Raw genomic sequence first — 144179 nt, 5'->3', positions numbered from 1 at the left:
TTAAACCATGACTCATCCCACCCAGTGGCTTATATAAAAAACTAGAATGTGAAAAGAGTTGATCCCTTCCCACCCATTGCATTGGCAAAACATCAGCAAAGGCATTTGCACTCCTTTTAACCCACTGCAACTTGATCTCTATATCTTGTGTCCCCTTCTATGACCAACATTCTTGTATTCAGCTCCTTGGCTTTTCAGATCCCTTCCATCACAGTCAAGATTTCTGTCCTCAAAAAGTCTCCCGCATCTATTGGCCCTGAGTAAAGGGCAATAACTCCTCCCTCCTTGTTCCTAAAGTTTTAATTATTGTCACATTATTATATTGTCAGCATTTTTTTGTACTCATGTTCTTGGGGCTACACAACAGAGGTAGCCCATCCCCAACCCTGGTGGCAGCAGGATTGGATCCTAAGTCTCCGCTACAAACATCCAGAGATTCCATCAACTAAGCCACCATCAGTTGGTTAAAATCATCATCATCATCATCCAAGCCTTATCCCAACTATATGGGATCAACTACATGAATCCTGTTTTGCCATATTCAACTATGGGGGACTTCCTTGGGTTCTCTAAAGCTTCTTTCTATGGGGGAATTCCTTGGGGTGTCAATTAATGTAATGGAGAAGGAAATGAAGTTGCTCCTTGTGGAAATCAAAAAGAAGGCAATTGAGGAAAAGGGGAAGAAAGGTCAAAGAACAGACAGGGAGCTATTTCATTTAGCTTGGGGGCTTAATGACAGGACTGGAAGCAGTGCTCAAGGGAGAAAAGGGTGTAAACAGTTTTGAAGATTTTCTTGTGTCATGGAGAGGCTCAAGATAATTACTTGGAATGTTAGGGGTCTAAATTCTGGTAGAAGGGTTGTTATCAACAATTTTTTAAATAAATGGCAGCCAAGCATATAAAACCCACAATCTCTTTTTTTTTTTCTCAATTGCATCAAGTAGCTAATGTGACATATTACATTCCTAATTCTACGAGCCGCCTTTGTGCCATGCCCCTCGAGAACAAGTCCATGTTAGGGTCTTAAATTCTTAGTTTTCACACACAAATTAATAATTTTATAGTTTTAATTGCTTTTAAGAAGATATTTTATCAGGATGAATGAATGGACAACATTACCAAATAGGTGAGCCCCCGGCCCAGCTGCCAAACTAAAAAAAAAAGGAAAAAGCGGCAAGTTTTCAAAAGGTGCACTAGGCGCACGCCTAGGCGCACCAGGCATGCGCCTTATGAATGGGCTGCACCTAGGACCTGGGCGAGGTGCCTACCCTAAAATGCGCCTCGCCTGTGCGCCTAGGCGTGCCTTTTAAATCACTGGGTGGAATTCTGGTCATTTGGGACTCTACTGTAGTTAGGTTAGAAGATAAGTTTCTAGGTCATTTTTCAGTTTCTCTGCATCTTGAGTTAGTGGAAGATGATTTCAATTGGGTGCTGACAACAGTTTATGGTTGTAATGAGGATGATGACAGGGGGCTATGTTTTGGGATGAGTTGGATGCAGTCCGTTCATGGAGGAAATTGGTGTTTTGGGGGAGATGTCAATGCAGTGATATTTTCTTTTGAGAAAAAAGGGGTACAAGTAGAGGAAGGGGGATAGGGAGCTTCAACCAATTTATGAACAGGAGGAGCCTGTTGGATCTTTCTTTGATGGGAACGAAATTTACTTGGACTAATAATCCAGAAACCCCTGTCTTGGTTAAGTTGGACAGGTTTGTGGTTACTCCAGATTGGGAGGAAAAGTTTCCTAATTTAAGTCAAGAAGCATTGCTGAGACATGCTTCTGATCGTGTTCCTGTTTTGCTAGACAGTGGAGGCATCTCGCCCAAGAAGGCACCTTTTGGGTTTGAGCATAGCTGGTTTGAAGTAGAAGGTTTTGTGGATTTGTTGCATGATTGGTGGGTAAAGTTGTGAAGTGTCCAGTTCTGCCAGCCATAGTTTTGCTTAAAAGCTTTCTTTCCTGAAAGAAAAGCTGAAATTGTGGAAGAAAGAGACTTATGGGAAGAATGAGATCCTCAAGAGGAAATGTCTATCAACTATTGCAGAGATCGATAGAGTGGAGGAACCAGTGATTTAAAAGGCATGCACCTAGGCACACAGGCGAGGTGCATTTAGAGTATGTGCCTTGCATAAGTCCCAGGAAGAGTATTTTCAAAAGGCACACGCCTGGTGCACCTTGCACTTCACCCCATATTTGCTAATGTTGCTCATTCATCCTAATAAAAGATATTTTTAAAAAACACTAAGTTATAAAATCTTTCTTTTTTATAAGAATTTAAGACACTAATATAGACTTGTTTGGGTTTGCCTCGAGGGGCTTGGTGGCAGAGTGGTTGGCATTTCAAAATGGGACAGCAGTTTGGTCTCCTACTTTCAGGAGGAACTTAAATGATTGGGAAGTAGAGCAATTGGCTGATCTGTTGCATAAAATTTATAGTTTTATACCAAGTAGGTTAAGGAAGATAAAAGAGAATGGAGATGGTGCAAGGATGGCAGTTTTTCGGTTAAGCCTCTTTATAGTAAGCCGGTGGAGAGGGGGGAGAGAAGTTTTCCTTGGAATAGTGTTTGGTGCACAGCTGCTCCAAAGAAGGTTGCTTTTCTGATGTGGACAGTCTCTCTTAAGAAATGTTTGACTAAAGATAACTTACTGAAAAGGGGGGTTCTAATTCATAGCACTAGCTGCATCTTCTGTAATGAGGGGGTGGAATCTGTTGACCACTTATTTTTGCATTGCTGTTTTGCTAGAAGGCTGTAGTCCAAACTTATATACATTTTTGGGCTACACTTTTGCTTTCCAAAATCTGTGCTGGAGCTTCTATAGGGTAGAATTCACTCTTGGGTTGCAGTGAAGAGAAGTTTTTACAGATATTCCATACATCTCTTGTTTAAATTCCGCTTTGTTATTTTTGTAATGGTTGAGCAATACCTTTTGTACAGGTGAATATAGTGTATTCACAGTTTCTTGCTGGGTAGAATGGTGTTTTTATCTTTAATACAATACATTGCCTTTTCTCATAAAAAAAAAAGTCCAACCTCATAATCGTTTTTAACAACCCATGTCCGTTTTGGTCCACCTGTAGCCCCTCAAGTCCCTTGCAAGATATTGCTTCTTATGTGTGCTGATGGTGGTCTTCTATGCATGTGACCAAACCATCTTAGTCTATTATCTTTCATTTTATCAACTATTGGAGCTACTCCTAGGTTCTTTTGAGTGAATTCGTTTCTAACACTATCCCTTTCTACTTTTTCCACTAATCCATCTCAACATATTAATTTCTGCCACACTCATTTTTTGGACATGTTTTTCTAGACTAATCCATCTCAACATTCTGCTCCATACAACATAGTTGGCCTTACAACTGTTTTATATATAAGCAAAAGCAAATAAAATAAACCACAAATATATATGCATTTCCTCTTAGTAATACACATCTAAACATTAATACCAATCTATGATGCCCATGCAGAGATATTGACACAGAAAACAATACAGGAAATGGGATACAACTCTCAAATACCTAAGATCCTAGACACAGATACAGATACAAATATATGGACATCCCATTTAATATGCTAATATTATGCTTCTATATCTAGTTTTTGAAGCCATATTGCATTTCTTAATACTTGTATCTTGCCAATTTTAATTGAACTCCTAGCATATATATGTTTTACATATTTTGAAGTGTTGGTACTATGGAGTATACTCTAGTAGTGGCCATGCAGTATCTGGTGTCAATGTCAGGTATGTATCATATCCAACACCAGTGTGCTAAATATGTATAGTTATCTGGATATCATTGATACCAACATCATAGTTGACACCTATCTCAGACATATTTAACAAAGGTTTCTGAAGAACAAGATATAAAAGAAATAAAGTTACTAATGGAGTTAGGACATGTTCTAAAAGAATTCTAGAGCTTACACAAAAGCAGGGTGAGTATGAGAAGGAGGACCCCAGCACAGGTGTAGAGTACTATCAGCTTGCACTGATGAGGAAATACAGGGAACAAGCAAATTGCCAGTGTCAACACTGGCCAAAGGAATGAGAGAATTGTCTGCCACAGTGGTCTTCTTTTTGCAAAAGTCCATGCAAAAAAAGCATCATTTTCAGAAAAAACTTGATCCTGCACAATACACCACCACAAGAAAACAAATAACAAGCAGAATTTAATGCACATAAGGGAGGGTGATAGCACATGTTGAACTGCTGAAGAATTTGGGAACTTAATACAGCACAGACAGAGAAACAGGTTTAATTATGATGGCAACAACCGATTTGAAACACCTGGTATCCACCGTTCCCAATTCTCTCCCATTCGAAACTAGCAGTTTTTGTAAACGAAGAGAAAAGAAACAATCTCCGGTTCAGAAAAAGGCTGAGATTCATATACACATATTACCTCTTTTATATTATTAATAAAATTGTAAGTTACCCATCCAAAAACTGTATATTTACATAAAACACCATGAAAAGTTAAAATGTTTTAGAAAAGATATCTTAAACAAGCCAAACAGTTTGTTGAAACATGGCCCTTCATCAAAATTGACATTTAGACTACATTTGAAAAATACACAGTACTTTAACTTATTTCTATTATGTCTTATATACACATCCTAGCATCAAAAATACCAACAGGGAAAGAAAATAATCTAACATTGCCATAATCCATTTAGTACATGGATAAAAAGCTCCATCAAGTTGTGACAATCTTTTACAACCACAACTTGGTGAAGAGGATCAGGTCATGTGGTTTCTTTCTAATTCACATGATGCACCAAGAAACACAAAATCATGTCCCTCAAGCTATTAGTGATAGGACAGCCTTGGCATTCAAATTTAACAGTTGTATCAATACCACATCCATATATCAGGGATACACCACGAGCCAAACAGATCAAAACCTTCAATGTCCAGATGCTCTGTGGTGGAAGAACAATTGAAATAAAAGAACCACCCACCATAATGATCAAACTTTCCTTTAAAACAATAAAAGGAAACAAAGACCAAAGAGAGGAATACTTACAGAAAAGATCTCTAGATGTGCTGGCCAGGTAGATAACTTCTTCTTCCCAGGTCGAACAGTTTTCACCACACGATCACATCGGACTAAAAGATTCTTCCTTAAAAGAACATTAGCAATATCTTCTGCTTCAAAATTCTTATCAGATTCTAGTACTTCCTTGAGCTCTGGATGATTTCTCATAAAGCTAACAAAATCCTTTCCTCTAAAATACTCCACCCGGGTCTCCTGTAAAACAGCCCATCTAGATTCTAAGTCTTTATGGTCCCTCACCTTATCAGCAAACAACTGGAACACATCCTTCTTGGCAGCTTTCTTCTGCAACAAGGGTATCATAATAAGAAAACAATATTAACAGAAGCAACACGAATATCATAGGCCAAAAATCATGCAGAGTTAAGTCATCAGAGCAAATTTGTATCCATCAGAAGAGAAAAGAACTTAATAACACACCCAGTATTCTCGTTTGTTGGTTTTGCCATATCCTGCTTTGAATGAATGGAAAAGCTATCATAGAAGCTCTGTCCCTTGTTTTGAAAAGACTGTTATGAACTGACTAAATGAACAGGTTTTCCCTGAATGATAGCTAATCTTCAACAGTTGATTACCTTACCAAATCAATAAGAAGCAACTAATGATTTGAAACTAAAACCATAAGATCACAGAAGAACTGGCTCACAAGGTAAGCATTTTAAAAACCCTAGCCCTCTGTTTTTTAAGCTTGCGGCAAATTAACAAGGCTACCCTGCAGCCTATGTTTGCAGAAAAATTACTAACGAGTTCACAATAAAAAAGACCAATCAAATAAAAATGTTCAAATAAAGCACAAATTTACAAGTTCTCCCGCATATACATAAACCATGGAGGAGATACCTTTAAGAAATCTTCTTCTAATCACTAACCATATCATTCGCAGGGAAACCAAAGACAAAGAAACTTAACAGTTTGGTGTGAATTATACATCAAAAGTTCCAGGGAAAAAAAAGGAATGCCAAGGAAGAACATAACTTCCTATCTTTTATCTACATAAAAGTATTCTAACCCCATTTGGGAGTAAGGATTTGACAAAGTTGACAAGAAGAAAACAGTTTTTTGCCAGAAGAGTCATCAACAACTCAGAATGACTATGTTGGATGGGCCTCAGGTTGGAACCAGAACAAAAACAAAAGCACAAGAGCTAACTTATTAACCATTAGGCCATTTTACCTCCACCCCACAAATATAATCCTCTGTTTCTTTTTTCATTCCAATAATTTCTAACCATTCCAAGTAAACCTTGCTAACATTTTAAGGGGGTTTCCCTACACGTAGCATCAAAAAATAGGGGGATGTCATTTTTTTTATAATTAAAATAGGGGATGTCATTAAAAACAATGTTGTCAAAATTTTACAATTTACAATATGATTCACAATTTTAACCATGAATCCCAAGAGTTTAGATTTGAATCTTATCAATGAATCCTTTTCTGCGAAAATGTTACATTTTTTGTTTGATTAATAAATCTTACAATTCTTATGATTCATTGGGGTTCAAATCAGTGATTTAAAAGGCGTGCCTAGGCGCACAGGCAAGGCGCAGTCCTTTCAAAAGGCGCACGGCGCACGCCTGGTGCGCCTTGCGCCTCAGCCCAAGCGTGCGCCTTTTGAAAATTTGCCGCTTTTTGCCTTTTTAGAACATATGGCTGGGCTGGGGGCTCTGCCCCCGAACCCCCGTGCCACGCCCCTCGAGATAAGCCTAAACAAGTCCACATTAGGTCTTAAATTCTTAGTTTCCACACAAAAAATAATGATTTTATAGTTTTACTTGCTTTTTAAGAAGACATTTTATTAGGATGAATGAATGAACAACATTACCAAATTGGGGGTTCTCGGAGCTTCGGTGAGCGAGCAAACGAGTACCCCCAATTTGAAATGTCGTTCATTCATTCATGCTAATAAAATGTCTTATTAAAAAGCAAATAAAACTACAAAATCATTATTTTTTGTGTGAAAACTAAGAATTTAAGACCTAATGTGGACTTGTTTAGGCTTGCCTCGAGGGTCGTGGCACAAAGGTGGCTTGTAGAATCAGGAATGTAATATGTTTTACATTACATTAGCTACGTGAAGTAATGCAATTGAGTGAAAAAAAGAGATTAGAGGTTTTAAATGCTTGAAAATGTCTTATATGTTCGATTTTATTTTTAAATTCTCATTTGTATATGCTTTACATAATTACATCTTATGTTTATGTATTTTAATTTTAGATAATAGGTTTTTAAAACATTATTTTAAAATTTAAGTTTGTACTTTTTTATTAATATTATGTTTAGTTTTTTTTTTTTATTTTCTGACATTTTTTTTTATTTTTTAGCATTTTTTTATAATTTTGCGCCTTGCTTCAAAAAGGCATGCACCTTGCCTTGCGCCTTGCACCTCAGGCGCAAATTGACCCCTACGCCTTTTTGCACCTTGCACTTTTAAAACACTAGTTCAAATAAATTCAACTAAGAATTAGTTATTTTGTCATTTTGTTATTTGGTTTTGTCAAGATTTGTTTTAAAGCCTGTACGGAAAATAATTTTTTTTATCAGTAAGAAAATATTTTTTTCTTTTCTTATTAGACTAGAAAATAATTTATTAACGTTAAGACCAATGTTCTAAAACGCGGAGGCGTAATGCAAGGCGTTCCACTACCTAGAGGCATGAGGCGTGGTTCAGAACGCAAGAGGCATAAGCCTCCTAAACACAAGGAGGCATAAGCCGCCTTAAGAGGAGGGGGGTTAGGAGGAGGATGAAGAGGAAGGGGGGGATCTCATTTTTTTCTTTATTATTAATAAAAACCTTTTATATTAAGAAGAATAAAAATACATAACATTAGTTCAAAGGGGGGATCTCGTTTTCCCTTTATCTTTTCCTCCCTTCCCTTTCCTTTCCTCTTTTTTTCTTCTTTTTCATTTTCTTTCCCTTTCCTTTCTTTTCCTTTCCTTTCCTTTTTTCTTTTTTTTTTCCTGTCTTTTTATATCAGATGTGCATGAGGCGCATGAGGCGTACGCCTCTTCACGCCTCATGAAAAAAGCGCAAGAGGCGTACGCCTCAGAGGTGTCAGCGCCTCTAGCATACACCTCAGGGCGTTTTGGGAGCACCTCACCTGGAGGTGCCTCCAGGCATACACCTCCCACGCCTTTTAAAACACTGGTTAAGACCATTGATTGAGTTTATTTTCCATCATATGTGGGTTAAAGAACCATTCTATGTAGATTATTTGACTTTCAAATCAAACTGTTGATTATATCATCTTAGGAATTTATTGTTTAAGTGGAACTCTATTGCTTTAGTTACTTGTATGGTAGATATGTATTAAAATTAGGGAAACATCACTTTCCTATACATATTTAGCCTTTTTATTATATCTATATTTATTTTTTTGACAAGTTTGTAAAAAATAAAAATAAATCTTACATTTTATAATTCGATTCAATTCAACTTTCTCTACAATTTACAATACGATCACAATTTTCTTTCAGAACATTGGTTAGAAAACAATTTTTTTATCAATAACAAAATCAATTTCATTAAAAGAAGAAATTTAGTACAATAAGAAGGGGAGGGATAAACACTCTTAGCCCTCCCCAATACAAATATTACAAAACAGCCCAAAATAAGTCATTCCTTCCCACCCCTTGTTTAGCAAGTGCATCAGCAACAGCATTTGCATCTCTTTTGACCTAGTTATAAGACACCTCTACCCCTTGCAGCAATTTAACAACTTTCCTCTTCTCATAAATGTAACACCACCATCCATCTTCCTCCTTTTCTTGAAGCTAGCTAATTATAAGCTTCGAATCACCATCTATTACCAACTTCTTGATCAGAGTTTTTAGGGCACTAAGGCGTGGCTAGGCAACAAGGGGCACCCTGTCGCCTAGTCGCCTAGCCGTCACCTAGGCGATGGATTTTTTAAGTAAAAAAACACGTATCCTAGGGTAGTTCCCTAGGTTCCATAACCATATTTCCTTAATAATTATCCATAATTTTCATAAGAAGTATACACTTCATGTTAAAGTACAAAAAATCAACATATTCCAACATATTCATGAGAAGAAAAGAAGTTCAAAAAATATAGGGGCTAAACCCCTATTTCTATTATAGGAAAAGAAGAAAATAAAAGGTGGAAGAAGAAAAAGAAGATGTCAAAGAAAAAAATTAGTATATAAACACACAAAATTAATATTTTAGCTTAAACTGTATATTTTATAATTATAAGCTCAAAAAATTAAGAATATAGAAGTTTTTTATAACACACTGTAGAAAACTGCTTGGTGATTAGGCAAGGCGAGCCTCCAAGGGTGCCCTGTTGCCTAGGCATCGCCTTGACAACTATGTTCTTGATATTCAGCTCTTTCTCCTTCTAGATCCCTTCCATAATAGCCATAATTTCAGCTCTTAAAGAATCCCCTTCACCAATTGGGCTTGAGAAGAGAGCAATCATATTTCCTTCTTCATTCCTAAAAACTCCTTCAATGCCAAATGGACCTAGATTGCCTTCATTTCCATCAAAATTGAGTTTAATGAAACTGCAAGAGGGTGCCAGGGTGGGGACGAGGTTCAAAGTATCGATACGTATCGACCCGTATCGATCGATACGTATCGTGCCGAGAGCTTCCCGATACACCCCTACAAGGGTTGTGTCGGGTCAGACCATGGTTCAGAGGGTAGTCTGGACTTAAACCAACCCCCCTGAACTAGTTTTAAAAATAAAAAATAAAACATAAAAAAAAGCACCGACAGGCCTATACGCCCTACCGACCTGTGTCAATACTTTGAACCTTGGGTGGAGACCACATAAACTTAACCACCTCCTTGGTTGGAGAAGAATCAGCCACCTCTTTCCATTTTCTCATTACCTCAATGCCAAGAACACCTTAAAAAATACCTTGATGGTGATAGCTTCAAATGAAAGCTTCTCTACTTCTTGCTTTTTTCATGGAAGAGTCTTTGGTTCCTCTCCTCCCAGATTGTCCAACACACCGCTGCCCTTGTGCATCTCCAAAGTATTCTTCCCCTCTTCTTTGACCAGCTTACGAAAGTGGAAGAAAATAGGCTTTGTACATTAGGGGGAGGGTTCCACCCACACCCAAACAAAGAAAATAACCATTCCCAAATTGAAGAAGAAAAAGGGCAGGAAATTAATAAGTGATAGCTATTCTCACCATTAACTTTGCATAAGGAGCACCAATTAGGTTTTTTTCTTTGCAGTAGCTTACAAGTATTACTTCTTTCCAAATACGTTTCCTAGCACAAACCACCCACCCATTAGGGGGAGGGTTCCACCCACACCCAAACAAAGAAAATAACCATTCCCAAATTGAAGAAGAAAAAGGGCAGGAAATTAATAAGTGATAGCTATTCTCACCATTAACTTTGCATAAGGAGCACCAATTAGGTCTTTTTCTTTGCAGTAGCTTACAAGTATTACTTCTTTCCAAATACATTTCCTAGCACAAACTACCCACCCTGAGAGGAATAGGTTTACACCAAATCTCCTTAGATGGGAAGGAGGATACTTTGCTTTCACTCAGTTGAGTAAGGGCTGAGAAAAAGGAGCTACAAGAAAAGGAACCTAAGGGCGATGGGGTCCAGATTCTCCTATCCCTCTTACCAACTTCCAAGCACACCCCTTCCAAATTCTATAGGAGGTTAATGACAATGTTCCATTCACAATCTTGAAGCCCTCTTTTGAAACCCAAGTCCCAATTGCACTCACCAATTGGATTAGGCGGAGCGAAAAAGAAAGAAATAGGTTCCTCCTATGGTTGGAAAGGGAATAAAGAAAAGGGAATTTAAGTTGTTAGTGGTTCACTGCCCACCCAAACGTGCTCCCAAAATTAAACACAAATTCCAGAACCTGGGCTACACCTGATGTGTGGTAAGAAAAGATGAAGAACATCATAGATTGATTTCCAAGGCAAAGCCCTTGTAGCCCTAGCCAAAATTCCAGAATCCCAACCATCTGCAGTTGCAGCAAGACCATGAATGCAAAATATTACCCTTGCCCACAACTCATCTCTATCCATTGGCAATCTCCATAACCATTTCCCCAAAAGAGTTGTGTTCCTTTCTTGTGTGTTCCCTAGCCCTAACCCACCACATTCCTTACTTCTACAAACCAACTCCCAGTTTATACCTTGTGATCCGGTTAGAAAACAATTTTGGATAAATGAGAAAATGCATTAATAATTGTCTTCCTAACATGGGCAAGATACCAACCCTCAAACTGCCTTTCAAACATCTTTGACCTTACAGATGACAAGAGAGCATCCATAAAGCAATGTTACAAGAAGATAATTGGGTAGGTAATTTGAGGCATTTGTCTAAGAAGAAACTAAAACTTAAATGATTGGAAAGCTAAAAATCTGGTGTTGTTATTGCAAGAGTTTCAACAGGTCATTGTCAATCCAACCTATGCTTCTTCATGGCTATGTGACCTGGATCTGAATAATGTCTTTGCCATTAATTCATGCTACATCTCTTTGATGGGTTGGACACAGGCACCCTTTGGCATCAAAAAGGATGATGACACTAAGCCTCTTCACAAAAAATAAGATTCCTCATACAAACTATATACCTGGATAAAATTCTCACTATCTCATATCCGGGGGTAGGGATCTGCAGAATGTTTACTCCCTTTTCCAAGCGCATAGAGAATGGTGGCTCACCTGTTGCTGCTCTTCCCATACCAACATCTGAGGAGAAGATGTGTATGAGATGCATGTATAAATCTAATAGAAATATATTATGTTGCCAAAAAGATAAAAGGTCACACTGGCAGGTGAAAATAAGTTTAGTCATTTGAAGTGAATAATCCATGCAACATTTCTGTTGCAATTTGGAACTCTACTATTCAATTATCACTTGATTGTACGAGTGATACTAATAGTCCTGGCCTGATTAGTAGACCAAAACCACTCATGAAACGTGTTATAACAAACATGGAATCACAACAATACAGCCACTCTATTTCCCTTCGAAATGGTTGGTTTGAAAATCCACTTTCTTCTATCAGCTAAAGTTTCTCTCTTACATTACTCCTAACTTCAATTAAGCTGCCTTTTTTCCAGCAACAAAGATAAACTAAGCTGCCATTTTTTTGATCAGCAACAAAGATCAATTGAGCTTTCATGTTCCAACACAACCAATTCTTTTCATTTTTTACTGGGATGAGATATCATCTTTTATTTATTTCCGGGAGAGAGAGCCAAACGAGCAGTCGTCAGGAAATAGCAGAAACTACTCTCGTCAACTGTCAAGAGACTCAAACTCAAGCTTATTAACGAGTAGTCGTCAGGAAATAGCAGAAAAACCAATTTCCAAAGCAAATCTCAACCCAAACAGAAAGAAGAAAAGCCCTAAATAATCACAAGATATCCAAATTCATGGTCTACCAACTTCATGATCAACGAAAACCAGTACGGCCCAAAGCCAGCAGTTCATGAACAAATATTCTTTCCATTTACAATCAAAATGTCCATAAGACATCGATACGACTTCACCAGTGGATAAGATCTGGGAATTTATGAACAATGCATAAACCCGAGATCGCAAAACAGAACGACTGAACTAAGGAGAGAGATATAGAGTGAGAGAAAGGAGGAACAAACCCTAGGTGGGATGTCATTGCTGGAATCTCTGCTACCATTTGCAACTGAGGACGACCGTCGGACCCTCTTTTTCTCACCCCCGGATTTCGTCATCTCTCTCTCTCTCTCCGTTTTCCCTCCTCGTACAGAATCGTACTCGTATATTTGTTGGGTCGTTTTCTTTTTCCTTTTTTTTTCAGGTTTTTTCCTCTCTTTTTTTCCGTCTCTTTCCCTCCGCTAAACACCACTCCGAATCCTCCACAGGAACTGGAGGATACTGGGCCAATCATCATACGCAACGTCAACATAGGTGGCTGATATGTCCAGAGCTGGGCTTGCGAGCTTGGGATCTTTCTCCTCACTCTTTCAGTTTTGGGCATGGGTCAGCACTGGGTCAGCACTAAACCTGGCCCAGCTATCCAAGTTCAGTAAGTGAGTCGTTACTTAACACTGGGTTTGTTTTCGGTGTAAATATTTATCAATTTAAAAATGTAAAATTATATTGATGGAGTTTAATACTAATTGATTTAAACGAGTGAATTATTGTAATTTTGAAAAGTGTGATTATCAATGTAAATATTTATATTGATTTTGTCAATGTTATATTTACATCGATTATCTATGTAAAACTCTATCGTAATAAAATTTACATCGATTATCTATGTAAAACTCTATGGTAAATAAAATTTACATCGATTTTATATGTAAAACTATACTCCATCCAAACGTCGATAAATACAGACCAAGAATAAAATTTTACACCAATCTTGATTAACACCAAGAACAATTCGGTTATGTACATCTTTAGTTTAGTTTAAGGTCCATTTGAGAGCACTGAGTTGAAGATTCAATTAAATTGGTTCAATTTAATTGATACCCAATTTCGGCTTTCCTGATTTTTCACCAAATAATTGTTGTTTCAGCTTTGGAGATTTCTTAATAGAGACAATCCGATTATGTACATCTTTAGTTTAGGGTCTGTTTGGGATGACCAAGTTGAAGATTCAACTAAATTGGTTCAGGTGCTTTGAAGCATTGTGGAAAAGGCAGCACGCAGCACTAAAAATGGCTGATAAATAGCCAATTTGAGCTCTCCTGATTTTTCACCAAACATAGCTGTTGTTCAAGCTTTGGTGGTTAGGTTCTTTCTCTACGAGAGTCTCTTGTTAGTGTTATCTTGTTAGAGGAAGATGAACCTCCAATGGTGGATCTATATAGAAGTCAGTGTGGGCAATTGCCCCCACCGATATTTGAAAATGTTCTTATATAATTATGAAAATTATGAAGAAATTTAAAATTTTTTACAATTGCACTCACTCAAATAAATTAATAGGGGGTCAAATAAAGTTTGGCTTCTTAATTATGCGAGGTTATTTTCTTACAGGCGAATAGGTAAAAAATAAAGAAAAAAACTATAAAAGAATGACACATATGCCTCTATTCCATATCAACCAAGTTATGGGGCCATTTTTTCCATTTCACATCCCTCCACAATTCTATCTCATCTCTCCACTTTGTCTCCTTAAACCTAGATATGGCAATTTTCCTTGCCCTCATTGGATATCCATCCTCACCGCTCGGTACCCTGCCCCCATTGATCAAAGGTTCTAGATCCGCCATTGTGAACCTCCCTTTGGGTTTTGCATCACTTTCATCAACAGTTTGATCTATAGTTTGGTGGCCCTAGTTGGTTCAAAGGTTCTAGATCCGCCATTGTGAACCAAGTTATGGGGTGCAAATAAGTTGGATAAGATCCGATTAGAATATGAATTCAATCTGATAAGAGCCAGATTCAGATACCTCCCTTTATCCTAACAAATTGGATTGAATTGGAAAATCTATTTAATTAATGGGTCGAATTTATCCCAATCTGATTCGTTAGTTATGAAATATTATATATTTATTTATCTATGTATATTTTAATCGGATTCAAATTGGATGTACAATAAGATATCCAAATTCGATTTTGAATCATAACCTTGAAAACCCAACAAATTCTTATTGAATTCAGATTGGTCAGATTTCTTTGGATAACCCTTTATGGAATCTGATCCAGGCTATCTGTAGCCCTAATGGCATGTGCTTTTCTATTATCTAACCAAAATAGTTTTAGAAAGTAGATCTTGCTCTAATTCATCTTATTGTGTTAGGGTTCGTACATTGTTTTAAAACATAACAAAGAGTGTGTTAAAGTGCGTAGCATCAAAGATGGTATATTAAGTGAACCAATAATGATTTTAGTTATGTAAACATGCAAATTAATTACAATTTTCTCTAGTGTTACATTTAAATTGCAGCAATGTTTTAAATTTTAAAATTTGACCTAGAAATATATCTTTAGCCTCCCATTTCTAGGTCAAAATTCATTAAATCTTTCAGGTCAAATAGTTCTGGTTCAACCCATGATTTCACAAATATGATAATAAAATAATATAGTTAAAAAGATAAAATAGCTAAAATGACAGAAGGTAGATTTTAGTCGGTCATTCTCGAAGACAATGAAGCTTCAAAAAATTATTGAAGACAATGAAAATGAAATCAAGGTTTGAACTTTGAAGATTGCTTGTTGTCATTCTTGGTGATTTTCTTTGGTCCTTGCCAGCCATTCTCTAAGAATTTGCATTTGCAGGTGGTCAATTTCCAATAACAACTACTTCTGGCAATTGATGTCGATGAGATTTGCTTCTACATCAAAACCCTATACTATAGGTCATCATCATTGTGGCAAAAGGTAAGATTCATGATAGGATTACCTACAAACAAAAACTCTGCACACTTTGAAAGCATAGAAATCTAGCTCCCCATGAATCTAACATGTATGTAGGGAGATATTTCTAGTATGCAACAAGATGCTATGAAAGAGTGAAAGCAACTTGACACAACTATTTTCAGGTGAAAGAGTGAGAAGGGTCTTGTCTGAGATTCAGCCATTGGAGAATGAATTGAATATGCTCTGTGATTGTCTGCTTCTGAAATCTCAATTATGTGGTTTCATGTTGAACTAATGATTTTAGCTTTGTTAGTTCATTTTTGCTTTCACTTTTGGTATCAGAGTTTGTTGAATTTAACTAAATAAGCTTGTTGTAGATCAGTACGATCCTGAATAATAAAGCAAGTGGGTTAGAGGTTTTATTTTCTTTTCTTTTCTAGCACTTTGCCCTGTCTTTACATTGACTAATATGCATAGAATGATTTATACAAGATCAATCACATGGTCGTATCTTCTAATTTGCACACTGATCACAATGAAAGCAAATGGGTTCTTTGTGAGGATGGTAAGAAATTCATTAATTTTGTTTTAATGTGAAATTTGTAATTATTGCACAATTATGATTTTGCATTTTGAAATTCCTTCTTGGATGGGAGTATGGATAAAGGATTTGGACAAGGAATTAAAACTGGTTGATTAAGACAATATATTGTTCTCTTAAATGGTTTAGTTTTAAACATTGGGTTCTTAGTGACAGTTTAGCTCATGACAAAGGAGGATATTTTTCCTTGGTCTGAACCAAATTCTTCTCATATTTGAATAACATAAAATTGTATGTCACTATCTAGATCTTTATAATTGGAACAAGATCAGGGTTTATTATTGTGATCGATCATCATTAATTGGAGATGTGGAGACTATTGATCCAATGAGCCTTTTGAATTTTATCAATTATGACATTAATTTCATAAGAAAACCTAAAAACAATGTTTACTTGGGTTTTCTATGTGACATCAATGAACCTGAGCAGGCCAACAATCTTTACTTAAGAGGATAGGGTAGCTTTGGTTAAGAAGACGATATCTGCACCAAGGATCTGTACAAAATTTGATTATTGAGCCATAACCCACCATATACTTGATTGCTTTTGTGAACTCCACAAGAGCTTTTTGAATTCCTTTCTTTTTTTTCTTTTTGGTATCTTTTTGAAGGGTTACACAACGGGGGTAGCCCATCCCCCAACCTAGGTATAGGCAGAATTTTATTCAAGTCTCTACTACAACCAACAAAAGACCTTAATAAGCAGTCGGTTGGCACCTTATAGTTTTTTGAATTCCTTTCCACACATGCACATCCATAAGGCATTCTTGACTCTATTGGCTCCCACGTCCAAAGCCACTTAGCAAGACAAGCTATGTTGAACTTCCATAGCTTCTCAATCAGTAACTAACAACTTCTTGTAGGAACCAACACTATCATGAAAATTTGAATCACTTCAACAGTAGTAGAAAGCTTAAATTTTATTATTACATGTCAAAAAGAGAGGGTCTTAAGTGATCCAAGAATCTACATGTCAAATCTAGTTTTTTTTTTTTTTGAAGTTTTATGTATTTGTTAGCATTCCTACAACTGATTTTTGGATGTTGGAAGAATTAAAAATTAACTATTCTTTGCTCATGGAGGTTGGAACACAAGAAATTTTCTTGTGCATTTCCAAATAACCAAATGTTGCCTAAAATGTTGGAATTAGAATATGCTTCCCACAAAGTGTTTCTCACACAGACCTCATAGCCACATCCCAATATGCAACTAGGACTTGCTAGGAGGTCAGTGTGAAGAGCGCTTTGTGAGGAGCTGATCTGGACTCAAAATGCATGGACCTGATTCAGATTTCAGTACATTTTATTCTATTAACTGTCTTGGTATCAGTCTATTTTGGTATTATATATATATATATATATATATATATATATATATATATATATATATATATATATATATATATTTTTTATATATATATTAGTGATGGAGGAAGATTTGACCCGACCCTTTGGCCGTACGACACGTGGAAGTAACTAAGAGTGACCTGGCAGAAAGCGCTAGCTCGGCACGACAGCATGCCCATAACCCGAGCTCCGAGAGGAAAAGTCCCGAGCTCCCCCAAAGGGGGAACCTACAACCCGAGCTCCCCAAGGAGGAACCCAAGCTCTCCCTTCGAGGTCCTGAGCCTTGCAAAAAGCACAAAAGGCAAAGACCCGAACTGCCCACCCAGAGGCAGTTTGGGCCACACTTCTATTCGAGCTAAAGATTTCACCTCACGCCACTTTGGCTCCAAGCGTTCTAACTGAACAATCGTACCTGACGCCCAGGAGAACCATACACGAAGGCGGCCCACCTGACTGATTAGGGGTCCGACACATGATAGCCGCCATCCAACAGCCACCTGCCATCGCCATTTCAGACGTGGCAGGGACGACCCTGACAAGGAATAGTGGGGGTTATGACACCTGAACTGGCAATGGAGGTTATGACACCCGAAATGACCCCCGATCTGGTAGAGGAAGTGACCCGATCTGGCAGAGAATAATGATACCCGAACTGATAGGGGTTCGGGAGTAAGTATACAAGGTGACTATAAAGGCCCCCATCTCAGAGGGAAGAAGGTATGTGATATTTTGTGCTTTCTAGTCTTGAAATCCATTGTTTCCTCTTGCCTTCTCAAAAGCACTAACTTGAGCTTTGGAGTGTTCCAACCGGGTTCCTCCCGGGAAGTCTCCAGTTCCTTCCTTGTTTCAAGCAACTTCAGCTCTATCGGAGGTGAGATAACCGGCAACTAGGACTGCACTCTCTGCTCAGATGGGTCCTAGGAATTAAAACATTTTGCAAATATTTTTCTTAAAACATAATATATGTATATATATATATATATATAACAAATCTCAAATATGGTTGAAATCGATTGCTGTCAGTTTTGGTTTCCATCAGAGAGAGTGCAGTCCCGATCATTCACTTTGTCCGGCAAAGGGGCTGATCCTATCACTATGATCACCCACTCGAGTGAATTCTCAGACTGCCCCAACATACACAAGTTTTGACCCCCAAAGGATCTCACTGATTGTCATATCAAAGACAGTCTAATCCGATACCTAGTGTAGTACCATAATTAAGTCTAGAGGCTAGGTGTAATTTTTCAGTTTTGCTCATCAGTCTCCAAGGTCCATGACATAACTAGAAATTGGTTCGGGTTTAGTGTTTCAAATAAACACACACTACATGAGCTTTGGGTCCAACTTTAGAAGCTGAGACAGGTTGCACCAACCTTCTTGGTAGCACATTAGTGTCAGCATTGGCAGGACAAACTCCCCGAGTCTATCCAATGACTGATAACATTCTAAACTAACACGAGTCTCATAAGTGTCTATTTTAGGGGGTAATTACACAGAAACACCCCAATCATAACATGGAAAAATTATGTACTTTTAATCATTTATAATAAATGCATCAGTACATCAATTTGATTGGAGCTCAGGGCATACACTATCTAACAACGGTATTCAAAAATCTTATTTTGAATTCAAGATTTGACATAATCGAATTGAATTCGGATAATTCAAATAACTAAACGGTCGAATTCGGATATTCTATTCATATCAAATAGCTAATCGGATTCGAATTTGGATATGACCTTATTCAATTCGATAAATATCCAAAATTGACCAATTATTTAATTCTTATATATAACATATAAAATATTTAAATGTTTTATATAGTTTATATGTAAAATAATTAAATTATATAAATAATTTGTATATTTATTTTCTTTATATAAATAAATTATATATTTATTAATTACCTAAAATAATTAATTGATCGAATTCGAATCGAATTGAATATTCGAATATTTAATCAGATTCGAATTCAGATATTATCTTATTCGGTTCGAATTCCATACATTTACACGCCTATGATAGACAGATGTATATAAATGAATAGCTTAGTCCAAATAATTATTATGAATAGTACTTTGAAATAATTTAAACTTTTGGGTTGAAGTTTTAATGGATTCATAAGTTAATTATGGAATTTAAAAAATAATTAAACCATACGTCTCAACTGTAATCTTCCTCCACCACAACTTGTTGGACTCTATAAAAACACTCCAAAACTGCATGCTCAGTAGATAATTTGACTCTTATTATAAATAAATTCCAGGTGTATGTAGAGTGTATTTTTTGCTCTCTACACAATTTCTCTCTCCTCTTTTATTTCTCTTTTCTTTTTATCTTCTCTTTCTATTTCATTTCTTCTATACTAGATGTTGTAGGTTTCTATTGTATCAGAGTAGGTAAATCTGGTTAAGGCCTACAATTTTTTCTATCTCCTTTCCCTAAGATTGTGGTTACGGATTTGTGACATTTTCTATCATATGATCTTATGTCTATGAGTAGGGTGAATGTATTAACAAACCAATTTGTGACATTTAAGATTAATCGAATTTAGATGTCTATAAATACTCAATTTTGTGGTTATTAATGAGAAGGTATGTATTAACAAACTATTAAATGTGTTTATTTATTTGATTCTTTTTTATCACTTTCCACAACTTTAACCCTTCTATATATGCTGGTGAAATATTTATAATCATGAATTTGATCTTAGGGATTGCAAATACAAGTTGTGTTATATAAAAACATATTGAAAGCTTTAACATGTTACAAGAGGGATGCATATACTTATTATCTTTATTAATGATACCATTATCCAGAAAGTTGATGATGATTGAATTGAAATACCTTTACATAAATACTATTTCAAAGAGCTAAGTGGTTTAAAAGATTTATTAAACAATGAAGATTGCATCATAGGTAAAAGAATTTATATATTTCTATCCAACTAATCTATATATGTATATATTCACATTTGCTTTTATTTTTAAGATGTCATTGGAGTCATCATTTTAACTTGGCAAACGATTACCATACTAAAGAAGGATGGTCCTACTTTATTGAAGCTAGAGATCGTTATTGTAGATTTGCATAAGTTGATAATTAATTTTGTTATAATTTTAAAGCACATGTAAGTGTTCATATAACATGAAACTTATAAATTGAAATAGGACACCATCATAGAATAACTTTTGCTAATATTACGTATTGTATATCCAGGTTTGAATAGACTTGTTCATGGGTCGGGCCGGGTTGGGCTCGGGTTGGATTTTCACTCTATATTAACAGATTTTTTTAAGGCCTGAGCCCGAGTTACAACTTGGGCCGAGCCGGGCCCTCATAAAAAGCCCGAAGTCCGGGCCTGGGCCCGAGCCCAAAATTTAGCCCATACTATTAGTACTGCTGAAGCGGCTGAATAATGTGGGTTTGAAAGACAAGCAAGAATCACACCTTACGCGGATAGACCCGACCCTTTGACAATTAACTTCCTCCTAGTGAAGTTCATAAATTTCAACTGAACAATATTGTTTTTTTTTTTTTTTTACCTAATGGACTCAATGGGCTATACAAGCCTCCAGGGGGTTGGGGAGCTCATCACCCACATCCATAACATAATAACTCTGATGTCAAATTGTCAGCATGATAATATTTGCAATATTATTATATTAAAAGGGGCTTTGGTCATTACCCCTTAGGCCAATTACACTTTTCAAAAAGGATCTCGATTTATGCTTTCAGAAAAGGATATCAGTTTCAATTTTAGAGGAAGTTTCATATATATATATATATATGGTTAAACAAAATTTCACAAGTCACCTCAAATCACTCTCCAAAATCTTGTCATAATTATTTCATTTTTCTCTCTCTCTATCGAAGACATCTTGGTTGTTGAAAGATATTCATAACATTACAATGGAGAACATACAAATTACATGACTTAGATTTGTATTCAAAATTTCACAAACACCACCGGTGCATTAGGAGTCCTTTTTACAATGATTCAAAAAACAAGCTCAGGGGGATTGGTCCTGTTAATAAAAGTGTTTTTAAGCCTAGCCTGTTTTGCAAGTTTATGGATCGGCTTAACCACCACCAACCTATTTACATATATATAATACCTTTACATCGACAAAAAAGGATAAAAGGTCGAAGATGTGATTGTATAAGGCTTGAACTTCCCATGTGATGTTTTTATCAGTTCCTTTTAACTTCAACAATACATCATTGGCATCCGATAGGAGAAAAACACTTTTGTAGTCCATACTTGGTTTCATTCTAATAGAGGGGGTTTATTCCCGAAGTCTATTGTTGTTATTCTTCAAGTGGCAATAGAAACAGATGGATCAACTTCTTCCCCATGATGATTGTTTTGTTTTTATTTGTTGCTTCTTATCTTGCAAATATAATGCCTAAAACTACATGCTTTTCCCCAAATAATTAATAAAAACAATCCCAACAACCTTGCCCTCTTTTCTACATTTAGTGGGTGTACCACTCTTGGTACATGGCACAACAAACTTGAACATTCAACACCATAAGTAGCGAAACATGTTATCTCCACATTAAGTTACAAATGAATTCTAATGTGAGCAATGCTTCTGCTTGCTAAAATCTATATCTATATTATTTATAAAAGAGCAAATGCCTCTTTTTATTGGAATTTTTATTGGACGTTTTCTATCCCCTTATCTAAGAATACAATGGGCATAAAGAGTGTTCTTTACTCTCACTTTAGAAATTACCCACTTATAACTGTTCAAAAACTGTCCACTTGTAACCGTTTAGAAATTATCCATGAATTATTAATAGTTTCATCTTAGAGATACTATCACGTGAAAATGCATGTACATGTTTAATAGTATAATAAAAATCAGAATGGACTTTACCAAAGGAACGGAAGGACCATCTTTGTTCACGTTCCTTTATATTCCCTAACTGCTATCCATGCTACCACATTAGACTGTGATGGGCCATCTAAATATCAAATTTTACAGTCAAAAGAAGAGTTTTTTATACATATGTTAAATATACTTTTAGTTTACTATACCATCATAAATTAAGAGCAATTTATGAGGTTCATGTTAAGCCAAGAATCACTCAAACAAACTCCCCAAAGCATTCCCCTTATCTATTACTTGGAAATGCCCTCTCCTCCACCAATAGGATAAAGTTTCTGAAATCCTTCACTTTTCCTTGGAATGACATTGATCCTCTTATGAATCAACGAGAATGTAGAACTCATGTTAAAAATCTATATTAACACTAAGATTGAGACTCATTCATGGATTTGTAACTCTTGCTCAATAAAATCATATTTTACATTCATTTGATTTTTGGTCATAAAGTCTGAAATGATAATTGCAAAATAGGATGGAGAGATATCAAGATGAAAACTATGTGTAATCCCATGAAAATCTCCAACTAATTATTGATGAGAAAGGAAAGATGATGGAACTTAGTCAGTCATCCTTCAACTAATTATTGCTCAATGCATGTCTACTTTTTTGGGGTTTTTTTCAGACCTAATTTCTCAACCTCCTTTTACTATTTTATTGGGTTTATGTTTCTTGCAAGGGTAAATCTCTTAAACTATTCTTATTATTGTTCATGAAATTGACAACTGTACCCTTATTATTTAACTATTGTTTTGCACCATCAGATGTATATTTTCTTTTAAAAACTCAATTTTGCCCTTCATGCCTCTCCCTTCTTCACCATCCACACGTGACAATACGGATGTATACTTTCTTTTAAAAACTCAATTTTGCCCTTCATCCCTCTCCTTCTTCACCATCCATCTCCCCGGCAGCTGCTACAACGAACCAATCCTCGACGGTTGTTGGTAGTGCAACCGTTCCGCTACAGCAATCAATCGGCATTCTCTGACATCGCTCCGGCATCTGAACCCAACACAACAGAACCCACAGTTTCCATCTCAAGAAATCCGCAAGCTTAAGCTAATGTGAGTTCTTTTGTCCACAGCCACTGTAGTGAGAAAGAGAAAGTCACAGTTCATCACTTCATGTATTGGGCATCTTCACTTGTCAGCAACAGTGTTGAAATAGGGGCGAGAGGGAGAGAGAGAGAGAATGAAGGAACGGGGAAAGAGAGAACGAAGGGGACCGGGAGAGAGACGCTGCTGGAGAGGTCTGTAGCAGTGGTGGTGACGAAACAGGGGCGAGAGGGAGAGAGAACGAAGAGGATGGGGAGAGGGAGGGAGCTGCTGCTAGAGAAGTCCGCCGCTACTACTGTAGCAACGGCAGTGATGAGGAGGCGGCAGACAGTGGATTCAACGCGGTGAATCGATCTTCTTCAATTTCTGAACGGTTACAGTGAATCCATCTTCGGTGCTTGGCACGAATTCAACGCCATAGCTAACATTCCAACCCATAATTACTGTTACAGAGGCCAGAGTTGAGCTGAGCTGAGCTAGCTCTCTCATCAATCCTTATACGTTATTGAATGTGAATTTCGTCGATTGCTCTTTGTCTCTCAACTCTCTACTCTCAATATCTCGCCAAAATTTCAGTCTCCTTGCCTTCTCCATTACTGTTACAAAGGCCAGAGCTGAGGTGGAGTCCCCTCCACCTTCTCTCTCTCCTTCTTCCCCTTCGTTCTCGGCGATGGTAACTCCTCTCTCGATGGCGGATGAACTCCCATGTGAAGAGGCCGGCACAGATGGAAATCCAGAGCACCAGCACCGACACCCGCTTCCAGTTGTCCTCTAGGAAGTAGGCCACCTTTCGGTAGTATAGCTTGATGGGATTATGTTAGGTTTTAATCTCTGTTAAGTGGACTTACATATTCAATGAAACAATTGCATTGATGGACTATCTTGTAAGTGGGCTAAATCAAGTGATTCATTTAAAGCCTGACTTCAATAAAAGGGCATGGGGCTTAATTAGTGGATACAACATTTTGGCCCATATAGGCTTAATGGGATCCTATTAGGTCAAAATATAAAGGTTCCTAGGTTATGGTTCCCAATATGTTAAATCATCTAGCCGCCCTCTTGCTCTACCCCATTAGAGTCAAGAACTGAGAAAACCTAAGGAAAAAGGAAGATTTAATTGAGGAAAACCACAGTCGACCTACCATTGATTCATCACTCATTTTGCAAAGGTTTCTACTACTGCAATGGGTACAGGTATGCACGTTTAAACCTCCTTGATAACTGTAGCATGATATTCTTTGGGGTGCAACATGTCTTCTTGCTCTTCGTACATGAATGATATTGGTATGATTTTGCAAGACTACTGATTGATTTGCTCCCCTTGATTTATTGTTACAAGTGGTATCAGAGCCTTATATCATGTTCGGTTATTAGGATTATCGTTTTTCTTTTTATTGATTTCTTTGTGGTTGCCTCGATTGGATATAGTCATTCGGTTGTGTGTGCTTGTTGAACAGCCATGAAGCAAGGCTGTGTCGACAAAAAAAAAAAAGATGCATTGATGATTCAATGCGGCTTCGACAAAAAAAAAGATGCATTGATTCAATGCAGTTTTGGTCATTCGGTTTCAGTTTCGGTTTTGACCTTGTCATTATGATTCAATGCGATTTCGATTTCAGTTGACCAAAAAAAAAATAAAAGGAAGACGCATTGATGATTCAATGCGGTTTTGATTTCAATCGAAGGGAGAGACGCATTGATTATTCGGTTTTTCAGTCAATAAAAAAAAAGAACAAAGACGCATCGTGATGATGATTCAATGCTATTGCAATGCGTCTCTGGAAGCAAAAAAAAAAAAACAGAAGACGCATCGATGTTGCGTCTCTGGAATCGATGTTGCGTGTTTGGAACCCAAAAAACAAAAAAAAAAACAACAATGACGCATCAGTGTTGCGATGCGCCTCTGGAACCCATCAATGATTCGATGCATCTACAGAACCGACTCAAAAAAAATGGAATCATGATTTGCATGCACGTAAGCAATTTGCATGTGTCAGTTCTTGCATGGAAGTAACTTTGAACCCTTTTTAACTTTGTCATGCATGCGATGAATACAGTTTTGGATGAATACTTTTTTCTTTTCAAATTAAATTGATTGAAGCAGCATGTTACCAAAGTAGCATCATGCAATGATTTGAAATATGAAGATTTTGTGTGCTCATTGTCCATGCGGACATTGATTGGCCCAAAGGAAGGTTGATGTTCGGTCGGGCAGTGAACACACATGCGATGATGAATATTGATATTGTAAAGCTATTATCCATGTGAATAGTAGTCGGTCCAAAGAAATGCTATTGTTTGACAGGATTTATTATCAATGTCTGATTGTTGCGTTGAGAGTACCATTTACAATTGATGTTTCTGTGCAAACATTAAATGTCAAGTTGTGCTGGGTATCTTGCCTTTGTAATTTATATTATTATTGATTATATATTGTTTTTGTTCTCTATTCAGTTTCAGCAACTGCAAATAATGTTTCTGCTCAAATTAGTGCCATTCCCATGCTGAATGGTACAAACTTCAAGATCTAGAAAGAGAATGTGGAAATCGTTCTCGGCTGCATGGATTTAGACCTTGCGTTAAGGACGGAGCGACCCATCCCGGCTGAGGACAATTCCAATGAGGCAAAGTTGAGAAATGGGATCGTTCTAATCGCATGAGTCTGATGATTATGAAACGTTTCATACCAAAAGCGTTTCGGGGCTCTATTTCTAAGAGCAATAATGCTAAGGAATCCATTGTGGCGATACAACAATATTTTGCCAAGAATGAGAAAGCAGAGACTAGCAACCTTTTAGCTACTCTAATTTCTATGAGGTACAAGGAAAAAGGAAATACAAGAAAGTACATACTGGAAATGTCAAATCTTGCCAGTAAACTAAAGGCACTAAAGTTAGAGATAAATGATGATTTGCTCGTGCATTTAGTTCTCATTATAATACTCAAAAGGAGAAATGGACTCTTAATGAGATTATTTCTCAATGTGTGCAAGAAGAAGAAAGAATCCAAAGAGAAAAGACAGAAAGTGCTCACTTAGCATCAACCTCTCAGAATAATAAAAAGAAGAGGACTAAGGATACTGCAAATGGAATACCCACGCAGAAAAAGGCGAAGAAACAAGGTGATAGATTTACCTGTTTTTTCTACAAGAAAGGAGGACACATGAAGAAAGAGTGTCCCAAATGCGCCGCATGGCACATAAAGAAGGGTATGTCTCTCACTTTAGTTTGTTCTGAGACTAATTTAGCTTATGTACCTATAGACACTTGTGGATAGATTCTGGCGCTACTACTCGCATAAGTGTGTCTATGTAGGGTTGCAGCTGGAGCCGACTGTCAATTGATGCTGAAAGATTCATCTATGTAGGCGATGGCAATAAAGTTCCTGTGGAAGCTGTAGGACATTTTAGATTGATTTTAAAAAACTGGTTGTTATTTGAATTTAGTTGAGACATTTGTAGCTCCGTCATTTAAACGGAACTTAATTTCTATTTCCTATTTAGACAAATCTGGTTACTTTTGTGGTTTTGGAAATAATAAAGTTAGTATTTCTTTAAATTCAAATATTATTGGTATCGATATTTTAATTGATCATCTTTATATGTTAGAAACTATTGCTTCCCACAATGCAGTCCTGCATGCAAGTACTAAAGGTGCAAAGCGTAAATTAACCGAGAATTCTGCTTCCTTATGGCATAAGCGCTTAGGCCACATCTCTAAACAGAGAATTTAGAGGCTTGTATCGGACGAAATTCTTGATTCCCTTGATTTAACGGACTTCCAAATTTGTATTGAGTGTATTAAGGGAAAATTGACAAACACAAACAAAATAGGTGCCAATAGATGTACGAAAGTCTTAGAATTGATACATACGAACATCTATGGGCCATTCCCTACGCCTGCATGGAATGGCTAATAATACTTCATCACGTTCATAGACGACTATTCGTTGTATGGGTACCTATACTTAATAAGTGAGAAGTCTCAATCCCTGGACGTTTTCAAGTCTTATAAAGCTGAAGTTGAACTTCAACTTGGTAAGAAAATTAAAGCCGTCAAGTCTGACCGTGGTGGGGAATACTATGGCAGATATGATGGATCAGGAGAGCAACGTCCAAGACCCTTTGTTAACTTTCTAAATGAATGTGGTATCGTCCCACAGTACACCATGTCGGGTACACCCAACATGAATGGTGTTGCTGAAAGACGAAACAGGACACTTAAGAACATGGTGAGGAGCATGATTAGTCATTCTTCTTTACCTGAATCACTTTGGGGAGAAGCATTAAAAACTGCAGTGTATATCCTTAACAGAGTACCCAACAAAGCAGTAACTAAAACCCCGTATGAGTTGTGGACTGGGAAAAGACCTAGCATAAGGCACCTGCACATTTGGGGATGTCCAGTTGAAGCGAGGCCTTATAGGCCCAACGAAAGGAAATTGGACTGTAGGACAGTTAGCTGTTACTTTGTTGGATACACGGAACGTTCTCGAGGGTTCAAGTTCTATGATCCCACTACCCACTCCTTTGAGACGGGAAATGCGAGATTTTTTGAAGATGTTGAGTTTGGAGGGGAAGAATTAAGGAACGTCTCTTTTGACGAAATAGTTGTCTTGCAAGAAGAGAAATTCATTTATCTTCCTGATATTATTATCGCCAGTGATCAGACAACAATTCCTGACACTGTTCATAAAGCGATTCCGATTCAAGACAACAATGAAGTTCCTTCCATAGAGCAAACTCAACAACCTCAAGAAGTGTCACTGAGGGGATCCAATAGACAAAGGAGAAGTGCGATTCCAGATGATTATATCTTGCTCCTCCTAGAACAAGAAGATTTGGTAGGCTTAGCGGAAGATGATCTAATTACCCTTCGCAAAGCCCTTCAAAGTTCTAATTCTCAACATTGGATCAATGCCATGCAAGAAGAGATGAAATCCATGAAAGACAATGACGTTTAGTATATTGTCGAGTTGCTTGAAGGCTCGAAACCCATTGGTTGCAAATAGATATTTAAAACCAAAAGGGATTCAAAAGGCAATGTCGAAAGATATAAGGCTCGTCTAGTCGCCAAAGGTTTCACTCACTCCTTTAGGACAATAATGGCACTTGTAGCTTATTTTGATTTAGAGCTACATCAGATGGATGTAAAGACAATGTTTCTCACTGGAGACATTGATGAAACGATTTATATGGTTCAACCAGAAAACTTTGAATCCAAAGATTCAAAGTCTATGGTCTGCAAATTAAAGAAATCCATCTATGGTCTCAAACAGGCTTCTCGTCGATGGTATCACAAATTTCATCAAGTGATTACCTCATATGGTTTTGAGGTAAATGTGGTTGATGAATGTGTATACCACAAGTTCAGTGGGAGCAGGTTTATCTTCCTGGTACTATATGTCGATGACATACTGCTGGCGAGTAACGATATAGGGTTGCTGCACGAAACCAAAAAATTTATCACTAAGAATTTTGAGATGAAAGATCTTGGGGACGCCTCTTTTGTGCTAGGCATACAAATACTATGACATCGCTCTTGAGGCGTTCTTGGATTGTCACAAAAGGGCTACATCGAAAAGGTGCTAAGTAGAATCGGCATGAAAAGTTGTTCGTCGGGTGATACGCCTGTGGCTAAAGGAGACAAGTTTAGTTTCAATCAGTGCCCCAAAACAGACCTTGAAATAAAGGAGATGCAAAAGGTTCCCTATGCCTCGGCTATAGGAAGTCTGATGTATGTTCAAGTTTGTACCCGTCCCGATATAGCATTTATAGTAGGACTATAGGAGGTCTGAGGCATCCAATCATGGGATATGACTGCGTAACTTTGTCACGGGGCTGCGAGTGGTTAATGGCATTGAAAGGCCATTAAAGTTATTGTGTGACAATAAATCTGTAGTTCTGTATTCCAACAACAACAGAAGTTCTCTGAAGTCGAAACATATTGATATCAAGTTTCTATCTGTTAAGGAAAGAGCTCAGAGTGGCCAGATTTGCATATAGTATATAGGGACAAACTTCATGATAGTGGATCCGTTGACCAAGGGATTGCCACCTAAGGTCTTTCATGAGCACACTACTCATATGGGTGTAGGCATGTTTTATGATACCTTGATTTAGTGGGAGTTTTCTTTTCTTTTGCTCTTGGATGCACTTTGGATTAATGCATATTTGCATGTCTACATTTACACATAATAAAGTTTATGACTCTTTCCATTATCTACATCTCTGAATATGCTTGTGACTTTGATTGATCTCTCTAAAGAATAAAGTTGAACCAGTTATAAATAGGCATATTTTGATATCACATTGCATGTAATTTCCATGCTACTCATCCATACTTGATCTATGTCATTGAATGCATTGATACGGTGAGCATGAAAGGTTTAGTCACGCATATATGGGGCGAATGCTGTCATGGTCTCATATTAGTATAGGAGATGTACCAGATTGAAACTAAGGAGAAGTCTAAAGAAGTTAGCATAAGAAGTGTACACATAAGGAATTCTTTCAATATAATTGTTTCAGTTCTCATATATAGCCCAAGTGGGAGATTGCTAGATTTTAATCTCTGTTAAGTGGGCTTATATATTCAATGAAACAATTGCATTGATGGGCTATCTTGTAAGTGGGCTAAATCAAGTGATTCATTTAGGCAAAGCCCGTAAACTTCAATAAAAGGGTATGGGGCTTGATGAGTGGATTCCACATTTTGGCCCATATAAGCTTAATGGGATCCTATTAGGTCAAAATATAAAGATTCCTAAGTTATGGTTCCCAATATGTTAAATCATCTAGCCGCCCTCTTGCTCTACCCCATTAGAGTCAAGAACTGAGAAAACCTAAGGAAAAATGAAGATTTAACTAAGAAAAACCACAGTCGACCTACCATTCATCACTCATTCTGCAAAGGTTTCTACTACTGCGATGGATACAGGTATGCACGTTTAAACCTCCTTGCTTGTTCTTCCTACATGAATGATATTGGTATGATTCTGCAAGACTAATGATTGATTTGCTCCCCCTGATTTATTGTTATAGATTAGGCTCTTGTGTCAAAGTTGGTGCCCAAATTCGTGGAGTACTAATTCAGGGCTTGCAACAGTAATGTCTCCAAGCTATGAAACTGTAAAGCGTAATTTTGTTAAAACAAGAAACAAAACATGAGAACAGTCAATTTCGAGAGAGGATCTTGCGTTGCTCCGTGATGGTAACTCCTCTCCCGTCGACGGAGTTACCATGTCCGTCGAAAGGGGACGAAGATGAGGCTGGAGTGACGACAGAGGTGTTGTATACTCAAATTGGTGTTGTATTCTTAGCACCGACGCCAGAGCGCTGTTGGTTGTATTCTGGTTCTGGTAGTGCGCCTGAAGCTCTAGGAGAGCGGTCTGCTCAAAACCATCTACAATGGCCACATCAGATCCCCTCACAGCTGCAGGCTGCATCCATGGATTCGGTGGATATCATTTAGCATTTTCAAGGAAACCATGTTCTTCGACTTTGACTCTGATTGGAAACCGAGTTCGGGTTCTCCTTGCCAATGCCGCCGACGTGCCTGTGTAGCGACGACTGAGGAGTTTCGAATTTGGTGTAAGAGAAAAATGGATACTTCAGTCCTTTCAATAATATTTTAACAGCATTGGTAATTTTCTCAAATAGGAGTATCGTTATACAATAGTCAAACAGTAAGATCAATTTCGGAAAGGGGTAGGGATAATTCAAGAGATTTACCCTAAACCAATAATTCCAATTACTTTTCTAAAATACCTGCCATTGAACCTATGAAGTGGAACCTTGGCCATGCTGGGTTGCCTTGATGAAACCCAGCATTAGTTAGCCGTGCTTGGCCTCAGCGATAGCTTCGCTGTAGATGTTGGGTCCAAGGCTACAACACCCTTATAACCTGCATACTGAATTTGGAAGGCAGAAGGAGTAATCCTTGAGATTACAGTCAATTGCCGCTATGCGTGCAAACTCAACAGAAATCTTGCCAATTCCGTCAGAGAAAACGTATTTGGTTCCATCCTCTCCTTCAATCTCCACATCAGGAATAACTTCAATTTCATAGCTATTCACAGTCAATGTTTCAATGGATGAACCGAAAGACTGACCCAGCCTTGCTGCAAATTTTGCCACATGTCTTATGTTACGAAAATCGTCCATCCATTCTCTGATGCTATCTGCACTAAGCTCATTCATTGAAGCAAACATCCACACAGAATTTTCTTGCAGTTGACTTGATGAGAAGGCAAGAAACTCAAATACAAGTTCGTTGGAGAGATTTTATCGAATTCTTCATCAACGAATGAAGCACGGATAAAGCTATCAATCTCTTAAGGATAATGGCGCAAAACACGATTGGAAAGAATGGGTTCTGGACCATAGAAGTAAACCTTACAAGGGGTAATTTGAACTCTGCGAAGATGAACCACGCGAGTGCCCAACCAAACTCGAGGCGTTTTAGGAACATTCTTCGATGTCTAATACGTCCTCTATTGATTTCCCAACTATTTTACATGTTCAATCGCGTGCTTGATTGAATGGATGGAAATCAGAGTAAGACATGCTATTAGTCCCTTTGACTATTTTCTAGGGATGGAAATCAGATTTTGACTATTTACTGATTCTCAAACAAAACATCTGAGAGTCAAAAAACGAAAATAGCAGTCGATCTGAAACACCTACTGTGATTTCGACCGCTGGTAATAGATCGCCGCTGATGGAACGACTACCGCCGCTGGTTCAGTGAGAAGATGAAGGAGACGAGAAATCGATTTTAACTATGAAACAGGGGAAAACATATACTGATTCTCAAACAAAACATCTGGGAGTCAAAAAACGCAAATAGTAGTCGATCTGAAACACCAACCTGTTGCGATTTCGACCGCTGGTAATAGATCGCCGTTTCTGGAACGACTCCCGCCGTTGGTTCAGTGAGAAGATGAAGGAGACGAGAAATCACAGTGAGGAGATGAAGGAAAAGAGTATAAATTGCAGTGAATGGAAGGAGAACACTCCGCCATGAATGAAATCTTACCTCAATGTTCGCTAAAGGAGAGAAACCACCGCTGGTTGCAGAGAAGATTGTGTCGATGGGCAAAACCTTATACTCTTTTCTTCGAAGGGCATTAATGGTATTATAAAAATTTATTAGGGATCTGCTGCACTCTTCGCCGACCACTGGCGATCATTTATGTGTGGCTGCCGGTGGCCAGGATCGTCATACCTTCCATGTAGATGAAGCCGCCAATGGTCGAGTTTCAGCCAGGGGGTGTTTCTTTAAAAAAACAGGCGACCACCCGCTCTTCATTAATATCTAATGAGATCACCTGCCGCCAGCGATCATTTACATTAGGCCGCCGGTGACTGGGAGGCTCATATGGTGGTGTTTATGAAACCGTCGGTGGTCCACTTTCAGCCAAACAGGGGATGCATTTTTTTTAATACAGGCGACCACTGGCTCTTCATTAATATCTGATGAGTTCACCGACCACCGGCAATCATTTACCTTTGGCCGCCGGTGACCGAGAGGCTCATACATTGTTGCTTTTGAAGCTGCCAATGGTCATGTTTTGGCTGTGATCACAACATGCGCGTATTCACGTTGGGTAAAGGTGACAGATATTGTTTCGGGTCGGCTTTAAACCAAATCCAGTTTAATTATGTACATATATTTAATTACTGATACTTAATAAAAATGTTAATTAATTCGATTTGTTTTTAAACCAAACCTGGTTTAATTAAATGCTGATAATTAATAACAAGTACTTATATTTAATTACTCATAATTACTAATGATGTTAATAATAATTAACATTAATTAAGTAAGTTTGTTTTTAAACCAAACCCGATTTAATTAAATGTTGATAATTAATACCGATGTTAATAATAATTAATTAATACCATATTAATTAATATTCTTATTAATGAATAATTATTAAATGATAATTATATCAGTAATATTAATTATTAATATTATTGTTTTCAATTAATAAATATTAAAATATTATTAAGTATAATAATATAATAATATGTATTATTAATATACTATTATTATTAATTAGTATTAATATATTACTAATAATTAATTACTACTAATTATTATCAGTAATTATAATTAATAATATTATTATTATCCAATATTTATTTGATTTAGTCAAAGTCAAATTATAAAACTTTCAATTATTCAATATTCACAAAATAACTTAATTATAGATACAATTATTATTTCATTAATTAACTAAAAACATTAATTATAACAAATTAATTACTTGATGATAATATTATTATTGCTTATTAATAGTACTATTATTAAATAATTCAATTTATTAATTCAAATATAAATATAATTATTAAATAATTAGTGAAACTCAAATAAAATAATATTACTGTAATAAACAAAAAATGTAAAAACCAAAATGACACATACATGTGACTGCCCCGTAACGGGGTCAAACGCTAGATAAAATATTGTAAATATCTTCAATTAAACAAAAATCTATCAGAAAATAAAATGAATTTGAATAATTATAATTAATAATATTATTATTATACAATAATTACATGATTTAGTGAAAGTTAAACTATAAAACTTTCAATTATTCAATATTGTTAAATTAAATTAATTATAAAAGCAATTATTCATTAATTAACTAAAAATTTAATTGTAACAAGTTAATTACTTACTATACACAAATTAAGTACATACATAATAAGAATATATTATTACTTAATAGTAGTAATAATAATAATAATAATAATAATAATAATAGTATCATTATTATTACTTTTATTATTATGATTGTAATATTATTATTATCATTACTGATATTCTAATTATTAATATATAAATAATACTAATTATTATTAAAAAAATGTAAATATGAAAAGTGAATTGCTTAAAATTATTTGCTGAAATTACGGATATCAATAATTTTAATATTACTGATTTCAAAATCAGTACATACATAATAAGAATATATTATTGCTTAATAATAGTATTATTACTTACTACTACTACTACTACTACTACTAATAATAATAATAATAATAATAATAATAATAATAAAATCATTATTATTACTACTATTATTATTATGATTGTAATATTATTATTACTACTGATTTTATAATTATTAAAATATTATTAATATATCAATAATTTTAAAATCAATACACACATTATAAGAGTATATTATTACTTAATAATAATAATATTATTATTATTATAATTATTAATATATTAATAATACTGATTATTATTAAAAAATTGTTAATAGGAAAATTGAATTACTAAAAATTATTTGCTAAAATTACACGTTGTAATTAATTTCTACTAATTAATTATTGATAATTAACAGTGATAACTAATTACCGAGAATGGATTAGAAGGATTAGAAGGTCATGGTTAAAGGGTTTAAAAGAAGGTCATTATTGAATATTACCTCAAGGTTGCGAATGGATTTGAAGGTCATTACTATTGTTAAAGAGTTTAATAGAAGATACTTTCATGAGAGCACAATTATATTTGGTGGTAGAAAGAAGAGTCTCCAAAGTATGTTTATTTTTGCTCCCATTGTATGTCAATTCTTTTTCTTTCTTAACTACTGTGATTTTATTATTGTTCATACAAGTTTCAATAGACTTCTTCATTTATTAGAAGTTTATTATTGTTTATAAAATTATTAATTCTCTAATGAAGAATATGAAATCATAAAACCGATATTATCAAATAGTTTCAAAATTGAAAACTTAATTTATTCAAAAAACTGATTTACAATATATATGTATGGATGTATGTATAGCATTAACTTCCCCATACTTAGTATGGGGTCATTCACTAGTTTATTTTTATATTAAAACATTATAAACCTAATGGGTCTTTATTATCTCTCGTAAAATAAATATTTACTCTAATAAATCTCTTTCTCTCTCTCTCTCTCTCCTTAATAGTCAATGTTTGTAACATCTTCCCTCCCCATTAAATCTTTATTTTCCTCTTAAATATCTCTTAATCCCTTTTAGCTCTCTCTAATAAAGTAGGGTGTAAATTAGATGGGTTGAGTTAGATTAAGGGTCAACTTCAACATGAACATTAGTTTGGACCTAAATTTGCGTACCAGTATATAGGGTGAACCAATCTAAACAAATCATTGCTCCTTTCCTTGGGTTATTAGTTTTTTCCCTAGTTTGCTCCTTTCTTTAGGCTTAGGCTTTTTTCCATTGTTTTTATTAATTTAATTTAATGTAGAATTATTTAATGGATTGTTCTAATTCAATAGTAAAATGTAAGAAATAACTTAATGTGAGTTTTTTATTATTTTCATCAATTCAATTTTAAAATTGTTTTTTTTTTCAGCTTGGTTATTAATCCCATGCTAATTAAGAACATTTTTTGGCTTTATAGGGCTACACAATGGGAGGTAACCCATTGGCCCAACTCAATAAGTCTCTACTACAACTAACTAGATAAGGTATCAATAGAGTCATCATCATTTGCTTTATGTGCTTCTCATAATATACAAGCTATATAAAAACGAAAATTCAAAAATAAATAACTGAAAAAGAAAAAATAAATCCACTATTCAACATGTAAAAATGTTGAAATACAACATCTTATGCATCACATGGGGTCTCTACTAGTGTATATCCATAAAAGGGTGAACTCTCTCTCTCTCTCACACACCCATTCTAAAGAAAGTTTAGAATGCTCAATGTTCAAATTTTTATTCATTCCTTTCCAAATGAAAATTCCTTAAAGATTGGTGATATAAGGGCTCAATTAACTATCGTTGCCCCTACAAACCAATCTACTAGCAATAGATGCACTTAATTAAACTTGCATCCCAAACAGATGCATACTTACTATGGAACTGTACATAGCAGATGATAGAGGAAAATTTGTTCAACCATATAGCCAACAACCCACTTAAATTTCTACCAAACACTAACCACACACTTGGAAAATCACTTCAAAACACTTAAAATTAAACACAGTTCTTTGGTCTTTCTATCAGGGAACAGTTCCTTGATGCCCTTTCAAGTAGGGCACCCTTCAATGCAGAAAAGATGGAGGGTGCTAGTACGGGGGGAGCAGTTGTAAGTACTGTACTCATTTAACCTTTTCAAGAAATTCTATCTGGTTGGGTTGTATTCACTAGGGCTTGAAGAAGGATCTCTTTGTGGGAGCTCTCCCAACAGCCCTCATCAAGTTGGCCAACTCAAGAACTCTAGCTACCTTTGTTCCTTTCTTTGCCTCAGCTGATGCTCTCCTCTCCTCTGCTCTTCGATGTGCCTTTGCCACCTCGTTTTGCATTTTCTCCAATGCTTTAGCTCTTTTATCCTCTAGCTTTCTCTACAAACAAAACAAAGTTTATGTATCATGAGTCATGACTCCATGGATTATTACTCAAGTAATTAGATCACCATAGTTTACAGAAGAAGATCAATGATAAATAAGTTTAACTATTTACAACTTGGAATTGAATGAAATTATCATATGGGGTGTGGGTGCAATTAATTAAATTGTTCCTTAATTACTCACCTCAACCTTCTTCATCCAAGATGTTGCCTTCTGGACCTGTTCATCCTCCCACCCATTGACGATCGCATCCTCCCTCTTGAACCTGTTATTGATCTTAGCAATCTTGGCCGTCTGCCACGCCGATATCTTGGATTCTATCTCCTCCCGCTTCACCCTCTGCAACGACACCTCCTCGGCCATGCCACTTCCAGCAGACGGACGTCTAGGAGAGGGGACGGGGTCGAGCGGATTGTTATCTAGGACAATGGCCAATGGGTTCGTCACCTCCGGCAACCGATCGTCCTCCCCAATCCTGGCCAGGTTGTTCCCGACGTTGCCACCCTCGTTTTCATAGCCATCGGCGTTCCCGATTGCAGAGCCAGCAAGGACCAAAGCATTGAACTCGCGACTCATGCTCGTGAAGTTCTCGCTGGAAGCACCGTCGCTGCTCATGGACAAGGTGGATAGCCTGTGGCTGCTCGTCTCCCAGGACTCCCTCTGCCGAGCTCGATTCCCTGCTGGGGCCGGCGGTGGCGTTAGAGCATGTATATCCCTGATGACCTGATCTCCATCGCCATGATTCTCTCTTCCATTGCTTACATCTCTCTGAGTCTGATCATTCGACATGTGAAGAGCTCAAGATCCTAATTAGTACAATACCGACCCGGACAAAAGCAGTGGAGCAAAGTAGGACGCAATCCCTTCCAATACAATCATACTCGCAGGCTCGCAGCTTATTAGCAGAAGAACCAAGAACGTCAATTTCTCTCACTAAAGCCAACGAGAAATTTTAGCCACACCCCTCCAAATTCAATTAATATAGTCGTCCAGGAATTATACAACTGCAAATCTTCCATGTGTTTGCCACATCACCCACTCAGAATCCTATACGGACGGTAGTGGGCCACGACGTGTCAACCTAATAATGGCCCCACATGTATTAAGCTGACGTGGACATGATTGACCCAATTACACGAGTACAACTGCAGAGGATTTTGACCCTTCCTAAGGGTTGTTTGGTCACAGCCAAATTGGCTGAACTGAATTGCTTTTTATTTTGTTTTTAGTGAATAAATTATTCATGAGGATGCTAGCCCTTTCATGACTTCATCCATAAAAACAAATAAATTATTCGGTTCAGCCACTCTCTAATGTGAACCCCCATAAGTTGATGATACATTCCAAATTGTCCACGTCATCCATCAACCGACTTTCAAAGGGTCGTGTGGGGAAGGAATCTAGACGGGTCACCTCATTCGGAACCCTAGTCTTTTTCAAGGAAAGCTGACGTGGCATCCATAAACCTAATTAGTTAGACAAATAAACATAAAGAAACTTGTTTTAGATTTTAATCTTAGTGTCGGCCAGGCCACGAGATATTAGACCAGCCAACAGAGGTAGGTAGTGGGCCGGGCCCAGTATCCCACTTTGACACACGTTGAAAAATGTGGGTACTTTTTGGACACGTGGTGGACGGATGTTCTGCGGTGAGTCCTACATCAGGTTGCTCGGACCCTCCATCAATGCGTGTAAATTAGGGCACCTCTCATTAGGGTTATTATTAATAATAACAGCTTTCTGGAAGGATGAGAGATGCTTGGAATATCACTTTCTAGTCTTCAATTGCCAAGCACCATGATTATTTTTGTTTGGAGCCATCTGATGATGTAATGGGTGGGCATAGTTGGGTGAGGATTTAGCCACGTGTCCACCCAAATACAAATGTGACGTACACGTGTCTATAGGTTCGTTGGGGTGTAGATGTTAAAAGGAGAAAAAGAAAGCGAATTGCCTTATCCTTTGGCTTTGGCTCCACTTGTCTAAGCATAGGAAATTCGAAATGGCACCAGGTCATATTCCGGTTCAACAAGACAACAAATCTATATCCAAATTCAATCTGATCACGCCAATGTTAAAAGCTATAAAGCAGCAAAATGCAATTAGTTGCTTCGTTGCTTAGGGAGGGAAATTTTGTTCATCTAATTTGATAATATAATTATTTTATTATTTTCAATTTATTTTGTCCTGTAATAAGAATAATTGAACACCGATAAGCCATTAATCATGTATTTTTGTCCCTTCTTTTGAAATAAAGTGGAAACCCCACTTCTCTACAAGTTAGGTTTTTTATTTTAAAAAGATTTTCAGCATGTATTATCACGGATTAAAATATCGATATCGAACAATTTGGATACGGATACAAATACAGATATGCTTTAAGAATATATGAATATGGACGAAAGATTTAGATATGCTAGGAAAATACATAGAAATTTCATAAATATATTAATAACACCAAATTTAAAATCAAATAACCACAAATAATGTATAAATACCTAATAAATATATATTTTAATGGTATGTATGAAAAAATATATTACAATTAATATATTAAGATGCATAGATATCATTCAATTTTATAGATATGCATCAATCAAGAGTTCAAATATAATTATTACATTATTAGTATTTTTGTTTATATAGTTTTTCTAAAATTAAAAGCTATTTTTTTGTATAAAGGTAGAATTGATAGATTCTATTTAATATTATATTCCCAAATATTTTGTAAATATTTAATATATTGTTATTTAATGTGAGGTGAATTAGAATATTAATTAATAATTTATATATATATAGATATATAAATTTTAAGTATTAAAATAATTATTCTATTATAAATAATTTTATTTTCATGCATTTCTTGAGATCAAAATCTTTTTTTTTTATTTTAATGTGAATTTGATAGGTTATTTATTTGGTTATTAAATTAGTTTATAAAACAATAATTTTTTGATATTATTCTTTTAATTTTTAGTAGGAATCATTAAACATAAATGTGTTATTTAATAGGATTGCATGCAGTATGGACATACAGTCTTTAATAAAATTTAATGTATTTCAATAATTAACATGAGAGTCAAACTGGGCTAATGGTTTAGGGGTGAATTTGGAATTGAATAATGTGTAGGGAGGCTCAGGTTCGAATGTGAATCCATTATAAATGGACTAGGTCCAATCCAATCGAATGAATGTTTTGGACAAATTTGGACTGGTCCAATTCAATGTCTGGATTGTCCAATCTGTTCAAATTCATTTTGATTTAGATTGGTTTCAACACAAACCTGGTCCATTGGAACATATACTCTTATCTTATATCAATGGACCAGATATTGGTTTAATCCAACCCAATCCAATATAAATTTGTTATGGACGGACCAGGTCTAATCCAATCTAATAAATATTTTGGGCCGGATTGGTCCAGTTCAATATGTCTTGTTGGTCCATTCAATCCGTTCAAATTGATTTCGGACTGGACGTGATCCAATCCAAAACCGGTCTATTGACACCCTTACATGAGAGTGCTTGGAGAAAGAGGAAAATAATGTATTAAAGGGTCTGTTTGGTTTATAATTGGAATCAGAGTCAAAATCAGAATGGTCTATTCCTATAGCTTATTTGGTCCAAACAAGAATTGGAATGGGAATTAAAATAAGCTGGAATGGAGTATTAGCCCCAAGGGAGGGGGAAGAAATGACCATTTCCTCAAATGGGAGAATGGTATTCCATCAGGAATGGGAATAGAATTTCGATTTGGGCATTCCAATTCCAACTCTAGATGTACTCCTATTCTTATGAATCAAATGACAGCTTGTGTATACGAAAGATATTGTTCTTCCCTTTTTTCCTTGCATTCATTCTTTACACTGAATGAGTATATATATATATATATATACAACCCTATTCTATCTTTCCTTGTTGTACACAAACTACCCCTCAGGTAAGAATTCTCCCTTGGATTAAGGGATGACTAACTATGGACATGATAAGAATTGTCCCTTGAATTAAGGGATATTCTTCTAGTTTGACAGCTCACGCCAATACTCCCCCTCAGTTTGGCGCGTACAAATCTTGGATGCCCAACTTGCCAAGTGAGCTATAGAAGTTTTTACTGGATACAACTTTTGTAAGTATATCTACTAGTTGGTCTTTAGACTTGACAAAAGGAAATCGAATGATCTTATCTTCAATATTTTGTTTGATGAAATGTCGGTCCACCTCCACATGCTTTGTTTGATCATGTTGGACAGAATTATGAGAGATATCTATGGCAGCCTTTTTTTTCACATAATATGTTCATTTCAGAGGTTGGGGAGAAACCGATTTCCGTCATCAATATTCTAAGCCAGAGAAGCTCACAAAGACCTTTAGCCATTCCCCGAAACTCAGCTTCAGCACTTGATAAGGCCACCACCTTTTGGTTTTTGCTTCTCCATGTAACAAGATTCCCACCGACAAATGTAAAGTACCCCGAGGTGGATTTTCTATCCGAGATATTTCTAGCCCAATCTGCGTTTGTATAGCCTTCAATTTTCAAATGATTATTCTTTGAGAACATTAGTCATTTTCCAGTTGAGGACTTCAAATATCAAAGAATTCGCATTACAGCATTCATGTGATCTTCGCTTGGGCAATGCATGAACTGACTCACTACACTGACAGCGTAAGCGATGTCAGGGCGAGTATGTGAGAGATAAATAAGTTTACCAACCAGCCTTTGATATCTTTCCTTATCAGTAGGTACTTGGTCTGGGTATTCTCCAAGTTTATGGTTTTGAATAATTGGTGTTTCTGCTAGTTTGCACTCCAATTGTCCCACTTCGGGTAGTAAATCTAAGGTGTATTTTCGTTGAGACAGAAATATACCTTTCCTTGATCTAGCAACTTCAATTCCTAGAAAATATTTGAGCCTTTCCAAGTTCTTCATTTCAAACTCAGTTGCCAATTGCTTTTGAAGTGTTGCTATTTCTCCTTAATCATTTCCTGTGATAATCATGTCATCCACATATATTATTAAGGTTGTTACCTTCCCTTGTCGGTGCTTTAGAAATAGTGTATGGTCTGAGTTGTTTTGTTGAAATCCATATTTCTTCATCGCAAGACTAAACCGCCCAAACCATGCCCACGGTGATTGTTTCAGTCCATATAGGGCTTGCTGCAGTTTAAATACAACTTTGGTCTTGGAATTCGTTGTATAACCAAGTGGGATGTCCATGTATACCTCATCTTCAAGATCACCACGGAGGAAAGTGTTCTTTACATCGAACTGGTGTAGTGGCCAATCAAGGTTTGCTGCAAGAGATAATAAAACTCTAACTGTATTCAATTTGGCCACTAGTGAGAATGTCTCTTGATAATCTACGCCATATGTTTGAGTATAACCTTTCGCGACCAGCCTCGCTTTGTATCTCTCGATCGACCCATCCGCCTTGTATTTAATGGAAAATACCCATTTACACCCTACACGTCTTTTCCCTTTGGGCAAGGTGACAAGAGTCCATGTTTTGTTCTTCAATAGTGCCTCCATTTCTTCCTGTATGGCCTGAGTCCATTTCGGGTTCGTCAAAGCTTCTTGAACACTGGTGGGAATATGATTTGAGGACAATTCTTGCACAAATGTTTTGAGAGGTTTCGAGAGTCTCTTTGTTGATACATAATTGGCAATTGGATACTTTGACCTCCGATCCTCAATATCTGGAGAATATCTATTTGGCGGTTTGCCACGATTATGCCTGAAAGGTAAAGTGTAACCAGTAGGAGTATTCATATCATTAGAGCTTGAAGGTGTAGTAGGAGAGTTTACCTCAGGAATGTTCTCATTCGTTTCAAGAATATTCTTAGGAGATGGGTCTTCAGGCACTGTGGAGGTAGGGGTCTCTATTTCTGCTGGAAGTAGCGATGTAGATGTTTCTAGTGTTGTAGATGTCTCTCTTGAAACTATATCAATTGTAGAAGGTTCCTCGTTGACCACCATTTCTGGTCTAGAGTGTTCCGTATTATCCACCATTTTTGTTGAAGCACTATTATTCAGCCAGTCGAGTAGAAACCAATTTTGTTCTTCACTCTGACTCTCCCCCTAAAGAGAAGAATTGGATTCGGAAGGACAGTAGAATGTTTCAAATTCCAAAAAAGTGACATCCATGGTAACATAAGTGCGTTGGGTGGTTAGATCATGACATCAGTATCATTTCTGATGTAACGCATACCTTAAAAATAAGCACCGAGTTACACGTAGATCAAGTTTTGTGCATTGACTTTTATGCAGATTTACAAATGCCACATAACCAAAAACTCGAGGTGGATTCATCAACACGGTTGGTAGAGAGACATGTGATGAAAGAACTTGTAATGGTGTCTTAAAATGTAAGACTCGTGATGGCATTCAGTTAAGGAGGTGTACAGCAGTAGCAACAGCATTAGCCCAATATCGGTTAGGTACATGTGTTCCAAGTAACAAAGCACGAGCAGTTTTGAGTATGTGCCGATTATTTCTATCAGCAATGCCGTTTTGCTGTGGGGTCTGTGGACATGAAGTCTCATGAAGTAGTCCATGAATCCAGAAATAATCTTGGAACTGTTGATTCATATATTCCCCGCCATTATCAGACCTAAGAACCTGAATTTTAGCTGAGAACTGAGTGTTCACCATCATATGAAAAGATTGAAATACAGTTAACACTTCATCTTTATGTTTCAGCAGATATAACCATGTCATGCGAGTGCAGTCATCAACAAATATTACAAACCAGCGAAACCTAGACATCATAGTTACCGGGGATGGTCCCCACACATCCGAGTGAATTAAAGCAAATGGAACTTTACTTTTATTCATACTTAAAGGATAAATAGTTCTATGATTCTTGGCTAAGATGCAAGTGTTACATTGAAAATCATGAGGCTGCATATCCGTAAATAAATTCGGAAATAAATGTTTCATGTAACCAAATGATGGATGTCCCAACCGGCGATGCCAGATCCAAATCTATTGTTCTTTGGTGTTACCTTGATGATGTGCATGATGTGCTTGACCCATACTAAGATCATCCATGTAGTAGAGCCCCCCTCCTAATACCACGCCCAATTATCTCCTTGGTGAGAATATCCTGAAGAAGACAAAAAGTAGGATAGATGAGCACAACACAATTTAGATCAGTGGAAATTTGGCTAACAAATAGTAATTTATGGGAGAGAGAGGGAACAAGCAAAGTGTTATTTAAGGATATTGCAGGTGATAAGGTCACAGTGCCTGCTCCTGTGACTGGAGATATAACCCCATTGGCATTAGCAATTGTAGTCCGTCTTGGTGGTCAAGTTTTTGAAAAATCAGTAGCATCATAGGTCATGTGGTCGGTAGCCCCTGAATCAAGTATCCATGCATTGCTATCAATAGTGTTATGGGAAAAATTGTTTCTTGAGTCTGAGAGGAGTATGTCTCCTTGTGGTACTTCAATAGGTGGTGTGAATGAAAGTTGGGGTTCTACTGTTACCATCGCAGCCTTACCACTAGTTTCAGCCTTGTCTTGACGTTTTCGAGCTTGGAGTTCATGCCACCAATCAAGGTAGCCATGTAGTTTGAAGCAATTCTCCCATATATGTTTCGAGTTACCACAATGAGAACACTTAGTTCTATCAGAAGATGTTCGTGATTTAGAAGACATACCAGATTTTTCGTTGCTCAAAGAAAGATAGCCCATTGAGGATGAAGTAGGTTGTCCAGTTTTAACACTTTTGGAGGCCAAAACAGCTCCTGGAGTTTCAGTATTGATACTGGTGATCATGACCTTTTGCCAAATAGCTTCCCTACAAACCTGTGCGTATGCCTGTTCAACAGTGGGAAACGAATGCATTTGGAGTACATCTGCTCGAATCTTGTCAAGTCTGTCATCAAGGCCGTCCAAGAAAATATACACTCTTTCTTCTTGGAGAAGATTATTATAATGTTGAATATCCATAGCACACTCCATTGGATTTGGACGACGAAAATCAATTTCACGCCACAAACCTTAAAGATCATTATAATATTTTTCAAGAGATCCTCCAAACTGTCGCAAGCGGGTCACACGACGTCAGAGATCGTATACTTGCGAGGTATCGCTTCCATCAAAGCAAGTAGTAGCAACAGAATCCCACACCATCTTTACTATAGGGAATCAAATAAAGTTACCAATCAAGGATACGTCCATGGAGTTAGTTAACCATCCCTTGACAATAGCGTTGTCTGTGCGCCATTTCTGAAAGGTTGGGTCAGTCTGAGGAGGCTGGGGAAGCTCGCCATTAATATATCCCAATTTGTCTTTGTCGGAGATATACATCTCAACAACTTGAGACCAAAGAGCATAGTTGGTGCCGTCCAACTTGATGCCAATCGGAGCCCGGGAGTCTCTGTAGTTGAGGTCAGTCTGTGCAGGATTTCAACCATTCTGGTAGTCAATTCGGTGAGGGTAGGGTTGGATCATTGTTCCCCAGAAGGATCTGAGGTTTCTGAATCGGACATGGTTGTATCCACTGAAAGACGTCCTTGCTAATGGCGTCTCAGTGTCCAACAGACCATGAGGTCATAGATTGGCTGGCCAAGTCCTGCATAGCTGCATCCGATGTTACCGGAAGGAATGAAGAGAAAGAGTATATAATAAAATTGTTGAAGATGCCACGACCCAAGAGATCACCTAGGATAACGGAGAGAGGGTTCCCTTTTGGGTAATTTTCAAACCTCGTCTTCAGCATATACTCGACGTTATTCAGATTGGCTGAAATTGTGTTTTTGAGCAAATGGACATGGATGGTCTTGTTGGGAAACTTCTTGAGGAGATGGGTATACCAGTCGCAGAGATTGTTGAATTCAATCGACCAGCTCGCAGTGAGATAACTTAATGGTAAGCGGCTTGGATTGCAGGAACGACATTTCTGATCTTAGTGGTTCCTATCAGGATCAAGAGCAACAGATGAATGAGCTCGAGACGCAGAAGGCAAGGTAGACGAGTTGGTCACGGATCGATACGCTCTGATACCATGACAGCTTATGTATACGAAAGATATTGTTCTTCCCTTTTTTTCCTTGCATTCGTTCTTTACACTGAATGAGTAATATATATACAGTCCTATTCTATATTTCCTTATTGTACACAAACTACCGGTAAGAATTATCCCTTGGATTAAGGGATGACTAACTATGAACATGATAAGAATTGTCCCTTGAATTAAGGGATATTCTTCTAGTTTGACAGCTCACGCAAATATCAAACGGGCTCTTTTTTTGTTCATCTTATCATGATAGATCAATATAACAGAGGTGTGGGCAGCTCTAGTAGCTTACAAAGTCGCTTATTCTTTTGGGGGAAAGAATGTCATCATAGAAGGGCGATTGTCAAATTTTCATCAACAATGTGAAGGGTTGGGAAGTACCACCCTAGATTGTTAAAACCACCATTGAATATTTGATTTTTCTTAACTTCGGGCTGAATGCTATTTACTGTTTAGAGAGGCGGATGGAACGTATGTTGGCTGGCTAATTTGGGTCACCGGTTCAGTTTTAGTAGGATTAGTTATTTAGATTAAGAGTTTAATTACATTTGCTTTTGTGATATGTTGGGGAGAGACTCCTAGGGGTGGCAATTTTCCCAGTCCCTGATGTGTATGCGGGCTCCCCAACCTGATGGGGTTGGGTATGTGGGGTATATTTTGGCGGGATTGGGGTCGGGGATGGGGCTATCCTTGAATCCCCGATCGGGGGCAGGAACGGGATGGGGAATGCAATCCCTGCCCCAACCTGGCCCCGATTAATATATATATATATATATAATACTATATTATTTATAATATTTATAATATAATAATATAATATTATATATTATGTTATTATTCATTTTTTATTAAAACTTAAAAAACACTCGAAGTGTCGAATCTTCAAGACTTCGACAGAGAGACTAACAACAAAGAGAGAATTCTGAACCCATAAGGGCCAGAACCTAGTCTTCTTCTTCCTTCGTCTTCGTCATCGATTCGCCGACCACCATCACTATCACCACTCGCCTGTTGAACATCAGACGTCGTCGGACCTCTATCATCGTCGACCACCAATCTACCACTCAATGAGGAGGAAGTGGAGGAGAAGTAGAAGGAGAGAAGATCTGAATGGGTTTTCGGCAGATAATCTCGACAGATCTGAATGAGTTTCTTGGTAGATAACATGGAGATCTAAATGGTAGTGCTTTGGGTTTTGGTTGATTCTTTGTTTTTTTTTTCCTATTTTCCTTTTTTTCAGTGGAGGAGTTGGTGGCTATTTGTATATTTTGGAGCTCTGTGGTGGCTATTCATATCTTTTAGTCTGTTGATTCTTTGCATTTGCTCCAGCTGTTATAGGGCTAAGAATCTGGATTTTGTAGTAGCCCTCGGGGATTTGGGTCCCCGACAGAGAATTCATCCCTGTTGGAGTCGGGGATGGGGGAGGATTCCTTTTCCCGACAGGGATCAAGGACGGGGATGGGGGGTGATTTGGGGATCGGGGTCGGAGATGGAGAATGTAATCCCTGCCCCAAAGCCGCCCCGTTTCCATTCCTAGAGACTCCTACCTGCTGTGTAGCCACTTTTTTCATTTATTATCAAAAGAAATCACACACGGTTTATTGAAGTTGTATTTACACCATTTTTATAGAAATTATATTTACATCAATTATTGATGTAAAACGTCGTAAGTGGAGTTTACATCAGTTTTAGATTTTTAACTACACTCCATCCAAATGCTGACAAATATAAATCAGAGGGTTTTAATTATGCCGATCAGTATTTACACAACAAACAAAGACAACCTATATGGTAATAAAGATGAGGGTTACTTAGTCTCTTTTAAGAAAGGATTAGTGATTATTTGTAAACCAAACAACATACCTAGAGTCCTTTATTAGCTGAAGGTTCCAAACATGAAAACCACAAAATATGGTGGCCACTTGAATCAAAAACCAACTCATACTAACCTTTTTTTTATCACCCCTTTCTGTTCATTTTGTATACAGATTTCTTAGCTTGTGTAATATATTTTACAAATTTTTTCTAACAAAATCTCATCGGTCAGTCATTCTCAGTGTAAGGAGCATATCTGCTGCCACTACTGTTACGTCTGTCCTTTTTATTATCTCTAAAGTTCAGTTCGGAAGGAGTATAAATAAAAATATATAATGTACAAATACATACAAAATAAGGTTTTGCATTCTACAAATTTATATTTGTATTCCTTCCAAATTAAGTCTAATGATACATTGACAAGGGCAGTGATGAAAATAAGTTCAAAACATCATATCAACTGCTTTGGGTGTGTGTGCGGGGGTGGGGGGTGGGGGGTCACACAAGAGAGTAGTGCAATCAGGGGTTTCAATTGGACCGAATCCATTTCAATGAATACTTTGAACTATTTTAGACCAATCCAATTCAATGTTTAGATGCCTGGTTTATTCAAATTGATTTTAACTTAGATTGGCTCTAACCCAAACCTAGTCCATTGACACATGTATTCTTATCTTCTATCAATTGACCATATGTTGGTTCAATCCAACCCAACATAAATCCATTGTTGATGGACCAGGTCCAATCCAATCTAATAAATACTTGGGACTATTAAATCAAAACTGGTACAGTTCAATGTCTTATTGGCCAGTCCAATCTATTCAAAGTAGTTTTGATTTGGATAGGGTCCAATCCAAAACTTAGGGCCAGCAATCTTGACCCCAACCCATTTGACCCACCAACCCACTTACCCATACCAACCCTATCTATTGGTGGGTCAATATGGGTCGAGCAACCCATTAGGGCCAGTGGAAAAGGATTAGGATGGATTGGGTCGAGGGTACCCATTAGGGTCAGGATGGGTTGGGTCGCACGGGTCAAAGTCAACTCTATTTATACTTGCCAAATCACAAAACTAGAAGTTGTAGTGATTCAAACTCAAGCCTCTTGGTGCGCCAATGTCTCATTACACTTCCAAACCACTATGCCACATTTGATTTTGAGAATAAAAGTGAAATAAAATGGATTTTATTTTTTGTGTTCACATGCAATTTTATAAAAAAACATTTTTACAAAAAACAATTTTATAAAGTAATTTTTTGAAAAGGTTGAAAGTACTTTTACATGAAAGTGCTTTTACGAAAGCATAAAGCACTTTTATGAAAACACTTTTGCAAAAGTACTTTTACATGAAAATACTTTTATTAAAGTACTTTTATGAAAGTATTTTCACACAAAAGCACTTTTACGAAAACAATTGTATGAAAGCATAAAAACACTTCTATAAAAGCACTTTTACAAAAGTATTTTTACACAAGCACTTTTGTAGAAATACTTTAATGAAAGAACTTTTATAAATTAAAGGTGCTTTTATGAAAGTACTTTTATCAAAGCACTTTTATAAAAGTTGTGCATTTTTTTGTATTTGCTGCAATTTTTCTGTTATTTTCTGCATTTTTTGGTATTTTACTGCAATTTTGCAAATTTCTTGTATTTTTCAATATTTTCTAAATTTTTTGGTATTTTTCTGCATTTCTACAAATTTTGGTGCTTTTTGCATTTTTGGTGTTTTCATGCATTTCCTATAATTTCTTGGCACTTTTTGCGTATTTTCTGATTTCTTTTTTGCAAAAGTTCTGAATTTTCTATACTTTTTTAGTATTTTTTTAGTATTTTTCATCATTTTTGGTATTTTTTGTATTTACAACAATTTTTTCCCTGCAATTTTTCTTCAATTTTCTGCATTTATCTACAATTTTTGCATTTTTAGGTATACAGGTTTATCTGACTCGTTTTTTGTCACATGGCAGTCTTGAGAGAGATTATTCTCTCAAAATTTATTATTTTGCATATACGGGCCATCCCGACCCTTTTTTTGTATTTATAAGTGAGAATAGGTAGGTTAGTATGGGTGAGAGTGGTTAAAGGTTAATATGGATGTGTTAAGTGGGTCAATATGGGTGGGTTAGGGTTAGGGTGGGTTATGATCCTTTAACTAGGATTGGTTATGAGTCATTAGTGGGTTGGTGGATCAATATGAGTGGGTTGATATTCAACCCTTACCCAACCCAATCCACCCATTTACCACCCCTAAACCAAAACCAGTCTATTGACACCTCTATACAAGTTCACATTTGATGCCTCAAATTGATGAATCACCAACAAAATAATAGCACTTCTCAATTGTTTTGTTGACCAAGCCAATCAAAATGTATGTATATATATATATATAAATGACCATTCTCTTCCCCTCCCCTTGGAATGAGAATCCATCCATTCAAGTCAATTATGATTCTAATTTTGATTCCAGCCTATACCAAACAGGCCCTTAATAGCATTAACCTAATTCTACCAGTTAAGCCAAGCTAGTTTAAGAACCCAAGCACTAAGGATTTGGGTTTTGGAATACCACATCATGGTGCCACACATGGTTTTCAAAACCAAATCGGACAGTCACATAAAAAAACCGGGAACCAATCAGGTGACTGGTTCTGTTTTACCCAAAATTGGATTTTTGCCAAAAACGTTGATTTGGTCAACAAATCACTGATCCAGATGGTTGAACCGTTTAAACCGTTCAACGGTTTTGACCGTTTTTATTTTTTTTATCAGAACAGGCCAATTGTTTGGTTTGAATGGTCGGACCATTTGGCCCTGGAACAGGACCCTAACCGGTTCATTGTCCGGATCGATTTTAAAAACCTTGGTGCCACATTTAGGGGATTTCACTTTCACATATGATGTCATTGCCTTTGCCTTGGTTGAACAAAAACCTTCTGCATTGTGAGTGTATGCCACAACCATCCAATTGAAGGTGGATCGGCCAATGTAAGGTCTGTTAAGGTAAAACCCACGTGTAACCGGATTATTGGAACCAGTTGGGGAGGGTTCATACTTCATGCTTTGAATCGATCCGGTTCAGTAACCCTGCTAACACAAACACAGAGGGATAGGGGGGAGAGAAATCAACTGAGCTCACATCGTCTTCATCATTGCATTGTGGTTGCAGAAAAAATTCTGCAATCACGAATAACAATCCACCACGTCATTTAACGTAATGGAGCAGTGGAAAGGAATATTTAACGGCCGTTTTAACTGAAATGAATAATTTATTATTTTGTTAAAATTTGAATACCCGCCAAACCTTTTTATCGTTATTAGGTTACCTCTTTCTTTCTCTGGCTCGTCATTCCCCCTCTGCTCCTCTCCTTGTTCCACCGTTCACCGGGGATGGTTGTGCCACCGGTACATACAATCTCTACCGGTTGGTATCTCTCTCCTTTTTGTGTTTTCTTCTTCCTCCCTCTTCGTCCAAATGGGTAACCCAACACGCCAACTGGAACACTTCTTCTTCCCTTTCCCTCCAAATCCGCAACCGCCTTCATTTTCTCCAAAGTTCCAAAGTCATTTTCTCTCCCCTCCTTCATTCTCCTTCTCCGGTAAAGCAGCATGTAATAAAATAAAACAAAATAGGCCGAAGTTAGAGCAAATCATTCATTCTTCTTCAACCCAGCACTCATCGCCGAACCACTACAAGCGCAACCACCAGTGGCTTGAGGACCACAAACATTTTTCTCTCCCTAAGTCCGATAAATAGTATTTGTTTAAGAACCTTAGATATTGTGTCCTAAGTTTTATTCTTTTTACTTTTTTCTCTTTTCTTTTCTTTTTTTGTGCTGAAAGACATTGTAAAGCTTGCTAGGTCTTCTCTATCTCCAACCGTTCTTGTATTGTCCAACATAAATGGCTTGTATTCTCTTTGATACAACTTTAGTTTTAGTTGTTTTCAACGAACTTGAGACTGGTAAGAAATAGGGGGTTGTCTCTGATTGGGGGCTGAGGTTCTTGGGTCAATGGATGTTAATAAGCCATCGTGGAATGCATCCTAGATAAAAAGAGGACTCATAGTCCATAGAAATAATCAACTTGGATTTTTATTAATGGATAGAAATAACGTAACTGATGAAGGAAGATTTGGCCCGACCTCTCTATTATGTGACACGTGACAGGAACAACAGTTTGGCAAAAGGGGCCAAGCATAGGCGAGAACAAGGGGACACAATTCGCCGAATTGACCCTTGTAACAGCTCGAGATACATTTTGCCGAACTGACCCACCTTGTAACGGCTCTGGACACACTTCGCCGAACTGACCCTTATAACAGCTCGGGATACACTTCGCCGAATTGACCCACCTTGTAACAGCTCGGGATACACTTCGCCGAACTGACCCACCTTGTAACAGCTCGGGACACACTTCGCCGAACTGACCCTTGTAACAGCTCGGGATACACTTCGCCGAACTGACCCACCTTGTAACAGCTCGGGATACACTTCGCCGAACTGACCCACCTTGTAATAGTTCGGGATACACCTAGCCAAATTGACCTGCCCTATAGATACCTCCGAGCTCAAGACCGCCTCGCTCAGCACTTCGCATCACCTTCTGGGCACCAAAACCAAACAAGTCGTACCATGCCTGACACTAGGGAAGTCCGTGCCCGAGGGCGCCACGCCTGACTGACTTGGGATCTGACGTTTAGCGGCAGCACTCTAAACGGCCACCTGCCACCGCCACTGACACTGCCATCTCCAATTAGAAAAACGGTTAGGCAGTGACGGTTCTGTCTCAGCAGAAAGGACGACGGCCGAATTGACAAGCACAAGGGTAATCATACCCGACCTGACAAGGGCCTCGGGACGAGTGCACGAAGTGACTATAAGAGCCCCCTGCCCCCCGACAACGGAGGTATGCAAACTTCGTGTTATCTGGTATTACCTTGCTTTTGAAGGATTCTAACTTGAGCTTCGGAGCCTCTACACCGGGTTCCCCCCGGAGCTTTCCCATCTCCTCCGTTTCAGGTTCCCTGCTACCCCGTTCGGAAGCAAGGCAGTGGACAGCTAAGACTGGCCGGATTGCGCTCCATTAATTGGCGCCGTCTGTGGAAACACGCTTCAAAAAGCCTCCCTCCAAACTTCGATAACCCCTTTTCTTCAAAAAACCCAACACTCATGGCCTCCTCCAGCAACACCAGACGTGGCACGAAGACAAACGCCACCAGGGAGCAACTTCAAGTCCCCGTAGTGTGCGTTGGACAGTTCACCATCCCCCTTTCGGCGAATGGGATCCCCAGCTTGAACGTGCCACAAGCAGCGGCACCCATAAACCCTCCTACCACAGGCATCCCCTTTCCTCTCCCCATTGAGACAACCTTCACTGAACCAACTGCCGTCCCCCTGGCAGCTAGCCAAAACCGGTTGGAGGACCTAATACAGTGCATGCGGGCAATGCAAGCCCAAATGCAACAGTTCCAGTAGCACCAGCTTCACCAACACCAAGTGCTGCACAACATCTCCCAGTATCACTATCAACAGCAGTTCCCCCAACTGCCACTGAACCAACCACTACTTCCACCTCGCCACCCCGCTCCGAGGCCGGTCAAGGCCTCCCCGCAGGATGGACGCCCCCACCAGGCGAAGGCCTCCCGGCCCCAGAACCACCCTAACAGCCAGGCCTCGTCCCCAGGCCGAAGAGAGAAAAGTGTCATCCCCGCCTCGCAACCCGCGGGCGGGTCGGGAACCTCACCTGCGAGGTCGGCACCCCGGCGCTCCAAGCCCGAGCTCCCGCTCACCGAAAACCGATTCAGCGCCCTGGCGGCAGACTACCAGCATTCCGGGCCCATCGAGCTCGGTTACACGGAGGCCAGCAGCGCCAGTACAAGGCCCGCTCAACGGCGAAGGCGCCGGCGAAGTCGCCGAACCGCCACCCGTGCCTTGTCAGAATTCAGAGGCAAAGACATGAGCTCGGGCGAGGTAGGGACTGCCCCGGCTCTCTCCGTTCCTTCCCCCCTTGCATCGGAACTCCTAGCGGTCCCCTTACCCAAAGACTTCAAGCTCCCACCTCTGGACAAGTACGACGGGTCCTTCGACCCCAACGACCACGTTGACGCCTTTCAGTAGCAAATGCACCTCGCTAGGGCCAGAGAATCGTGCATGTGCGTGGCCTTTACCACCACTCTCAGGGGGGTAGCCCGCACTTGGTACAGGAACCTGGCCCCCAGGTCGATAAAGTGCTGGGCCCAATTCGTGCAAGTCTTCACCACACACTTCGTCACCAGCCGACGGTGCCCCAGAACAGAGGAAAGCATCTTCGGAGTGGTCCAAAGAGAAGAAGAATCTATTCGGGGCTACATCAAGCGGTTCAACGAAGCATGCTTGCAGATACCGCGGTTGGACCCCGCACTGCAGCTCGCGGCGGCCAAAAGAGGGGTGACGCACAAAGATTTCAAATGACACATGGTGGCCAACCAGCCCGCAACCGTGGCCGAATTCCTCAAACTCGCGGATAAGTTCATGAGGACAGAGGAAGAAATCAACCAATGAACCGAAGGCGGGAATGAGAAAAGAAAGAGAGAAGGCGAGCTCTCCAACCCGGTGAATAGAAAAAACCCGACTCGGGAGCCGAAGCCGAACCAGTCATTCCGGGCCCCCCTAGCAGTTCGGACGGACTACACGCCGTTAAACACGGGGCGGACAGAGATCTTAATGACGATCAAAGATGCTTCATACGTTAAGTGGCCACCTCGCCTAAAGGGAAATCCGAACGAGAGAAACAAGAATTTGTATTGTAGTTTCCATAGAGACCATGATCATAGCACCGAACAGTGTAATAACCTCCGGGACGAGATAGAGGGGCTCATCCGTCACGGATACTTGAGAAACTTTGTATAGCACAACAATAACAATAAAGCAGGTCGGCAAGGGGAGCCTGAAAAGGATGCCCCCGAGTCTAGCAACAGACCTGCCGAGCCGTTGTAGAAGCAGCCTCCGGAAGAGAGGCCAGTTCAGGGAACCATCCATGTAATAGTAGGAGGTTCGGTGGTAGCGGGGTGTACCTCGGCAGCAGCCCGGACTTCAGTTCGCGAAGCGGCCCTCAAAGAACGGAACCCCCCAAAGAGACCAAAGACCGAAGAGCCAATCTTTTTTACGGAGGATGACGCGCGAGGAGTCCACTACCCCCATGATGACGCGCTTGTCACTAAACTAAGGATCAGCAACTTCGAGGTTAGGCGCGTACTCGTAGATTCGGGCAGCTCAGTGGACATCCTCTTCAAATCAGCATTCGACCAGCTGCAGTTACAGAGGAGTGAGCTGAAGCCCGCGAACACTCCCCTGGTGGGTTTCAACGGAGAGGAAGTCAGACCCCTCGGAAAAGTAACTGTCCCTGTGGAAGTCGGCACATGGCCTTGTGCGGTCATACTCAACCATGATTTCCTGGTAGTCGCGACCCCCTCCCCATACAATGCCATTATAGGGCGGCCGATCACGCATATCCTACGGGCGACGGTCTCCACCTACTATTTGGCCATGAAGTTCCCTACGGACTTCGGTATAGGGGTAGCGCGGGGCGACTAGCTCGAGTCCCGCAAGTGCTACGTTGCTGCCCTGAAGGGAAAAACCAAGGCGGCCGACGAACTCGAACTGGAGCGGCCTACGGAGCAAGGTGAGGAGCGAATTACGCCCACGGAGGAAACAGTCACAATCCCGACTTCAGCTACGGACCTAGCTCGCACACTAAGCATCGGAGCAAGGTGAGGAGCGAGTTTCGCCCACGGAGGAAACAGTCGTAATCCCGACTTCAGCTACGGACCCAGCTTGCACACTAAGCATCGGAGCTTCCATCGAAGACCCCCTACGAGCCGAACTGGTGAGTTTTTTACTTCAAAATTTAGATATTTTTGCTTGGTCCGCGGCCGACATGCCCGGCATTAGCCCCAGACTGATAACTCACAAACTTAATACTGACCCAGTAGTCAAACCCGTTAGACAGAAGAAACACAACTTAGCCCTAGAGCGTTGGAGAGCAGTCGACGAGGAGGTCGAGAAGCTCCTCGCAGTAAACTTCATAAGGGAAGTCCATTACCCGAGCTGGGTGGCCAACCCGGTGTTGGTAAAAAAGGCAAGCGGCAAGTGGCGCATGTGCGTCGACTATACCGACCTGAACCGGGCTTGCCCGAAAGATTGCTTCCCCCTCCCCAGAATTGACCGCCTAGTGGACGCGACCTCGGGAAACGAGTTGCTAAGCTTCTTGGACGCCTACTCGGGCTACAACCAAGTTAGGATGGACCCATCCGATGAAGATAAAACCAGCTTCATAACCGAGTTTGGCCTGTATTGCTACAAAGTCATGCCCTTCGGACTAAAAAATGCCGGCGCGACTTTCCAAAGACTTGTAAATAGGCTATTTCGGCCCCTGATTGGTATGAAGATAGAGTGCTATGTAGACGACATGGTCGTCAAGACTCAGTTTTCACAAAAATTAATACAAGACTTAGATTCTGTTTTCCAAATCCTACGTCAGTTTAGCATGAAGTTGAACCCCAACAAGTGTGTCTTTGGTGTCACCTCGGGCAAGTTCCTAGGCTACATTGTTAATCGGCGCGGTATTGAGGCCAACCCGGACAAAGTAAAAGCCATTCTAGATATGAAACCACCTCAAAAAGTAAACGAGGTTCAAAGGCTAAACGGCCGCATAGCCGCTCTAAACCGCTTCTTGTCTAAGTCAGCAGACCGCTGCCTACCCTTCTTTAGGGCAGTCAAAGGCAAAGGGTTCGAGTGGACCCAGGACTGCCAGTTCGCGTTCGACGAACTAAAAGTTTACCTCGCTAGTGTGCCAACCTTAGCCCGGCCCGAGGTGGGCGAGGTCTTAGAACTGTACCTCTCGGCGAGCGACCAGGCGGTCAGTTCGGTACTGATAAAAGAAACAGACCGGCTCCAACGACCCATCTATTATGTTAGTAAAATTTTGCAGGGAGCAGAGGCAAGGTACCCAGAGATAGAAAAACTAGCATACGCCCTAGTAATAGCAGCTCGGAAACTCCGCCCATACTTCCAGGCTCACACCGTCATCGTCCTAACTGACAAACCTCTTAGACAAGTTTTACTCAAACCCGAGATCTCCGGTCGACTAACGAAATGGGCCATCAAACTCAGCGAGTACGACCTCCAGTACAAACCGAGAACCGCTATCAAGGCCCAAGCTTTGGCAGATTTTATCGCCGAGTGCACTTTCAGCCACAAAGCCCCACTGGTCGAGCCCGAGGTCCCCAGTTCGGGCGAACCCGGAGCTCCTGAGCCCATAGAGTCCGAACCCCGTGAAGTAGCAGCCAGTGTGGCATCTCTCCTGGTCAGGCGAAGCGCGAACTGGGATGAGGAGCCCTGGATCCTTAACGTGGACGGTTCCTCGAACCGGCAAGGCAGGGGAGCTGGAATAGTCTTGTGCGGCCCAGGCGGCACAAAATTAGAATACGCACTACGCTTTGAGTTCGCGGCATCCAACAACGAGGCAGAGTACGAAGCACTGATCGCCGGGCTGGACCTAGCGCGAAAGGTAAAGGCAAAACACTTGGTCATCTGCAGCGATTCTCAGCTCGTGGTAAACCAAGTTAACGGCGAATATGAAGCACGCGATCTCTCCATGATCGCATATTTGGCCAAAGTAAAAGAAGCCCTGCTCAACTTCCGGTCACACATCATCAGGCAAATCCCGAGGTCAGAAAACACTGAGGCCGACGCCCTGTCCCGGTTAGCCAGTACGAGTCACAACAATATGAGAACTGTGTACACAGAGGACTTACCTCGGCCTAATATTCTCGGGGGGACAGAGGAGGTCGCTCCCGTCTCAGAAGCAGAGCGGAGCTGGACCGATCCACCCGCGAGCTTCCTGATAGACGGAACCCTCCCTGCAGAACGCAATGCGGCCAAGAGGGTGCAGCGCCAGGCGGCCAAATATGTCATAATAGACGAACGGTTATACCGACGGTCGTACACGCTCCCCTATTTGCGTTGCCTGCGACCTACCGAAGCTGAGTTCGTACTCCGCGACACTCATGAAGGCCTGTGCGGCGGACACTTGGGGGGTAGAGCACTCGCCCAAAAGGCACTTCGACAAGGATACTACTGGCCAACGATGAAGGCAGAAGCTATCGAGTTCGTCAGAAAATGCGACAAGTGTCAGAAACACGCTAACATCCACCATCAACCCGCCTCCGACCTCAAATACCTCGCCAGCCCGTGGCCCTTTGCACAATGGGGCATCGACCTCCTAGGGCCATTTCCACCAGCAACAGGCGGAAGAAAATTCTTAGTTGTGGCAGTAGATTATTTTACGAAGTGGATAGAAGCCGAACCTCTGGCAACTGTTACGGCTCGAAACATACAGAACTTTTTCTGGAAGAACATAGTATGTCGGTTCGGGTTACCTCGGGTACTAATCTCCGACAACGGCAAACAGTTCGAGGATATCAAGTTCCAAGAGTGGTGCCAGAACATGGGGATTCGACAAAATTTCACATCAGTCGCGCACCCACAAGAAAACGGTCAGACGGAAGTTATGAACAGAGCCATCTTACGCGGATTGAAAGCACGTCTGGATCGAGCTAAGGGATTGTGGGCCGAAGAGCTACCAAGTGTCTTATGGGCTCACCGAACTACCGAAAAAGCAGCCACGGGAGAAACCCCCTTCAACCTCACCTACGACACTGAAGCAGTAATCCTGGCCGAAATCGAAATACCAACGTTGCGATTAGAAACATATGACGATCGGACCAACCTCGACCTACTGGATGAGGTAAGGGACCTCGCGCACATCCGAACACCGGCATACCAGCAGCAAGTAGCTTGCTACTACAATAGCAGAGTTAAGCAACGAAGCTTCCAAGTCGGTGACCTGGTCCTTCGTAAGATTATGGTGCCCGAACCCGGCATGGACAAGCTTGGACCTAATTGGGAAGGGCCCTATAAAGTAAAAAGAGCGCTCGGGGGCACATACGAACTCGAAACTTTGGAAGGCAAACGAGTACCTCGAACGTGGAACATCGTGAACTTAAGGCGATACTACTTATAAACCACCAAGTGAAGTGGACGAAATCAGGCCCTATGTGCCACAAGGCAAGCCAAGAAGAACTTCGGCGTAGACAAACAAAGAGCACATTATCAGCTCGGCAAAAAATCAGTTCGCGGCATAAAAGACCGCGGAAATTTAATAACCCAGCAAAGAAACAGTTCGAGGAAGATGAGCAAGGGGAAAAAGACACTCCATTGCAAGAAACAATACATTGGCAAAAAAAAAAAAATTACATGTCTGGAGCCACTTCTTCGCCATCGGAAGGCACTTCAACAACACCTGAAGGCCCTGCCTCTCCTTCAGAGTCCGGCTCGCCATCGACAGCATTGGCCATCTCCTGAGTTATACGTGAAGTGGTTATGGCACTTACATCGAGGTCGGGGTACGTATTCCGGATCATCCACCGGATCAACTTGAACCCCCTCTTGTAAGAGTCCACCATCAGATCGTCAAAACGCAGAGAGGCAATGTAGTCTTCAACTGCCTTCTTCTTGGCGTCTTCAATGCCTTGGGAAAAAATCTGCGTTCTCTCCCTGATGTTCTCCTGAGGATATTCGACTTGATGCTGCAAATCCAACTTCAAGTCCGCCATATGCTTGACAACTACCCCCATGGCCTCGGCATCACGCTGAGACCTCACCTGTCTGGCCATCGCGACGCGAGCAGCCTTTTCGGCAGCATAAGCAGCCGCCTCAGCAGCCCGGGTATTTGCCTCTGCAGCACGGAAGGCTTCTTCAGCAGCATGAGCGGCAGCCTCAGCAGCTCGCGCCTGTCGCGAGCTCCTCTCCACTTGGGCCGCCAAGGCATGAATTGAAGAATTCACCTACCAAAAGAAACAAGTGAGCAAATGACAACAGAAGCAACAGAATAAAAAAGGAAGACAGAATCTAACTTACCACCATGGCATGTGTTACGGCGCGGCAAGCGACCTGATTCAAGGGAAGATCGGTCCACGCCACGACCTCCTCAGGGAAAGTAGCGTCCCTACTCTTCTGAAGAGCGTAGTTCGGCATCAACACGCTTCTAAACTCCCCTTGAGCTCCCGAGCCTGAGGGCCCAGCCCGCGTATGAGCAGACCCGGAGTGAGCAGGAGCGCCCGTATGAGTGGTCTCAGCGTAAGGCGCCCTGGCAATTTCGTGCACCGGTGGAGTCACTTCGGGCTCCCTGGGCAGATCCTCCGGCGTATGGCCTGGAACTTGGGGCTCCTCATCCAGGGGCAGCTCGGTACGAGTTCGCTTGGCAACCTGCTTCCTCCTCTTCATACCTTGAAACAAGCGCCCCCCACGAGTCCTCTCCGCGTCCATCACACCTGCAGAAATGAGTTCGACATCAGAAAAAATGAAAGAACAAAGCAAACAAGAAACCGCATAGCTAGAAACCTACCCGAACTCAGGTCACTGCAATAAGCTTGGCCTCCATTAAGTAGTGGTGGCACTTTAAGCCTTGCCGTGCCCATTGCCGGAGACCCTTCACCGTCTCTTTATCAAGAGTTACGCCCGAATCGGGAGCGGCCTCACCCCACCCGGTCTGAAAGGGCCATCCTTGTGCACTTCGCACGCCGAAGTAGTCCCGCTTCCAAGCTGGGACCTTATTAGGAAGATCGTGCAGAAGCTTAAAACCCTGGCGAGGAGAAAGGTAATACGCCCGTCTCCCCCCAGGAAGAGAACCCGCCTGTCTCTTGAGCATCAAGATGGAGGAGAATATCTCTAAGTCTAAGGGGAAGTTCTACTCGCAAAAAAGGGAAACTGTCCCCACCAGGTTCCGAATAGAGTTCGGATGAAGCTGGCCAACGGTGACACCGAAGTGGTTTATGACTTCGACGAGAAGGGGATGGAAAGGAAGTCGCAACCCTGCAGCGAGCTGCTCTCGAAAAATCACGATCTCGTCGGGACCGTGTTCCCAAGGAAAGCTACCCGAAGGAATAAAATATGTGTACCCCCCAGGAAGATTGTAAGACAGAAGTATGGATTGAAGCCCCTCAGGCGTAATGGTTGAAGGACCAAACCTGTCTAGCATCCGACCTCGGCAAGAGGTAGACGCCAAACTGCCCGAAGCGACTCGGCCCACTAGTTCATAGTCAAGCTCCACCTCAGGATCACTGAGGCAGTCTGGGGACACTGCTCGGTTGGTGGTGCCTATGTCGGCCCTACTCGAAGAATCGTCTGAGCTATCAAAGCTAGACATTGGACAAAAGATGGATTCAAGAAAGTACTCACCGGAAAGTTTGAGAACAAGCCAAAGAACCGTGAAGACTGTATAACCGGCCTTGACGCGAGCTGGAAAAGACTTGGACGCGAGCTGAAAGGTTGGACGCGAACTCAGTAGACAAACCGCAGAAGTGACAAACCGACTGGGGTCCCCCACTATTTATAGCTACAGTAACCAAGAATCGACCATGCAGATCGAAGACGATCCGACGGCCCACGTTCCTACTAACCGCACGACCCCTAAGGTCGAGACGTGATTGGCGCACGTCTTTTCGAAAAAAGTGAAACGTCAGCGCACGTCTTTTTGAAACTGACGTCGCTTCGACACGCGTCTTTCCGAAACTGACGCGCCGCACGTCTCCCTGACAGTCGCCCGCGCACGTACAGCAGTGGCATGCCTTTTTGAAATGACCCGCTGTCACGTCCTAGCGGCGCGAATTGGTTTGAAATTTAAAATGCACGCTGCCACAACCACCAGCATTCTTAAGCACGTTTCCAGCCTTCTCGAAAATCGAAAGAACCCTAGCAAAAGCGTCTCGTGCAGTGAAGGTTCGAAGGACGGGACAAATCCACCTGCTACCTCGCGAAAACTCCCCGCACCATGGCAAGACCCCCGACGCAAGGAGGGGGCAATTGATGAAGGAAGATTTGGCCCGACCTCTCTATTATGTGACACGTGGTAGGAACAACAGCTCGGCAAAAGGGGCCAAGCATAGGCGGGAACAAGGGGACACACTTCGCCAAACTGACCCTTGTAACAGCTCGAGAGGGTATCCTCAAAAATATTGGTTCGTGCGACGAACATTGGGGTGAAGGAGAACGAAGGAGGGTATCCTCAAAAATATTTGATGTGCATATATATATGCATTTTAGTTCATCATATGCATTCAATCGCTCTTTTTGGATTCTTCATCATCAATGGTAATCGGCAACGAAAGCTTTCTTTAAGAAGGTTATAACTAATTGCTTAGAGTGAGAATAGAATACAATGGAAGAATGATGTTGGCGAGGAAAAAAATCAGCAGGTTCACGTTTACAGAGGTGGTTGCAGTGGCTTTGGTGGTTCACCGGTGGTTGCTCATAGAACCTTGTCCGGTGGTTGCAACGGGTTCCTTTGAGCAAGCGGTGGCCCAGTCTGAGTGTTTAGTTTGCCGAGTTGGAGGAAGAGGGAGGAAGAAGAAAAAACAAAAATGGGGAAGAGAGAGGGAGAGATCGGTAGGGAAGAAGAAAAAACAAAAAGAGTCGACTAGGCGGGTGTTCAAATTTTTACAACATAATAAATTATTTATTTTTGGCCAAAACGGCCGTTTGCTATGACTTTTCCACCCCTCCGTTACAATACGTAACGTGGTGGATTGTTATTCGAGGTTGCAGATTTTCTTCTCCAACCAGGATGTAGAGGATGTGAGCTAAAATCAACTAACAGCAGAAGGGACAGTAGCAACCATGCAACCATAGAAAGAAATGAAAGATCTCTTGTTTTGATCGATTGATGGAGAAGAAAGAGAACAATGGAGAACACCCAAATCATCACTTCGGACATTCATCACTTCCAGAGACGTCTGAGGTGTTGAATTTGCCAGTAAACTTTTTCTTTTCTTCATTTTTTTCCTTTTTGCAATGTATTGCAAATATCAAATCTTTTGCATGTGATTTCAGGCTAAAACCCAAAAAAAAACCAGAAATGGCAAAGAGAACTGAGATTTGCTTTCATGACGAAGAGGGCAAAACGGGAAGGCCTCCATCGTTCTTTGCAATGGCGGGCTCTCCTTCCAACAATAGCGTTGGAGGGAAAAATAACAAACACCAAATCTTTTGCATGTGGTTTCAGGCTGAAACCTCCCCCCCCACCCAACAGAAAAAACCAGAAACGGCAAAGAGAACTGAGATTTTCTTTCATGAGGAAGAGAGAATAATGGGAAGACGTTCTTGGCAATGGTTGGCTCTCATTCCGACAGCAGCGACAAAGGGAAAAACGGCAAAAGCACTACACTGAGGGAAAGTCAAAACAGGAAAGCTCGAAAGGAAAATCACATGTGACTTGAAAGTAAACAAATTAGAGGTTGGACATTGCTCAGTTGAATTGGTCATTGGACATTGCTCCCTTTGAAGGGTCATGAGTTCACATCCGTAGTGAATGGTAGTTCCACATGTGCATAGTCTCCTGTGCCTTGGTGCTGGGGCCAACCTAGTCCAATTGGTGCAACTAGGTTGTGCCATCGGCCATGGTCTGACTCATTCAGTTAGATTTGGGCCTGGTCTTGCCCAATCCTAAGCATAAACAAATTAGAGGGCCCATTTCAGCTATTTCTTGTTTTCGGTCAGATAGAAATGGTTATAAATTAGTTTATGAAAATGAATCAAACAGGCAAGCAACACATTAGGGGTGTTTAGGGTCGGATTGGGTCGGTTTGTTGAGGTTTTCCCAACCGACCCGACCTAGTCGAGTTACCTGAAGTGGAAACCTAAACCGACCCACTGATTGGTCAAACCGACCTGGTCGGTTTGAATCGGGTTGGATCGGTTTGGATCGGTTTTGGTTTTGCTCTTGTACAAAAGGACACCTAATCTAATTCTAATTGTAATTGCCTAATGGGTTGCCTATTTGGTGTAAAAGATTATAGAAAGTTAGAAACTATGATAGATTGCCTATTATAATTGTAATTGCCTAATGGGCCTTCTAGTTCTAGTAGAAGACTAATTATAGTTAAGTAGGAAACTATTCAAACTAGGAACTACCGAACTAGTAGAAGACTAGTTCGGTTCGGATCGGGTTGGTTTCGGTTTTCACACAAGAAAATTGAAACAGACCCGATATATCGGTTAATATATTTGCTCAACCCGAAACCAACCGGTACTGATGAAAACCCAGCCAACTCGGGATGGGTAGGTATGGGTTGGTCAGTTTGGTCGGGTTGGGCATTCTTATGAACAGCCCTACAACACATGATCTAAAAACCCTTGTCCCAAACTCCGCCCACTAGTAATAAGTACTAACAGGCCGTTATGGTATCGACAAAACTCCATTTTCTTTGCATATAAAAAAAATCCATTCTCAGTCTCTCTCTCTCTCTAGATGACATGGAGCAACTGAGCAAGGCCTGGGGTGATCATGGGCCGGTATGGGCCTGAACCATTAACAGTTAGACCCAGGCTTGAACCACAAATTTCTGGGCATGATGTGGTTCGGGCTAGGCCTAAGTACGCCCAAGCCTGGGGGGCTGGGTGGAGGGGGGCGCTAGGTTCTGACTTTGGTATCCAAAGACATGATGCCTGAAGAACTATGGCATCATAAAGGAGGCATATTTGTTTCCGGTGCAAAAATGTACGATTCAAAACTCCCTTCTAAACGGTTCATAAATACATAATTGGTTTAATTTTACACCAACAAATTTCTTATTTCAACCAAATGGTTTCTAATTATAATGAGTATAAACACGGATCCAGGACTGAAATCCACCTATCATTTTGAGTATAAACATCTCTTGGAAGTTTGTATCCAAACGTTATGTCTTGAGTACAAACGTTTTTGGATATAAACTTTGCTCTCATTTTGAGTTTAAGGCTGCGTTTGTTTGTGGTATAAACTCAAAACCAGTATATTTATGTATTCCAGTTTAAGTTTATAGGCATTTCTACATCGTAAAATGGTAGATAATTGTAATTTTTGACAGTTTTGTTTCGAGAAATCGAGACATTTCCAAATTGATTTTTTCGATACAAACATTTGCTTTCTTTGAAGAGAGAGTAAAACAAGCTTTATGGTTGCACCGATCATCCATGGGAGGTGGTCTTCATCACTGCTAAACCCTACTACAACGGTAAGTTATCATCATCTATTTTCTGCCATGGTGACAACAGATCTCACTAAATATCCATCAAATATGACCAACAAATAAACATGATTTTCCATTTTTTTGTACTGACCACTCCCTTACTTTTGTAGATTTGTGCTTACTATTTCTTGGTGTTCTTCATCTCTTAACAAGATCAAGCGTGCTTACAATAGTATTGAGTTACAGGAAGTATCCTCTTACTTTGGCTACTTTAATTTTGATATCTGATTTAATCTAAAACTTTACTTTGGTTTATTGTTGTTTCAACTTCTAGTTGCATCTCCTTTGTTAGAGTAACTAAATCTCTCTTTTTTCGTGCTTAGTATACTTGTTTGGTTTCAATTTAATTTTCTCTTTATCTTTTTAGTTTGTTTTCAACGAATGCCTTTTCGAATGTCCCTCCTTTAATTACTCAAACCTACTTTTACTTGACTAGTGTTAATCTTCGACTGCCACCAGTGTTTTACTATCATAGCCTTGAATTTCAAAGATCCTTTAATCATTCCTTCTTCTTCTGTTTTGCTTCTCCCCTTCATGTTCTTCTTTCCTTCCGTCCACTTAACCTTCACTATTCCTATTACTACATTCTCTATCTTCCTTGGTTCTTTTCTCCCACTTTTCTCGCTTTAACTATGGAAGATCTAGATGCTCTGAACGAAGCATTTCAGAACATGCTCCAAGCTAATCCCATTCCTGGTATTGACTTTGTTGATATTCGACCCCATATTCCTAAAATCCCTCATGACGACTGGCAGTTCTCCTTCATCTGTCATTTGTTTCCTTGTCTGACTAATCAGTTCTCGGAACTGGAAGAGGGCCTCTATAACCTGTGGCGTCTTGATCCCAACCATCTTCTCTTATCTCCTTTTCAATGTGGTCACTTTCGTTTATGGTTTCGTTTTGAAGAGGACTATGTTCGCATTCGGGATAATGGGCCTTGGCTCTTAGATGGCCAGTGGATTATTCTAAAACCCCGGGTACCAGGGCATCCTCAATATGAAAGGCATCTTAACTAGATAGAGATTTGGGTGCAATTGCACAACATCCCTTATGAATTTCCATCTATAGATATTGGACGTCCGATTTTTGAACATATAGGCCCTATTCGTTAGATTACAATTATTCAAAATTACATTAAAGCCAAAGTTTTAGTTACAATTGATCAACTTCTCAAAATTGGTTCTTTCTTTAGTGCCACCCATTGGGTAGTGTACAGATATGAAGAACTCCCAAACACTTGCTATCTTTGTGGTAAGGTAGGTCACATGTATTGGCATTGTTCCCAACCTCTCCCCTACATTACAGGCCAAACCTATGAGCAATATTTCAACAAACACTCTATGCTTCTTTCGGGTCCCTGGCTGTGTGCTGAAATCTAGATGCGAAGAAACTGGCACCACCCTTCTTTTTGGGACTTTGTCAACATTCCAAACCCAGTTCAACATGCCCGACCCCCTCCATCCTCTGAACCTTCTACCTTATCCCCTTCTCAAACTGAGACACCCCTTATTCCTATGGACACAACCCTTGATAGGGTTACTTCTAGTTCCTCCTCCTCCAATCCCACTAGTCAAGTTTCATTTGCTTTGCAAGTTTCCCCAAAAACCTTCAGCATGGCTGTCCATGCTCAGTCTACCCTTACTAATATCTTTCCTCCAGATACAATGGGTGCCTCCTCCTCTCAGGGAAAATGACCTAGAATAGATCTTCTCTAGCACCTGGAAATTGTAAAAACTCCTGCTCTTCCTATTTATGATAGACCTGAATCCTCTAACCAAAGCAATCAAATTGAAAGGATTCTGGACATGGTTCAATCCCATCCAAATGTGCTTAACCATACTTCGATTATGACTAATGAAGCTTTGACACCAAGTGATTCTCATGCAGATCTTACTCATTAGGTGAACTTTGTTTTGTTTTTTCTTTATTTGAAAAGGCAGTTGTGGCTGGCCTGCAACAGCCACAAGACCACCAATGTTGATTATCAATTGGAATTGCTGTGGGGCTGAGTGCCCCAAGGCAGTTCAAGGTCTAGGGATTTTAGTAAAAAAGTATAATCCTTATTTTTTATTCCTTTGTGAAACTAAAATCCCTATTGACAAAATGCAATTATTAGCAAGCCGACTTCACTATGCTAACACTTTTTTTTATTCCCCCTAAAGGATGAACAGGAGGAATAACTCTATTTTGGAAAAATAGTACTTCTATTTTTGTGACTCAAGCAAGGTATGTCTTTCTTAAAGTCTCTTCCCCTCCTACTTTAGATACTTGGTTACTAGGACATATTTATGGGCCTTCTGTTAAGATGCATAAGAACAAATTTTGATCTAACCTTCACCATGATCTACAATCCTTTGATTTACTTTACTTACTAATTGGTGATTTTAATGAAGCAAATCGCGTGATAGTACAGGATCCCTCAACATCTAATAAACCTTCTAGACTTACCTGTACTTAGTACCGTTACATGGTTTTTTATTGAAATTTAATGGAAGTTCATATTCAAGGTGGACACCTAAGTTGGTCAAACAAGAGATCGATGGATCTTGTCAACCACACCCTAGACCTAAGTCTAGCTACCCTAGACTGGATTTCTGCTTTTTCCCATGCCTCCTTAAATCTAGCAGCTCGTTGGGGTTTGGACCATCACCCTCTAATATTAAACTCTTCCAAAAAAATAATCTAGTATCCCAAACCATTCAGATTTTATGAAATGTGGCTTGCTGAGGAGTCTTGTTGAACTGAAATTCTTAAAGGTTGGGATTGCCCATCTACTGGATATGCAGCCTTTCTTATCTCTTTCAAAATGGATTAGATTAAACATAATTTGATCAGATGGTGAAAGTCTAATTTTATTGATCCACAAATTAAATTAAATCATTTGGAGTCCCAAATCATCCAAGTAGAGCAATCTACACCTTGGGATCAAAATCTTGACTTCTCTATATAAACAGTATGATGATATATAGAATCAATTTGAAAGTTTCTAGAGACAATGATCTAGACAGCTCTGGTTGAACCTAGGAGATAAAAATACCCATTAATTCCACAAGAGTGTTATCTGTTGCCAGAGAAGAAATGAAATTCAAGGTATAAAAGATAACCAAGGTTCTTGGATTATGGATCATAAAGAGATTGCTAGTGTTTTCATTTCCTATTTTTCAGAGATTTTCTCTCACCAACCCTCTTTTGATCTCTCCTTTATCTTTGAATTAATTTCTCTAATCATCTTTATTGAGGATAATAGTTTATTGACTGTTGTTAAGTAAGCTCTATTTAGTATAGGCAGTCTAAAGTCCCCTGGCACTAATGGTATGCTTGCCCTAATTTATAAGGAGTACTGGCCTGAAATGAACACACAAATCTTAAATTTTTTCAAAGAGTTTTTTCAGAACAAAAGGATTCTAAAAAGACTGGACCATACTTTCATTTGTCTTATTCCAAAGAAAGAAAATTGTACCAAGGTACAAGACTTTCGTTCTATCAGTCTTTGTAATGTCCTTTACAAAATCATTTCAAAAATTCTAGCTAATAAACTACGTATTGTCCTATACAAGTGCATCTCTCCCAACTAATCAATCTTTATCCTGGGTAGACAAATGACAGATAATACCATTATTGCCTGTGAAATGTTTCACTTTTTGAAACATCACAAAAGGGGTACAGGCTATGTAGCTATTAAGTTAGATATGGCAAAAGCTTATGATAGATTAGAATGGACTTTTCTTCTAGAAGTCTTCAAAGCCCTAGGTTTCTCCCTCCAAACTTTTGCCAAATCATTTCTAAATGCTTTTCTTCTGTGTCCCATTCTGTACTTATTAATGGCTCATTTGAGGGTAAAATTATTCCTTCTCGAGGTCTGAGACAAGGGGACCCCCTATCCCCCTATCTTTTTATATTGGCCATGGAATGGCTAACTCATTTAATTCAAAAAGCTGGGTCTGAAAATCAACTCCAAGGCATTTAGCTTTCTTCTAGAACCCTATCTATTTCTCACCTCCCTTTTGTTGATGACATTCTCTTATTCATGCGGATTCACCGAAATGAGTTGGACAATCTAAAAAACATTTTAGACCTATTCTAGAATTGCTCAGGACAACTCATTAACTTATAAAAATCCGGTGTCTACTTCAGTAAGAACACTCACACTCAACATCAACGAATGCTTAGGAGAGAACTCCAAATGAAAAACCATCCTAAAAATTCCAAATATCTAGGGTTCCCTTTGATTTGGGGTCAAACTAAGCACAATCAACTATCTTTCTTGATGGAAAATTTAAGGAACGAGCTTAATAATTGGAAAGCCTCTTCAATTAGTCAGGCAGGTAAGCGAACCCTTATCCAATCTGTACTCCATTTCATCCCTAACCATGTTATGACCTTAATTTAGTTACCCCAAAAGACTATCTTCTGTGGATTATATTATCAAAAATTTTTGGTGGGAAAAAACAACTTCTAAATCTCATCCTTATCACTAGTGTTCTCGATCCAAACTCACCCTACCCAAATCCTATGGCGGCTTAGGCTTCCGAGATATAAAATTAGTTAACTTAATTTTTCTTAAAAAACTTGCTTAGAGATACCTTAATGAGCAACACAAATGGTGGGTTCAAATATGGAAACCAAAATATCTCCCTGCTAATGAAATATTCCCCCAAAGAATACCTTAAACCAGCTCCTTCTTCTGAAAATCCACTGCCCCCCAGCTTTAAATCCTCTTCCTTGAAGTAGGATATTTGATTTCAGAAAATTCAACAAATCCTATTTCCCAAGTACTTTGGATCCAAAATAATCATACTTTCCATATGATCCAACATCCTTTAAATACTGAAACATCCAATTTGAACTTTAATGATCTTCTTCAGCATGGAACTTGGAATTCCTCATTAATCAACTCTCTTTTTTATTTTAATCAGGCTTCTGCCATTTTGAGAACTCCTATCCTTCACATAATATTCCTACTTGTTGGATCTGGACTAAACATTTCACTAGCAAATTTTCCAATTTAATAGCCTATAAAAGTCTAATACAGGATAATTTACCTTCGTTAAGCACTTCCCTTCAATCCTGTATTAAGTGGATTTGGTAACTTTCTTGTCCTCCTCGATATCAGCTTCTCCTTTGGCGTAACATTTTCAATTGTCTTCTTGTTAAAGCAAAAATATTTGCTCCTAATCAGGACCAACTTTGTGTTTTCTATCAATCCCAATTGGAATCCACAAACCATCTTTTCCTAAATTGTTCCTTTACTCAATCAGTTCTCTTTGCCTCTCCTTGGAATCTTAACTTGAATACCACTATTCTTCATGATTGGACTGATTGCATTCTCTTTTTAGCACAAAAATTTTCTCGTAAACCGGACTTGATTACAACACTTAACTAGTATGCGGTTGCATTATACTACATATGGTTTGCTAGAAATGAAAAAATCTTCAAAAACTCAGATGTGTCTAGTTTGTTGATTATTCATAAAACAAGCTCTATTTGTAACCAAATTCCTGCTAAATCATCCACCTAAAAATTCAATCCAATTTCCTTCTCCCAGATTGCATCTTTATCTCAAGGAACACAATGCCTGTATTATCTTCATAGATGTAGGAAAAATTTCTCCTTTGAAATTATCTGTCTAACAATAAATTTGGAGTGCTTACAAATTGCTGGAGAAAGAAAAAACATGTCTTCAGTTGAAGAATTGAGCTTTTTGCTATAAATCAAGGACTTTTGTTAGCTCACTAAATGAACAAATTCAGTCCGATCCTCTGCTCAGACTCTTAATCAGTGATCAATGCTCTTGAAAGACAAACAGACCTCTCTTGGCACATTTTGGGATTTCTTACAAAAACTTTGAACTTATCATCTTCTTTTTCTAATTTAAAGTTTGTATATATTAAACGTATGTACAATGTTCCTGCACACGAACTTGCAAAATGGTGTAAAATTATGCCACAGGAACACATCTCTCTCTCTCTCTCACTATCCTTCCTTTCTTCCTCCTATTCAATCTTTTGTATCTACTTCTTCGGTTTAATATAGTTCTGGTTTTACGTGTCAAAAAAATGGTAAACCCCATTTGTAGATATGAAAGCATGTCCACTATTTTCTCTCTCTCTATTTTTTTTTTTTTTTTTTGAAATCATATCCACTACTTTCAATGTTTTAGGTAAACCCCATTTGCAGATCTGAAAGCATATCCCCATTTATAGAGCATTTAATGTTTGCTCTAATGCTTTCTTCCAAACACCAGCAAAAATGTACAAATTTTTGCTTTGATTGGAAACAAATAGCAACAATATAAATGGGCTAAGAAATGTTAACCCAGTTTGCATTCGTGAGCTGATCTGGGGGCCTTTTTAAACTGTACATATTTGTGTTTGCATCATAAACAAATGCACCCTAAATGTCTTAGAAATTTGTATCTAAACTCTATGTGTTGAGTACAAACATGGTTCTATCAATTACAAATATAGCATGTATGAATACAAACTTACAAACTTTACTATCATTTTCAATACAAAAATGTATATTGATTGTTGACAAAACTTTTTCTCCTATTATAAAAGAGGAAGCAGCCACCTTGTTTTCTTATTTTTGAAAAAAATAAAACTTAATTAACACTTAGAAACATAACGTTCCAACCAATCAGCTGGGTATCTTCACCAACTTCTATCACTACCAAAAAAAAGTTTAGCACTTTGAGCTATGGAATGGGCTGCTAAAAGTAACAAATTGACTTTCATACAAAAGCAACACAAAAGAAAAGTGTTTAGGTAAGTCCAACTAGGGTTAGGGTGAGCATTTATTTGGTTAAAACTAAAAAGTCGAATCGAAATTTTTTAGTTTACTTATTTTGATTTTACTATAATGAAATTATGATTTGAATTTTAAAATTTTGATTTATACAATTCAATTTTTTATGAAATAAACTGAACCATACCTGGACTTTCCGATGAGGTAGCTTCTACGTCCACCATCAAATGATTCAAAACGGACCTTTTCCTCTTTTATAAATTGAGTGAAAGTTAGCTTGTGATTGTTTAAAATCACGAGGAGAATTGTATAGCAATCGAACTTGTGATAAGAGGGAAGAGGGGTAGGGCACAATACATCCGACATCTATCCATTGTTTTGGTGGGACCAATCAATTCTCATAGACCATTAGGACTGTAATTGAATCGTATTCTGATCAGATGTAGCAAAATCTACATCGAATTTAATTTGATAACGATTATAATTTTTTAAAATCTTAGAAAAGTTAAAATTTTATTTATTTATCAAATTTTATATATAATAAATTAATATAAATATAATATACTAAATAGATTATATAATATATTTAATAATTTTAAATAGGATAAGTTACACGAACCCCCCGTACTATAGGGTCAATGACATCCCCCCCTAAACTTTAATTTGTGACATAGACCCATTGTACTTTGGCCGTTAAACAATGACCTCATCTGTTATCCATGGTAACGGAAGGTGGAATTTTACCAAAACACCCCTCCGTTAAGTCATTTGGCACATGCAATAATTTAAATGACCAAAATAACCTTCTCACCCCAATTACGAAATGTGTGTAAAACATTGACATTTCAAACAAAACCCTATGAAAACCCCAATGTTCTCAACTAGAACTATTCTCTACTAGACTTCTTGGCAAACCACATTGTGAAACAACCAATATAGTTGAAGGATAAAGCAATATTTGCTGTTCATTATATTAGTATGTCCAAATTAGCATGTGTACAAGGGTTGATGGGGGACTTAGGAGGAAGTCTAGAAAAGAAGGGGATGTATTGAGAAAAAGGCAATGGGATCATTCTACATCTTAGGGGGTATATATCTCTCTATCTTTCTCTCTCACTCTCTATATGCATCTCCCTATCTCACCCCCTCTCTATCTATCCATGTACCTATCTTTTTTTTTTTTTTTTCTCTATCTCTTTATGTCTCTCTCTTAGGTTGGACAATACTTTAATGAAGTTTGAATGTTGTCTATCTTAGGTTGGATAATACTTTAGTAAATCTTTGTCTCTGTCACTGCATCTCACCTATTCCTAATCTTCTTATGATTTTTTATAATAAAACAAACTTAGAAAGGGACTTAAAAAATTCATAAACTAATTTGATTTGCATGGCATTTATACATTGCTAATAGTGCTAGTTGGGTATATCTTCTTAATATACTCGGTCCATGTGACCATGGATGAACTCCTTGAGTTGAATGATTTGTCAAGAAATGGGTTTGATCTTCTTAATATTAAGTATTTCTTCTTAACATACGAATGTCAGGAAATGGGTTTAGTGATCTATGTATTAATTCTCTCTCTATGTTTACTTCTCAAGGGTTATTTCATTTGAATATTGTCAATCTTAAGTTGTCTAATAGTTTAATAGTTTACTAATAAAGTTTGAAGCAATGTGAAATTGACTATGATTTTAACAATGGTAGGTTTGTTTGGTTTTTGGTCTAGATGTCAAGTGGGATATAAACTATTAACATACACCATGGTGGCTCTTTTTTGAACATACCACCATTGATTTATACTGGTGGTGACATGTTTGTGAAGCACAATGTTGATGGTGATCTTTTATCACTCATTGAGATTCAAGCGTTGGTGAATTAGCAATTGAACAACTAGCAATTGAAGCACAAAATCTGATTATGGCTTTAGTCTATATAAATTTAGTTTGGTGTGATGGGTCTTCTTTGAAACAATTAGCAATTGAACAACATTACATGAAGTTGTTATTATCTAGCCTTCAATAGAGGCATTTACAAATAGGTACAAGCTCCCTTGCTTCCCATATCTCCTTGATTGGTTTGGCATGCCAAGTCTGAAATTCACTTTTGTTTAATTTAAACTTAACACTCCATTTCCATCCCTTGACTATTGAAACGTGAATTTACTATGTATTTGGTTTCGTTTATGTTTATTGGAAAAACATTTATCTGATAAACACTCACTTTAAATGTTTTTTATTTTGTTGTTTGGTTAGGTTTATTTCGGGTGTTTCAAGAAACGCCCCTTTACAGCTCAACACAATAAACGTTTTTCCACCATGCTATTTAGTGGCATGTTTCAAGAAACAACCATATGGATGTTTCAGTGTGAAACTTTCATTTTGGTGTATAAGATCCATTAGTCAATTCAACAGTCCAAATTACATGTGCTTGTATTTAAAGACCAATTTTTAAATCCAATGGCGAAAATATGATATAATCCACATCCAACGGTGAATATATGACACTTTCACTTTGACTCTCTCTCTCCCCCCTTTCTCTTCCTCTATCTCTCTCCCCCCCTCTCTCTTTTCTATTTTGTTATTTCATTAATATTTTGTTAATTTACAAAGCAAAGCAAGATACGAGAAGATACGAGAAGCTCTATTGCATCTGTTTCTCTTCCGTTGATTGTTGTAGATATGAAACATTCGCCGTTGCCTCATTGGGAGATGCATATATGAGAAGTTCTATCTGCGGGATAAAAGAAAAATGCAAGATCAAAGAAGAGAAATGTTTACCAGAGACATTAGGAGAAAATAGAGAGAAAAAAAAAAAAAAAAACCCTTAACAAACGGAACTGAACTTGCTGGTTAGGGTTTCCTCCGGTATCACTCCTCCAGTCGTGGTTAGGGTTTCCTCCGATCTCCACTGTTATCTGCAGGCGGCAAACACTGGCTCATGGTTAGAACTTAGGGTTTCATTGGATAGAGAAACAAAAAGAAAACAGATAATGGGATGGTAGATTCGGGATGCATCAGATCAAAACCTCATTGCGCCATGCCATATGACACGTAACCACCATGCCACCTGTGCGTTTCATGAAACACATAGCCATTGGGGGAAGGGAGAATTTCTTGCTTCTCCCAATGGCTAATTTCACGAAAGCTGATGAAAATAAATGAAAAAACGTTTTTTAGTGTTTTTTTATTAAATGCTACCACCAAATAGTAGTTTCAGCGGCAATAAACATTTATTGTTCCAAAAGCTAAGGTGGCGCTGAGGTGGCAACATTTATCCGATAAACATAAACAAATCCAAACACCCTCTTAATTGTGAAATCCATTTTTATTTGCACAAATGGTAGAAAGAAATAAGTTAACTTAAACTTATAAGTTCATTCACCAATCATTGAATATAAGTGAACTTAAACTTAGGTGGCGTTTGATAAATTTAAAAATTTAGATCTGAAAAGTTAAAAAGATGTTAAAAGTGTCTGAAATCTGAAAAGAAGCATAGATGCTTTTCTACTTTTTTGATGATCTAAATCCATAAGTTTGTTTGTATTGGATCAACTCTTTACCATATGAAATTTACTGATTTTACTATTTTACTCCTAGAACATACTATTTGGAAATGTTAAATTCAATTTGCATTATCTCATAAAAATAATTTTCAACCTCAAAATAATATTGAAACAATACAAATAATAAATAATAAATTAATTATTACTATATAATAAATAAAATGATTAAATTAAAAAAAATAATCACTATAAAAATATTAAAATAATTAATAATTAATAATTAATAATTTACATAAATAAAAATTAAAATAATTTTTAAAAATTAATGAAACAATTAAAAATGACTAGTAATAAAAATAATCAATAATTAATAAATAACATAAGTAAATTTAATAAAAAATAATTAATGTTTAATGGAAAATATTAAAATAATTAATAATTAATAAAAACATTATATTTAATAATTAAATAAAAATATTATTATTGCTCACCGAACCACCACTGTTGGATGTTGCAGCGACGGTGGCGGTGGTGGGAAGATAGGGGAGGGAGAGATAGATAGATATATATATATATATATATATATATAGAGAGAGAGAGAGAGAGAGAGAGAGAGAGAGAGAGAGAGAGAGAGAGAGAGAGAGGGGTATGGAAACGAGAAAGTGAGGTCAAATAGAGAGGGGTAGTTTTGACTTTTGGCCACGTCTGAAACGTGTCTGAATACGTTAAGTGATGGGCCCGAGTCTAAAAATTTTAGATTTGAAAAAAGTTTACATACCCTATTTTAGATGCAACACCAAACAAAGGTGGCGTCTAAAAAGCAACATTTTCAGATTGAGACGTCTGAAAAGTGCAATCAAACACCACTTAAACTCCTATTAAAAAAAAAAACCCTACTACCAATTTAAGTTAAGTTAACTTAAACTGATATCCATATACTCCAAACAAATAGAATTGAAAACTCATATAGGAATAGAACTTGAATAAAAATTCAAGCCTGACCATAAGTTAACTTAAACAATAAGGTCCCAACATCCTAGGCAACAAAAGTTCACATGGTTAACATTCTCCATTTCCTTAAATCCGAACATAGAGAATTCATATTGCATTAGCCCTCCCCCCCACTCCCCACCCCAATTCCTTCCATAAAGAAACGTGATTTTCAATCTCCAATGATCACAAGTGAAGTAATATCATCTTGGTGGTTGATTGGAATGGCCCATTCGAAGAAATCACATGGTTTAACATTCGGTTGTTTATTTTGCATGAATCACTTTTTTTATTAATAAATTATGAACACTGATCATGGTGCCAATAATAAAGAATGGTAAAACTTACAACTTTGCGAAGACAAGACACCCTTATCACACACTTCTTAAGTTAGGGGTGAGCAAAAAAAAAAAAAAAAAGAAAAACTGAACTGACCAAAATTGAACCAAAAAATCGGTTATCTGAATTGGTCGGTTTGGTAATTTTAAAAAGTTGAAGGTACCGGTTTGGTTTTGGTTAACCAATTAAAAAAAACCGATGGTTAACCGAATCGACCGGTATACATGTTTTTTATATATTTTTTTATATATTTATGTATATTATATATATATATATATATTGTTATATACATTATATGTATTTTATATATTATAAATTAATAAATATGCATTATATATATAAATATATATTTATAATATATTATGTATTATTTATTATTTAAAATATATTAATTTATATATAATTATAATTTTTATTATATATTTATATATATATTTTTATAATAAATATTGTAAAGTAAAAAAAACTGAAAAATCGATGAACCGAACCATCAGTTAACTAAACTGGTCAACCGGTTAACTAATTGGTTTTGGTTCAATTGTAGCTACTGATTTTCCAAAAACTGGTACTATCAGTTTAGTCCACAAAAAAGGCCCACGGTTCAGTTACTCGAACCGTGAGCACCCCTACCCACAGTCACAAACTCTTGTCTCAAACCTAAGATCACTTGGTGACTAGAGTGTAAACTTTGAATGCTCACTCATTGTTGCATTAAAAATAGGTTAAAATTACAAACATCCACTAATTAAATTCTGTTTAGCAAAATGAACTTCACTATAAGACATGAGCATTGATATATGGACCATTGACCACTTTCATGAACATTAAACACTTCATGATTGACATTCAAATATCATTAAACACATTTCATCAACATCAAACAATGTTACACCTCATGAGAATTAATACATGGATCATTAAACCCATTTCTTGACATTAGTATGTTAAGAAGATATACTTAATATTAAGAAGAACATTAAACCCATTTCCTGACAAATCATTCAACTCAAGGAGTTCAGCCATGGTCACATGGATCGCTTATATTAAGAAGATATACCCAACTAACACTGTTAGCAAGGTATGAATGCCATGCAAATCAAATTAATTTATGAATTTTTTAAGTAACTTCATAAGATTGTTTTGTTATAAGAAATCACAAGAAGATTAGGAATAGGTTTCATGTGTCATTACAAATAATGAGTTAAATCCGGAGATTAACTAAAGTTAAAAAAAAACCTTATACTTTCATTTCTATAACAACAATGAATTATCCTTTCAACCTTTAAACCCTAACAATAAGCAAACCATGGTGGATGTGAACTCATCAAACAGGAAGAATTGCCGTTAACCTTCGCTATGAAGCAAAAACCTCTGTTAATATACACTATAGAAGTAAAAACCCTATGCCCTCTGCTCTTTGAAACTTGAAGTAATTAGAGAAATGAGAAAAATCACTAAATGCAAGCTTTAAAGTGATTTTAGGGGTAAAATGGTCTGAAAATATGTCAAAAGGGCAATTTAGGTATTTAAAAATATCATAACAATGATATTCTTTTTTCGGCGATAACTAACGGAACCCTAACGAAGGGAGTCTTTGTCTAACGGCGAAAGTACAAAATATTCTTTATCGAAAATTAAAGTTCAAGGGGTATCTATCACTGACCCCATAATATAGGAGTTCCGTGTAATTTTACCCTTTTAAATATAATTATATAAAAAATACATATTAAAATTAACAAATATTATAATATTGATTTTAATCGAATCGGATGGATCATGTCCAAATCCTACCGATTATTAATTGGATATAAATTGTAACATCCAAATCCGATTATCATTGAGAGGCCTATCGACCACGCGAATGACACGTAGCAAACTAGCAATTGAATCAAATGTGGCAAAGAGTGAAGCAATGCAAAGAGGCATATAACACTTGAAGGGCATATTCGTTGTTTTTTTTTTTTTTTTTTTTTTTTTCACTTTTGCGAAGATGACGAACACAACCTATAAATACCAATTTCTCATATTTTCTGAGCTCCAATGACAGCCTCATTTGCCAAATCCCCATTTGCCGCTCTCGCTCTCTCACACTAACTCCAGCGACTGCGAGCAATGGAGATGGCGTTTAGCTTCCACAGTCCTCTCAAATCGTCCTTCTCTATCAACCACTCTCTCAGAAACCCTAAGCGAAGCTCCTCTTCTTGTCTCCTTTCTAAACAATTTTTCGGCCAGAGCTTTCCCTCGTCACTAACTGCTAAAACCACTTTAAGTTTCGGTTCCTCTTCGAGTTCTTCCGGTCGTACCCCGATAAAATGTTCAGTTTCTGCTGCCACAGAAACTACCACTGGTAAAAGTTGATTCTTTCTTTTGAATTGCTTGTTTTTTTTTTTTTTTGTTTTTTTTTTCCACTTCAATTTTCATCTTTGCTTTTGATAAACGAGTTCTGCTTATGCCAAAAGCTACTTGATTGCCTTTGATATTCTCGTACGTTTGAATTAAAGGTAGTGGTTGTTTACCCTTTTCTTTATTTGTTTTCTTCTGCCACCCCATTCCTGTTTTGGTGCTAGTTGTTTTATCGTCCATCTTGCTCTTCCAGTTACTTTCTTTCATTCTCTTTTAAAATTTGTTGCTTGCTTGTTTGTTGTTGTTGTTATTTGTATTGAGGATATGTGAACAATCGGAATTCATCAAGTATCCAAGGTCTCTGGTAACTTCTTTGATGTGGAGATATGCTAGAGCTTCCTGTTATCATAATCTTGTTCATTGCAAATAACATGGAGGACATATTACTGATAAACTGAAAAGAAGGTCTAGTTAGAGGGTTGTACACGGATTGGAGTTGGCCATAATTAGTTTAGTCATAATTCTTGTCTTCTCTGCGGGGATGGTGTGTGGCATTTTGATTTTTGAAGGATGTGTAAGCTCTTTTGATCTATCCATAATTCAAAGAAGTGAAATGTGTCTCAACTCTCAAGATAGGAAGGGGGTTAAAGGCCCAAGGGCTGCAACCATTGACTTCCTCTTCAACTGTGTTATCCAACCTGATTTCCAAGTTCAGGTTGGAATTTTAAACTCAACTGGTAAAGGGATAGGACCATAGGGGTCAGTTCAGTCATTTTCTACTTCACCATGGGGTACCTAACTAATCTGTGGGGTTTTCCTTGGTTTGAATTTCAGTCTCTCAACATAACTAATATGGAGTATGGTCTTGGGTTTGCATTGGTTTGCTGATTTAAGCAGTGGCTCATCTTATATTATTGCCACATCTGCAGTAGATTCATCACATATCTTCTTCTTCTTCTTGTCAATTAGATTGTTCTGTTTGTTCAATTCAAATATTTTCATGGTATACTACAGAGTTGGCATTTCTATCAAAAGTAAATAAGAAAACTTTAATGTTAGCATTCTCCTACGCTATTTCCTTTTTATGGATGAACTTATCTCATGCATAATTATTTTTTAATGTAAGGTTGAAATGAACCGTACTTCTAAAACTTTTTTTAGTTTGTATGATAAGAATGTCTTGCTTATAAACCTTTGTCCTGATGTAGGGAAAAGAAGTTCATTAAAGACAAGAAGAGACATAAGAAATATTGCCATAGTTGCTCATGTAGATCATGGGAAAACAACCTTGGTTGATGCAATGTTGAGGCAAGCAAAGGTAGTACCAGAGAAATTTGTATCTCAAATTGACCTTGTTGTATATTGTTTTTCAAGGTTTCCAGATTTCATGATGAATTGGATTGAACTTTGGTTCTGAATGCAAGCAGTTTCAGTTTTGTAAATGTAATAAGTAGGTATATATCATTAAGTCTAACGAATATTTTCTTGTGTTTCTCATAAATATCTGTTATTTTGCTTTCTTTTCTGTTTTCATTTCTTTCTTTTTCTCCTTTTCTTTTGCTATGATTGTTTGTATCAGTTGATGTATAAATTTTTTGGTAATCTGGTGTAATGGTTTCACATTTAGAAAGATGGCTATATAAGAAGATCTATTAGGTAGGATTTATTGACATCCTCCAAAATTCCAAGCAATATCATCATGTACTATTGTTTCAATTCTGAAATAAAGAGGTACTTTTTTTTTCTGTTTTTAGATTTGAGTGATTAAATATCAAGCACCAAAAGCTTTATTAACTGCCATTTTTTCTTTTTTCTTTTATTTATTTTTTCCTGTTGTATGGAATGAAGGGACACTTAGTGTAAAGTCCCTCTAGATGAGATTTCTAGTCCCCATAATTTAATGATTGAGAACATGTACATAAATGCATTTTTTACTATAGTTTATTAGTAAACATCTTATTTCTGCCTTTCTTATCTTGCTCAGCCTATATATGCAAACTTAGTGCAAAATCCTCCAGATGGGATTACTTATTGCCTTGTCCCAATAGTTTTATGAGTTGGTATAGGTGCATAAATGTGTTTTTGACTCTTAAGACATGGATTGGTTATAATAAACCTTAGCTCTATGCCTCTTTTTAACTTTACTTAAATTATAGTTTCAGAACTCTCATACATTTTTCATTCAGGAACATCTAGTTCCACTCTAGATGGTTTAACTGATCAGTCTTTCAGAGACTTAATGCTTTTAGGCATAAAGATGATTTACTTCTAGCTAGGAATCTAGGTGCTACTTATAGAAGTCTGTTGTATCTTAAGATGCTGTTTAGCTTTAGGACATACTGGGGCCTATTGACCAATTGCTACTTATGTTAGAAGCTAGAAGAAATTCTGATGAGGTTTCTGCAATATTGGTGTCCATATATGTATATGTATATAGATAGATAGATGATAGACAGATAGATGGACTGGGTCCTGATTCTCCCAGAGTTCGAAGGAATCACAAAGGAAGATCTTGGTGCTGAATTTTGGAATGCCTTGCAGATGGCATGATGCGTTTTTTGTTTTGGCCCATGCTATTGCATCATCTTTGTTGTTGTTTATCCCTTGTATTTTTTCCTCTTTTGCTCTTTCTTGTAAGGCTGTACTCTAGTGATATCTCATCACTTCCAGATGTACTGTTTTTTGTAGTAATAAATTTTTCTTTTTATTGATTACCCAAACAAAAGGTACATCATAATTTCCATCCATGGTGGTAACAAATATACTACTTCTCTTGTGCAGGTGTTTCGTGAAAACCAATTTGTCCAAGAAAGGATAATGGATTCAAATGATCTAGAGCGTGAAAGGGGAATTACAATTCTTAGTAAAAATACATCAATAACTTATAAGGATACAAAGATTAATATAATTGATACTCCTGGTCACTCTGATTTTGGTGGCGAAGTGGAGCGTGTTCTCAATATGGTGGAGGGTGTTCTTCTAGTGGTACTGTCTGTCAATCCTCTCTTACTTGGAAGTTGGTACACTTAAACCTGTAATTGGTTGTATGATTTTGATAGCCAGTTTAGATGGCATTGCTATTCCTGTCATTGTAACAAATCAAATTGACTTTCTATATTCCTACATTGGATATCTGAGACAGTAATTTGATCTTAACACTATATGCATCCAAATCAAATTGATTATAAAAATCATAGTCCAAAGTAATTCGATCTTGCCCAAAATGCATCTTCCTGAAATCCAATAATAAGTGCTTTTCACTCTATGTCAAATCATCAGTTACTTTCCTTTGGGCAGCTTATTGACTCCTTTGTGCGCTTTTTTCCCATGACTACAATTAGTTTTTTCCCTCTGTTTTGGTTATTTTGTTCTGAAGAAGACAAAAAAATTTGCTTTCCTAATAGTTGACAATGATCTTGTTGCCTGTACATGTTCTTTTGGTTAGGAAGCTTTCATACTTCGGAATTAACATTTTCTTTTGTTAGTTATTTGGGTTTTTTAATTAGAGAAATGTTAAAAACCTGGTTGCCTGATCTCTTTTAATGGTAATGTCAATCCAAATAGCACTATTTAACTGGTGCCATTTTTAGTTGTATTTTGAGAAAAAATTGTGTCAATATTTCATGAAATTTAATAGTAATCTTCTACACAGTGACATGTTTTGCAGGGGTTGATTATGCTGATAAGTTTTGATGAAATTCTATTTTGTAGGTAGACTCTGTAGAGGGTCCAATGCCACAGACAAGATTTGTTCTAAAGAAAGCACTGGAATTTGGTCATGCAGTTGTTGTTGTTGTTAATAAGATTGACAGGCCTTCAGCTCGTCCAGACTTTGTCATTAACTCCACTTTTGAATTGTTTATTGAACTAAATGCAACAGATGAGCAGGTTCTTTTGTCAGATAATTTCATATTCTTATTAATTATTTTTTAACTCAATGTTGACATATCCCAGAGCATTGTAAGTAGTAAGGTGACTTAAATTTGAGTCTAACATCCAGGAATGTTCATTATTTATGCAGTGTGATTTTCAAGTAATATATGCAAGTGGTATCAAGGGAAAGGCTGGTTTATCTCCGGAAAATCTGGCAGATGATCTTGGACCACTGTTTGAAGCTATCATCAGATGCATACCAGGGCCACACATTGACAAAGATGGTGCATTGCAGATGCTTGTTAGTCATTTTTCTTTTTTCTAATAGATGTAGTTATATTTGGATAAGACTTCATCTTTTTCATAGAGAACTAAATTAGACATGTCATCATGAACACATATGCATTTTCTAGGGAAGTTCTCATTGGAATGGCCATTTTCTGTATATTTGTCCTAAGACTGCAAGTTTATAATGAAAAAGAAGAAGTTGATTGCTCAAAATTTCTTTTGTTGGTACTTAGGGGTGTCAACGGTATTCGAAAATCCGATTTCGAATTTGATATTCGACATAATCGAATCAAATTCGGATAATTCGAATAATCGGTCGAATTCGGATATCCTGTTCTTACTGAATAGTTAATCAGATTCGAATTCGGATATGACCTGATTCGATTCGATAAATATCCGAATTCGGCCGATTATTTAATTCTTATATAATATATAAAATATTTTATATAATTTATATATAATAATTAAGTTATATAAATAATTTATATATTTATATACTTTGTATCAATAAAATATTTATTTTATATATTTATTGATTATCTAAAATAATTAATTAATCGAATTTGAATCGAATCGAATATTCGAATATTTTATCGGATTTGAATTTGAATATTAATTTTCAATATCCGTCGGATATCGAATCGAATTCGCATGTTGGGATTTTCTAATAGGATTAGAATTCAGATATTGCCTGATTCGATTCGAATTCAATCCGTTTACACCCCTATTGGTACTGATTGATAGGAAGGATGAAAATGTTAGTAAAGGGAGTAAGTCATAAACAGGTGAAAAGTAAAATTTTACTTGTTAAAGTGACACGAATCCAAATTAATAGCATCAGGAAAGACTGCCGAATGCAAAATGAGCAAGGTAAATTTGGTTAGCTGAGAGGTTATGATGGTCATCCTGGTGCAACGTTTGGATGCTTCTATATTCTACCTAGCATTTTTTTAGTAGCATCTACTTCAACAGAGAAGAAAACAAGCAGTACAATGTCTCTTGCACCTTTCCTAATGATACTATGATGTTCAGGCTAGACTTCTTCCCACCAAGGTTTCCATTATACATAAATTTCTTGTTGTCTTGCTCCTTACAATGAACAATAGGAAATAAGGAATAGCTTATATGCTTGGATTTCTATTGCTATCTGCATGTACCCATAATTTTTCAATTACATATTTACTATACTTGAATGACATGACACCTATTGGGTTTTGAGGTATTAGATCCGATTTTTAATCTGATTGGATTTTTGGTGGACTAGTTAGAGATTCCACATGTAAATATGCTACGTTCAACTCAGAAGTTTTTAATCTAGACAGAAACTAACTCAACTATTGGGCAATAGTTGATTCTGATGCCTCAGTCAGAAATTCCATTCAAGATGTTATATAATAAATAAAAATATAATAAAATACATAAATTCTTGTAGGCAAACATATATTATAGGATCCGTACTTACTGTGGAAGATCTATTTTATGATTTGGATTAGGACTGTGATTTGATCTACTTACAGCCTAACTGTCAAGTGTGAGAATATAGGTTTGAGTTTGAAAGCGGCCACTTTGTGCAAAAAATGCCAAAGGTTAGGACCATATCTGGTCTACCCCTCCCATGACCCCAGATAGATGGGACCAACATTGGGTAATGGTCTTTTACAGCCTTACTGTCAACCTGGCTACCAAAGGCACAAAGACTTGTAGTTAATGATGTGAACTGATGGGAGAATGAGAATATGAGGGACTGAATATGACATTACTGCTAGCAGGGTGATGGGAATGGGTTAGTTTTCTCAGCCAAGCTAGGTGGCTCTAGATATACGGCTGCAGCATTCTTGGCACTGATGGAGGCAGAGGGGCTAGTGATGATATCAGTAGCAGTGGATGCTTCTTGTGAAGGTGCTAGAGGGTTTGGAAATGAACAGTTGGAGAGGAAGGGATGGACATAGTTTCACTTTAGACCAACATGGCAGGATGAATGGAAGGGAGGGGAGTCCAGAGGTGGGGAACTGATCTTGAGTGGTTCACAACAAGAAATGAATAGGAAGGTGTGGTGGGGCACTCAATGGAGTACTAACTGAGAGATCTGTTGGGAGCAGGAAGGACCGAAGGATAGTGTTGATGAAATTATGAGAAAGAAGACATTGTGGGCACTTTATTGCTGCTCAGTTGGTAGGATCTCTGATTCACTGGAGTAGAGACTTGGGATAAAATCCCGCTGTCACCAGGGTGGGGGGGGGGGTGAAGGGAGGGGGATGGGCAACCCCCTGTTATGTAGCCCCATGAAGCAAAAAATAAGTGGACTTTATTGCTAAGAAGTAAAAGGAGATAAAAGTTTGTTGCTTCTAGAGGGAGAAGTCATATGGGTTGCAGTGGTGGAATATGACAATTGGGGTTTGGGATTTGAAGGTGGGTTCGTGTAATGCAAGTTGAGGTTAGTAGTTGCAGTTTATTGCCTTTTCTTTTCTTTCTTTCTGTGTGCAGCATGGTGTGGATTTGAGTCTTTTGGCTGGCTTCTGGGTAATGAGTTCCCTTGTACACTAAGACTTTGGGCCTTTTTATTAGAGTACCAAGTAGCCAAGCGCTTGTTTTATTTCTTCTTATTTGTGCTGCCTCTTCTTTTATGTGCAACTTGTGTAGTTTTGTTTTTGTTTTCTGATAAAAGTTATGTTATCAAACCAAGAAGAAAATGTGAAATGGGTCCTATTTTTCAATTTACACTTTGTCAAATAAATTTATGCCAATACATATAGATTGACAAGTACTTCTAATTGAGTTCCTACTTCAGTATGGTGTCTTTGCTTAGATTTTTATGATTTCAATGGAGCTAGTTGTGGAAGGCAACCCATCAACCTTGATTGTTGGTTAAGAAGAGTGAAAAGCACATGTATATTACCCAATATCTTTGTGGAAGTTCAAATGTTAGTTATGTCCTAGAACACTTGTTGCCTGCATTCTTATGCCCACAGAAATAGTGTTCATATTTATATCATGTCTAGTGGTTGTTCCCTCTTTTTCATCGTATCAATACAAATTTAACTTATCTTTTTTTCAAAAAAAAAAAAATCATGTTTAGTGTTTGAGTTTTCAGTTGTGATATTTGTTCATCCATGTTCTTCCTATCTTCTTGCACTGTTTTCTCTTGTTTTTTTTTTTTTTTTTTTCCATCCTTAGTACTTCTCTTCTTATTTTTTGTATATAATTCCATTATTGTAGCTTGAACCGTAGATTTTACAGTATTATCTTGAGTTTGAGATATTAATATCTTCTGGTCCTTGTGATATTTATGCTTTATTTAATTTTTGTTTTCACATTTTCAGGTTACAAACACTGAATATGATGAGCATAAAGGACGGATAGCTATTGGGCGTTTGCATGCTGGGGTGCTACAAAGAGGAATGGATGTGAGGGTGAGAATTCTTTGACCATGTTATAATATGATATTTGAGTTTCTATATTTGGCAGTACAAATATCAAATATTGTCAGCCATTTTTTATCAGTAACAATTAAAATATTTAATGTTTTTATTTATCCTTTTCAAGAGCCCCCCCCTCCCCCCCCCCCGGGAGATTAAGCACAGAGTCATTTGTAGCCACATGTTTTTTTTTTTGATGAGTAAAGAGAAAAGATTCATTAATAGAGAATTAATGCAATTACAAGCTTCCCATGGAGAGGCACGAGCTGCGTCCTCTCCAAATAGCAGGAAGAAAGGCAAAGGAAAACAGAAAACAGAAAACAGAAAACAGGAAGCAGATTCAATCTACAATTGAGCCCAATATAAACTTTCCTTGTTTACCCCTTGCTTTGCAAGGCCATCAGCCATAGAGTTTGCAGATCTCCCCACCCATTGTATTCTCACTGTCAAGCTCCTTGTCAGGAAGTTGAATTTTTTAATTTCATTCTTAAAGCACCACACTATAGAGACCGGGTTTTGTAGCCATCCTACTACCACCTTGGAGTCCCCTTCTATTATCAGATGTTCCACACCTATCTGCACAGCTAGCTGTGCTCCTTGGGTAGCAGCTGCTAGTTCCACCCTAATGGAGTTTCCAGCTCCTATTGGCCCCGAGTAGATAAGAACCACATTCCCAGCCTCAATCCTCAGTACCCCTCCCACCCTTGACGGACCTGGTTTATCAAGACTACTTCCATTGAAGTTCAGCTTCAAAAAATTCTCAGGAGGGGGTTCCCAAGTTAGACTCAGTTTAGTCTTTCTAGATGAACAATTAGCCACTGCTAACCAATTCCTCCAAATATCACTAAATGAGAAATGATGAAATAAGTCCAGGGATTTTAGCCATAAGATCACCCTATTTAGAATGCAGTCCTTCATCTCTTCTAAGTTTCTCTCCTTCTCTTGGAAAGTTCTAGTATTCCTTTCTTCCAACACGGACCAAAGCAGCGCTGCTCTTGCACACCTCCACATAATTCTTCCTCTTCTGTGCTGCCAAGGGAGGAAAGCAGGATAAATAATCAAGCTTGCATCCGCTGGCCTAACCAACATGCGCCCTAACAATGAGAAGAGCCACTCCCATAACTCTGCGGTAAATGAACAGGAAATTAGTAGATGGTTATAGTCCTCACCATGTGACTTGCAAAGGATACACCAGCAAGGTGAAAGACAAAGATAAGGTCTTCTCTTTTGTAGAATGTCTAAGATGTTTATTTTCCCATAATGCACTTCCCAACAAAAAGCCATAACCTTAGGGGGAACAGGCCTACACCAGATTTCCTTAAAAGGGAAAAGTTGAGTGGGGTTAGATTGAGTAATGGATTTAAAGAAAGAAGCGCAATAGAAGGATCCATTTGGCTTGGGTGTCCAAATCCGTTTGTCAGGTTCAGAAGGGTCCAAACACACTGTATCAAGTAGGCTTAGCAGATTTGTTAGGGACACAATTTCCTCTTCCCTTAGGCCTCTACGAAACCCAAAATTCCAATTTGGTGTTAATGGATTATTCATATAGGAGCAAAACTTTGAAACAGCCTCCTTTTTGTACCTAGAGATAGAGAACAAAGAAGGGAAGAGGTCCTTCAATGGAACCTCACCGACCCATATATCCTCCCAAAAAAGAATAGAGTTACCATTACAAACATCATACCTGACAAAACTGAGAAACTGAGGAAGGATGCCATGAATAGCTTTCCAAGGAGTTGCCAAGGTTGCTTGCCGTGATACTCTAGCATCCCACCCATTATTAGAGCGACCATGAATATTACCCACCACCTCATGCCAGAGCCTCTCTCTCTCCATTGGCCACCTCTACAGCCACTTCCCCAGCAGTGCTTTATTATTTTTAACCAAAGTCCCTAACCCCAATCCCCCTCTTCTTTATTCCGGCATACAATCTCCCATTTTATCAAGTGATCCTTCTTACCTTCTCCCGGCTCCTAGAGGAAATCTCTCATCACCTTCTCTAGCTTCCTAGCTTCCCTAGGTGGTATCCTAAACACAGATAGGAAATAGGTTGGTAGGTTAGCTAATGTGTCTCTTATCAACGTGATTCTTGCCCCCAAAGAAATATAGTTTTTCCTCCAAGAAGTCAATTTCTTTTGAAACCTCTACACCATTGGACACCAAAAACTACTTTCCCTAGGGTTTGCTCCTAACGGAAGCCTCAAGTAGGTCATAGGCCATGACGAAATAGAACACCCTAAGCTTCTTGCTATAGCCTCCACCTGACTGTCCTCCAAGTTAACCCCAGCTACACAACTCTTCCCAAAGTTGACACTCAGATTTGACACCCTCTCAAAATTCCTAACCAGATCCTTGAGATTTCTCACTTTCTCAATATTGTCCCCTTCACAGAAAATCAAAATATCATCTGTAAATTGGAGATGGGTGACCAAAATACCATCCCTACCTATCCTCCACCCTTTAATCATTTCTTCCCTGTCATCCTTTGAGATCATTCTATTAAGCACCTCTGCTATTAGAGTAAAGAGGAAGGGTGATAGCGGGTACCCTTGTCTGATACCTCTACAAGCTAGGAAAAAGTCCACCACTCCATTAACCAGGACAGAGTAATGGCATGAACTCACACATCCAAAAATCCAACTGCACCATTTATTCCCGAAGCCACAATTTCTCATTACTTGTCCCAAGAAGTGCCAATCCACCAAGTCATAGGCCTTCTCTAGATCCAACTTACAAACAAAGCCTCTTCTTTTGGATATCCTCATATCCTCCACACATTCACTAGCAACTAGGATCTGATCTATTATTTATCTTCCTTGAACAAAAGCCCTTTGGGCTTGGCTTATTAGGGATGGGAGAACTACTTTTAGCCTCAAAGACAACACCTTAGCTAGTATTTTGTAAGTGCTAGTTACCAAACTAATTGGCTTGTAATCCTTAGGGTGGATAGCATCTGGTTTCTTGGGGACTAAGGCCAAAAAAGTGGCATCGACTCCCGGGCTTACTATATAAGTCTTCACGAATTCCTTAACAACGTCACATAAATCCTCTTTCAAAACGTCCCAACAATCTTGGTAGAAAGCCATAGTAAAACCATCTGGACCTGGTGCCTTAGATCTATCCATCATGAACATTGCCCTCCTGATCTCCTCTTCTTCACTGTTCCTTTCTAATCACCTTGCTTTTTCTCCCTCTAACCTCGGCTATTCCAATCCTTCTATAGGCACCCTCTCATTCAATGTCCTTCTAAAGATAGCTTTAAAATGGTCTACAAAGGTTCCAGCTATCTCCTCCTGATTGGTAATTACCTGCCCTTCTACCTCTAATCTATCCACTAAGTTCTTCCTCCTTTTACCATTTGCCAACTCATGAAAGAATCTAGTATTCCCATCTCCCTCCTTAATCCACTTATGCCTTGACTTCTACCTCCAACAGATCTTTTCTCTGAGTAGAACCTCTTCTAGGTCCCTTTTTAATTGCCTTCTTGATTCTCTATCCTGCTCACTCAACAACCCTTGGGCTTTCCTCTCATTAGCCCTTCAATTTGTGTGAATAAGTTCAGATTTTGTTCCTCTACCCTACCAAATTGATCTTTATTCCACTCCTTCAACTTGACTCTCAGTCTCTTCAACTTCTGATAGAATTTGACTCCTTTCCACTTTATTCCCCTTAACTCTTCATTCCAGCAATCCTTCACTATGTTTCCAAATTCCAGATGAGTTAACCACATATTCTCAAATCTAAATGGTTTTGGTCCAATAATTAGGGATTCCACCCCAATCTTGATGGGGCAGTGATCTGTTGTAACCCTAGGCAAGGCTCTAGAAACCAGATTTCCCCAATAGTTTTCCCATTCTAGATTGAATAGAAACCTATCCAGCTTTTAACAGAGAGGATTGTCTTGAAAATTGGACCAGGTGAATCTAGCTTGCATTAACGGAATTTCTTTTAGCTCACAATCTTCTATAAATCCGTTAAATTTCCTCATGCTTGTTGTGATTGACTGTACAAGATTACTAGATTCCTCTAAATATTTTGTGACATTAAAATCCCCTTCTAAACACCAAGGCCCAACCCATAAATCTCGAATTGCATACAACTCCTCCCAAAATTCATTCCTTTCTCTGTAGGTATTAGGGGCATGCACATTAGTAAGCGCCCAACAAAATCCATCCTCCACATTCTTGAATTTAATGGAGACAGAGTATCTACCTACTAACTCCACCACTTCCACTACCTCATTCTTCCAGATGGTGACAGTTCCTCCAGATCCTCCCCAAGATGGAGCCGAGGACCAATTAGCACCCCTAGTCCTCCAAAAGCTTCTTATCCACCTTCCGTCTAGCTCAGAGAGCTTCGTCTCTTGCACCATAACAATATCAGGCTTCTCTCTTGTTAATAAATCCTTTATTACCCTCCTTTTTCTTGCACTTCCCAATCCTCTCACATTCCAGCTGATAATTCTCATGGATAAACTTGCAAAATAGTCCCTCTTGAATTCGACTCCTTACCTAGAGTTCCTCCTCTTCTCTCCCCTTCCGCTAAACTCAAGATCAGCCTTGATGTCAGATATTAGCCTTTGCACCTCAGTTCTTTTCTTCTTCTTATATTCCTTTTTTTTCTCTTTTCCTTCCTCAGGTTTCCTATGGTAAGTTTTAATTATGCCATTCCCCACCCCTAGGTCAACCTCTTGATAACTTCTTCCTGTTTTAGGGTCCTCTCAACATCATCTATTTCACCACTCTCTCCTTCCTCACTAGGCAAACCCTTTTTCTGATGATTCTCTTCCAAGTAACCTTCCTTCATTCCAATTGCCTCAGCTTCTGTACAAAATCAGCTTCCAAATTCTCTCCACCTCCTCCCCCACACCCTCACAAGGAACTGGCTCTTCCTTCTCCTTTAAGTTCATGATTTCCACCAGCACCTTCACCACTTCCTTTAGATACCAAATCTGCTCCTTCCGGGTGGGATATTAGAGTATCTGCAACAGGCTGAACACACAGATCAGTAGCAAAAACCGAATGGACACCCATACCTGATTGCTGAGTAGGAGAAATAGGAGCAAACAAGGCTTGTGGCTGAGACATTACTGGTAGTGCCCCGTCCATCCCTTTAGTTGGCAGTTGCAGTGAAGTGGTTAAGGTTAATATTTCACCTTTGTCCAATCTTACCATTGGAGAAGCCTGTTCCTTCTCCTTCCTTCCTAGCCTATCTTCACAAATCATCGGAGAGTCCTGTGACTTTGTACTAATTCCGTTTATGGTCTGAGAGGTTGGAGTTGCTCCCTCGTGGAAAGGGGGGTTGATAAGCCTGGCTTCCGAAGCTGAACTTCCAATCCTCCTCACCTTCGCATCTTTCCCTTGAGAGCTTCCTTCTAGAAAAAGAATCTCTGTGTTAAAACTTCCTTCCTGGAGCATGTCTAAGTTTCCTTGCAGATCAAGACTTCCCAAACTCTCTGTTTCAGTCGCGTCTTCAGCACCACTATCTTCTTCATCTAAGTAATCACTGTCTTCAACAAGGTCTAGATCCCTCCGTTTTATGCTTTTGGGGTTTCGCCTATCTAGGGATAACTGGTTTACCTTCTTGGTCGGAATCCATTGCAGTGACGAAGTGGCCGAAACTGCAACTGGTACGCAGATATGAGAGGAGGAGCTCGAAGGAGAAGAAAATAGATGGTTTTTACCATCTATTGGAGCCTCCCCCTTCCCAAACACGTGTAACTTAAGCGAGTCACGTGCCCTCTTTAAGTGAGACTTGATTTGGGCCGACTTAAGTTGAGGACACGGACCACCTTGGTTTCTTTAACAGGCCCAACAATTTTTAAGGCCCACGCGTGCTTTCTTGCATTAGCACGTGAGGCTTTACCACTTCACACTCAGTGCCTGGGACACCCGGCTCAAGTTCACCCTTTTTTGGTTCGACCTGGTCTGAAACCTTTAATATTCCTTCATAACTTGAATTTAAAACCTCTTTCTTGCCACCTTTAACCATCTGAGCATAAGATTTACTTACTGCCCTCCCTTCTCTTTTAAAGTTTCCGGTTTTTTGCTTACCCAAATCGGTGAAAGACTGAACAACCTTTGATATTACCAATCTCCTTGTTCTACGTAGGGCCTCTTCTTCTACCTTCTCATCCCCTTCCTTCCGAGCCTCCCTCCACAGTGTATTTATGGAGGAGGCCGGCCAAACTGAGTAGAAGCAACCTTCCACATTTATCTCCACTTTTCTGGGTATGTCTTCTGGTTTCACTCCGTTCAATAGAAGAGCTGCTGATCGAAGGTCCCCCCAAAAGGCTCTAGCAAGATTACCACCACATAACAGTGCAATGGATGCGGTCACTTCCTGTTTCCACAAATGAAAGGGCAGACCAAGAACTCATACCACCACCCCGTCCTCAGTGAAGAACTCTTTAGAGTTAGATGAAGGGTTCCACTTAGAGATTGTAATCGCACCATATTCAGATTGGAAACTGATAGCTGAGAGCTCTAACTTATCTTCAGTCAGATCAAGCACCGCTTTACTGTTCTCAAAAGGTGTTAGAATAAACATCCCTTTCAACTTCAGCTGTAATACGAGCAGGTCTGCAACTCTCCTCCAGTTGCTAACCTGATTTTTAACTTGAAGCACATATTTATTCTCCCATTCTTCTCTCCTGGAATAACCAACCAGCCTGTTCTGTCCAAAGGCTAGTAGCTCTTGGATCTGGTTTTCATCTTCAGTTGAAAGTTTGTTGGTTTTACCATTCTCCTTCAGTAGATCCAGACGCAAGGTTTTCAGGTGTTGGATAAACTCTTCCAGTATTCCATTGATTTTCTTCCATCCAAGCCCCTGTCTACCTTCAGGAAAGCAGACTAGTTGCCTCCTTCCTTTCCCGAAATATTCAGAAAGAGCTAAATAGTCCCCTTTACTGTTTCTTCTGCATTCTACAGCATACCTCTTCCCTTCTTGAGTTCTCAATTCCTTCCAGTTTCTTTGTTTACCTTTAAGGCGTGCTTCATTCACATACTCCTTGAACCATTTAACCACTTCCATACCTTGCAACATCACTGTGGCCTTCTTCCCTTCCCTAATCTTCAAGCTTGCCCCTCCTTTGTTTTTCAGCTCTTCAAGCAGAAACTCCTTAGCTTCAACCTTTAGCATTCTCCTCCATCGTCCTGCAGCCACAAACCCATCCATTTCTGAAGCCCACAAGTCCCCAATTTTCCCTGTCTAGATGACTTGTTGATCAAGTTGTAGCCACATATTTCTGTTGTAGCCAATTATATTCCTTCAATATTTTCTTACTTTGAGGAACATAAGTCATGACTCTTGGTTCATGCTCTTTTGGGTGGTGGGCTTATTTATTTTCGGATCTGCTATAGGGCCATAGCCCTTTGAAGGAGAACAAAGGTATAGAACTTGTGCAAATCTTTCGGTAAAAACCCAAAAAGAAGTAAAAGCTCCTCCAATAATCAAGCTGATGTGTCGCTGGCATGAAGGCCGTGCGATCCATTGAGTTATCATGAATCCTCAGAGCAACGGGCAAGGCCCGCATCAACCTTTCAGTCTTTCTTTGACCTTCTAAACATGTTTCCTCTTCTAGTTGGCTTCCTTCACTTGTAATTTCTCTAGTGCTTTGCTTTTCTCCTTATCATTTTGTTTGGTCCATTTCAAGCGAAGGGATAATCTCTCTTTCTCGCTCTCTCTCTCTCTCTTTCTCTCTCTTTCTCGATGACTTGACCTGATAAGAAGACCTTTTAATTTGGATTAGGTTTTGATTAGTTTCTCCACATCTTGTTGCAGTTCTTGATTGAGATCCAGGTTGAATAGAAAAAAGAATCAAAATGACTCCTAAACTACTTATTTGATAACAATGAAAAGATAAATACAACTCATAAACAACTAGAAAAACTAGATCCTAAGGTCCGGACCCACTTCTATGAAAAGTGACCAAAATACCCTGGTCCCAAATCCCAAGAACCAGCACTGTATCACATCATGGCCTCTTGGTTAGTCTTTTCCTTCTAGTTCATGTTTTCAAAGGCTTATTGGATCCTCATCACGTTTCCTCTAAACTGTTATTGGTGTAAAATGTCTTCTTGCACATGGAGGCACCATTGCATGGTATGTATGTTAATTTCTTTTGGCAATTTGTTTGTGAAAATTCAATGTGGTTGATAGTAGTAGGTAAGTCTTTTGGTTATTATCTAGGATGCACAGTGAAGAAACAAGTTCTTTCATGGTTTGCTATGAATAATTTAATTTGAAATTTTGTAGGTATGTACCTCAGAAGAAGAATGTAGATTTTCCAAAATAAGTGAGCTTTTTGTATATGAGAACTTCAGTAGGGTTCCTGCAGAGAGAGTGGAAGCTGGTGATATCTGTGCCATATGTGGTGTTAGTGATATACAGGTATGTATTTTTTTTTAGTTTTATGTCATTTTCCTATGAATTCCATGATTGATTTTAAGAAGATGCTATAGATGGAAATTATGGTCTTTTTCCTCTAGTAATTGAATCTGTATTTCTTTTCTTTTAAGTAGATTGGGGAGACAATTGCTGATAAAACTTCTGGGAAACCATTGCCTACCATTAAGGTTGAAGAGCCAACAGTTAAAATGTCATTCTCTATCAACACATCACCTTTTGTTGGCCGTGAGGTATGGTTTATCGATCTTGATGAAAAGAAGAATGTATACTATTTATACGCATAAAATGATATAATATAGTACATTATGTTACCCAGATACAAGGACACGGCTGTATATGGTGTCAGATGTGGAATTTGCACTAAAAATTGAAGTATCTCACACAGTTTGGCACCCTTGTACAGTTGTACATAGAGATGCTGATGCTAAAGTTCCACTTACATGTGCTTAGAGGCAGAATTCAAATGGAAAAGTTATGTAATAGAAAAGTTTTTTCACATAAAGGAACCGCGAGAATTTATTCTTACTGGTTTGCCAGACCAGTTAGGCTGAATGACTCTTCTTGCAAATTTTCTGAGTATATTTCCCACCACAATGTGATTTATCTCTTTGTTGTCTAAACAAAATAATATTGGTGAATTAATTTACCTTGAATGCTTTCTTTCTGTATGGGACTATTTTTTTGAGAACCCCTGTACAACAAGAGACCGTACATTGGGGAATTTACAAAAGGTCATTTAAGACTCAGCATGGATGATTACAAAATAAGACATCCATATCGAAAAAGTGTTGTAAGGTCTTCCTTTAAAATGAGGTGATGGGGCACCATAACAAAAGCATTCCTTTAATCTCTTACCCCCCACTGTCCTCATTGGCTTTGTTCACCACTAGCATTTTGTTCTTATGGTTAACATTCTTCTCTGTCAATTGACTCAATGTTTCTTTCCAGGGAAAGTATGTAACTAGTAGAAATCTGAGAGATCGACTCTACCGTGAACTTGAGAGAAATTTGGCTATGAAAGTTGAAGAAGGTGAAACAGCAGATACTTTCATTGTTAGTGGAAGGGGTACTTTACATATCACCATACTGATAGAAAACATGTAAGTTAGAGTTCAAGTCCTTTCACTATTGTTGGTTTCATTTTGTATGCAGGTTTATATAATCCTTGTGAACTGCAGGCGAAGGGAAGGATATGAGTTCATGGTGGGACCACCCAAGGTTATCAACAAGAAAGTGGATGACAAGTTGCTGGAACCTTTAACTTCTGGTCCATCTTGGATGATGTAATAGTAAATATATCGACTTCACTATCTTTTGGAACTTGTTTTTGTACTGTCATTCTGTCAAAACTCTTTCTTCTTGTAAACTGTGTTCCTTTTCACTAATAAAATTTGCACTTTATCACAGCAATGCATTTACACAAATTATAGATGCATTATGTTGTATGCTCAATAGAAGTGATGGATTTATGCTTTTTTGTGTCCATGCAATAGTAAAAAAATGTGCATTAACAATTCATTTTTTTATATGCATATAATTTATGAACAACTATTGTAATTATGCTAAGTAAATGAAAGTTGTTCCACACTCTCCATGCATGTAGGTCCTAAAATAACTAATGAAGCAACAGTAAATTTATGCCCGATTATATGGTTAGTTTCTCTTACATATTAACAACTTTGCAACTTCTGTATGCTATATCTGGCAAATAACCTTGCATTTATGATCTGCACACTGGTGACTTGTTATTCCAATTGTCGGACATCATATTCCTTTTTTTTATGTCACAAGCTTAATATGATTCTTATTGATAATTTGCTTTTATAATGAATGGATAAATAGGAATTCTCCCCACATGTTGCACCAAGGTGATTATAGTGTTTATTGCCATATATTCTAAAATCCATTTGTCCACCAGGTCAGAGGGAACAACATTACTTAAATATAAGATACCGACTCGTGGCCTTTTAGGATTGAGAAATGCAATTTTGACGGCATCTCGAGGAACAGCAATCCTCAATACTATATTTGATAGTTATGGACCATGGGCTGGAGATATTAGCACCCGAGATCAGGGTTCTTTGGTAATTCTTGCCCCTTTTTTTTCATATTTTGATCAGAAACAGTAGAAATTATTTCATCAAGAAAGAACGGTTTAAATAATATGATACAAGAATGCCCGGCATTCATTTAATGAGGCTGGCACCTGCTCCCTCCCTTTACATGCATTTCTTTTGACAAAGTACCCCAAACATTTTTCTTGTATTCACCCATTGTCTGGCCATGGCATCTGCTATCACATTTGCAGATCTATATGCTCATGTAAAGCTTGCATTCAGTTCTGGTCACAAAGTTTTCAGCTCTTTCAAATCATTCCAGTACTGCAATGGTCCTTGTTTCTTATATTTCAGCTAGCTTATCACCACCTTTGAGTCTCCCCCACTACAAGTTTCCTTGGGTTTAGGTTCTTTGCAAATCTTAGGCCTTTCAATTCTGCCTTCCGTTCAACCCTGATAGAATTTCCTTTCCCCATGGGGCCTGAGAATATAGCTAGAATATTCTCCTTTTGGTCCATAGAGACTCCTCTAATACCCAATACTCCAGGGTTTCCAAAACTGCACTCTTTAAAACTTAGTTTTTACTTCTCTTTTGTTTGGTGGAACCAAATGCAATGAGACCACATTCCTTTGAGTAGTAGTAGTGCTACCACACTCCACCCTCTAAGAAAATTCGGAATAAGAAATGCTTTAAAAAGTTTAAGGTTTTAAACCATTAAGCGCTTTTACATAAGCTCCCTTTAACTCCTTTATTGATTCTAGAGTGCTTTTCTTGCCTTTAAAGATCTATTGTTCCTCTCTTCCCAAATTATCCGTAAAGATGTGGCCCTGATGCACCTTCACATGGTTTCTTGTTTCTTGGTTTTGTCCAAAGTCTGAACCCTTTTCAAGATCAGTATTTCTCATCTAACAAAGTTTCTATTCTGTATTAAGAGAACCTAAATGAAAATTAATTCAGGTTGCATTTGAGGATGGAACCACCACGTCATATGCTCTCTCTAGTGCACAAGAGCGAGGTCAGATGTTTGTTAGCCCAGGCATGGAAGTTTATAAAGGCCAGATAGTCGGCATTCATCAGCGACCAGGTGACTTGTCTCTTAATGTATGCAAGAAGAAAGCTGCAACAAATATACGTTCCAACAAGGAACAAACAGGTAGGAAACAGCTGCAAAGCTCTTCTTGAGTTAAACTACCTTTATTTTTTCATTGATAAGGTAATTCAATGTCCATTGTTCCTAAAAAGTAGTCATGCTGGCATTAGATTTACTTGTATGATTGGGTATCTGAAAGCAATAAGATGAAATGTCTTCCATCCAATAGAGACAATATTTGAATATTCAATTCCTCTAAATAAGTGCGTATTCTTAGAAGGTTAGAAAAACAGATTAAGAGAGAAGAAAAAAATAAGAAAAGAAGAAAAAAATAAAGAAAATAGATTATCAGAGTGGTAGCAACATTGGCATTTTCTTCCCTTCTGAAACTTAGCTGGCATCAAGTGTGTGTGCAACTTCTAGCACCTGTCATGATTATGTCTGGTCTTTTAGCAACAATGGCACTTCAGTTCATCTCTCATCTAGCATAGTAGCTTTACCAGCCTTAGAGTTAGCCTTCTGCCTAGTCAATGCAAGGGCAGAATGATCTATTCCAGGAATCTGCATCCTAGCCAACCTTCCGACTTTCTTATCCTTGCACCAATGCATAAGCTTGATACCAACTCAATACCTCGTCTAAGAATCTGTTGTCTAGTGATATAAAACTCTGGTTTTAACACAATATAAACTTGAAAACCATGCTATTCTCTGCTAAGCTACTACATTTCCCACAATCATCATGATGCTTCCTCTATACAACTTCATAATGATCATCTTGTTCCATAGAGCACTAAGAAAAGTATACGGAGACCTATCTCTGCCATTGACAATGATTGCTTAACTCCTTATGCAACTGCTTCATACACCCTTTTCTAGATTTTTTTTTTGTAACCCTTTCTCTTTTCTAGTTTTTTTGAGCAGTTTTGAGGAACATATAATTCTGGCTGATATATGGTTCCATGGAACTTCATAACCATGATGTCACCATCAAATTCTATTGTTCCCACTTGGAGTAGTTAGGATTATTTGTTTCAGGTTGTGTTTCCTTGTAAGCTTAGAAGGATAGAGAAGACAGATTAAGAGAGAAGAAAGGAGAAAGATAAGAAGAAACGAAGAACAAAGATGATTGAGAGCAAAACCAAAATATGGCTATTAGGCCATAATTTATTCTTTTTTCTAATAAAAAAAGAGTACATTATATACCCCTGCAGCTACATACAATCAAATATTCAATAAAACCCTGTGGGGTAGAGGGACTCTCTTCATGCAACTTATCTACTAAGACATGTTGGGAAGAGACTCTCTTCACACATTTCCATTAAGATAAATTTCAAACTTAGGTCTTTGGTATCAGCATTCAGTCATTTTACCAGCTAATTGATCTGGCATCAACAGTTATTTTTAATATTTTTTGTAGTTTCATGCACATTTGTTTTTTCCAAGAACAGTCTTTCTATACTTAACAAATATCCTCAATTTATGAAATATGCCATTTGTCTATTGCTACCTATTTATTGGTTTTCCATGTTCTAAGGTGCACTGTAATCACCGGTGAGGTTCAGATTTCTGGCTCCAATCACCAAATATGCACCTGTCCATGTTGACATAAGTCACAAATAATTTAATGATGATAGTGTTTTCCAGCCTAGTAGGGCTTGCCTTGTTTACTTTGGCATTTTTTATTTGGTTATTTTTCTGTGTTAGTTTGCACTGTTTATGCTTAAAATCAACCAATTTGCATCAGTTGACTTTAAGGTCTTATATTCTCCCTTTTATTGGTGAGGGTAGTCTTACATTTAATTACATAACTTTCTTCTCCATTGGTGCAGTGGTTCTTGATACCCCTTTGGATTATAGTCTGGATGACTGCATAGAGTACATTGAAGAAGATGAGCTTGTGGAGGTGACTCCATTAAGTATTCGCATGTGCAAAAACCCAAAACTAGCAAAGAAGAAATGAATACCTGGCGGGGAATTGAGATTGCGTATCAACTGTCTTCCTACTAAACTCAGATCAATCACCCGCCATTCCTTGGCAGTCAAACTTTATCAACTTCAGTTGATGCAAGAATATGCCAGTTCTCTCTTACAAAGATTAGTGTATGACAGATTATCCATATCATATTCACTAAGGAGATGAAACTAAGAGACGCATAGGGTGGTATGAGACAAGATTTCCCCCTGATTTCTTGTGTATATAGCCAGTATTGAATCTCAAGATCATGCCCCTTCGGGATCTCCATTCTTAAGAACGTCGGAAAACTAATCCTGGAACCACAGAAATGAGAATCTTCATTATTTATTGTACTTCCTACCCAAAGATGATAAGCGTCAGAGTAATTATTATTATTATTACTTTTCTAAATGTGATGCAGATAAAGTAAGGAGACATTAAATTATTTGCAGAAAACAGTTTCACCTGTCAAGGTTGATCATATTTTCTTTCCTGTTTCAAAATTCTCCGGTGTTTTATCAGGGTGCATAATACTCTAGTAAGATTGTTTCTAGAAGAAGAAATTCTATTTTCTTATTCTTCCTTGGAGGAAGATGTGCTGGGTAAATGACACCTTTGAGATTAAAAAGAAAACAATGAAAGCAGTTTTTCCTAATCCTTGATGAGGTTGGTTTTATGGTGAGTCTTGATGGCATTATGAAGACCCGTAAGCTATGGCTAGTTATGAAGGCTCCAGATGGCATTGTGTGCTTTCTGGCCTCAGAATTGAAGACGCTTTATTAAGATTCAACGCCACCCATCCTTAATCTCAACAAAGCCCGGATTGTTCTAACTTCTCGTCCCATGGTCTAAGAGAAAAATGATGGATGGGTTTAGAGGCAATTGCTTGATAAGAAGGATTTTACCCTATGTTGTCTCAGACGCCCAGCTATCTTGGGAGGGGTGGATTGGATGAAAAGGCGTTTGCTTGGAGTTCAGATCTCCGTCCCACGGAGAGCTGCCCCATAACGTACGACACGTCTCTGCCGTGCATTGGGAACATCTGCCGTTGATAGTACCAGAACCGATGATGTCATCATTGGGAGATGTTTTTAATACACGGCGGGGATATGGTGTGGGGTGTTGTTGGGTGGAGATGTGAACTCGTTTACAGTAAAAGTTGTTGGAGTTTTCTTAACGCCCAGTTCATTTTTCAACAACCTTGATGGTCGAGACCAACATTGAGTAATAGCCATGGTTTTGAAAACCGGAGAGGACGAGTTGGTTGGATCGGTTGACCCAGGAACTATTCAGGCGATTGATTCTGTTTCACCCTAAAACCGCCTTTGGGCAAAAAATTGTTGATTTGGAGTGGCCCATTGACCTGGGTGGTTGAACCATTGACCTATTTGAATCAGACGGTTCGACCATTCAACCTAGGAACTGATAGCCAAAATGGTTGTCTTGTCCAGTTTTTAAAACCTTGGTAATAGCCCTTGGAAGAGCTCAAGAGTGGAGCTGTAAAATGGGCCATACCTCCTGCAGCTCAACATGACGGAACGTGGGCCATGCTGAGCACAGCATGATCATATGGGTCATGCTGGGCTTGTGGTTTCAGGGTCATGCTGGGCTTGTGGTTTCAGGTCCATGGGTCGGCACGATACGACATGATTATGAATTGTATACATCAAAATTCATATAAAATAAAATTTTAAGACTTTTATTAACTTTTTGACTATTTTGTTAATTTTTTTAAAAGATTATACATCTCATGGTATAGCCTGGTCTATGGCCCAGCCTAGCACAAGGCTCGGCCTACAGACTAGCTCGACCTACGACATGACATGGGTTGCATGGCTTGGGCTATGGGCCGTGCTGGGCCGACCCCCCAAAGTATCTCATCGGAGAGAAGTACAGCCTGGGGCCGCCCACAGGTCGAGCGGTGCCAGCCCAACACTGCTCGATTTACACGTCTGGTCAAGAGTTTTCTTAGCTCGTCTGTTACCTCTTTTGGATAAAGAAAAAAGGGATTGTTCGATCAACCTTTCATTATCCTGGTTTGGGTTCGTTCTGCCGATTGGCTTCCTGTTTGATATCCCAGGTAGAGCGACGTTCAAGCATGCCTTTTTCTAGAGAAAAAAGCTCATTGTTACGGAATCAGTTCTCAACAAGCAATTATTTCCAAACTTCCATTTATTACTTCATTTTTGAATCTTTGAAGTACTGCAATCTCTAAACATTTTCAGCACTAGATGGCACGTAGCTTTATCAGTTTAAATTTGTCACAATTTTCAGTCTGAAGGGAGAAACTGAGAAGCTGAGATGGCAGGAATTGATCGAACTATCGAAGAGCTAGTTCCATCAAGGCATCAACCTTGAGAGACAAATAGAAACTGCCAGTTAAGAACTCGAGATGTCTGACATCTTGTCATCTTCCGACAGATCTTTATATTAAGAAGATTAGATACCATTTACCAGCCATTGGATACGGAGAGGTATATCCATTGCCCACGCTTCTAAAGACATCAGAAGTTCGAGTTCTCTGTTGAACTATCGATTTTTTTCTACCATTACATCTCTGCTCCTGAATTATCGAATTTGTGTTGTACACGTGTTGGGTCTAATATGTTACAGACAATCAGAAATTCAGAATCCTCTTAAAAGAATGATAGGATGGCCCACGATTGATATCAATGGTGGAAAATCTATGATTCTGGTGTCTCATGCAGCTTAGGTGTTAAAGGGATGTGGTGAATATCGTTCTTAATGCTGCTCATATGAACCATATAAATGCTTTAAAAGATAATAGAGATTTCTAGCGTAGTGGGTTTATCGTTGGAGCGAGGCCTGAAAGTTGGAATTTTGGTTCTGGAAATTGGATTGTGTGGTCAAATGCTACTGCAAGTTCTCACAATTCAGAAGCCGCCATTAATCTCTCCCTCTGTTCTCTTTAAGGTCGAGGTGATACCCTCTATATCGTTATTCCATTATGGGGGTCAGAATTTCAAGAACAGAAAGAGAAATTCATCTCTGCGTGCCGTGGAGAAGGAATCCCAGTTCGAGTTAGACCAAGAGAAGGCCCGGGAGGCACTGAAAAAGCTCGATGAGCAACTCCAAACCCTCTCTCAGAAAGAAATAAATCCTCCAAAGAAAAGGGTCTCTTCTTCCAACTTGGGTACTCTCTCCCTCAATGTATTCTGGTTTCTGTTTTTTCCAGTCCTTTCTATCTGTTCTATTCGTTTTCTTTACATTTTGCGAACGTCACAGTTCTGCTTTTGTGAGACCCTGTTCTTTCTTTGGAGGATTGCCATGCTACAACGTAGGTGTTCCACATTAATAGTTCCTAGAATGGCTAATTGATTTATTTTGCAACGGGTGGATAATCATGGTCCGATCATTTCAGACGGTACCCAGTTCATATTAAAATCACTATTTTAGATTGCTAATGTCCCTTATTGTTTCTATCTAGTGGTAGCTTTCTACCGTCTAGATGTTCCATTCTCGCTAGAGAACAGAATTTTGATCCTTTCCCCCCTTTCTGGCTTCTATGGTGGAGTTAGACCTGTTCATGGGCGGGGTGGCCCGACGGGCCGGCCGGGCCGGCTCGACCCGACCCCAGACGGGTTTGAACAGGTATATGGCCCACGGGCTTAACCTCGGGGCCAAAAAGCCCGGCTTGCAATAAATTCGAACCGGGTTTGGGATTTGCCAAAATAGCCCGACCCGGGCCCAGGCCGGCCCGACCCGACCCGACACAACCTATTATTAAACCTAAAAACCCTAGTCGAATACCCCTCTTTTTTTCACCTCTTTGCCTCTTTCCCTTCTTTTTCCAGCCGAACCCATCTTCTCTTTATATTCTTTTTTTAATGTAAATAAATTCTGATTTATATTGATTATTGAATTCAGAATTTATATTGAATTTATATCTTTTTTAATGTAAATAAATTCTGATTTATATTGATTATTGAATTCAGAATTTATATTCTTTTTTAATATTAATAAATTCTGATTTATATTGATTATTGAATTCAGAATTTATATTGAATTTATATTCTTTTTTTAATGTAAATAAATTCTGATTTATATTGATTATTGAATAGGGATAAATTCTAGTTTTTTTATTAGGTCGGGCTTTAGACTCGGGCTTCGGGCTTTTTATCAGGGCCGGGCTCGGGCCCAGGTTGTAAGCTTGTTGGTCAGGCCGGGCTCGGGCTCGGGCTTAACATATTTCCATTAATGAAAAGTAAAAGTGTGGTTCGAGCCCGGCTCGGCCTGGCCCATGAACACGTCTAGGTGGCCTTGTCAAGGTCACCATTCTAAATTATATGGGTTGTGCTTTGCTTAATAAGACCATCTTATGCCATAGCCTTACTGTTGAAATTCTTGGTGATTAGGAGTATGCCACATATCCATTAGTGGGCCCACCTATCTAGGAATTAGAGGGAGAATAAAAAGGTTGTTAGTTGAAAATCTTTAGGCACAAGTATCTAAATGAGTCGGTTAGAGAGTCCTGTGAATCCATGTATTGTGCTCACGTAGGGTCTTGTGGGGTCAATGTTGGTAGTTAGGTAGAGAGTGATTGCATTGAGTAGGATAGTGGATTGTAAGGGATAACATGTTTTTAGGAGTCGGTTATTATTCAAGAGTCTATTTAAGTTGTAATTTTCCTCTTAATTAAATCATTATGAGAATTATCTTTTGTTAATTGAGAGTTATCTCTTTGGAGGTGTTCTTCTCCCTTGAAGCAGATGGAATTTATGTTACGTCCCTATTTGGGTCTGTAACAGAGTATTTAGTCTGAACATGATCTATTTAGGAGATGGGTTGCAGATAGGAACTATCACAAATGGATGACAAAGAAGACTAATGCTCTATACTGGTGAAGCTATTAGGATTACCCAAAAAAAAAGGATCAAGTCCATACTCCAAAAGCCTAGCCAAGCCATGCCATCCCCCTTTGAGAATTATGTTTATGAAGGTGTTTTTTCCTCATAGTTTCCAAGACATCTATCATGTACCCCATATATCTGGCATATTAGATGTAGCAGAGTGGTTTACAGTTATAGCTTGCAAAATACCAAGAAAAGGAACACTGAAATGGTCTCCCTGTTTATATCCTATCAGCCCATCTTGCACTGTACAACCAGAGGAGTAAGTCAAACAATTACTCTGACTAGTACATAGAATAGAAAAAATCTCTGAAGGTTTGCTCTCATTAGAGAGCCTGTGGAAGTAGATATCAGCCATGCGAAAGAACCCCTATTTGGGGAAGTCCAATTATGGTGTAACCACTTGAGATGGTATATGAGGGATTGGCTGCAGTGGACTACTGCTCTTAAGTCAAATTCTACGAGCCAGAGTTATAAAAGACATGAAAAGATATTAATGGGAGTTTGAAGATCATACAAACCTAGGTAAAAAACTGATAGAACAACCAAAAAAATACATGTTTAACATGAAATGGTTCAGTTTAGATACCTTGTAGATGTTCCATAGTTTCAAAAATTGAATCAGAATCATATAGGAGGGCAAGGAAAAAACATATGAAAGTATGAGTCTGTCTTTATGAACATTGGTTTTGCTTTAACAATTGGCTTTAAGTTTAACAAGGTAAGCTTGTCTGAGTATTGATTGTAGTCTTTGATAGTGAGAATTGACTACACAGTAATAATAATGATGGGTTTACACTGATCAAAAAAATAATGGTGGGTTTACACCGATCAAAAAAATAATGGTGGGTTTACAAAATTGATATGGTTCATGATGATATAATTTTAGCTAGTATCTTTAAGATCAAGAAGATTCAGGGAAATCAGTGTCATGTCAATATGAATTCACTAATCTGTTTTCTACAAAGATTCTATGTATAGGTGCAATTGGTGGTCAGGCTGTTGCTTTTGACCAGGATTACCAAATAAATCTTAGGAGGCATGAGACAACTTAGCCTTGAGTTCACATTTCCACCCCACAATGCCCCACAGCACATCCCTGCCGTGTATTGGGAACATTTCCTGATGATGACATCATCAGTTCTGGTACTATCATTGGGAGATGTTTCCAATACACGGCGGAGATGTGCTATGGAGTGTTGTGGGGCGGCCCCTTGTGGGACGGAGATTTGAACTCCTTAGCCTGAACCAAGCATGGACATCCAATTACTTCTGCACAGTTTCTTTTGCAAGAAATTCAAGTCTCGGTATTCATCTTAGTTCAATTTTTTATTTGTACTATATTGTAACCAAGCCTAACAATAGTTACTTGACCTCCCTGGAGAGATTTATATAGTTAAATACTTCTGTTGGTTAGAATAGATTTTGACCATTCCCTTATTAGATCTCCTATTTGGATCCCTTAATTCTAGTGCTTTAACCATCAAAAAGTTAAAAGTAATTCTTCCAATGGATAAACAAATTTGAAATGGCTTTCAAATCTGTGTTAATTAAAATAAGTTACTTGTAATTCCACTAACAAAATTGGATTTGATCTTTGACATCATACACCTATGCCTGTGATCCATTACTAAGAGTGGTAGTATGATTATCACAGATACTGAAAAATAGTGATGTGTATTCCAATGCTTTGTTTACATATTCCCTTAAGTAGTGTCCTCTTATGTAAAGCTGGACCTCTGGAGGAATTTAATGTATAAGTGGTTACATTCTTATCTCTATTTATTTTAACATACAGCTTGTATGTTACAAATTTATGTTTTCCTAGCTTGAGCTAATGTCTATTACTAAGTCAGTTCTAACACAATTTTGATACCAACCAAAACAGTGGTTGGGATAGTTAACCTGGGGCTTGAGTCCTTTACTGGTTGCCCTGGTGCCAGATCCAGACATGCAAAGACCTGTTAAAATGGGCTGGTATAACTGGTGGACTCCGATAGATTAATATTTTTAATGGAACATGAATGAGTACTATTTTTATTTTTATTCTAACTTTCAGACCAGATCATGACATTGAGTTGACCGAGTTGCAATCCACCAGTCTTGGTTTGGAGTTTGGTACTGACTTTCTCCATTGATTGGGTCAATCTCCTCTCCTGGTTTGAAACTTCAGTTATGGAAATGTTTCAAGTTTGGATACTCCTGCAGTGGGTCCTAAAGACCCACTTTTTACACTAGACCACCAACTATGTCAACTCAGACTATTCAATTATGGGCCAAATTGGTTGGACAACTAACTGGGGGGTTGTCTATCCAGTCAGGTCATGTCAACAAATTTATGTGTATCCTATGCAGATATCTTTTCTTAGTTCTGAAGATATCTGCTTACTGGGAATGTTTAAATATTTGGTTTAACTTCAAGATTGAGTGCCAACTGAGAGATGGATCAGTTGGCTGGTCTGTTCCAGCAGAGATGCAGATCCAATTCCCGCAACCATCGACTTTGGGGGGGGGGGGTATTAGTGTTGTGCTGCACTATTCAAACGGTCCCTATGGGGGATTTGGGTGTATCACCAAAATACCCAAAAAAAAGAACTTCAAGCTTAAAGTTAAACCATATTGTATGAGAAGAACACAAGATTTAGGCATGAATTGGTTATTCTTCATAATTGAATTTATAGGGATGAATGTGTTTAAACTTCTAATATTCTTTCAAATTAATTGCAGTTTCAGATCCCCGTCAAGCAAGAGATCTAATGAGGGAAGAAATGCCAGAGTTCTCTGGTTCTTATCTTGCATATTCAGCATTTGCTCTTCTCATCTTCACCATTTTTTACAATGTATTCTTCATTACAGTTATCAAACCATTTGTGGATGGACCAGAATCAGCTCCAGCTCCAACTGTTATAAGAGACACTCCAAATGCACTGATGGTACAGAAGTTGTCATCACCAGATGTTGCTGAACAACGCTGAAATTTCTCTATTTTTATACAACTTAAATGTTAACTTTAGTGTGAATTGTTTCTGTGCATCTTAATTTGCAATACTAACTAGTTCTTACAAGGTACCATGTTGGATAAAACCCTGGAGGGATGTGCATTCTGATAGCCATAAGTTTACTATCAAAAGAAAAACATGGAAAAAAAGAAAAGAAATAGAAGTTCCATTTTGGTAGTTGAGAAGTCACTATAAAAAGGTGCTTGTCTTCAAGCATCATCATCATCATTCCAGTCTTATCCCAACTATATGGGGTCGGCTAGGTGCTAAGTCTTCAATCCAATATCATTATTTTCTCAATTGGAAGCTTCAAACATTATGTTGCTTAAAAAGGTAGTCATGTACCCCTTTTCAGGTGAAGATTCATGGACTATGTGTATCCAAGAGATTAAACTGTTGTATTAGAATCTGCATTCGTAGAATCAATTTTACCAGGCTCAGTGTATCCACCAATGAGCTTGATACAGTAGGCTATGGAGTTAATGATGTATGGAAAATTGATTGGCAGTTGGAATGGGATAAGTTAATTGAAATTAAGAATTGACCAATTCTTGAATTGCCATCATTTATCAAACATAGATTCACAAGAACATATTACTAACAATTTAAAAATTCTCATTACAATTTACTACATTCAGTATTAAGTCTCTACTTGGTTGCAAGCAAAATGAAGGAAAACGAATGATTTCCAGAAATGTTATTTTACACTAATCTGTTGTACATAAAATGACTGGAAATGAAGGTTTTTCATAGAGTAGTAATATTAGAAAATAGCCTTTCTTCTAATTTTCCATGTCTTAATCCTAACAGAGATTGATCCTCTCAGCTCTCACCTGTGCCCAATCAATTTGAACTAGTAATTGGGCAACCATGTTCCGACTAGAGGTGCTCAGCTGGGCATGTTTTTGAAACTGAACCAGTCCTTTGGTTTTTTGCAATATTCTGAACCGAAGTCGAACTGAATCAATAGGTTAGTCGGATTTTTTGGTTCGATTCGGTGTTTTGGTTTTTGATGATACACCCCAAAAGGGGTTAATCTGGGTTAAGCAGGTCTCACCAGACATTCAAACCATGTTTACCTAATAACACACCCGACAGAGATAGTCAAGCAAATGGATGCAAGGTTCCTGATTCATCTGGGTAAGTAACATATGGTCCAAAAACTTGGGCTATTCAACTGGTTTACTGACAATGTTCCAAGAACCAACCTTTATGCATCCATGCTGCACCACTTATCTGGTCCTAAAATGTGAACGAGTTGGTCAATATGAAGTCCTAAAGTCAAAAAATATGGCCGACTGAATGGGAAAGAGTCGTCCTTTCTGCTGGTGCAAGTGTTGCAGAAGACCACAAGTCACAAGTGACGTTAATGGTTGTGTCCCAGTCCCTGCAAACAGAACCTTAAAATTTGACCCAACTGCTTTCACATGTCTGTGGCCCGGGCCAATTCAGACACTTTCTTTGTCGATTGATTTCAGATCAGATGAGGCAGTAAACTGCTTCTGTGAAATGAAATCATATCCTTTTATGTTGACTTTTGGGCCTAAGAATTTTCTTTCTTCCATGACACTGTCACAACTTTACAACTTGGACCTGTCCAAATTGTTGGGTTGAGTTGAGGTTCAACCTAACTTCAAGAACCGAACCATTGACCTGAACCGGAAGCTTTCTAGTTTCTACCATCCAACTTCGGACCAGCTAATCCAGCTCTAGTGAGGCCCAGAGCTAGCTTGGGCTGCAATCCAAGTCTCTTCACATCTGATCCGATGCAATGATCTCTGATCAAATCTATTTATATTAGTGATACATTTATTCCAATCCAGTGGCTGATGGGAGCGCCTTCACATGAGGCGGCTTCTAGTGGATTCTTTTTAAGAACGGAAAAGGAGCCACCACTTCCACGCGTGATAATACCCATCTAAAGAGAACTCCAAACGTTATTCTCTAAGTCAAATCGTCGAGTTTGACCGGGCAGCTAAAAGGAGGCGTTTCTCCTTTTTATGCAGGAAGATTCTTAAGAACGAAATTACCCCTGAAGCTTCCAAATTTAGAAACAAAAATGGGCTTTCAAGTCATTTTCCTTATTGACGGAAAAGCCCCTGAAAGTGGATGAAATAGTAAGGCTGCGTTTGGCGGGGCTTTTAACATTACCACGTAACTATGCCAACGACTAATCAATATCTATCTGAACTTTTAAATGCAACGGATACCAGTCAGCCTATTAAGCGTCAACATCTATATATTACAAAAGAAACATTTGAACGTGTATATGAACGACCTGATTCTGTGACGAAATTACCCCTCGTCATATTTGCTTTTACAAGGGGTTAAGGGAAAGGGGATGGGCTACCCCCTCTAATTTCAACTTTCAAAGCTATAAGATATCTCCGTTAACAAAGGAATGTGTTATCGAGCAAGGCCATGGAAGGGATGTTGCGCTTCTAGAATGTCTGCCACGTCATACTGAAGTTCAGCCAGTAAATTCTCGCCACATGTACTGGGATTTCGTTACCTTCGGCTCTCAATACGTCAGCTAGAGGCTGACCCTGACGATTGCACGGTTTGCACCCCACTTGCTTGAGGTTCAATTACGAAATTACCCTCGCGCGCTAAATTGGTTTTGTTTAGGGGTGTTCACGGGTCGGGTTGGGTCGGTTTCTTGGGATTTTCCCAACCGACCCGACCTGGTCGGGTTAGCCAAGTTGGGAACCGAAACCAACCCACTGACAGGCCAAATCGACCTGGTCGGTTTGAGTCAGGTTGGATTGGTTTGGGTCGGTTTTTCTCCTGTATAAAGCCAAATAAAACTGAAATATGTATTTCAAATATATATATATATATATATATATATATATATATATATATATATATATATATATACAAATAAAATATATTGGAAATTTGGAATATATATTTTCTGGAAATATATATCTCATATATTTCAGAATATATATTTTTTAGATATAAAATTTTTCAGATATTTCGGTTTTTATGTAAAACTGAAATATCTTTATTTAATAGTTTTAAATATAAAATATATTTAAATTAAAACCGAAATATATACTTAAAATTTTAAATAGATTAGGTTTTTCATACAAAACTGAAGTTTTTTGTGCAAATATATCATTATTAATTGGATTTTTTTCAAAGCTTAAACTTAAACAAAACACAAATAAAATATATCAACTTGTAACATGCATTAAATTAAAAAATAAATAAATAAATAAATACTAACCTTTGAATGACTGAAATTGAGACTTTGAGTCTTTGAGAATGAGACTTGAGTCTTGAGCAGTTGAGCTTGAGGGGGGTGGACCAACCAAGTTAGAGAATAGAAGATTTTAAGAGAAGGAAAAAGTGGTCAATAAAATAAAAAATTAGAAACCTTCTAAATTCTAAATTTCTAATCTAGGTAAAAAACTAAAAAAGGACACCTAATTGAATTCTAATTGTAATTACCTAATGGGCTTTCTAGAGTTCTAATTCTAGTAGAAGTCTAAAAGTAGAAGATTAGTAGGAATTAGGAAACTACTTAAACTAGGAAGTAGGAACTACCAAACTAGTAGATCTCTAGGTCGGTTCGGGTCGGGTCGGATTCGGTTTCACGCAAGAAAATCGAAACTGACCCGAGATGTCGGTTTCGTTTTGTGCCCAACCTGAAACCGACCAGTACGGATGCAAACCCGAATGACTCAGGTTGGGTTGGTCCGGGTTGGTCGGTTTGGTCGGGTTGGACATTCTTATGAACAACCCTAGTTTTGTTATTTGCCACCAGCCAGTTCAGCCCCACTTGTTTAGAAACTTTTTTTGTTTTTGCAATACCTCTCTCTTTTAATCAACAAAAGAATATATTTTAATTGATTTTAAAATGCAAAGCTAAGTTTATGGGTGAAATATGTTAGAATCATGGTTTTCAAAACCAAATCGGACTGGATGGTCAAACCAGAAAAACTAGGAACTGGTCACCTGACCGGTTCCATTTTCCTCAAAACCATTGATTTTGGTCAGCAAACCGCTGAACTGGTCGGTTAACCGTTCGAACGGTTTTGACCGTTTTTCAAATTTTCAAATTTTCTTTTATTTTTTTGTCAAAACGGGCTAACTGTTCGACCCAATAACTAGACCCCTAATCAGTTTGGTCTCTCGATCAGTTTTAAAAACCATGGTTAGAATAAAATGTTTTAAAATAAAGAAAAATCTATGATGTGGAAAAACATGATATAAAAGGGATTTGACCAATCAAACCGTGGTGAATTTTGGTTAAAACCACTTAATTAATTAGCACTTTTATAGTGGTGGTTGATTGGTTATAATTTTTTCGGTATATGTCTTTCCAGCATCGGGATATTATTCATCTAATTAGAGCAAGATGGGCAAAATGGAGGGGTGCATCTAGTGTCTTATGTGATGCACGAAAACTATTTAGATCAAAAAGAAAATTTTGTAAAATAGTTGTAAGACCGATGTTGTATGGAGAAAGGTGTTGGGAAATTAAGAAATATATCCAAAAAATGAATGTAGTAAATATGTATATGCGGAGTGGATGAGTAAAAAAACTAAAAAGGATAGAGTTAAAAATGAAGTCATTGAAAAAAACATAGGAATAGCTCCAATAAGTGATAAAATGAGAGAAAGTACACTACGGTGGTTGGATCACATGCACAAAAGATCACTTATAGCACTTCTAAGAAGATACAAGTTGAAGGAGGTAAAAAGGGTTAGGGGTATTGCCAGGGGGAGAGTGAATTGGGTTCTCTTACTTTGCTTATGCCAATTGCTGTCCTTTTCCAAAATTTTGAATGCGAATCCATTGAAGTGGAGAAGTAACATTGCAAAGAATCGAGTAAAACATGATTGTATGAAGAAAAATAAAGAACAAGAATAACATAATACACATGAGATTTTATAGAGGTTAATCTGACCTTGTTCATATATTCAAGATTTAAAATTTTGATACAATATATCTGATACGGGTTGTACTGTATCATATCTTTTAAAAACCAATACGGGATATGTATGAAAATCAGACGTTTTGTCCTTTTTCATGCGTATTAGGGGCATACTAAGGGTGTATCGGTAGCGTATTGACAAAAAAGATACGACCAATAACTAAAAAAATTAGGGAGAAAGCAAGCTTCTTTTCCCCGAAATAAGCCTTCTTCCATCCCTCCAAATGACTCTAAAACTCCAAATTTCATTCTTAGAGTGCTAGATTTGCAAAGTTTTACAAGAAACAAGTGTGAATCGTTAATTTTTTTAAAGATTTTTCAAATTTTGAAAAAATATGGCAAAAATTGGTGATTTTTTTTCAATATTTTATAACATCTTGTAATTTCTTTTTTTTCCTTGAATGTTTAAGTTTATGTTGATCTACATTTCTTACATTCAAAATCATAATTTTTTGTACTATTAGTAGATTTATGGAATTTGAAAATGTAAGTTTTTTCTTTGCCTATAAAGACTAAGTATGCTTTAGATCTATGGATTTGTCTATCATATCCATAGAGCAATTGAAATTTCTTCTTTAATATTTTTTTTATATTTTTAGAATTAAAAAATAATAGTTAATTATATTTTATCATTTGATCATAACAATCATAACAATTAAATATATTAAAATTCTATGGATGATCCATCATATCTATAGACCAATTGAAATTTCTTCTTTAATAATTGTTTTTTTAATTTTTTAGAGTTAAAAAATAATAATTAATTAATTATAGTTTATCATTTGATCACATTGATTGAATATATTATAATTCTATGGATGATCTATCATATCCACAATTGAAATTTCTTCTTTAGTAAACATTTTTTGAATATATTATATAATGTTTATTTATTTTTTATAATTTTTGGAAATAAATAATAAATAATAATTATTTAAACAATAAATATTTATTAATTAGATTTTCACATAGGAGTTGTGCCAATGCATGTTATATGGTTAGATTGGAGAGTTGGGTTTTTCTCATTCCATAAAACATTAAAACTTAAGAATTATAGTTAAGCATATGATTTTTAATGAAATTATAATTAGCTATAATATTTCTTCATAAAATCATTAAAATATAGTAATTTAATGTATTTACACTTCATTGATGTCTTATGTTTAGTGTTGTTGATGTATTTTTATGATTTATTAAAGTATTTATAGTGTTTCCAAGCGTATCTATGCGTATCTTAATTTTTCTCCGATACACATGCGCATACAAAGCATATCCCGATATGTATCTTAAAATTGTCTTTCCGATATTTTGATCCTTGCATATATTCTCTCCTTAGGCACATTACCTGAGCATTCTACTAAAAATGGCTGAGCTTTTGGAGGCTAGCCAAACCTTACAATTAGTAGGATTTCTAAGTGACTACAATACATTGAATATACTTTTCCGTGCTATCTCAATCTTATATCGTGCCTTTGCCTTCACACCTGGAAGACTCAACGCTAGTAGATAATCTTAGAAGTCCTATCCAAATATTTTACACCTTCATGATATTACATTGAAAGCTCCTTACCAAGAAATGCCTCTTAATAGTCTCATAGAACAATTACAAGCAAAATTATCCAGCATACAAGATAACACCATGAATACTCTAGGCTTAAATAGGTCTGTCCTTACTTTTAGGCTCAAGGATTTTCTCTAGTTTAGCTCATAGGGAACTTAGGCTATTAGGGAAACCTATACAAAGTTTGTAAAGGTTTTCCTACATTTCCCTTCCTTTCCCTAGCTTTTCCTTTAAACCAAACACAGCCTTAATAGATCACTCTTCTTGTTTGCTTATATTTTCTTCTAATTTTCATGACTCCTTTAATTCTCACATGGTTGCCTCCTTTTTCTTCTTCTTCTCATAAATTTTTATAGGAAAAAGAATATATCCATAAGTTCATTATTATTTGAATTTTGGAATAATCCCTTCTTAAAATAACAATAAGCACTTATTGTATAAACACTTAAAAAAAATAGGTGCCAAATACAAATAAGTGCTTATTGGAATAAACACTTGTTCGGTAATCACTTACTTTTAACATAAGCACCCCCAAACACGGCCTTACTTTTGGCCATGGTCTCTTAAATTTGGTCAACTGAGTTTGGTCTAAGTCCATGTGGTATATCTTGCACTTGGTTACCTGAAATCCTAACTTCTTCAACTCTTTTAAGTTCAACTTAAGTGTGTTTCACTGCAGCTATACGCTTACTTTTCAATCCATTAATACTTTTAATGAATTTATTACTTTAAAAATACATAGAGTATCAACAAGGGACAGATCAAGGAAGGGGCACCCCTTTTTATACTGATGTCCAAGGCTGATGAGTCCAACCTGTGAGCAGGAGAAGAGCACACGTCAAAGGCCCCGGGTGCTCCGACGATCAAACTAGTCAGGTGCTTAAAGAGGGGTTGGACTAGGCTTAAGACGAAGACTCATGGCTTAGTCCTTAAGAACTCAGATGAGGTCTCTCGAAAGCAGGAATGCAAGAGATCAATAGTGAGCAAGATGGATTTACCTTAAATTGGGCACCCCTTTTTATAGTTGAACTTGCCATGGAGTGGTTAGAGGTAGTTAGGAATAGAGGAATAGGATCCTATCCGGCGATACCAGGTGGTGCAATCCAAAACTGGCCATGTGCGCCTATATCAAATACTAAAAATCATGGGCCAAAATAATAAAAAATGATTTAAATGCTCATAATTTAATAATGGATAGAGCATTAAACAAAACGATTAATTGGGATAAGGCTTAGATGTGGATGACCCTTTTAATTGATTTCAAAAGTGTTCAGCTATTCTGCTCTAACTAATTATGGACTATTTAATAATGGCTGAATTGCTGAATAGAATCAATTTAGTGATTCAATTCAGCAATTAAGGATTTCACACCCTATTCAATCCAGCCAATTAAGCCATTATGAAGTCTTGGTTTCAAGGAAAAAGGTAGGGAAACCTTTATAATCCATGTTGGTCATTGAGTCACAGTTCAATCATCTTGTTTAACCGTTCTACTTTCTCAAATAAAAAAATATCTTCATCTAATCCGTGCCCCATTGCCCAAATAGAAAAAAATATATTATAATTAATTAATTAATATAAAATGGCCATGAGTTATTTTAAAAAGTTATTTTACATTAAAATAAGCATAAATTAATAAATATTAGAAGTCAGTGCTATTATTAATAAATGTATTTGAGGTAATATTTAGGTAAGCAGCCATTAGAATTATGAAAACCAGAATCATTTAGGCTACATCAATATATCAAAAAGTAAAAAGAAAAACATTTTAGTTAGAGGTTCTTAGTTTGAATGTTTTGACTATCTAACCCAAACTGAAGCTGACAACAATGGTGGAAAATTATTGAGCTAAAACTATGGAACTAGTGGCTCTTAGCTATAATACCTATAATAAAGCATGAAGACAAACCATTTCACTGTGTCCAGCTAAGACTAGAAAGATGAGCCTGTACCAAAACCTACCATGATTATTGGTTTCCAGTTTTTTAGTAGATTCTTTTTATATGGTTCAAACCAATTCCCTTGGTTACTTCTATTGCTCTTTCATTCTAGCTGTATGTTACATATTTTTGCAACATTTCGAACTTATGCTGATGTGATTGAATCATCAATTTCAACCATCTTTTTCATCAAATTTAAAGGTGGGAGTTGTAGTAGATTATGATGTTTTGGCATGTAATTCAAAACACATAATGTGTAATGGGCATCTTTAAACACATTTACAACTATTAGACACCACATCGGACAAATGAGGCATGAAGGTGTTGATTCAACAACATCATTATAACATATCGACATTGCTTGATATGCCCATTGTATGTAAAACCTGAAGCTAAGTTGTCGTATTTCTGTTTCAAGTGGAACCCATTTTACCAAAACTGGTTTTTGAACATTAAAGTTGATTTGCCTATGTGGTGCTGATGTGGCAGTGATTCTACCTGAATCACACACTGCCAAATGACAAATACCCTAACACATAAGCGCCATTAGACACCAACATGGGACAAATGGGGTGGGAGAATGTGTTAAAACCTGAAGCAAGTTGTGGTATACCCGTTTCAAGTTGAACCCATTTACCAGATTTTTTTTTTTTTTGCATGTTAAAGTTGAATTGCCTATCTGATGCTGATGTGGCAATGATTCAACCTGAATCCAAATCAGTACCAGATGGAAAATGCCCTCTTATTAGGGGATCCCCCACGTGAGATGTGATCTTTTGATATATGAAATAAGAAAATAGTTCAGACCCATACCCCACTTTGTATTGTTCCTCTCTGCATGGGCCAGTGGCTAAACTATTTCCTCTTAAATTTCTTGGATCATGTCACTAGGAGAATATTTTTTGGGGGACAATTGTTTATGGGTCCTGTTTGGACATCTTCTTCCTACATTTCTGCAATTATATATATGGATTTGGGATTAGTTGTTAAGAGTATGGAGACATAGTTCTGAACCATGTATATTACATTAAGTGATAATATACTTGAGCAGGCTGGATTCCATTTTCTAAAAATGGTGACATGAAAGAAATTGTTAATTTGTTAGTGATCATTCACTATGTCATTTAGCAATCAAGAAATTTCCTTTTTACCCATTTAATTGCTGCAAAACAAATTATAAGAGTAATTCAGTTTAATCAATTCAGCAGTTACCAAAACGTCCCTTGGACTTGGACTTTTCCCTCCATCTTTTTCAGACATCAAAGTTCTAGATAAGATTTAGAAAACAGATGCATATCCGAAGTATTGAATGATAAAATTGAAGCTTATATTATGCTTACAACACTAAGGATTGTCAAGGTTTAAAGTATTGTTACATATCAGTCAATATATCGTATCAGGAATTTTCTGATATGTCTCTATAGGTGGTGTATTGGGTCATGTTATGATTTAGAGGATAGTCAGGACAATCGATCTCTCTGAACCGATTTAAAAATAAATAAATAAATAAAACATAAAAAAAAAATACTTATATCGGCCCTACTGGCATATTAGTATATCGGCTAATATCGATATTTAGAACCTTGAGGATTGTTATAAATATCAATGTATGAGAACCTTCCATGTGAAATTTGTAGGGGCTGAATTCTTGACAAAATGGCCTCAATTCTTTATTATTCCAATCAATCCCAACTTGTGAAATCTGTCAATCAATTAGTCCTAATCACAAGGAGGATGCCATCTTGAGTCCTTTACTCATAGGAATATCAAGGTTTACATTTACAAGAATTAGGAATGCTAGACACCCTCATTACAGCAGCCATTGTCTTAGTTTGACCTTCTTTTCTATTTTATAGCACCATTTCAGCTTGGAGCATTGGCACTCTCTTAAACAATGTTTCAATGCCTGGTCTAGAAGCTGAACCTCTTTTCTCTTCAGGTGGGATAGTGGTTCAACAATTAGGGTCAATGGGTCAAACATGAAACCTGTTTTGCTTTTCTGTTCTATTCAATGTGATATTCATTGTTATGGACATTTAAATAATTTCTAACTAATTCGGCCTAACTTATCTTTGGTCTACCCTTAACCCTTTATCCTCTTCAATGATACAATATGCAAATATCCCACTTAATTAATGGTTTTTTGATGGGTCATCATTCACAAAGTCAACATTTCTTTTATATTATGATAGCAGGTTAGAAGTAGGGATGTCAATGGATCGGTTTTGGGTTGGATTCCGTTCAAAAATTCATTTGGACGGATTGGATGGACCAATAAGATATTGAATTTGGATGAACTGAACAGACCAATATGACATATTAGATTGGACCTGGTCCATCCATAATGAATTTATATTGGATTGACCCAATATCTAATCCATTGATAGAAGATAAGAACATAAGTATCAGTGGACCAGGTTTGAGTTGAAACCAATCTAAATTAAAAGAAATTTAAATAGATTGGACAGTCTCTAGACTGGTCCAAAATGGTCCAAAATATTCATTGGACCAGGTCCATTTGTAATGGAGAATTGTTTCCGACGACTGTTATAAGAATCCATGTCAATGATGGATTGGAAAATCTGCTTTTAAAAGAATGAAAAATACACTCAATGACCAAAGCATCATCCACCCATTCCACTAGCCACATGTCAACAATTTCTGTCCATCAAAATTTTGCAAAAAGACATGAATTAAAATAATAAAAAATGATTTAAGTACTAATAATTGAATGATAGATATGTCATTAATTAAACATAATAAAATGGTATAAACAAGATCCATGTAACCCCATATACTTAGGATAAGGATTAGATGGTGATGATATTTAGAGAATGTACTTTCATTGTGAATGGTAGATAAAAGATTGCAATTTATGAAAGAAATATTATTAAACAAAGTTGTTATTCTATATGAGTTAGGTTGTCAAAAGTCAAAGTTGGTTAGGTTCTAGATACCGAATAAATATTAGCATAAACCTCCCCCATTTCAATTTCAAGTCTTTTTATGCTTCATCATATATTTTCATGTAAAAATACTGTTTAATGTATTTATTTCATTTAAAACATGGATCATTTTGATTGGTTTAACACAATACCCTTTTCTTTTCTTTTCTGTAGATGATATATCACTTTCATTCTATTTAATTTGGGTGACTGAATGGCCTAGACTTTTGGATGGCTCAGCTTGGAAATACCTCTTGATCTAGAAGGCTTAGACCTTTTCTTTCTCGAACTGTCATTTGGCTGGTGACAATTTACTCTGTTCCAAATCATTTTTAACTGAGGGATGTATTTAGGACCCTCCCTCCCCTCCATTAAAGGGTTGTTATACATGTTTCAAAAGACAAAACTAACCCTATCTACTAATTTTGGGGGTTGATTTAGGCACACCCATTTTTTTAAGTAACCATAAGAAGACATGTCTACAAGGATAATGACCCAAGTATAGGGGTTTCTTTTTGTCATTTAAAACATAGCTTTTGACCATGTGGGGTGCCTTTTATATGCATATGGTGTGGCTAAATCAATTCCCTTTGATGAGAATATTTTCATGGCTAACCTTTTTGTGTTCACATGGCTGGGATTAAAAGATCAATCCTTTCCCAAGAAAAACTGAGGTTGCTATGCCATCCATTATCCTCTTGCCTACCATGTGATGTAGATCAAATGGTTGCAATTTAATGCTTCTCATGACAAAATTATATCTAGAAAATTGGCCATATACACCCTTTTGCTTTGATCAATTCTTTTATCTTTTCTTAGTGTAGACTAAATCAGGAAATTGTTTGTTGAGAGGGGCATTAAATTATAACGGACGAGGTTACATCTGTCATTTGAGGGTGTTGAAATAAGCAACGGTTGGATGGCATTATGTAATTTAATGAGATATTAGGGGCATTTTCAGAGAGGCCTCTGTTTTCAGATGAGGTGACAAATTCAGGGCCTTGTTTGGACATTTTGCGCAGAGAGGAGAAAGAAGAAAGAGGAGAGAGAAAGCGAGTTTCCCACTCTCTCTCTCTTTCTGCTTTCCCTCTCTGATTTGTATGCTTGTGAGAGAGGAAACTCGACAGAGGAGGGAGAGGAGAGAGAGAGGGGGTAAGGAGAGACTAGAGAGAAGTCTCTGCGAATGAGCTTTGACCCTCTCTCGTCCATGGAAGGCTCACACCCTTGGTTCCTCTTTTCATCCTCTTCTTCTAGCCCGACACTTCTTTCATTCCATTAAAGCACCTCACGGTCTTAAAACCCACCTGGGTTTTGTTTGGAGTTCTCTTTCCCTGCGTGGAAATTCAGAAATCTTGTAGGTTTTCTTTCTGGAACTGACCCGTCCTGCTTCATTTCACGGGACTTGATAATTTCTCTGCAAGGAAGATTCTGTGCTTTTTATAAAGGGTTCTCTCCTATTCAATATTTTCTTTCTTCAAAACGGTCCAAGAGCTCTGCAGCGGATTTAGTTCCTTGTGGGTATAGTTGGATCTCGTCTTCAGCACTTCTTGCTTTGCTGAAAAATAGAAGGACATTAATATATGAAGATTGATTCTTGATTTTATTCTTTTTTTTTAATTGGCAGGAACCCACGTTTTCTTGACCTTATTTGGTTGTTTCGCCATTGGGAACTTGAACAGAGGCTAGGTTTTCTTGGTTTCAGGCTTTTACAATTTCTGGAAGATTTTGATTGATACTTTCTTTTTATTTCGATCGATCTCGTTCAGAACTTGCGACGCGTTGTGTTCAAAGATCACAAAAAGGTAGAAAGTAAAGCTTTGAAAGATGGGCAATTGCTGTACGACGCCCACGCTTGCTATAGGGAACAAAAAGGCAAAGAAAAAACCGAACCCTTTCTCCATTGATTACTCTGTAAATTATGCAGCCGGAGGTGAAAATAAGCTCACGGTCTTGAAAGAACCGACTGGTACTGACATTGAGAGCACATACGAGCTGGGTCGCGAGCTTGGGAGAGGAGAATTTGGGGTCACGTATCTTTGCACAGATAAATCTACAGGGGAGCAATTTGCTTGCAAATCAATTTCAAAGAAGAAGTTGAGAACAGCCGTCGATATCGAAGATGTGAGAAGAGAGGTAGAGATCATGAGGCATTTGCCTAATCACCCAAATATCGTAAGCTTGAAGGACACGTACGAGGATGACAATGCTGTTCATCTCGTGATGGAGCTGTGTGAAGGTGGGGAATTATTTGACCGGATCGTCTCCAGGGGACACTACACCGAGCGAGCTGCTGCTGCCGTTACCCGAACTATCGTCGAAGTTGTTCAGGTTTGTTCTCATCCACCCTCTTTTTGACGAATTGATATCAGATTGATGCTTTGATGAATTGTTCGCATGGGTTTCTTTTTCTGATAGACCTGTTGATATCTTTGTTTCTATTGATCTTAATCTTGATGAGCTTTCTTTTCAGGAAAATCTTTTTGATTTTGTAGAAAATGAAATCTTTAACTCAACTTTAATTGGTAACATTAATTCTGTCCTTGTTGTATAGAATCCATTTGGGTATTTTCTCTTTATGCTTTGGACTTTTGGCCTATTTTAATTAATTTCCTGGATTCATTATGGTCCTATGGTGTTCCATCTAATATTATCTATATCACATAACTTGTACTAGTCGAATTGGTACTTGCTTTCATGCGGTAGTGGCAAAAAAACTGAGACCTTGTCTGGTTGTGTCTTTCTGTTATGTTTTCTGTGGTCAATTTGGGTCATATTCAAGGTTATTCACGATCCCATGTCAGAAATTCCTACAAAGTTGTCCTTTATTCTTTATTCTTTTATTTTTCTTATCGTGTTTTCTCTAGCAATGCTTCTCAGACTGGACTATTCTGGTAGGTGTAACTTTTTATCATTTCCTGTTGCAACACCAATCATTTATTAGTGTCTCCTGGAGCTGGTTACAGTGGTTTCTATTTTTACAACACAATCTGTGTTCAAATCTTGATATGTTAAATTTCCAATATTCCATGCCCGACATTCTAACCAAGTAGAAGAACCAACAAAGGAAAGAAAAATCAAGTTACTAGGTCTGCTCTATCATCATCCTCTTTCAGTTTGTTCACCTGCTCTTTCTCGTTCTCTTTACTATCTATGTAAGTCTGTTAATACTGTTCCTTTTCTTGTTTCTTTAACTTGAAAGTGAAATTGAAATTAGTATGCCTTTCATTCAACTTGAAAAAATTGCAAGGTGCCAATCAGCGGGTGGGTAAGGTCTCCTGCTGGTCGTAGCAGAGATTTGGGATCGTATCCCACCTGCACCTGGGTTGGGGGGATGGGCTACCCCCCCTGCTGTCGAACTCTTCAAAAAGAAATCAAAAGAAAAAAAAAAATGACAAAATTGCATTTGGCATGTGCTGTGGTCTTATGAAGCTTATGCAGTTTTGTTTTTGTTGTTGCATTTCAGGTGTGCCATAAGCATGGAGTGATGCATAGGGACCTAAAACCTGAGAACTTTTTGTTTTCAAACAAAAAGGAAACAGCACCTCTAAAGGCGATTGATTTTGGATTGTCAATGTTCTTTAAACCTGGTAATATTTCATAACAACATTAATGTATTTAAACCTGGTTTTGCTGTTTTGTGCTATTTGTTTAGCTGGTTTAAGGACTAACTGTTGTGATTTCTTTTTTGAACTTTTATTCTTCCTCGTAATGTCGTTAAAATTTTATCATTTTTTTACAGGTGACCGGTTTACTGAGATAGTGGGAAGTCCTTATTACATGGCTCCGGAGGTGCTAAAACGGAATTATGGCCCTGAAGTTGATGTCTGGAGTTGTGGAGTGATCCTTTATATCTTACTTTGTGGGGTTCCACCCTTCTGGGCAGGTTGTTTTTTTTTCTTCCCCTCTATTTGCCCATTAGTTGTAGTGTGTCCAGTTTGAAGAAGTTATGAAGTTGGAAACCACTTGGGTGCCCATCTGTTAACTTTCTTAAGAATATCTGGAAAAAACAAAGTCTGTTAGATTTCTTAAGTTCAGTTTGGAGCCTAGACAGTTGAATAATGCAAACTTCAAAGGAAAAATAAAAGAATAGTCTCATTTTGAAATTGAGCTTTTCTATTCAATCCTTGCATTGTTGTTTGATTTTTCCTGTCTAAAAGTTCTGATATCTATGCAGAAACTGAACAAGGTGTTGCACAGGCAATTATTCGCTCTGTCTTAGATTTTACGAGAGATCCCTGGCCCAAAGTTTCTGATAATGCGAAAGACCTTGTGAAAAAGATGCTTGATCCTGACCCAACGCAGCGATTGACAGCTCAGCAGGTTCTTGGTAATGTTCATTTCTTTTGAACTCATCGTATTTTATGCTTATGGAGTTATTCAAATACAAAATTAGGAACTTTTTCAAAATTAATCTAGATAAAAACCTGCAGAAGATTTACCCTTTTCTTTTGAAACTATCTTTGAATGCAGATCATCCCTGGATACAAAATGCAAAGAAGGCTCCAAATGTGTCTTTGGGTGAAACCGTGAAAGCAAGGCTCAAGCAATTCTCTGTAATGAACAAGCTCAAGAAAAGAGCTTTGAAGGTGAGGATATCAATTGCTTTGACTAGATTATCTATTGATAGCTGGTTATGAGTTGACATTTGAGATGTACAACCTTGGGTTAGTATACATCTACTTTTTTACTCAATACTTCGAATTTTAAAATCACAGGTGATTGCTGAGTTTTTATCTGTTGAAGAAGTGGCTGGCATAAAGGAGGCATTTGAAATGATGGACACTGGTAACAATTGCAAGATCACCCTTGAGGAACTGAGAGATGGTTTGCAAAAGCTTGGCCATCATATCCCTGAACCTGATGTTCAGATTCTAATGGATGCTGTAAGTAATACCGCATACACATAGCCCAACAGCCCCCCTCTCTATGAGTTGCCATTATTTGAGGTTCAAAGCATAAGCAGCCACTGTCTTCAAGACCTGGTGTCTGTCCTTCGCTTTCTTCAGTTTGTGCATATACATTTAAGTACCTTCATTTGTGTTATAATACATTTGAGTGCTTTGTTGATTAGCTACTGATGGTTGGAAAAGTGCTATTAATCTCCACAGTTTGAAGAATGCTATATTTTGGAAGTTATTGAGAGTTGATTTTTTTGCAGGCTGATTTAGATGGAGATGGAGCTTTGGACTATGGGGAGTTTGTTGCAGTTTCGGTTCACCTAAGAAAGATGGGCAATGATGAACACTTGCGGAAAGCCTTTTCTTTCTTTGATCAAAATCGGAGTGGGTATATAGAGATTGAAGAACTACGGGAGGCCTTGGCTGATGAAGAGGGTGAGGATGCCAACAATGAAGAAGTCATCAATGCCATTATTCAGGACGTCGACACAGACAAGGTTGGTTTTATATGGGGTTGGAATATGAACGATATGCCTCTCTGTATAGGATCTCATCTCCTGTTAAATTGCATGACAATTGGAATTCAAATTTGTTTCCATTGCGTTTACTTGCAGGATGGGCGCATTAGTTATGAGGAGTTTGCTGCAATGATGAAGGCCGGTACAGATTGGAGGAAAGCATCAAGACAGTATTCCAGAGAACGGTTCAATAGTCTCAGCTTGAAGTTGATGAAGGATGGGTCTTTGCAAGCAGTAAATGGTGGTGCTAGATAAGACAGGGAATCAGAACAAAAAAAAAAAAAAGAATTAAAAGTAAAGAAATTTCTTTATTTTTGTTGAGTCTACAAAATTCTTTTTTTTTTCCTTACATTTTGTTATTATCATCTTGGACAATGATTATTTTCTACTTTTGGGGATTGGAGCGGATGTGTATTTCATGGCAATTGGCTATAGTTCCATGTTTTTTGAGAGTTTTCTGGAGGAGAAAAAATGGGTCATAGAAAATTGAAGGCATGGGAAGGTTGTTATTGTCGTTGTAAATATGTCAATCTGGTTGAAACACTCCCCTTTTGATTAAGAATCATTGTCTATATGCTGCTTATCTGCTACCCCCACAAGTCCTGTTTGGCTTAGAGAGACAAGACATACACATGATAAATGAAATTGTTAGTGTTTTTATGGTTATACGGTCTTTCTTAGCCTCTTATGGTTATATTGCTTTTCTGCTACTCGCTCAAATATTCAGTTTCTTTTTCTTCTTGTCTTGGTATGTTTTCCTTATTTGGTTGACCTGGATTGTGATTTGTAGTTTACTCGGGTTCAACAATAATTGGAAGTCTCCTCAAAGTTTAGCAGTTAGGCTTTGTTCGTTTTCTTGGGAAGTAGGGATGGATATGTTGATTGGTTCTAACTAAAAGAAATAAAGGGTCTTGCAGAAAAGAACGGTTCTTGAATGGCATTTATTTAGGGAAGTAATGCTCTCCTTAAATTTAGGTAAATTGCTTACCCATGCGCACGGAAAATCACTAATACGTAATGGGACAACATTGTCCTTTCAAGTGTTTCTCCATATAAGTGCAATGGGACAAGACAACATTGTTCTCCATATAAGTGCATTTATGTAGGTAAGTCATTTACCGAGACATGAGTGAGCTTTAGTGGTACACTTCTTCTGATATTCCTCCCATACCTCAACCTACCTTTTAGTGGGGGATGATTCGTTTATTCTGCATTAGCAGTACATTTAATGTTAAAAATGTGGGTATTATATATACTAGTGGAAGAGCACATTGTCACAAGTACTTTTAAATGTCATTACTGTGCTCACGACATGCCATTAGAGTGCTATCTTGGGTGGGGATACACATATTTTGTAAAGGGGGGGGGGGCAGCGAATTCCAATGGTAGCCATCATTTAATGTAATATAAAATGTCTTTTAATTAATTCATGTGTCACCTTGTTGTCTTTTCTTGTGTTGTTGTTTATTACTTAGGTTTACTTGATCCATTTAGGTGTCGCACGGGCCCCAACGACTAGTCTCATGATAGTTGGCATCAGAGTAGGAAATCCTCCACACATTGGTCCTTGTTAATCGACCCATATTCAGCACAAACAATGAAAAGCAACCGTGACATCATTGATCACATACTACATGGGCTATCTCACGCCACACCCATGACACTAACAAGGCACCAATCTAAGAACCCTTCAAAAACCAAGTCTCAAAGGGATACATAACCAAAACAACCAAGCAGGACAAACCCATTGATCAATTAGTGATCATGGACATGTGTGTCTTGCGTTACAAGGCAACCATTGGTGAGACCCAAGACCAGGATGATGGAATTCACCTCAACCTAAAGACTATCAAGAATGCCATGGTGAAGTAGAAAGCCGCTTTAATGGAGCCTTCAAAAAGATCCATGGCACCTTGAAACATTCACAAGCCAACTCCTCCCAAAGCTGCTTTCAAGGCATGATGAACAGTTTCCAAGCATAATTGGATGAGATGAGGGGTGAGTTGACACTCCTAAAAAGGACAATGGCCAATTCTACCAGTGCCTCATCCGCTCCAGTCACACACATCAGGATATGACAATCGACACCATACCCAGGTGCTCGAGATGCAAAGGAGCTTGAAAACTTCTAGTGGCAAGTTGAAGAATATTTCTTTGTGACTGCCATCCATAATGATCAAATTTAGGTATATACGGTTGCAATGTATTTAAATAATATTGCAATGTTATGGTAGTGTAGGTGTTTTCAGGACATTGAACGGGGCACACATACCTTCAACACCTAGGCTGACTTCAATCGAGAGATCAAGTGATAGTTTTACCTCAAGAATGTCGAATATCTTTTACGAAGAAAGATTAAGAATTTGAAGGACAAGGACTTGTTGCATGACTACATCCAAGAATTCTCAGCCTTGACAGTTGAGATCTTCGACATGTTTGACAAGGACCTCTTGTTCAATTTCATGGATGGCCTTAAACCATGGGTCAAGCCTGAACTTCAATGATGAGGGGTAAAGGACCTAGAAACATCCATGGCGGTGATCAAGCAACTTGTTGATTTAAAGAATCCTAATGAAGTAGACCACCAGCCACATGACCTACACACTACTAGATTGAATCGGGGAGACTTGTAGTCAACTTCCACTTGGGAAAAACAATCATCCTCCAATAAGCCAGTCAATCAGCTTGTATGCATGTATGTATGTGTGTATTCATGTGTATGTGTGTATTAATATAAATTTGAAACATCGGATTTATTATATATATTGATTTATATAATTATACAAATTTCATATATTAAAATCAATATATATTATAATTATAATCATATTCAAATTTTAGTTTTATTGGATGGAGTTAAATCCACATCAATAAAATACATGTGCGTGTGAGAGACAACATTTACAAAATAGGGGAAAAATATATAAAGACTTAGTGCCCTCTACAATCTAGACAATGAATGCATCCATGTTTAATAATTTGTTGAATGGATCAATGCGCCCATCCCAATTATCATTATCTAGGCATATGTGCATTTCATAAAAAGTGATTATGGGTTCCATTAGAAGATTAGTAAGTGTTAGGTCAGGTTGTGATGCATGATCTCAACCCACAGCCAGTTGGGTTCCTTTTGGATGGCCATTACAACTAGGATCGTCAATGGGTCGGGTTTACCTAATAGAATTAAATTGGCCGAACTGAATATCATTGGTTTTGGTTTCATGATTTTATCTCAATTAATAATTGGGTTAGTTCTAATTCTTGCATGTCTTGAATCAACCAGACCCGAAATTGATTGTTTTATTAAATGTGTATAATGCTTTTTTAATTTTCTTATAATTTTATCATATTTTATGTTTGAAGTAGTAAATTTGATAGATGATAAATAAGATAATATTAGTTAAAAACGTTTAATTTATTAACATATTAATAATCCACTATTTTTCTATCATTTTTATTAAGGTTATATCATCAAAGTTTAAATTTTAACTTATTATTTAAATAAACAAATATAGTTTCAAATATAGTCAAGTTTATTGGATCTAACTAGGATGATTTTGGGTATATAATTTTATCTTAATTTTCAAAACAAGTTCTAATGAGACCTGACCCATTGACAACCCTAACTAGAATAGTTATAAAGTTATAACTACTACTACCTTTGCTATAAAAGGATTCACTCCTTGTATGTGATTGCACCATTAAGGTGGTGTTTGATAGCATATTTATATCATGGACAGTTATCATCCCCAATAACTCGTGGACAGGGACCTTTCCACATTAGTTTCTCATCAATGCTTATTTTTTGTGGATGGAGACCGTCCACCCATGGACAAGAAAGATAATTTGATATTATACATCACATTACACCTAGAGGCTATGTCTCTTCTCCCTCTTTTGTGGATAACAAAGCAAAGATCCATTGTTGACCAATGGAACCTAGATTATATATCTTTTAATTTTTTTTAGCATAAGTTCAATTATGGTTGCAATTAAGCAAAGTCAAGCTGAACTTTAGCATATCTTGACTTGGCTCGAATAAAATCAATATTTTTAAAATCGACTCAGAGATCAACCTGATTTTCCCAACAGGTCGCACGGGTCACCGGTTCGATCCAATAACATTATAATTAAAATAGTAAAAAATATATTATATAAATAAATAAATAAATAAATAAATAAATATATGTATGTATATATATATATAAACCCTGTATAAATATTTAGAAAGTGATAATAGGTCATGGGCCTCCAATTCACAGCAGATAGAGAACCACGTAGCACAAGATTCTTTCTTCCCTTCTTGTTCAAAATCAAACTGAATCTTTGTATGTCAGCCTTCCAAATGTCCTAATTGAAAGTCTGTGGCGGTGGGTTGTATGTCAGTCCTTGTAAAAACATATGCATCAATTCATGTCTTAGGCATCCATGTTCATGCATAGTACCCTCATGCTACAGTCACGATTCTGGTGTTTGGGGCAAGGTTTTTAAAACCGGAAGTACTACTTGTCCGGTTGAATGGTCCGATCATCTGATTCAAACAAATGACTCATTTTTAACTTAAAAATTTTAAAAATAAATAAAATAAAAAACAGTCAAAAATTATTATCCGACCCAATGGTTCGACTGCTTAGGTCAGTGGGTCGCTGACCAAATCAATGATTTTTAGCTGAATCGTCCGATCCAATTTTCAAAACTATGGTTTGGAAAGCCCATATTGATTTCAATCAGAGAGAGTGCAATCCCGATCATTACCTTTGTCCGACAAAGGGGCTGATCCTGTCACTATGATCACCCACTCAGATGAATTCTCAGACTGTCCCAACATACCTAGGTTTTGATCCCAGCTAAGGATCTCACTGATTGACATATCAAAGATAGCCCGATCCGACACCTAGTGAAGTGTCGCAATCGAGTCTAGGGATCAGGTGTAACTTTTCAGTTTTGCCCATTTGTCTCCAAGGTCCAGGGCAATACTGAAAATCTGGTCCGGTTCAAGGATTTGAGTAATCCCATATTGCATGTGCCTTGGGTTTACCCCGGTGGCCGAGACAGGCCATCCCAACACTTGGTGGCACACCAATATCAGCCTTGACAGGATAAATCTCCCCAGACTTATCCAATCGGCTGTGAACATTTAAAACTAACACGAGTCTCTATAAGTGTCCAATTTTAGGGTCTTACACAGAATTATACCAAACAACATGAATCAAACATGCACTTTATTTATTTACACTAAATAACAAAAGTACATCAAATCGGATTGAAGCTAAGGGCATACAAAACTATCTAACATGTATGTTCTTCACAGCAGTCCAATGCTCCTGCCCAGGGTTGGCTTGGAATCTGCTTACCGCACTCACCACCTGAGCAATGTCCGAACGAGTGCAGCATGACATACATGATGCTCCTTACGACTGAGGCATAGGGAACCTCTCTCATGCCCTCAATCTCCTCAAAAGTCTTGGGAGACATCTTCTTGGAGAGAGTGACTCCATGCCTGAAAGGAACGTTTCCTTTCTTGGAGTTCTCCATGTTGTATCTTTTGACAATTTTGTCAATGTAAGCAGCCTGGGATAATCCAATTATCCGCTTCGATCTATCTCTATATAGTCGAAAACCTAGTATGTATGAAGCTTCTCCAAGATCTTTCATGGAAAACTGCTGTGATAGCCATACCTTGACCAAAGTCAACATTCCTACATCATTCCCAATGAGTAGGATATCGTAAAAAGTGATCTTATCCCCACTGGACTTTCTGTAAACATAGGGTTCATCCGGATTCTACTCAAAATCAAACATTTTGACGGCTGAATCAAAACGGATGTTCCAACTCCTAGTCCATATATGGATCTATTAAGTTTACATACCATGTGTTCCTGACCAGCAGCTATGAAGCCTTATGGCTACTGCATGTAGATATCTTCACTAAGATCTTGATTCAGGAATGCGGTTTTGACATCCATCTGCCAAATCTCGTAGTCATGGTATGCTGCTACAGTTAGCAGGATCCTAATGGATTTATGCATGGCCACGGGCGAAAAGGTTTCCTCATAATTGGTACCTTCTTTCTGAGTATACCCTTTCACCACCAAACGAGCTTTGTAGGTCTCAATCCTGCCATCAGGGCCCTTCTTCCTCTTGTAGATCCATTTGCAACTAATTGCTTTTTCCCTGGAGGGCAGTCTATGTCTAACATAGCTTCCACGTAAGTTACGGGATCCTCCTCACTAATCAGGGCTTCCACCAGGTAACTATCCTGGTCATAACCATATCGGACTGGTGGCTTGGATACCCGAGTGGATCTTCTAGGTTTGTCACTACCTGGAACTTGTGGGACATCTCCCACTGCTTCTGAGTTCTCATCATCAAGAACTATTTCCTGACGATGGGTGTCCATGATGTATTTGGTTTCTAATAATTGGGCGTTTCGACTGCAGAACACTTTCTGCTCACTTGGGTCATAGAATAGATAACCCACTGGATCTTTTGTGTAGCCTATAAATAGGCAACGACTGGTTTTGGATTCCAACTTGTCCGCACTTGTTCTTTTAACGTGTGCAGGACAACCCCAAATCTTCAAGTGTCTTACACTTGGCTTCCTTCCAGTCCATAGTTCATATGGAGTTTTCGGAACCGATTTGGTTGGAACCCGATTCAGCACGTAGATAGCAGTCTCTAATGCATATCCTCAAAAGGATGTGGGTAATTCTAGGCATACGAGAAGTGACCGGACCATGTTCAACAAGGTCATATTCCTCCTCTCTGAAACACCGTTGAGTTAAGGTGTAGCAGGAGGAGCTAATTGTGACACTATCCCATTATCCTTCAAGTAGTCATTGAATTTGTCAGAGAGATACTCGCCACCTCGATCCGATCGAAGGGCCTTAATTTCTCTCCCTAACTGTTTCTAGACTTTCTATCTGAACTCTTTGAACTTTTCAAAGGATTCAAACTTGTGTCTCATTAGGTACACGTAACCAAATCGTGAACTAATTCTTTAAGTATAAGAACTCATTCTCTAAAAACTAATTCTATGGTTCCTATTGCCTCAGCTGCAACACTTGCAGTCATTCCCAAGAATAGTGTCACTTCACAATCTTCTGCTAAGTTTGAACCCCTGCAGTGAGTTACATGCATGAGTTGAAGCCCTGGAGTCAACACACTAGGATACAGAAGTAACTAACATATTAGTTTATATGACATAAGTTTCGATGTTACCTTTTTTAGATTCCAGATAGGCAGGGCAGTTCCTCTTCCAGTGGCCGATTTGCTTGCAGAAGTGACAGACATTAGATGCCTTATTCTTCTTCTGCTTCTTGGGTTTGGCAGCTTTCTTTTGGGGCTTCTTTGCCTCTCTTTTTCTTGCCCGATTTGTTAGCTTCAGCAAGCATAACCACAGGCTCATCCTTCTTGAGTAGATCCTCGGCCCTCTGCAACATATTGCTGAGTTCCTGGACGCTGACATTTAGCTTATTCATGTTGTAGTTCATTGTGAACGCATTGAAAGAAGAGGGCAAAGAATTTAGGATGGCATCCACTTGCGTGCCAAGATCTAGCCTGGATCCATGGGCTTCAAGTTCGTTAATGTAGCCCATCATCCGAAGACAATGGTCATGAACTTTCTGCCCTTTGGACATCTGCGCGGTCATGAACAGTTTCAAGACCTTCTGTCGAGTAGAACGGTTCTGCTCTTCATACATTGTCTTTAGACTGTCCAATATGTCATTGGCTAATTCGATTTGATCGAATTGCCTCTGTATTGAGTTGTCCAATGAGGCAATGACAAAGCAGCGGGCTAGGGAGTTCTTATCCTCCCAATCTTGGTAGTCCCTCCTATGGGCCTCAGAAGCCCTATCACTCGGACGCTCCGGGGTAGAATTTTTCACCAACTTATCTAACTTTTTGGAAGTTAGGACTAGCATAAGATTTCTGTACTAATCGGCATAGTTTGGGCCCTTAAGCTTGTTATCATCTAGAAGCTTTGCGAATTGACCGTTTGCCATTTTCTGATAAAACAACAAAGACGTTAGTCCACAACCTTAGTTTGATTCATGTTACCTACATAGATATGGTTTTTAATCTATGTTCCATTCCCATTTGTTCATCTCTGAGATTTCCCTCCTTTCTCAGTGACGGAGATGATGAAATGTCTCTGGAAATGTGGGAAATCACATGGGGTGCGTGAAGCCAACTGTTTCAGTTGCATAACCCCACCACCTTTCTGTGATGGATCATATCCACTCATCGAATGAGTTTCCCTTTTGGCCTCTGCTAGACAAGGTTCAGAGCCATTTTCAGGTAAACTTTTCTATCCTTTGAGTGCTCACCCATCATATTCAAGTTACGCCAAGGTACCGTGAGAGAGTTTCCATTTTCTGGTGAGGCCCCTCCTACATCGGTCTATGACGCCCCTATCATCTTATGAAACACTTTGACAGATCCAACAACAAATGGATAGCCCAATTTTATGGTGCATTTCCTCATTACTGAAGGACCCATCATTGTGCTAATGATGGAAAGCCTTTAGAAAGTCCATCACATGGATCTCCCTATCACATGCACTCATATTTGCTGGAGGGAACAAAACTACACCCTAATTCTAATTTTAGGTCAAACCAAAGTGGCTCCCACTGACTTTCATGAATTCAGATTTCTTGTGGGCCTTAATCGGCTAGGTGTTTCGTACGCATCCCTTTTTAGGGTTGTGGGGCCCACCAAGCAAGGAGGGGTCATCCAATGACCTTAAGGGACACCATGGCAATGATGTGCATTCAGCCATGGTGTGCGCAAGAGCCACTAACGAGTCTTCATGGGCCAAGTGCTTATGGCCCATGGACACAGTACATCAAACATCCAAACATCACATGTAAAGGAAGAATTGATCCAATCAATTAACTGCTGTAAAGCCCATTGAACAACCCATTTAAAATCCATAACATTAACATTAATGTCGACTAGGTATATGGGCTGAATCGTAGTTAGCAGTTCGGCCCATACAACTTTTCTCACAATAGTGGGCTTTTGTAGTTTTAACCATTTAAAACTGGGCTTTACAGGTGTGCCGAATTAAAACCTACAATTGAACATCAGATTTGGAACAACAAGTGTGAAAAAAAAAGGATTGAAAAACAGTCTCTTTCGAACCCTAGATTCGGTCCAAACAGTTTTGGTCCAATCTAGTCCGGAATGGTCCGAAACTGATTTTCAATTCAAGAATTAATTCATGAAAGATCTGAAATTAATAATTTTGATTTTCAACAATCATAAATTAAATATGGATTATTCGTACCACCTACAAAACAGAGGTTAATCACTAAGGTTGCAGTTTCACAAAATGCATATCGCAGAAAGCGATTTCTCCATCTGGAAATCTCCAGCGCCGCCTTCTTCTTCCTTCTTCTTTAATCAAGAAAATAAAAGAAACAAAAATCCTATACATTCAGTCTAGAAAATAAAAAAAAAATTATTTATAGACAGAATTAAATTAAATAAATAAAAAGGGTGCACAAACCATCTGCGCCAAATCTGCACTGCGATCTCCATGTTTGAACAGTCCATTAAATCAAAATAAATAAAGAACAGTTCTAAATAAATTTTGGATTTAACAAAAATTAATTTCAAATCAATCGCCCTTAACAAGAAACGATTTCTTGAAAAAAAAAAGAAAACAATCTGCGCAAATCTTGGTAGAACATCTTCTGTCCATTTACGCAAGTTCAGATATGATTTTCTTTTGGTTCAAGGTTCGAACCTGTGGCTCTGATACCACTGAAAGAATGGTAGGATCCATCTTATGGATGCCAAAAAGATTGCGGAATGGGTGGGCGAATTTCAAAAATTTTCCTACCTTCTCCCAACTGGGAATTGTATTCCCTAAATTTAGAATACAATATTCAAGGATCCTACTTGAACCATAATCGAACCAGATCTGAACCAAAAGGAAAATGGAGAATTATACCTGATCCGGAGAAGCAGTATCTCCCAAAGTTGGTGTTCACGCCCAAAGAGGACACCAAGATCCGCTTCTGCTGAACATGACACAGTTGTAGGTGGAACGGAACCAGCAGAGTGCGTCCTACACACTGGATCCTTCTCAAGAACCCTCTGGAAACTCTGAGCACCAAATCTTTTATAGTCTTTACTGCAAGACTGATGTCAAGAATTGATTTATTGATTTCTTTTTTCTACAAAGATCAAATCTTGCAAGAAGGAATGGCGGCAGCTGGAGGAGAACTCTTAGGGCGAAGATGGTTGAATTGCTTCTCTTCTCTCTGAAGTGTGTATGAGATCTAATCTCAGTTTGCAGGATGCTTTTTTGCTTGAACCCTTGGTTCGAAAATCTCTTTTTTCTCTTAGAGTTTCTCCTCCTTTCTTCTTGATTAAGAAACCTCCTAAATTAGGAGTTATCCCAATCCAAATTAGTATTTGGATAGGGGATTATCTTAATCTTATCTCCAGATTAAATTAGCTTACTCTTGATCTTATCAGAAGGTTACCATATTCAAATCTGATTTGAATTTGGTATCCCAGAGTGGATAAGGTTAAACGCCCAATCCTTTTGCTAACATTAATCTCAGATCCGCCCCATAGATGGGTGATCATATCAGCCCAGCTCGAAATGGGCTTTTGGCCCATTAAGTGTTCAGTGCTTAACTAGTTTCCAATCTGCTGCCCAGTTGGGCTTCTTTGTATGGCGTGGGACCCAAGCATTGATCTACACACCAGCCACATGGGTTCGGCCCAACCTTTATTACAAGGCCCAGCCGAATTCACTGAAAAGCTCAATGAACCCCTGAGCCCATCACATGGACCCATGGGCCCAACACTTACATTAAGTGGTCCCTGGGCCAAGCCATCTTCTAAAAACCCAAGGACTATGGGTAGGTGCAAGATTAGCCCATCAGGTACTATCCTAAATGGTCTTACATTTAACCTCTTAGCCCTTAATGATCAAGCACTGCCCGACAAGAGAGGACATCTCCCTCGGCTACAAGAAACAGTGCCGCACTCTCCACTCACATGGATCACGGGAATTAAAACCATTTACAAACATTTTGAAACCATACAAATATATATATGTATATATTAATTTTTCAAAACAAAATTTCAATGATTGAAATCAACTGCCGGCAGTTTGGTTTCCATCAGAGAGAGTGCATTCCCGATCATTACCTTTGACTAACAAAGGGGCTGATCTTGTCACTATGATCACCCACTCAGATGAATTCTCAGACTGCCCCAACATACCCAGGTTTTGATCCCTGCTAAGGATCTCACTGATTGGCATATCAAAGACAACTCGATCCGACACCTAGTGAAGTGTCATAATCGAGTCTAGGGGTCAGATGTAACTTTTCAGTTTTGCACATTTGTCTCCAAGGTCTAGGGCAATACTGAAAATCTGGTCCGGTTCAAGGATTCGAGTAATCTCATACTACATGTGCCTTGGGTCTTACCCTGGTGGCCGAGACAAGCCATCCCAACACTTGGTGGCACACCATTATCAGCCTTGGCAGGATAAATCTCCCTAGACTTATCCAATCGGCTGTGAACATTTAAAACTAACACGAGTCTCTATAAGTGTCCAGTTTTAGGGTCTTACACAGAATTATACCAAACAACATGAATCAAACATGCACTTTATTTATTTACACTAAATAACAAAAGTACATCAAATCGGATTGAAGCTAAGGGCATACAAATTTGCACTCGTTGCAGTCCCAATTCCAAGATTTGAAGAATAAATCAATGGTGCAAATTTGCATATGATTAGATAGAGTATTTGATAAAATTTTAAACGGGCATGTAGCCATGTGAACTATCAAGCTAAGCTAAAATAATCGGTTTAATTTACATCATAGCCTCTAAATTTACTATGTGCATCTATGCGCCTATGCACCATATGACCTGTAAATTTAAGGATCCAAGTGTATCAAGTCCAATTAGGCCTATGTCTTATTATAATAGAGTGGGATTTTGGCAAGATTACCAAGTCCTATATAATGGAGCATTCACGAGAGTCCTAAGGTCCCCAAATAATATCGTACTCACATAGGATCGGTTTAGCAAAGTGGGCTGACGTTGCAGCCCTAAGCCAATGCTATAAATAAAAGTGCCTACGAAGAAAGAAGCTCTCTTTTATAATCACTCTCACACACTTGAGAGTCTCTCTTTCAGAATATATCAACTTTACTTGAAGACTATGTTTGGTTTGAAGGAAAATATAGGGAAAGGAAGGGAAACCCATACAAGCTTTGTAAAGGTTTCCTTACCTTTCCTACCTTTCCCTTCAAACCAAATACAACCTAAGTTCAAGATGACGGAAGAAAAGCAATTTCTTAGTTCTCTATTTATACACTTGGATTCAAACTCTCCCAAGAAGATTAAGCAATTGCAAAAAGGTTCTCCTTAGAGAAGTATTCTTTATAGTTGATTAAGCATGAAACCTAAAGTGAAGAAAATCTACACAAAATCTTTGAGAAGAATGAGAAATACACCAAACCCTTGTCTTCACCAAATTTGTTGTTAATTAGAGGTTGTTCATGAGATCAAGCAAAACCAAAGAGAGTTTCATCCCATTATTTTATTCTTTTTACAAAATTTATATCCATATTTTGTATTATTCAACACATGAAATTTGAGTCAACCTGGTCAAACCCCAACCGAACCCAATTTTATTTAAAGAGTAAAATGAATTTTCTCTTACAAAGGAACCATAAGGTATTTCATTTTTTTACTCAAGTAAATCCATAGAATGTAAAAGATCCTACAACACTAATTATTATGGATCGGTTTAGTTCATAGCCCAAATTTGAATTAGATTGAAATCACAATCCCTTAGAATCAAAACCGGAATAGCCTATTCCCATAGTTCGTTTGGTTTAGACAAGAATTGGAATAAGTTGGAATGGGATATAATTCACAAGGGAGGGGGAGGGAATGGCCATTCCCTCAAATGATGGAATGCCTTTCCACTCTGGCAATGCAAATGGGATTCCAAACCTTAGACTTATAGATAGAACATTAGAACCAAAATTCAGCCCCAAAAGAGGAACTAGATTCAAAGAAAAATGAGATGTTGAAACTTGAATCAAGTTCCCGCGGCTTGTTCTGGGGGAAACTTTACTCTTGTATCTTTCAGTCAAGGATGAGGCGATTAGTTCAATGTTAGTTTGCGAGGACGGAGGATTACAAAGACCAATATATTGTTAGTAAGGTCCTGTGCGACACCGAGACTAAACTCCCAGATGTGGAAAAGACAACCATTGCATTGGTGATTTCGGCCAAGAAGTTAAGACTTTATTTTTAAGCCCACACCATCATAGTATTAATTAACCAGCCCCTAAAGAAAGTACTATCGAAGCCAGAGACTGACTAAATGAGCCATAGAACTATTATAATTTCATCTACACTATCAGTCGAGACCTGGAGTAAAGGCACAAGCACTAGCAGACTTCTTGGTTGAGTGTACATTTGAGTGAAGCCATGTTCCTGACCGGGAGGCTCATCCCTCTTGGACTTTGCATATTGACAGATCCTCTAACAATAGGGGGAGTGGAATTGGCCTCATCCTCTTAACTCCAGATGACAACAAATTGGAGTACACATTTCAGTTCAGTTTTCTTGCCTCAACCAATGAAACTAAGTACAAAGCCTTACTTTCTGATTTTTTTCAATCCAAATTTGTGAGATTAAACAATTTCGTGATTTATATTTATTTCACCAAATTATATTATATCTTTAAATTTTGAAACAAAAATATACATGAATTTTTCTTCCCACATTTTTTTTCCATAAACCAAATCGCTCACAATGTACATAACCTCTCAACCATTCTAGGTGAAGACATGCTAAAGTAGAAATGCGATGTCTGCGTGAATTTGATCTATCCATGAGTAGTCCTTGTTGGAGCCATTAAGCTTATCTATAAGCTTTATGAAATTAAAAAAAAAAAAAAAACTGAGATTTGTTTCAATTGTAGATCTCTGGCTTGTTGGAGCCCTCGAGTTATAGGTTGAACTTCTGCATCATAGTGGTTGATTGCTTTAATTCGATAACCTCCTGAAGCAATATAACCATTTAGTTGAAGCACACCTGAAGAACATGCCTGTGTTTGAGACCAGATCTGCTCCTCACACCTGAGCGCCTCACAGGCTCTTCACACACACACATTCTCTCATGCATTGGGAACATTTTCTGTATTTATAATTATTATTCACGGGAGATGTTGCCAATGCTGGGTGGATGTGCCTGTGAGGCGCCCATTTGTGAGGAGCACATCCCACCACACCTGTGTTGGGGTCATATGATCTATCTATAAATAAACGAAAGTGAGCATTATTTCTTTTCTGAGAAAGAGGCTAGATGTTGCTGATGCACCACTGCGATGCAAAGTATTCTCCCTGTAGGCTCCCATAACCCTTTTGATTTGGTTTAAGATGGTCACTTGGCATCCCTCCAAAATAGAAGACATGATCAAACCTGCAGAACCATAGGGTTTTTGTAGTGTGGTCCGTATACTTCACATGAACCCTGTTCTGTCCAAACCCCTAAGGGTGTTCAGTTATGTGGAAATTGGTGTGGATCGAACAATTAGAAAGAGACCATGGGTTCAACTATGATATAAAAAAGATATGATATCCCAAAAACATCTAACCAATCAAGTGGAATCATACACGTAGTAGCCAATCAGGTGTTATTTATCAAAATTCATGAATAAGTTTTGATTGATCAAAACTCCTTCTATACCATATCTTTCCGTATCATAGATTTTCTCTTGAATATATTACATTATTTTTTCCTTCCTTGTGGATTGGTCAATGCCACGGTGTGAATGATCCAATTTTTATAGCAAAAATTGATTCAATGTTACATGCTACAACCCATTTTTCTCCTCTTGCCTTTTTATTAAATTTATTAATGTTAGATATTTGTTTACTTTAATTTTTATTATTTATTATCAAATAAATTTGTCTCATCTTTCACTATTTTTTATTAATTAATTTCATAACTAATATTTTATAATGATATATTTATTAGTAAATACATATGTTCATGTCTTATTTTAATCATGGATGACTTATGGTATTTTTTCACTGTCTTATTTATGAAACATTATAATTTTTATACTAGATGAACAATGTAGATCACCTCACACATGTTATATGTGAAACATGCAATCAATATGTTATGTTAGGTGTGGGCTGACCACACAAGATCTTGTGGAATGACTCTATAAGCATGATGTAGTTTGGTGCATATGGTGTGGATTCATCCGCAGCTTAGCGATGTGTTACACTATCCAATTTTTCGTCACACTTCACACCATGGTTTTCAAAAACGATTCAGAAATGGAATCGTTCTGACCACCGGTTTCTAAATCGATAGTTTGACCATTTGATTTGAATGAACGATTTATTATGACAAAAAAAATTAAAAATAATAAAAAATAAAAAATAAAAAATGACTAAAAATCATTGAATGAATCGATGGGTCAACAGTTCAGCTGTTTAGGTCAACGGACTGTTGATTGATTCAACAGTTTTTGGCCAAAGATCAAATTTGGAGTAAAATGAAACCCGTTGAATAGATGATTTTCACGTTGAACAGTCCAACCGTCCAGGTCAACGGTGGTTCAAAAACCATGCTTCACACCATAAAATACAATAAGTATATAAAAAATTATTGCATTATTGATATTTATTTACTACATAGTCCAAAACAAACCACCTGCTCCCAATGTTTAACACCCTATTTAGTTGGGAGCTCAAGGGGAACCCAAGATTAATTAGTCATGAAGTCATTCTTATTTCTTTGTTTAGGTATTATACTACTGTTATCTAAATAATATATAAAATAAACACCACCATCTCGTTGTGAGACGCTGATGTGAAATTGTGAATTCCAAACCTCTTCCAAAATTCCCAATATATCACGTGAATGTCATGTGATTCCAACAATGTGGGCCCCCATTCTAGATTCCTATTCTGTTTTTGGACGCCTATATAGTTAGGCAAGTTACACTATAATAGTAGAAATGAATGTAAAACCATTCACAGGACACCAAAAACCTTTTTCCCAAATTTGTGTGTCAAAATGGTTTGCCAATAACAATAATAACAACTAAATAATTCAGCCAAGTAACAAAAAAAATAGATAATAATCACCACACAATAGTATATTAGAATTTTTACATGGAAAATCCCAAAATAAAAGTTTTCCACTAATTCATAAATTAATGGGTACAAAAGTCTTCTCTAGTTGCAACTAGAGTCTTACAAACATTAAGAAAATAATCCTTGACTCACAAGAACATCATTAACATCACCAAATGCAAGGTGGATATAACACAAATAAAAGTTTAGATCTCACCAAATTACTATAAATCTAAACTGAAAAGTAGAAGAATCATCAAATCTGAACTGAAGTGGGATTTTTAATTCCAGCACTTAATATCATCAAAAATAGGCTTGAAAGGCACCCCTGAACTTGATCTTAAATGGAATAAGACGCAGCTTTTTCTTCTTCTTTACAAAACTCAAAAGAACCAAGAAAAAACCTTTGGATTCTGAGTTTTTTCTCAGTCGGATGGTTACGAACTTGATGCCAAAAACTGAAAGGTGGAATCCTTTTTTCCTTCCACTATCCGGTTTTTTTGGGAGAAAATAAAGGTGGGGTGGGCCCCTCCATATGGGCTGAACCCACACCCAACACTATATACAGTGGGCCCCCAAATGAAAGAATCCTGGGTCCGTCGAACATGCAAAATTCTGTCCCCTCTCCCACTTTTCACGTGTGCCACGTATGCCATGTGAAACGAAATTTACCACTGGCTCAGGTTCGTCATGATCCTTTAGGTGCCGAGAAACCATCTTCTCAATGTCTTCTTCCTTAAGATATCTTTCTATCTACGTGATGCTTTAATCGGGTGTAATGTTACACCCATTTTGTGAGCTAATTCATCAATTTCGATATGTTCATTTTTTCTGGCAAATTCTGAGTTCCAACTCTCAATAATAATGTTAGAGAAAAATGCTATACCAAAAGGAGAATTGAATCAACACACACACAAAAAAAAAAAAAAAAAACACTCTCAATTTCCCATTGTCCATAGTTTTATCTCCACCAGCCCACCGACAAAAATATAATTTGATCAAATTGAACACTTTAACATTTGTATGCTTATATTTGCATATTTAGTGGAAAGGTGTGATATTGGATGAGTTTTAATTTTTAACCAATTAATACACCATACCACCCTGAATTTTGATAAATACCGCCCGATAAATTGATAATGATGAAGAAAAGAGTGAAATCCAACAAGCTTTCACCAATTGTTCTGATTGGAATTATATATTCTTTCCTATTATGGTTTGACGCATCACCTATTGGTTTTTATACAGAAACCTTAAACCTTAATCCCAAATTAATAAAACCCAAATCTAAGTCTTCAAACCTAAACCCAAACTCTCCTTCAACTTGGCCTTAAACCCTAATTTTTAACTAAAAATGCATTTGATTGGATACAATTCTTGCGATCCCGGAGGAGTCATTAGTTCCTCCACCATTGGTATTCCTTTCATGATATTGGTTGTTTGGTTATAAATTATAGGTTTTTTCCAGTATTATTCCTGAATTTAAAAAGCATTTTCTAGTAACTTTGTCCACTATACAGTATCAAATCCATTAATCCAGACTATTCTATTAATAACATATAATATTCTTACTAATTTGGTTTAATTTATTAATTAGTCAATAACCACCCCATATAGAATAATGGGTAACTTTTCCTACATATTTTCTATTTAGGTTAAGCTTTTTATTTGATTTAGGAGATTAAATCAGGTTTTACTTATTACAACAAGTCAACAACCCATTTTATGTAGAACCACAAAAAGCACCCAAAGTAATCTAAGGTATTGAGAACTATCCTTATAGGTCTTTCACTTGAGTTATGAAACCAAATTAGATTTTATTTTTTAACTTTTATTACTGGGTATGAGGTAGTTTTCTGAACTTGTTTAAAATTCAATTTCAATTTCTGAACTTGATAATATTATATTGAATTATGAATATTAATGAATCAACTTGGATCAATACAATTTGACAACTCCATATATTTGCTCTCCCAAACTAACCATAGATTATCTACCTTCAAAATTTTAGAAAAACTTTGCAAAATTTTGCTTTCAGATATAGCAAAAGGAATTAAATATTGAGAAAACAAATCAGTTGTTGTCAAAAGAATTGGGATTCTAGCCACTTATTTTTCCAATTAAGCCTTATCCCAACTATATAGTACATTAGATCCTTTCTTATTACTTTCACACGAGTCATTGTCGAGAACTATACCCCTGGATCTTTTAGCCCTTCAACTTGTGACAATATTGGTTTTTTATGCACGTGATTATTTTTCCAGAATTTTGAGTAAAATGTTAATATGGACAAAATAATAATAAGTATAAAAATATAAATATTAACAAATATTAATAAAATAACATTTATTATAAAAATTTGTTCAGAATACCAAAACTAAAACAGAATTTTGAATAAAAGGTCATCTGCAACTTAGAATGGTTATTGGATGAGCATAGACTCTCGGCTTAGCGGTTAGACCAGGACTTCTAAACAAGGTAAAACTTGGGTTGGGTCGGGTTGGGAATTTATCAAAATTTCACTGGTCCGGTGGTACCGAACCCAAACCCAACTAGCAGCCCCCATCATCAACCCTTTTATTAAATATTAGTTTTGGTCTATTAAAACAACACCCTCTTATCAATATAAAATGCACTTAAATTAATGTATCTCTCATGGATTACAAATGTTTAGAAACTTGATCTGGAATAGAACCACTTTGGCCACCCGGTTTTAGATCAATGGTTTGACCATCGGGTCCTAATGGATCAGCCTGTGACATTTTAACAAATAAATAAAATAAAATAAAAAACTGGTGCAAAAACTGTTGTCTAGGATAAACAGGTCGATGGTCCAAACGTATCCGGACTGAATGGTCTAACTATCTGCATCAAAAATGGTTTTAAAACCTTCCGCACTGCATAATTTGCCTCTGTTCTTATTTGGTTTTAGTGATTATTTGATAAAGAAGTACTTATTAAAAAAGCATTTATAGGTATTTAGTAAAAAAGTACCAATAAATTACTTATTTGATAAAAAAGTACTTATTAAAAAATTCACTTGAGAGTTACTTTTTTTTTTTGAGATTTTAGATGCTTCTCTTTACCAGATTTACTTTTTTTGGGGTGATTTCATGCATTCTCACTATGTTTTCGTTGGCAATACGCAGGTCAATCATCCTCCTCCCTCGTCTTTATTTTAAAACTATTTTTAGTATAATATTTTGATTAAACTTAATATATAAATGGAAACTAAAATTGTTATTTATGTTAATATAAACATTTACGAAGAAAGTAACTTATCAACTATCTCAAAATTAATAAACACTTAAAAAGATAATAAGCGATTTATAAAGTAAATTACCAAACAACCTTAAACAACCTTTAAGTGATGGCTAAAATAAATAGCATTCATCTTTCGATTTCTTTATGGTACAACCCTACATGACAAATGTAAACTGGCCATCGACTTGACCCGTTTCGACAAGACAATTGGCCGTCAGCCCATAGACATTAATACACGACAGATATGGACTATTCGATTATCACCCATGCACAACATTCTAGCTCGATCATCTCTCAAAGTATAATCCGTTGGATCGGAACATCGGATATTGGGAGCTGGCAAGCTGCATTTGCTCTACAGTAAAAGCCGTGTAACCCGATTGGGGTCGGAAGATCCAATTTCAACGGTTTTCATATACGGGCTTGTAGTTTTCTGGCAGTACGACGGTTAGTTCGGCTTCATTCAGGGCAAAGTCCATAAGGGCAGCTTTTACTCCGTACTTGTATGTTTT

At 38.0% G+C, this 144179-nt stretch overlaps 6 protein-coding genes and 2 long non-coding RNA genes across 11 annotated transcripts in view; 4 read left to right on the top strand and 4 right to left on the bottom strand.

Moving 5' to 3' along the window:
* Positions 1-12935, bottom strand: part of LOC148872490 (translocation protein SEC62-like) — a 15513-nt gene extending 2578 nt beyond the window's left edge. The window contains exons 1-3 of one of the 2 annotated variants that reach the window (XM_088969784.1): positions 12664-12935; positions 5027-5341; positions 3925-4126 (exon numbers count right to left, since the gene is read on the bottom strand). In XM_088969784.1, coding sequence (XP_088825910.1) covers positions 3925-4126; positions 5027-5341; positions 12664-12756 — 610 coding nt within the window. In that variant the 5' untranslated portion in view covers positions 12757-12935. The remainder of the gene's footprint in view (positions 1-3924; positions 4127-5026; positions 5342-12663) is intronic. The other variant, XM_088969785.1, reaches the window with a different exon arrangement.
* Positions 12936-30869: 17934 nt separating this feature from the next.
* LOC148872489 (uncharacterized) lies at positions 30870-32868 on the bottom strand. Its single transcript, XR_016107933.1, has 4 exons — positions 32290-32868; positions 32122-32159; positions 31938-32032; positions 30870-31783 (listed from the first exon to the last, which is right to left on the bottom strand). It is a non-coding gene; the product is annotated as an uncharacterized LOC148872489 (long non-coding RNA).
* Positions 32869-35952: 3084 nt separating this feature from the next.
* LOC148872488 (remorin 4.1-like) lies at positions 35953-37575 on the bottom strand. Its single transcript, XM_088972883.1, has 2 exons — positions 36796-37575; positions 35953-36606 (listed from the first exon to the last, which is right to left on the bottom strand). The coding sequence occupies exons 1-2, from the start codon at positions 37399-37401 to the stop codon at positions 36409-36411; spliced, it is 804 nt and encodes a 267-aa protein (XP_088829009.1). The 5' UTR covers positions 37402-37575; the 3' UTR covers positions 35953-36408.
* A 26758-nt stretch (positions 37576-64333) lies between these two features.
* On the top strand, positions 64334-73812 carry LOC148872487 (uncharacterized). 2 transcript variants are annotated; one of them, XR_016107016.1, is made up of 4 exons: positions 64413-64540; positions 64666-64744; positions 66718-66781; positions 73556-73812. It is a non-coding gene; the product is annotated as an uncharacterized LOC148872487 (long non-coding RNA). The 2 variants fall into 2 exon arrangements; XR_016107015.1 differs by lacking the exon at positions 66718-66781 and having other exon boundaries at positions 64334-64540.
* A 4274-nt stretch (positions 73813-78086) lies between these two features.
* SVR3 (elongation factor family protein) lies at positions 78087-100068 on the top strand. The gene is made up of 13 exons (XM_088970131.1): positions 78087-78481; positions 79686-79795; positions 81259-81462; positions 82189-82365; positions 82499-82651; positions 85959-86048; positions 94311-94445; positions 94577-94693; positions 95412-95563; positions 95642-95746; positions 96304-96547; positions 97479-97674; positions 99441-100068. Exons 1-13 carry the CDS (start codon positions 78247-78249, stop codon positions 99569-99571), a joined length of 2049 nt encoding a protein of 682 aa, XP_088826257.1. The 5' UTR covers positions 78087-78246; the 3' UTR covers positions 99572-100068.
* LOC148872486 (uncharacterized) lies at positions 86228-93230 on the bottom strand. The gene is made up of 4 exons (XM_088968046.1): positions 92439-93230; positions 91920-92396; positions 91090-91756; positions 86228-87178 (listed from the first exon to the last, which is right to left on the bottom strand). The coding sequence occupies exons 1-4, from the start codon at positions 93228-93230 to the stop codon at positions 86400-86402; spliced, it is 2715 nt and encodes a 904-aa protein (XP_088824172.1). The 3' UTR covers positions 86228-86399.
* A 1497-nt stretch (positions 100069-101565) lies between the features above and the next one.
* LOC148872484 (uncharacterized) lies at positions 101566-107861 on the top strand. The gene is made up of 2 exons (XM_088973550.1): positions 101566-102719; positions 107164-107861. Exons 1-2 carry the CDS (start codon positions 102437-102439, stop codon positions 107409-107411), a joined length of 531 nt encoding a protein of 176 aa, XP_088829676.1. The 5' UTR covers positions 101566-102436; the 3' UTR covers positions 107412-107861.
* An 11452-nt stretch (positions 107862-119313) lies between these two features.
* On the top strand, positions 119314-124912 carry LOC148872483 (calcium-dependent protein kinase 32-like). 2 transcript variants are annotated; one of them, XM_088968661.1, is made up of 9 exons: positions 119314-120344; positions 120455-121158; positions 122294-122417; positions 122570-122713; positions 123005-123157; positions 123301-123416; positions 123546-123713; positions 123989-124225; positions 124343-124912. In XM_088968661.1, the coding sequence occupies exons 2-9, from the start codon at positions 120655-120657 to the stop codon at positions 124499-124501; spliced, it is 1605 nt and encodes a 534-aa protein (XP_088824787.1). In that variant the 5' UTR covers positions 119314-120344; positions 120455-120654; the 3' UTR covers positions 124502-124912. The 2 variants fall into 2 exon arrangements, with proteins under 2 accessions (XP_088824787.1, XP_088824788.1); XM_088968662.1 differs by having other exon boundaries at positions 119720-120348.
* The last annotated feature ends 19267 nt before the right edge of the window (positions 124913-144179 follow it).

Source organism: Nelumbo lutea, chromosome 2 (genome assembly GCF_056320005.1).
Source record: "Nelumbo lutea isolate HS-2025 chromosome 2, American lotus-T2T, whole genome shotgun sequence".
Lineage (NCBI taxonomy): Eukaryota > Viridiplantae > Streptophyta > Magnoliopsida > Proteales > Nelumbonaceae > Nelumbo > Nelumbo lutea.
Note: the sequence above shows the minus strand (reverse complement) of the source record. Positions and strands in the feature narration are given on the sequence as shown.

Excerpts from the sequence above, each read along its gene's own strand:
- LOC148872486 (XM_088968046.1), bottom strand. The coding sequence starts at position 93,230 with ATGGATGGGTTTGTGGCTGCAGGACGATGGAGGAGAATGCTAAAGGTT. Across the intron at positions 92,397-92,438 it reads TCTTCACTGAGGACGGGGTG|GAAGTGACCGCATCCATTGC; the intron begins GTGGTATGAGTT and ends TTGTGGAAACAG. Across the intron at positions 91,757-91,919 it reads CAGGCACTGAGTGTGAAGTG|GGGGAGGCTCCAATAGATGG; the intron begins GTAAAGCCTCAC and ends GTGTTTGGGAAG.
- LOC148872488 (XM_088972883.1), bottom strand. The coding sequence starts at position 37,401 with ATGTCGAATGATCAGACTCAGAGAGATGTAAGCAATGGAAGAGAGAAT. Across the intron at positions 36,607-36,795 it reads CTTGGATGAAGAAGGTTGAG|AGAAAGCTAGAGGATAAAAG; the intron begins GTGAGTAATTAA and ends TTTTGTTTGTAG.
- LOC148872483 (XM_088968661.1), top strand. The coding sequence starts at position 120,655 with ATGGGCAATTGCTGTACGACGCCCACGCTTGCTATAGGGAACAAAAAG. Across the intron at positions 123,158-123,300 it reads GACAGCTCAGCAGGTTCTTG|ATCATCCCTGGATACAAAAT; the intron begins GTAATGTTCATT and ends CTTTGAATGCAG. Across the intron at positions 123,417-123,545 it reads TCAAGAAAAGAGCTTTGAAG|GTGATTGCTGAGTTTTTATC; the intron begins GTGAGGATATCA and ends TTAAAATCACAG.
- LOC148872484 (XM_088973550.1), top strand. The coding sequence starts at position 102,437 with ATGCTACTGCAAGTTCTCACAATTCAGAAGCCGCCATTAATCTCTCCC. Across the intron at positions 102,720-107,163 it reads GGTCTCTTCTTCCAACTTGG|TTTCAGATCCCCGTCAAGCA; the intron begins GTACTCTCTCCC and ends AATTAATTGCAG.
- SVR3 (XM_088970131.1), top strand. The coding sequence starts at position 78,247 with ATGGAGATGGCGTTTAGCTTCCACAGTCCTCTCAAATCGTCCTTCTCT. Across the intron at positions 86,049-94,310 it reads AAAGAGGAATGGATGTGAGG|GTATGTACCTCAGAAGAAGA; the intron begins GTGAGAATTCTT and ends GAAATTTTGTAG. Across the intron at positions 95,747-96,303 it reads TCTGGTCCATCTTGGATGAT|AGGAATTCTCCCCACATGTT; the intron begins GTAATAGTAAAT and ends GAATGGATAAAT.